General features: G+C 46.2%; 2 protein-coding genes and 3 non-coding genes across 26 annotated transcripts; 2 read left to right on the forward strand and 3 right to left on the reverse strand.

Annotated features, from left to right (window-relative positions):
- Positions 1-6671: 6671 nt before the first annotated feature.
- MDM4 (MDM4 regulator of p53) lies at positions 6672-43284 on the reverse strand. Of its 14 annotated transcripts, none has more exons than XR_006720093.2 (13): positions 43129-43284; positions 32168-32280; positions 30502-30576; positions 28356-28489; positions 27269-27324; positions 23432-23499; positions 22596-22695; positions 19916-20076; positions 18502-18651; positions 16915-16995; positions 14890-14939; positions 7978-8041; positions 6672-7063 (listed from the first exon to the last, which is right to left on the reverse strand). XR_006720093.2 is itself a non-coding variant. In XM_010969188.3 (13 exons), the coding sequence occupies exons 2-12, from the start codon at positions 32243-32245 to the stop codon at positions 8009-8011; spliced, it is 1494 nt and encodes a 497-aa protein (XP_010967490.1). In that variant the 5' UTR covers positions 32246-32280; positions 43129-43284; the 3' UTR covers positions 6672-7063; positions 7978-8008. The 14 variants fall into 14 exon arrangements, 11 of the variants coding, with proteins under 11 accessions (XP_010967490.1, XP_010967482.1, XP_010967497.1 ...); XM_010969188.3 differs by having other exon boundaries at positions 14382-14939; XM_010969180.3 differs by adding an exon at positions 32380-32450 and having other exon boundaries at positions 6672-8041; positions 14382-14939; positions 43129-43263.
- A 6222-nt stretch (positions 43285-49506) lies between these two features.
- TRNAK-UUU (transfer RNA lysine (anticodon UUU)) lies at positions 49507-49579 on the forward strand. Its single transcript has one exon. It is a non-coding gene; the product is annotated as a tRNA-Lys (tRNA).
- A 277-nt stretch (positions 49580-49856) lies between these two features.
- TRNAK-UUU (transfer RNA lysine (anticodon UUU)) lies at positions 49857-49929 on the reverse strand. The gene has a single exon. It is a non-coding gene; the product is annotated as a tRNA-Lys (tRNA).
- An 8950-nt stretch (positions 49930-58879) lies between these two features.
- PIK3C2B (phosphatidylinositol-4-phosphate 3-kinase catalytic subunit type 2 beta) lies at positions 58880-120219 on the forward strand. 9 transcript variants are annotated; one of them, XM_074351996.1, is made up of 34 exons: positions 58880-59328; positions 75514-75658; positions 79494-80514; positions 83754-83854; positions 84477-84631; positions 84843-84963; positions 87831-87942; positions 88113-88192; positions 88576-88639; positions 90009-90155; positions 90810-90843; positions 91681-91876; positions 92909-93031; positions 96455-96622; positions 97198-97309; positions 98401-98543; positions 99788-99976; positions 101145-101238; positions 101381-101475; positions 101932-102112; positions 102869-102976; positions 103608-103700; positions 104506-104635; positions 105521-105657; positions 109923-110092; positions 110556-110712; positions 111053-111162; positions 112079-112280; positions 112864-112988; positions 114062-114179; positions 115377-115458; positions 115870-115976; positions 117613-117741; positions 118198-120219. In XM_074351996.1, exons 3-34 carry the CDS (start codon positions 79582-79584, stop codon positions 118384-118386), a joined length of 4905 nt encoding a protein of 1634 aa, XP_074208097.1. In that variant the 5' UTR covers positions 58880-59328; positions 75514-75658; positions 79494-79581; the 3' UTR covers positions 118387-120219. The 9 variants fall into 9 exon arrangements, with proteins under 9 accessions (XP_074208097.1, XP_074208098.1, XP_074208100.1 ...); XM_074351997.1 differs by having other exon boundaries at positions 75532-75658; XM_074351999.1 differs by having other exon boundaries at positions 75546-75658.
- LOC123611789 (U6 spliceosomal RNA) lies at positions 69049-69155 on the reverse strand. The gene has a single exon (XR_006718886.1). It is a non-coding gene; the product is annotated as a U6 spliceosomal RNA (small nuclear RNA).
- Positions 120220-121896: the final 1677 nt, after the last annotated feature.

Genomic DNA, 121896 nt, shown 5'->3' on the forward strand with positions numbered 1-121896 from the left:
CCTGAGGCTGTGTTTCCTCCCACCTCAGATCAAAGAACAAAGAAGACACGTAAAGAAGAAACCATGTGTACAGGACAGATACACACTGGATGTCACTGCTCCCCTGAAGCCGGTGATGTTTTGAGGGAGGCTGTGGTGTCTGGTGGCCTCAACATTTTCCTTGCCCCACCCCCTCCAATGGAGAAGGAGCTTTCTCCCCAGAACGCATCCTCTTGTGATGAGTACCCGCTGGTCACTAGACTCTCACCACAGAGGGACTCAGGGAAACAGCGTCTGAGGCTCAGCAGTGAGGCAGAGGCTCAGAAAAGCATCCTTCACCCTCCTTTCCGGTCCGCTGGGAGGAAGGCAGGGTTGGGGGTGGGGAGCAGGGGCTGTGCATCCAAGGGAAAAAAAAACCATCCATTCAGCTCACCTGAGTAAATCAAGAAGAAAGCAGCTGCACTAGCTTGTTATTGAGAGAATAATTTGTAACCAGGTTACATCCAGAGAGTCTGAAGAGATGGAAAATGGGCGGTAGAAGTGGACAAAATAAAAAAACAAATATAATTCTCTTTGAGCCTGGTGTGGAGTTAGAGGACTTCACAGTTCTCACTTCAGATTTCCCTCCTGGATATGTGAAGTATCTTACAAATGATTCCTCCAAGCACCAGGGATAAGAATATTTAAATAAAGACTTGAACCGAGGGGGTTATCCTCAGGCAGGTTTAGCTATGCTGTTTTAATGGCAAAGGGACCTTTCTCTTAGATTTTTATAGATTACTGGCGCCCTCTGGTGGAAGATACAGGTTACAACTGCTGGTAAGGCCCAAGATTTGATTGATCCCTTAACGTTTAGAAAGCTGTGATCCCCGGCTCTGATGTGAGCAAGAAGAAGAAATATCAGGTGCTAAGAACCACATACGCATTATCTCATTTGTTCCTCAATTCTCTGTTTTCCAGACCAGGTTGCTGAGGCTCAGAGGCATTAAGTGAACTGTCTAAAGTCACTTAGCAAGTAGCTAACTGGCAGTCCTAAGTCAGTGCCAAGGAGTCCAGAAATCCTGATGGTCATGATTGTTTTAAACACACACACGCACACACACCACACACAAGGAAGAAAACAGATGCAATTATCCTCCAAATGTGTCCCATATTTAGTAGCAGCTTTACCCAGTTTTAAGCAGTGTACTCGGCTGGAGTTTGAATTAAATTTTCTCAATCTGGGGCACCAGAAGTTTCGTGTTTCTTTAAATTAATTTGAATACATGGCTTATTTCCCACTTTTTCTTTTAAATGCGAATAATGAAGGGAAAAGGGTCCCAGGGGGAGAGGAGGCAAAAACAGGGTTACTCAGACCAATTGTGTTCATTAGTCAAGCCATGCTTGGTATCACTTCCCCTCTCTGTAAACGTGCTGAAGAAATGGTCTTTAGGGACATGTTAAGCTAAAAGATCGTTTTTTTTTTTTGCACACCTTGTCCTAAACCTGAAATGAGTGCTCACTCCTCTCTCCCTTCTTGTCTGCACCCCTGAAAAGTCTTCTGTGTGTGCGTGTGTGTGACAGAAACATTTGAGGATCTAACTGAAATCCAGGAGTCCAGCAGAGCAAACCAAAAATACATCCTTATCCCCAGGACCTTGCCCCTAACAATTTCCCACTGATCCTCTCCCTCCCAAAACTTTCTACTATAATTACAGCCTACAGCAGTGATTCTCAGAATGTGGTTCCTAGACCAGCATCAGCTAGGAACCTGACAGAAATGCAGAGGCTTGGGCCCACCCGGACACACTGGTCAGAACCTCGGGAAGTGAGGCCCAGCAAGTTCCTGCAGGTGATGCTGAAGCTGGCTGAGGTTTGAGACCTGATGCTCAAGAATGGCGCTCTTCACCTAGGTCCACAGAGGGCGTTAGGGGGTCTAAAAGTTCCTTGGGCTTGCAGATAAATGTTTACTTATGTATGTACCCTTCCTCTGGAGATGGGATCCAGAGCAGCTACTTCTTGACCCCAAACAAGTTAGGAACTCCTTACGACTCTGTGATCCTGTCTCCCCGTAAACATCCCCCTGCCTGAGCCCACAGACTTTTCCCTTTCCTCCACCTCTTTACCATACAAGATGCCCGACTTTCCCCCGCCTGCAGTCCTGCCGTCACCCGGGGTGATACCAACATCGTACGAGCGGCTCATCCAACACCCCAGCCTCCCAGGACTGCCACTGACACCCCAACGCCAAAGAATTTCACCCCCATCACGCTTCAACCGCTCACTCTCCGCCATGCCTGGGACCCGCCCTTACCTGGCATTGCTTGACCTCTGTATCAGGCGGCTGAAGCTCAGGTACAGTGTGACAACAAACCCCCAAATCTCAGTGGCTTCCAGTACAATGTGTGTTTCTCTGTCCTCTGTTCCCTGTTCTGGTCAATCTTGGAACCAGGCTAAAGCAGCAGCCCTCATTCCGGGGCACGCTAGCCTCACTCTTAGGGAAAGGTGCAGATTGGCCCCCGAAATGGTCCCCAAATCTCTGCTCAGAAGCATAGCACGCTTCATTTCCACCCGCATTTCATTGACAAGCCTGCTAGGGGGAGGAAGCACAAGGGCTGGTGGAGAGATGTGGCAGGCGTCTTTGAAGCCCCTTCTTAGGACATCAGTCTGTCTTAGAACGTAGTGACCGGCCCCTCCTGTTCTCGGCCCACTCCTACGATACCATTCTTCCCATTTCATTAAGGCTTCCTGTTTCCTGTCACCCCTTCCTGGACACAGTGAGAACGGACACACTGAACACTTGGTAGGCACTGACTTGACATCTGTTACCTCATGAGGTGATTGGGGCTTACAGAAGTCGAATAACCTGCCTCATTTTCTAGTTTAGAACCATCGCTTCAGCTATCAGGAAACAAGGGCCAGTTAGGGCTGTGAGCCCAGGTCAGGGACATGAATGTGTAGTAACGGCAGTCTGCGCGTGGTGCGGGTCTCCTGAAGCGCTCAGCAGCCGCACCTGCTGGTTCTCAGCCGGGGACAGTGCTCTCTCTCGGCGACATGCCTGGAGGCATTTTTGGTTGTCATAACTGGTTGGGTGGGGAGCGCTGCTGGCTACTGGCATCTGTAAGTAGAGGCTAGGGATGCTGTTCAATGTCCTACAGTGCACAGGACATCCCTCCCCACAGCAAAGAAGCTTCCAACCCCAAATGCCGCCGGCACTGAGACTGAGAGCCCTGGGCTAGAGGCAGGGGACTCTCAGGTGACTGTCTTGCAGAAGCTTCCTGATCAGTTCTCTCCTCTCCTCCAGAGTGTTAGTTTCCAGCCTTCTCCATCCTCTTCAAACCCTCACCCCAACCACCCGCTCTGTTATACTCCACTCTCTCCTTCCACGCCTTTGGCTGCGCTAACCTCTTCAGTCTTCCCACAGGCTACTGCCTCCTCCCCTAAAGGCCTGTGGGTGTCCTCTCTCATCTGTGGCATCCTTCCCCTCCTCTTCAAACTCCTATTTTGCCTTTAGAGCTCAGCTTCTCATTTCTTAAAGGGGGTTATTCCTCAACCCTTGACCAAATTAGGCCCCTCTTCTCTATTTCTCCTGGCAGCATGTGTTCTCCTAACATATTTCTTCACTGCATGGATAGTTTATGTGTAACTAGGTAGTCTCCCTAAGCCATGGGAGCCAGGATCTCACTCATCACCTTCACTACTGTATCCGCCGCATCTGGAAAGTACAAGATACATAGCAGGTACTTCAGATTTACGGCCCAGGTCGCTCCCAAGCTCTATTTCCATTTCTTTTTCTTTTTTATTAAAAAAAAAAATTGGGGAGAAGGTAATTAGGTTTGTTGATTGATTTCAGTGGAGGCGCTGGGGATGGAACCCAGGCCCCCCCCCGTGCATGCTGAGCTACACCCTCCTCCTTCTGTTTCCATGTGAATCTCCTCATATGCACAAAATCACCATATCCAAAACTAAACTCATCATTTTTTCCTACCTCACCACCACCATCAAAAACTACACTTTTATCTATATTCTGTATCTCAATGAATGGCACCACCAGCCACCAACTGCCCAAGCCGTCCGTGACCCCTCCCTTTCCCTCACATCCACATTCATTCATTCATGGATGAATCATCCTGTCACTTCCACCTTGATCTCCCTCAAATCCATGCACTTCTTTTGGGCTTTTGGCTCAAACACAATGGTTTTAACTGCTGACTGACTCTTCAATTCTTAGTTGCCTTGGACAGATTAATTTTGCTAAACCTTATATACCTCATGGGATAACAGATGTCAAGTCAGCACACACAAGTATTCAGTAAATGTTGACTATTATTACTCTTTCCAGGCCCAGTGCCGTTGCCTCAGGGGTATTATCATTTCCAGCTCAGGTTGCTGCCACAGCCTAACTGTTCTCCCTGCTTCTGGTTGTAAATGAAAAATACTGCCAACCATATCAGTAAACAAAGAAGGCTGAAGCCATCAAGTCATCAGCGGCTGCCACCACCCCCCAGTGAAGACAAGCCTGCAGCCAGGCCTCTGCAGCCACTCACAATGGTGCCCTCCGAGGGGACTCAGAATAAGAAAGGACAGGACACTGGCCCTAGATAGCTAGGTGCTTGTCAAAGGAATGAATTCAATGAGCCCAAATGTTTTGCTTCCTCCCATACATAGAAAAGCACTAAATTCTGTAACTTGAGATGCCTGGCTTTCCTTAGATAACAAGTAATCTATTGTTCTGACTACCTGGTCTTTGCTGTAAAGCTCCTGTATATCCTAGCTCCTCCCATACCTCTTCGGAGCAGTGCCTCAGAGCGACCTGAGAGGTTGTCATCCCGGCTCGAGTCCTCAGAAATGTCCACTGAATAAATAAAATTCTCAACTTTTAGGTTGTGCATTTATTTCAGTTGACATGGTCTAGCCAGCACCCCACTCTATGATCAACAATGCAACCAGAATGATCTTTCAAACATGCAAATGAGATCATGTCACACTCCTGCTTAAAACCCTTTGATGGCCATCCACTGCCTTCAGGATAAGGTTCAAACTTATTAGCTTGGCGCAACACACCTTCATTACCCGGCCCCTCCAACACTCCAGTCCCGGCTCTCGTCACTTCTCCAATTACCTCCTTTGCTCCAGTTACATGGAACAACTTCACGTCCCCCAAACAAGCCATTCTCTTACCCGGACTTCTTTCATTTGCTGCTTCCTCCAGCCCATGTGGAAACTGTCTTACGTCCCTCATTTGATTGCTTGACCACAGGCAACCTGAGGAAGCTTCCATACTCACTGTGGTATTCCCAGTGCCAAGCAGGCTTTGGTTCATGTTAATGCTTAATAACTATTTACTGAACGAATTTAATTCATCCTTTATTTTGAAGAGGAAAGAAAGTAAAAGGAAAACATTAATCAAATGAGGTTAGGGTTGGGGATGTACAAGATTATCCCTGTATCCCCAAACCTGAAATCTTCCTAATAGCACTAATACTTTATATACCTTCAGAGGCTGGATTTGCGTTAAGTTCTAGCAAACAGGCACTGACCAGGCGTTTGTCTGCCAACAGCTTAGCTCGGTTACTAGTTTCAGCTTGCCTTCTAGCCTCAAGGCTACTTTCAATAAAGATGATAAATCTGCAGCACCAGCAATAGGATGTAAAAATCCATGAAATAAAACACGGTTATGTAGTTTTTATTAAAAAGTAACTTAGACAAAAAATTTTTTTTAAAAAGTAACTTAGAGGTCGCAAAGCTTGGAAATGGTTGTGTGGACCAGAAGCTGGCCTCATCCTTGTCTCTGATGCTCTTTTCGGTTTTTGTTTTTTTTTTTTAAAACACTGTCCCTGCTCTTTCCAGTATCACTCCCATCCCACCCCATGGCCTCCTCCTACAGGTAATCTACGACCTATCCCTAGGGGACATCATTTGTGTGACAGCCTATGAAGGGTGCTCCCAAAAGTTGTGCAGTGAGCACCAACCTGTGCCAACATCAGCTCAGGACAACTGACCGGATCCCTCCCAAATGGCTTTTAGCAGTCAGGGCTTGAACTGCTGAAAAGCATGTGGGCAAGTCCACTTTTCTTTGCTATATCCCTCCAAAGAACAGAAATTGGGGGTCAAGGCTCAGCTTCAGTGAGGCTCCTGAATGTAAAATATTGTGCTTTTTTTTAATAAAAGCTTAAGTTTCATTAGCTTTTCAAGGCTGTAATTCCCAAAAGTTTAGGAATGCCTGCTAGAGAGCCTAGCAGTTGCTAGACGTACGCGTGATTAGGGTGTACTTTGTGACACCCTCAGTTACCTCCTGCACTAGCCCCAACTGAAAAGCACAACAAAATAGTACCCCGCACCTGGTATCTCTTCATATGAAAACTCAATAAAGAGGCAAACCTGTATCTCACCGTGTGAAATCTCTTCAACTGCAAAGAGGGTAGACAGATTGATACTGCGGGCTCAGAAGAGTTAGGCACAGGCTTGAGCCTAGAAAGATGGTTTGCCATAAATCACTCTAGATATGCAGGTGCTGTATGTCTTCTTAATTTTCAAGGGGGCTAGTGGGAAAGCTCCACAACTCACTGCCTACCTAGCTAAGTGTTAAAACACACTCTGCAAAATGCTGAGGTTCCTTCAAGAGTGGGAACCTAAAAATGAAATACAATTACTCTAATAGTTAACCATGTTGGTTGGGGGTGGGGAGCAGGGGCGGGGATCAAACGTCACTGTTGATTTTTTTTGTTTGTTTTTTATTGAGGTACAGTCAGTTTACAATGTGTCAATTTCTGGTGTACAGCACAACGCTTCAGTCACACATGAACATACATATACTCATTTTCATATTCTTTTTCACCATAAGCTACTATAAGATATTGAATATACTTCCCTGTGCTACACAGTATGAACTTGTTTATGCATCTTATATATACTGTCAGTACCTGCAAACCTCGAGCTCTCAGTTTATCCCTTCCCACTCCCCTCCCCCCGGCAACCAGAAGTCTGTATTCAGTGTCTGTGCATCTGTTTCTGTTTTATATATAAGTTCATTTGTCTTTTTCTTTTTAGTTGCTGTTGATTTGAAGTCCAATAACTTCTATTGCAAAAGCCACTCTCTTCATCCCTAAGTCAGACCAAAGACAATACATGAAGACAGAAAACAAGATTTTGCTGTATACAAACACAAGTACATATTTGCCCAATAATGACACCACAAAACAGCAAAATGAAAAATATTTAATACACAAAAGAACACAACAGATTCAATAGGTATTAATAGCATCGCATAGTGCAAACTCTTAAAAGCTAACAGAGCTATTACCTTCGATGTGCTTAGAAAGATCAGGCAAGAACTGAATCCGCTCCTCACCTGGTGAACTGGTCAAAGTTATCCTAAACTGCCTTTTCCTTCCCGTTCTATGAAACCACACTCACTTCTCCTGCTGACTGTGACTGCCTAATCAGGAAAGCCGCGTGTTTCCTGGATACTGACGGCGCATTTGATGCCACCTAGTCAAGTGCATGTAGGACTGAGAATTTTTGTGTATCAAGACCACAGCAAGGCAGCTGTAGCTACCACCAAATTGACACGCACACTTCTCTCAGAACCCAGAGGCGAGCCCTTCTAGACAAGAGCCTCACGCCCAGGGAAGGACAGCTCAGCGAGAGGTGTGGGCAAAAGGACCCAACGTGGCCCTGTGACACAGGCACAGAGCGGTGCTGGCGCTCAGCTCCCTGATGTGGGATATTCTGAATATTCACCCCAGAGCTCTGTCTACCAAAACTGCAACTTCTAATATATTCTGCAGGGCAATGAGAGGCTAAGGTACTCTCTGACACTTAATTCCGACAACAAACTATGAGGTAGAAAGGGTAGTACGGGTACTTACTTCACAGACGAGAAAAACTGAGGCTTAAAGTCAAGACTGGGGCTCAAGATGGTGGAATCATCTTACTCCTCATCTCCACCCACCAGGCGCTTCACAGCGCCGAGCTCCAGGCTAGGAGTCCTACTCAGGGGCTACGTAAGACATTTACCTTGCCAAGTGCTGAGGAAGTCAGAAACATCTCATTCCTCCTTCAAAACATTTTCTATTACTTCCTAAAGAGGGAAAGAAAAAAACCAAACGAGACATTTTGATTCTTTATGAAAAAGGAAGTGGAAAAAACAAGGCAGCTGTAGGGAGAAGAAATAATCCTCCTGTAGGAAGAGGACAGGCTGAGTCAATTTCTTACTGCTGAGACAACAGAGGAACTAAATCCCCTGTTGCCCCATCATACACACAAATCCTCAACTACAAGTTGTTTTTAACATAGGAACTCTGATGTCACATCTTCCCTCCTTATTGCTAGAATCCACCAAACTCTGCAACAGAAACATTCCCCATGACTGGCTGGAAAAGAGGAAACTTATCTAAAGATAGTACAGTTACAACCATCCAAGGGGTGATACAGAGGCCTTTGGTATAAAAGCAATGTCCAGAAGTAGATGACACTAAAAATTGACACAACATTGTAAACTGACTATACTCCAATTAAAAAAAAAAAGAAAGAAAAACACATAAATTATTAAAATCAAAGATTCTGCTTTCAGGTAAATGCCTCACAGAAAACAAACAAACAAAAAAAACCATAGATCAAAGTCTATATTGCATCCAAAGCTAACATTTCAAACCTCAGGCCGGTGGCACAGCAATACGCCAACCAAAGCACACGTGGAAGAAGGCAAACTGAACCAACGGGAGCAGCAAAACCGTGTAAGCTGATTTTTCCCAAAGGGTAGGAGAAGCCACCATATGGAATCAGCCTTCATTCACAAGTCAATTTTTTAAAATAACAAATTGACTGTTTTTTCTTAAAGGGGGGAAGCATGAAGAGTGAAGTAATGACCTCGCCTACTGTTAACAGGAAAAGCACAAAGAGCAAGGACCAGGACTCCTCCAGCACCACCTCCAGTCCCTGCTGTCTCCTAAAACGCCTGCCCTGTTACAAATGGGAATAAAATGTGGGTTTCGCTTAAAAAAAAAACAAACAAACAAACAAAAAAAACAAAAAAAAACCAGAAGTAGATAATAACTTATAATCATTTTGAACTCCAGGGAAAAAAGAGCTACAGTAAAGAAAGAAGTGGAAATGTCTGACATTGAAGAACTTACTGTTTAAAAAAAAAAAAAGTCTTGGGATAAGAAATTAGACGCTCTGATAAACTCTGTTATAATGCCAACTTTCAATAAAGCATCTGCAATGACAGCAACTGTTGTGTGAAAGGAATTGCTCTGACAGCGCCATTTGGCCCTTTTTAGAATCCCTGACCTGACAGCACCATTTGGCCCTTTTAAAAATCTTTGACTCATTCTACCAAAAAAGTGAGGAATTCTATCTGCTGTGTTATGCTCCCAGAAGACATTAAATAAAGATGCTGTATGAAGGAAAACAAGATAAAGAAGCATCATCTTGGATTTCAGACAAGCTACCAAGAAATATTAACTTCCTCTTTCTGCACATACACTTCTCTCCTTGTAACATTCCAGTCATTCAAAAGGCTCTCGATAGAGGAACAGTAAACCCAAGTGTACGTTTATTATAGTATTTCCTTTAACAATGCCACATTCACCAATAATGACATTATTTAAGATTGCACATCCATTGCCTCAAAAGATCTCAAAATGTTTACAGGACATTCTCCCACAGGAGAGAAGCGACCTGGTGGCTCCTAAAGAAAGAATATAGCCAGTGGCAAACAAGGAAAGCTCCGTCAACAGGAAGGATGTCTCGAAGCAATCTGGAAAAACTGTCCCCAGATTAGGTACAGGGAGCCACTTGAACCACTACCTTAGATAACCCTCATTTCCAGCTTAGCTTGAGGGTCCTCAGTATTTCTCCTCATGTGCTAAACTGCACCTCAGCTAATCACAAATCTGAGAAATTCCAGCAAAGTGACCTCAGCAGACCTACGGCAGTGCAGAATGCCAGACATCTGTAAACACTGTACCTGCTACTTTTGGCACAGGGAGAGCCTGCAGGTTCCATTGCCTCTGAAGTGCAGATTCTAAACACATTAACTATGTAAACAAAAGAATGGTTGCTGCTAAATCAAGAACCACAGGAGCATCTCCTTTTGATAGACTGAATGGTTGAAAACAATGCTTTTTTTAAAAAGAAGTCTATAGCTATTTTTAGCAAAAGCATTAATAGTCCTGATAGTGTGTGCGCACACGGGTACACCCACAAATGAGAGAGCCATCAAAATGAATTCTTTAGAACATGGGTCCCAACAATTTTAGCAGGCATTTGGCTAAATGGAAAACAACAGATTCACAGTATATAAAGCCATACACTTTCAAAAGTTCATATAAATCTCTATGGAAAAAAAAACCAAACAGCTGGTTAACAAGTCTCCTCCTTTCAAAAGAGAACCAAGAGGTAACACTACAATAACTGTAGAACCCAAGACTTAACATTCACCAAGTTCTCATTTGTGACTGTCAAAGGAGCCAACAATGCATTGAATTGACATTAAAAAAAAAAAGATACAAATGATCCTGACCTTTAAAAATAAATTCTTCAAAGAAAATTAACATCTCACAAAGCATTACATACATGTAAATATACATAAATTATTATTAAAACACAACTGAAATCTTCAAATGCTTGGCAGTGATTCAATCTTAGATAGTTCATGGCGGTGTGGTAGCTGGCCTGGCTGGACACTAATCCATTGTTCAAGCCTAGGATTGGGAACCTACGGACTGTGCGGAAATGTTAGTATCAGTTTAGAGCCTTGATCTAAGATTTTTACAAAGTCTGAATTAAGTATTACATAGAAAGCACACCAAAAATAAGTATGGTGTGAGTAGAATGAGTTAACATTAAGAGACAGAAGACATTTTTAGCTGCAACCTAGAAATTCATTGCTTTTCTAAGGATCTGTCATTTCTGCTCTGAACTTTTTGTCTGGGAATAACATGGTCATAAATATTAATTCAAAAAACCAAAATAAGAAATTTGAGGCTAATGTGGGATGATTTCATTAATCACAAGTCGATGGTGTGATGCAGTGGAAACGATAAACTTCACTGACACCTACTTTAACAGCTCCTTTGCTCACAATCAAGATTTCCACCCAAGCATGGCCTACCTACAACTAGGAAGACCATGTAATTTAATGTCCACATGAAGACATCTGAGAGAAAAGGGGGAGAAAGGGGAGAGACAGAGACAAACTGGATAGGATGCTAAAAAACAGGGGTGAACTGGCACTGTCCCCAGAATACCAGAGCATGTGACCACCCCAACTACAAAACAAATGGTAGTGTTTGGAAGTCAAGAGTTTCATCATCACATAGCAGTAAACTATGAAGTCTTCACGTACAAAACATGTCCTGCTTACCTGTACCGCAGTGGCATTGAAAAAACAAAAACAAAGTCAAAAACAGATCAAGAAGATGGCTTAGATTCCTGTAGGCAAAGAATTGCTCTGATAGTTCTATTTGGCACCCCCCCCCTTTTTTTTTTTTAAGGATCCCTGACCCATCCTACCTCAAAACAGGAGGAATTCTACCTGCCTTGCTATGCTCCCAGAAAACATTTAAGAAGGATCCTGGATGAAGGAAAATGATCCGCAGAAGCAGCATTCTCGATTTCAGATAAGCTACCAAGAAATATTAACTACCTCCTCCTGCAGATACATTTCTCTGTAACATTTCAGTCATTCAAAAGGCTCTTGATAGAGGTACAATAAACCCCAGTGTACATTTATTGTAACACTTTCAGCTCAAATGCACAGCTTGGGATCTTCTAAGCAAAGTACTTGATGCTAATGGGGACCATAAAAAGTCAGGTGAGCCAAGGGGAAAAGAAAGTTGTGTAGCATAAGAGGTTCTGCCCTAGGCAAGGATGCACCAAATTAGCACCAAGTATCTACAAACACAAATAAAATTTAAAATTTTTTCTCATTTAAGTTTTCTAAAAACTGTGACTTTATACAGGAGGAACCAGAGGGTACAAGTGCAGGTCCCCCGTGCTCCCTGCTCCTCCTTTAAGGTATTACTTGCAAAAGCACTTCACTGGCAAAAACAAAACAAAATTAAAGGCTATCAAACTATTATGAATAGATTAGTGGTGAGGGGTGGGGAATAGGATAGAAAGTAATTTAACTTTCTGAATTTTTAGCGCATTACCCATGGTCTAACAAAACACTGAACTCCAAGGACTGGTTCTACTTACTGCAGGGGAAAGTCCTTGTCCCGAGTGCCTGAAGAGAGCCAGAGACCGAGCCTCATTCCCCAAGAAGTTCGGAACAAAACTGGAGAAAAGAGGTCAGGTTCCTCTGCTCCCTTTACTTGTCCTCCCAGTGGGAGGAGTAACTTATCTGATTATATAAGACAGCCTGACATTTACTGAGCCTTGTCTCTTTGGGGAGAAAGGGTTACGGTCTGTTCTCTCCAAAGTCCTATTTTGGCTACAAGTCATAGTCTCCAATATTTTAAGGTTGCTAACAACATATTCATTGTGGCAAATTCAGTAAGCACCACCATTATAATATTCAACAAATAATCAGAAGGAAGTAGTATGGTTTACACATCTCTTACAAGAAGCCTGGATTCCAGTAAGAGCTTTATCACTAGCTGTGACTCAGCAGTCATTTAACTTCTTAGCTTACGTGCAAAATGAAAGGAGTAAATGAGTGCCTTCTAGTTTAAAATTCTCTAACAAAACTTCCCCTCTAAAAATTAAATATCATGCTAAATGAAGAGATCTTGTTCCATCTACTTCCTGTACCTAGAATTCTCTCTAGGGCACGGCAGGACTTCCGGAAGTGTGGTCTGTTGACCACCTTGTCCGCTTCCAGAAACACTTGTTCAAATGGAAATCCCTGGCCCAGACCTCAAGGATCGAAGGGGGTGTGTGTGTGTGTGTGTGTGTGTGTGCACGTGCGTGAGTGCGTGCGTGTTCTTACCATCCTTACATATGATAATTCTAGGGCCTCGGTCTTCAAAATAACTATATTCATTCATACACCAAGATTACTTCCATAGGGAAAGTATCTTCCATATCTTCAATTTCCTTATGTAGTATCCTAAGATTTATGTGCTCAGATAAGGCCTCTTGAGAGCTATCATGTCTCTTAATTACCTTCCTTTTCACAACTACCAAAGTCCCTATTTTCAAAAGAAAGGCTGCCTTTCATGCATCTAGAAATCTTACTATGGGGCATTGCCTCAGAAAGTTAAAAAACCTCTACAGGCATCAAACAAAAAGATGAAAAACCCCTAGAGGACTCCCAAGAAACAACGGGGACAGAGAGCAAAGAGAGCTTTGGTTAAAAATTCTTACAACTGTCACTGAGAAGACTGTGCTATCAATGTATGTAATGCATTTAATCGAATTAAAAATAAAGTCAATATTTTGATTCAAAGTGAAGTCTGATTTGGCTGACTATAGTTTTATAGTGAGAGCAGGCTTTGCCAGTGTGTATGACAGTATTTTTTTTCCCTATAAATTCAATCAGTTAAAGCTATAGCTATAAGATTTTGACAAAAAGATCTCCAAAGAACATCTACAATATATCGGATAGTACACCCTCTGCTTGGTACTTAAACTTATTTTTAAAATTTAGGTGTCAAATTAACATGTGCAGAAAGAAAACCAATCGAAGGTGAGAGCCATGAAATGCTGGAGGGCCTGCCTGGGAAGGGGCATGACGGGACATCCGGAGGCGACAGAAACGCTCCGTTGCTTGTTTTGGGTGGCTACTCAGATGCCAACAATTCATCAGAAGGCAACACTTTATAATTTGTTAATTATACCTCAATTTTTTGAATGTGCAAAAGGTTATATATACTTTCTCAAAATTCTTTTTTGGGGTATGTTAGCAAAACTGTCTGATACCACTGTTTTAGGCACACATGGAAGAAATTTCTTGTTTTTCTAGACTTTACAAAAATTTTGGTTCCTCTGAACCATGCGGCCTGATTGCAACATAAAATGATCTACAATACTACATAACTTGACTAATCAAATACTTCTGTTTTTCACTATCAGCTTTAATATTTTTCTAATAGCTGCCTTGAATTTTATGCTTAAGGACATTTCCTAAAGAAACAATCTTCAAATAATTTGGTAAATAAATGAATGAATTTCCGTTTGTACTGGCAGCTGCTCCCTCCCAGACCCTCATCTTTGGGACAGAATGAAGTGATTAACTTATCTTTTCATGTTAATGGAGTCTCCAAATTGACTACTCCAGTTCTAAAGAACTAATTCTCAACTTCTGTATAAGTTTAGAAGCAAAAATGGCCTGGAACACAGATTTTTATGTGAATAAATAAAAGTAGCCAATGGGTCACACTGCATAGAGAAGCTCAATACTGAAACTTTGATAAGACCTAGCCCTGTTAAAAGGTCTCTGCAATTCAACGTTTCAGCTACGCTATAAAAACCTTAATAACCAGCTGAATCTCCTTCTTGCAAATCGGACACGAAGCCCCGGACTTCTTTAATCTTCGGGCACAATGAAAACAAGTGACAAGATGGCCTGTCCTCCCATGAATGATGTTTCCGTCTCGTGGTCTTTTCTCACACAGACTACACGGCTTCAAGAGATTCTGGCAATCCTCTGTGTTTTCTGTGTCTGTCCTCTGTTCAAAAAGGTTATCTGATTGTTCTCCCATGCTTGATATGGTCTCTTGGCTTTCAGAACTGTGAGCCAAATCCAAGAATTCCACCGAGTTGCACGGATCAAAAAGTTTGGGGTTTTCTTCCTTTACGTATGTATCTTTAGGTCTAACAACTGGGGCCGATATGGTTCTTCTGCAGTCAGGGACGTCAATTCCTTCACTCTCCTGCTTTTCCGGTATGGCAGTGATATCAGATGTGGAGAGAGAATGGGTTAACTTAGAGCAATCTGAATACCAATCCTTCCTCAAGGCCCAGCAACGAAAGCAGTACCTCTTGCTTGGAGAGTTAAATTTCTTGCACTCAGTACACTGCCACTCGTCCTACAAAGACAAGTGCAGCCAATTAATACTCACTCGGCGGTGAACATGACTCCGAGACAAAGGGAGAGCAGGCCACTCCTCACCACCTCACACTAAGCTCACACACATGCGGACGCTCCACAGCAGTGGTCCAGCCGAGAATCTGAACAAATCCTATAGCTATGTGTAAGCAAGTCCTGAGAAGTTTTACAATGACAGCGACACAACTGCCATCTCAAGCCAAAATATGATGTAGCTGTCTTTAAAAAAGTTAAATGCCTTTAGCTTCCCATCTAGTCTGGGTGGAATTTACATTGCTTGCTCTTCCCCACTGCCTTCTTTTTAAGTCATTTCTCTTTGGACAACTTACTCTTTTATTGAGCAAGAAGCTAAAGAATGAAGAAGAGATGATACTGCCACTCTTAACTACTTAAGAAATGTTATAAAATTTGTCAAAAAGGAAGCTAAAATTGAAATGAGATTTGAAAACTGCTAAATTTACTCACGCTCCCTCACTGCTCTCAGTATCACAGGTACCTTGAACGCTTAAGTCACATTCTCTGAAAAAATTAATGTTCTTGTCCTTGAATGCCAAGTAATGTTTTTCTTACTTCTCCATATTCAAATTAGGAGACACTAGAGCTTGATGAATTTTAAATGCCTTGCTTAATTCAAAGGTAGCTCCCTGGAACAAGTCAAGAGCATTTAATGTGGATAATTGTCTGGCTTTGACAGGGTCAATGACTTGACACACCCTGACTTGACTACTTTCAGAACGAAGGCCAAGCACTTCAAGTTTAGAAGTCGTAACTCAATTGTCTGCACCAAGAGGCAGGGACAAAACCATCTGTTAAACTAGGATGTTCTGCAGAGAGCTACAGCACATTCTTGCCAGTTTAAGACCCTCAGATCTCACTCGAAATGTTTTACAAATACTCAAAGGAACTTCAAAAAGATTTGGAATTAATAATTGATGGTGTGTCACATCTAAATGGCATCACTTTTCTTTTTCAGTAGTACATAAAATAATAGGGCTTATTAAATTCCATGGCATCTCTGAATTGATAAAATACAGTCTATTTGCCTAATAGGTTTTCTGGGCCCACGCAGTCTCAGAAGCGTGATTAAGAAGGAAACACTTATCTCTGCTATTTGTATTATGGTCATGAACACTTAATGGACCAATATATCCAACTTTATTACTTAGCTATAGACAGACAAATAATTTGCAATGAATTACCATAATGGTCAGCAGTGGTGGGATGGGAGATGGGGAGCAGGAGCAACACCAGAGACCACCTAAAATTTTTATATCCCCAAGGAGCAAAATGCAAAACCAACCCCTTCCTTATCCTTCCCCGCTACCATTCTTCCCACAGCAAGTCAGAGTTAGCTGAGGGAAGTACTAAAAGGGAGACGAGGAACTAGCATGAAAAGAGAAAAGCAAAGTACACACCTGAGTCTAAACTTGAGTTGCCAACTGGCGATAAGTCCTTACCTGTCACCTAACAGCTCGATACTCAATCTTCATTTCTTAGCCCTCCACTAACATAAACCCGCATGGAAATTAAGCCCTTTTCCATTTGTTTCTATTTAAGAAAGCACTGAACATATTATTTTTATACTTGACAAAGAATTTTAGAGAACTTACAGGTCTGTCTTTGGGATTAGAGAGGCATTTAGTGGGAAAGGCAGGACAGGACTACTCTGAATAACTGTGTATCTACTTCATAATGTTCAAAGAGCTTTGACAGCAGGGAGAAAGGCACATGGAGAGGCATTTAAGTCATCCCTTTTCAACACAGGGAAAGGGTTAAATCAACTCATCCTCTTTTCAAAATCCAATAAAAATCTCTAACAAGATGCAAAGAAACCCATATCTCTACCTAGGAAAGGGAACTGGAAACGGGGGTAGCTGGACACAAGTGAACTGCTGGAACACTGACACCTGAAGACGCATGTGGTGTAAGACAGCTCTTTTACTAGAGATTCATACCTCAGAGGTAACTTCTACATCAGTATCATCACTTATGGACTTGGAGTCCTCAAGGTCATCATTTTTCCCCACTTCAATCACCTGCAAAGGCAAAGACATCTCATTAGTAAAGTTCATCTACCTCTGATGAGGCTGTTACCTGAAAGCAGAAGAGACAGAAGAGCTTCAGCTTAAAACTCACATTCTGCTCCCAGCACCAGCACTTAAAAAGGAGACAGCTCAGATGGGAGACCGAAAACATGATTCTGCACACAGCTAGCTGGCATTTCAATAGAATAAATGACTGAGAAGCACCCAAGAAGGGTTACCAAATATCTTCTGCATTCAGAAGGGAGGTTCCCAAATTTATGAATTTAAATAAACAACAGAGTACAAGTTATTAAATGTGGAATGTTTTTATCTTGAGACTCTAGATAGGCATTCACAAGAATAAAACAGGATTACATGAGAAAATGGAAGTAAAAAAAACCACTATTTAAAATAAAGAACTTAAATGTGAAGAATGAAAATAAAGTACTGTAAAATTTTACTTTTCAAATTCAAAAGTAACGCTAGTTACGTGATACACTGACTGTCCTGTAAAAACATGCCCGTGGACCAGAAACAAAAAGGCAGAAATGTGACAAGTGTCTTCTAAATTTTGAAATTTAGAATTTAAAATTCTAGAAATTAAAACCCCCGTTATGTGATCAGTGAATGAAATAAAACCACTTATGACAGAATTACGGACCTCTGGATAGCAACTTTCTCACAGAAGTTCAAGTATTTGAAGTCCTATGTCTCTCCATAGAAGTTTCCAGATGTCACCTTTGTCTTTCTATTCTATCCACATGCACTCCCTCCCACTGCTACCCAGAAGTAACTAGTCCTCAAAAACCAAGCATCTACCTGCCTACCGCAAACACAGCAGGGTAGCCCTCAGGAATACAAAGTACTATGAAACGCCCTTAAATTAAAAGGATGACCCAACTGAGGTCTGTTTTTTGCTGTATTTATTCAATGGATATTTACTGAGAATCTTGTCTGTGTCTGCACCGGATCTGCTGCCCAGGATCTTTTGAGATTTGAGCACGTGCTTGTATGACTCTTCACCCTGGTGTGAGCGCACCATGTGCACTCTGAGTTCTAACCCCCTTCTTTCTCCTTATTTAAAATTCTAAACTTTGCAGGAAGAACTCATCTGTCTGTTTCTATTTAGGTATAAAGTGGTTATGGAAGCTACAGAAATGTCTAAGAAGGAAAGATTTTTTTTTCCTACAGGCTGCTGTGGACATTTAGAACTTTGCCTTGTTAGCAAAGCAAGGTCTCCAGAAAAAAAAAAAAAACAAAACTCCACAATGAGTGATAGCACAGGCAGGAAAGGGTAGCTTATTTGCTTCTAACAAAGTAGGAGCTTTACTCATAAAGTCCTATTCTATTTTTAAGACAGACTTGGTTAACTTAAAATCAGATATAGGAAAATATTAAAAAGTAAAAAGGGGGAATTACGTGAGTCATTTGTTATACAAAGCGTCAGGTCATCAGATTTGAACAGATTATACTATATGCATGTAAATACAGCCAACATGAGACTTTTCCACAACATACCTTTTTGTCTCTCACCTTCCCTATGTCTTCACTTGTTTGTTCCGTATCAGCAGCTTCAACTTTTATTCCAACGCCGAACTGCTCTGATACCGACTCATTCAAAAACCACAAGTCATCTGTGGTGTCTGAAACAACGGCAGTACCTACATCCTAACAGAAAAAAACAAACATAAGTTTTATAGTCAGAGGTTTATCAGAGATGTTGAATCAACGTAAATGAACCCAAAACACAATGTCCTCACACATCTCCAAAGAATGCCTACCCTTTCTTTAACAGGTTACTTGGCACCTACTGTGTATAAACTAATGGGTGGATGCAAGGGCACCTAGCAAAGGATTTTCTATTTTAACAGTAAATCAGGCAGAACAGCTGAGAAACAGTACTGAAGAATTTAAAAGCTAAAAGCTCATAGTTGCTCAACTAAAAGAGAATCCATTCCCTACATTCCTTTCTATGGACAGCACTCTGAGAACCCAGGAAACTTTCTATTAATTGTGACATATTCTTTCCTTTAATGTCAATGATCTTTATTAAAGAAATATAAGAAATACTGATTGTAACTCAAACCTTCTGTCCTCTTTTTGAATTTTTAAAAAAATTATATTGAGGCAAAGTTGGTATATAACATTCCCTTCTTAATTCTTGAACAACTTTAAATATAACTTTCTGCATTCATCTATGAACACTTTATGACATATTTTTTCTACAATATTCACGAGACAACTATTATTTTGCCACTATTATATGTCCATTAATTTACTGAACAAACACTAATTATGTATCAGATACTGTTCTAGGTACTAGGCCACAGAATAAAGTGGTCAATAATACAAAAGCCCTGGACTTACATTTCAGTGGGGTCAGACAACAGTTACATAAACAAAATATAATAACAGTTTTACAAAGTGAGAAGTGCAACGGAGACTACAAAAGAGCTGGACGGTGACATCTTGAATTAGGGAATGACAGTGGAAGTAATAAAAAGCAGTTGGTTAGATTTCAGATGTTTTACATAAAGAGCTGATAATCTGAATGCAGCATATGACAGAGAAACAAATCAATGATATCCCTTGATACTTGGCTAGAATAACCGGGTAGAAGGTAGACTTATGAAAAAGGAAAGGCTGAACAGGAGTGTTGCTTTGAAAAAAAAAAAATCAAGTGTTTGTTTTGAACGTGTTAAAATGTCAGATCATCTAAGTGTTGAGCAGACAGCTGGATATGGAAGCTGAACACTGAGGAGAGAGGTCAGGGCTGGAGACACAGATTTAGGCGTCATATGTATACAGATGGTACTTAGAAGTCATAGCACCGAATGGGAATTCTTAGAGGATGCAATGTACGGTCACAAGTAACCAAGAATGTTACTCTTTCAAAAGAAAAAAAAAGTTCCTCTTCAAACATGAAACTTACCTGATTCGTCTGTAAATCAGTCGAGCCATTACTTCTAGGTGTATAGTTGTTTCTCAAGTTTCCTAAAAACCACCAAGGCAAGCCAGCTACATCCCACTCCTCAAGCCCAAGATCCAGCCTTGATGTCGCATCTTGGGTTAAATTTTCTAACAAGTCTTTATCTACAAAAGTCAAATGAAAAGGATGATAGCTGCGTACAAAACACTGAAGAATCAAGGCTCTCTTTGTAACATTTACAACCTCTCTATAAGACAGGTAAAAAGAAATTCCTCTTCTCAGTACGAAAGAATCAGAAATCAAATACCTGTCCCAGCTGCAGAGCCTAAATCGCCTTTCTCCCATTTAGGCTACATTAGCAACAAGTGACACTGGAGATAATTCATCAAGAAATTTCAACTCTGAAAGCATCCAAACAATGACACTGTTTTAAAAGGATTTCTTTTTTTGTTTGTTTTTTAAATTTTTTTAAACTTTTTTTTTGTTAGTTTGCATGCTTACTTTTTTAAGTTTTTAAAGCCGATTTATTTATTTTTTGAAGGGGGGAGGTAATTAGGTTTATTTATTTCCTTATTTTTTTAGTGGAGGTACTGGGGATTGAACCCAGGACCTTGTGTATGCTAAGCATGTGCTCTACCGCTGAGCTGTACCATACTCCTTCACAAAAGGACTTCTAAGGGGTCACTTAGTGGCATTTTAAACAGCCTTACCACTGTAATAACTAACTAATGACTTGCTTTAGTACATGGTGCCTGACAGTGGCTTGATCTAGTGGACTGTAAATGGTGATGGCACAGAGGTCCAACCTTTGAGATAGAAGCAAGGCGGTACAGACAATAACAGGCAATCATAAGGCTGTCAAGGCAGCATCACTGGTACCACATATTTTCAAACATTTCTCAATCATTCATGTATTTTGATAGGTAACAACAATTATGAAATACTGAACTCTATGCTGTCCAAATAAATATACACATATGCCCTTTCTGAATCAGTGGGCTCTTCTGGAGTTAAAATATCTTAAAATACCTTAAAATCTAGAAATACTGCAAATCCAAAACATACTAAGGGCCACGTGTTCCAAAGAGAAGATCTCACGTTGGACATCTAAATGATATTCAAGGGAGTTACTAACATAACCTTGTTGCTATCACATGAGATTCTCTTCCTTCCCACCGTCCAATCTTTTTTGTTGTGCTTTATTCTTTTCTACTTTCTTACTGTCCTCTACCTCCTCCCAATGCACTAGGTATGCCAGTGCCAACCATGGGTGTCTAAATGTGCTAAGGCACACATGGTTGGAAAAACGTCTGCAATAAATGGACCCCTGTCAGAGCAAAAGGTTACCCTATCTACTTACAAATTATGTTGATCCTGCCTATTAAAAGGCATACCTGTGTTCAGGGAAACTAACTACCTTTTACTTACTCATTGCTGAAATTATGAGAAACCTAATTTCTGAGATGGCGCCACATTAAAGTTATCTTCAACTATTTAAGCTCTATAACCTCCTATGAAGGGAATGAAAATAGGCCATCCTTTCCACATACAAAAATTCTGTCCTTTCTACCCATACACTTCCCTAAAAATACTAAGCTATTTATTCTCAAAATTTACATCAGAAACTACATAGTCTCTTGAATTCGCTGTTCTGGTATTTTAAACAGCCTTCTGAGTAGAAAATATGCAAGGACCTGTATTTAAAGAAACGAAATTATATATTTAAGACCCTAAAGACTGGAATAAGCTCCAAGGTAACTAGGCAGCCCAAAATTCAGTTTATATTCAAATGCAATTTGAAGAAAACAATCCAGCATGATAAACAGATTAAATTTTAATTTAAACATTTAAAACAATTTTCAGCAGCATAACTTTCCAGGATGCTGCGAGAGGTCTAACCTGCCAATTTTGCAGGTGTGAGTCAGGTACCTACACTAGAAACCATCGTGCCGTAACATTCCTTTCGGGAACTTTTGATTTTACAGATCTTTGCAGCAAGTTTTAGGAAACATTTTATAAAGCAGAGTTTGGGGAAAACTTCCAAAACGTTGATCAGCTCACTTAAGCTGACCATACCTAGGATGAATGGCAAAGATCTAACGACCACTATCCAAGAGCGAAGGAGCCACTAGGCTTCCAACGGCTCACTCTTGGCTCTGAGCTATTAAGCACATTTTACCATCTTTGCAAACTTCCGAAGTATATAAAAAGTAGCTTTTGCCTCAAGCGCACAAATAAAAATTCTGCCCAGATCAAATCCGTACAGGGGTGCCAAGACTTAAAAGGCCAAGGCAGCACAATCACCAGGCGGCAAGCTCATAAATGGGTAGCTCTCTTCTGTTAGCATGCCAGCTAAAGGGTCTTGCCCCATCGCAGTCATTGCGGGTTGCTAACAGAGCACTACCATCTCTTTCAAAGCTATAGTGTTGACTAGGGTGAGAAAAGAATGGTTTTCAAAAAAGAATGAGAAATGAGTATGACATACTCCCCTCCTACTTCACATGCAAAGAAACAGCTTTATTATTTTTTGAGTTCTCTATATAATGGTCTTAATTACAGCTGGGGCTTAATACAGATAGATAGCATTTCTAAAAATCACCACCAAAAACGGAAGGGAGAGAGGGAGGGAGAGGGAGGCAGAGAGAAGGAGAGAAAGGTCTACATGGCCTTAATCCAAACTTACCTTCTCTAGAATTTCTGCACTTATGCTGTGAGGTAGGCAGCGTGGGAATATTGCCTTCTTCAGTTCTTTTCCTGGAGTTGGAACTTTCCTCTACACTTTGCTGAAAAGAAGGAAAGGTGTCCATCAGTGCAGGAGAAATGACTGCGACCAGGGGATGTAGCAGTTCCATTCTGGCTCACCAGTTAGTGTGCGACACAATGGGTTACGCACAAGAAAGGAAAACTCTGGAGTTCACAACAGTCATCAAATAAAAGCAACACCTCTCCTCAACCCAATGTGAGCAGAGCTGGGAGAATCCCAAACCTGGGGTAAAAAAATCTGCACAAAAGGCCAAGATCTACTATTAAAAACAGGCTATCAATATGAAGTCTTTAGCCTACTACAAAATTAGGCGTAACTGAGAAAACATGTGAAACCCTAGCCATATACCAAGATGATCATAAAGTTTTCCCAGGTTTGGGGAAGCTTTAAGAAACGGCCTGACATGAACTTAATTGCAACAAGCCTGTTAAAATCTAATACACCAATTTCCTCAAACACCTATGTACATACAACACCACACACACACACACACAGGCACACACAAACCCCAAAGAAAATGCAACTGGAAGAACTGAAGATCAGAAGTGCTACATCCCAAAGAAAGATTCAGAGACTGGAACTCTGTTATGGGCAGAACAGAGAAGGTTGACTCTGTCCCTGGTCTGTGAACTCCCAAGAACCTTTCTTGTTAAAGTCTTACCAGATTCAAGGAAAGGTCTTGGGAGTCCAAGATCATAGGTACAGAGAAGGGGCCACTCTGTACAACAAAAGAAGTCACCGTGTGGTGGTTTTACCTTCAGCTGGTCTTGACCTGGAATATCCATACTGTGATCCTGTGCGAGAGCGAGAGTCTGAGCAGCATCTGGATGGCAAGTAAAACAAAAGGGAAACCTTCCCTGGTAATAGCCATTCTCTCCACACAAAAAGGACCTCAGCAAACAACCCTGGAGCCAGGTTAGGTCCCTAAACATGTACTTCTCCACTGTGGCTGTACAAGGCTCTCATCCAAAAGGAAAGGAAAAAAATCAAAACTAGTAAAAATGGCACAGACCAAGAGAGGCTATATTCAAAATATACCATCAAAATATCATCTGAGGAAAAAGGAAGAAAAATGACTAAAAAAAGGTTCTTCCACAGCACCCTTTCAAATTTTAATATAAAAAGTGATTCCAAACAGGGAATAATGGAGAGTGTTTTATCATCTCTTCCTATAGGTGTATTTCTAAATTTGCCTAACTTAGGCAAAACAACAACAAAAAAATTGGCTTTTTAATTTAATTTTTGTTTCAAGTGTTAAAGTTACACAGGATTACAAAATCTGAAAAATCTGGAATTTTTCCCACTTGCTTTATGACATCCTCATATAAACTTACGTTCTAAGTGTCAATGATGATTTCACAGTTTAAATTCCCATCACATGAATACAGATGAATTTTTTAATCAACAAATCTTATTTTTCTCAGTTCCTATAAACATTTCCTAAGAAGGAAGAGGAAGCAGATAGTTTTTCTTAAGGTCAATAAAAAGAAGCAAAGAAAACAATAACTTAAGAGAAATTTTGAGAGAAATGAATCTCAAAGCCTTTAAAATTTTTCAAGCAGAACAGAAGATGAAAACTTAAGCTACAAGAAAAGAACAAGATGCAGAAAATTGAACAACGTGGACCATTCACTATATGAGGCCATATGTAACTATATACATCCAAATAAATCTATCATGGACTGGTTCAGCAGCTACTATAAAGTCCAGAAGTAAGACACTTATGGAAAATGTCATCCTCGTCCAATAAAGACTGCTAGAGAAAGAATTCAGATTCTACAACTGGTCTGAAAACTCAGTTGTTTTGCACAAAGCAAGCATTTTCAACATTGTAATTATAGAGTATTATTTCTAGAAGCATTTTTATAAATAAATGGAGATACTGAGATGTTAAAGAGCCAGCATTTTCTGACCACAGTGGTCTTCAAAGCTCAATTAATACACAATGCAGATGAAGCATTTCTTTAGTAAAGGAATTCAACTACTGTCACTTCGAGTTCTAAAGACTAACTGCCTTAATTAGGTTAAAACAATTAGAAGCAAAAAGAAATTGTAGGGGAAAGCTACAGTGTAAAAAGGAGTTTTAAAATAAACAGAAAACTTGTCATATATATTTTATTTTATTAGAACAGATGTGGAAATTTAAAGACATGATTTATAAAGATTCATCTTCACTTCAAACAATGGCATTTTCTTCAACCATCAAAATAAAAGGTTTATCTCATTTGCAAAGGTATAAAACAGTTGATACGGAAAGCACTTTTCTCACTTGTCCCTTCAAATAAAACACACGCAACTCAATTTATGAAGCTCCACAGAAACAGCCAACCATTAGCAATAATGGGAGTTCATTCAGAACAGACAATCAATCAAAATTACTGTGGGGGTAATTTCCTGGTTTTGATCATTGTATCATGGTTATGTAAGATGTTACCATTTGGGGAATCTGGGTAAAGAGAACACAGACCTCTTTTTAATACCTTTGCAACTTTTTTGTAGGTGAAATTATTTCAAAGTGATAAGTTAAAGAACAAAGAAAATGTTTAAAAGATTTAACATTCTGATTAAAATAAAAGTGTTAAAAAATTAATTGGGCAAATTCTGTTACAAGAAAGGGTTAAGGAGACATCAGCATGTGGCACAAAAGGAAGAGCACAGACTGGTCCATCAAAAACATCCGCTCTACCTATCAGCAGCACCTCACCTTGGACAAATTACTCATTCTACTGGAGGGGGTAAAAAACCAAAACCTCAACTCTCCATCTCCAGACCTTCCTCACAGGGTTTTTGTCGGGAAAAACTGAAATGTTTGTTACAGAAGTGTTCACCTTACTATCTGGCATGTTAAATTCTGCTGAAGAAGTGCAAGAAAGAAAATGAGAGTAAGAGTGAGAATTATACCCACTCTAGATATTCAGAGAACAGATAATCAGAAAACAAATTTTGCTGAAAGAATAGATCAGCAAATATAAAATTCTCTGAGTATTTCAAGCCTGTGATGACTGTCCCAGGAAAGCTACACTCACAAGTCACTGAATTTCAATAAAGTGCCATATCATTTGCAAGGCCCTCCCTCTAAAACAGAAATTTACAGCTGGGTGAAGTGGGCACCTAGCTCAATGAAACCAACAGGCTTCAAAATTCAACATAAGTTCAAATCACATTTCACTATGACAGCAAAAGTCTCTATGCTCTCACTTTAAAGCATAAATCTTTATTAGGAATGGATTTTTTCCAACTTGTTTCAGTAAACTGCTGAAAAATAGCCAATCTAAAGGGATTACAAAAACGGACTTTCTTCAAAAGACAATGTATCTAAAATCTAATTTGAAACTCACAAAAGGGCTTCATGTAGGAATGGAGAAAGAAAAGTTTCATTCTTCGGAAATGAGTGAGGTTACATTTTAGTTGTATCCAGTTTATTCACTTATCTCTAACACATCAAACCTCACACCCCAAAGCAGCCAGTTTCCTGTACCTAATAAATTAAACTCAAAAGGCAGTATTTAAAAGGTATGGAATCGGGGGTGAGGGTGGCAAGGCATATAGCTCAATGATGAGTGCGTGCTTAGCATGCACGAGGTCCTGGGTTCAATCCCCAGTGTCTCCACTAAAATATATACATACATATATTTAAATAAATCCCCCTCAAAGAAAAACAAAAATTTTTTAAAAGGTACGGAATCAAGCAAAGAGAGAAACTGGTATTCAAATAGCAGAAAGCTGAAATCTTTAGGTGAAAGGTTCTTAGGGGACCTTTATAACAGATGGATCAGGGTGAAACCATGTAAGTCCACAGAATCTAAGCATCATTGAAAGAGGGACAAGCAGATCTCACACGGCTCTGACGTGATGCAACAGGCGTACAAAGCACCACCTAGGTAACCTTCTCAGCAAAAAATTTAAACTTGAATTTATTCAGGGACTGTTAGTTTACCAAAAATAGAAGAGATACAAAAACATGTTAAACAACATCACAGGGATACAATCTCAAACGAGAATGTGGGAAATTCTATAGGACAAAGGATCCATTTCTTCAATAAATAAATGACATAACAAAAGGAAGATTAAGTTTTATAGATTAAAGATACTAAGAGATATATCAACCAAAGGCAAAGTGTGGACTTTGGATCCTGATGTGAACAAGCCAAATGCAAAAGGTACGTCTTAAATAACTGGGGTTAACTACACATGAACTGGCTACTGGATAGTATTATGGAGTTACTATTCATTTTGTTTAATGTTATTAATTTTGTTGGGTGTAATAATGGCATTGCAGTTATGTTTGAAGGAAAAAAGTCCTTATCTGTTAGAGATTTTTAAAGCCTGTACAGATGAAGGAAATATGGTAAAACATTAACAATTACTAAGTCCTTACAAGACGTGGGCATTAATTATACTAATCTCTATTTTCAGTATATTTGAAAATGAAAAGTCAAATAACACAGTAATCACAATCTGTGTGACAGGTATCTCTCCCAGTCATGCCAAGACAGCATTCAGTTTCCATCTTGATCCTCCTTATTTTCCCATGATTCACGCCCTTGAACTCAAGACTATGATACAGCCTGAAGAAATATGATGTGACATACCTGTAGTAGCAGTAGCTAAAGTGACAAGATTCTTTCTTAGCATATCATAGAGAGGGCTGTCAGAGAGATAAAATAAAAAATTAATAATTCTATGGTTTTCCATTAAAACATTAAGTATATTTCTGATACGTTATCTCCCAACTTTCTCTATGATATATATATGCAGACACAAAATTTTTTCCCCAAAATAGATTTTTAAAAATTATTTAAATATTAACATGTTAATACCCAAGCCCTTGTGTTACTTTGCCCCCATTAAAAAACCTAATTTACATTTTATTTCAAAAGCTAACAGTAACCCAAGTGGGGAGATTTCCTTTGGAGACTATTGCTTCCTTCTAAGAGTTAAGTTTTACATTTTACTGGAGAGTGAGTACAGAAGGGAGTCTTAGAAGACACCATCATCACAAAGCTATAGAGAGAAAAAGAGCACTGGCTTTTAATTACTGATTAGCTTTTGACTGTGTAAGTTAATAACCAGAGACCCTGTGTAGCTGGCGAATGCCACGCAACAGGGCAGCACACCTCTACCATGATTCTTACGAAGCTCACCATCCACCTCAACCTGCCCAGCAACTCTCCATTTCTCGCGTCAGCTCACTCCTCTCTCTTCAACAACTGTCTCACAAAACCCTAACCGAGTTATATCAAGCTCCCTCCTCCGAGGCCTTTCCACATGACGATCAATCTGCCACAAGCTTCTCCTTCCCTTTAATTACCCTTCAGCTCTCAGCTCAAATAGCACTTCCTCAAGGAACTCTTCCTGACCCGTAAGACCCTAAATCTATCCCTTGAGACGGTTTCACGTTCCTTTTCACATAACACTTATCGCAGTGTAACTTTACCACGCACCAACGTGGTAGCTGACTAAGACGGGGAAGGGTCTACTGTCTCATTACTCTCTAAACGTCATACAGTCAGAGACTGTGCGGTCACTGCCACGTTCTCAGTGCCGCACAGCCACCTGCCGTGTTCAGGCCCTTAAATGTTTGTTCACTAAAGGGGTAAGTAACCGTGAATACCCTATGCAGATCCAGTGGTTAGGTATAAGCACCCCAAAAGATAAACAAACCTCCACTCTTTTTACCTTGGATCTTTCACGGAGAAGCTCTGACGACCTAGCAGTTCCCCCAAGAGGTCTCCACCACAATACACCATGTGCTGCTCCTGCTGGTCATACAGCTGCTTCACCATTATATACTGGCCCAGGTAGTGCATGACCTACGTGCAAATAAGACAGCATGAAGGGATCTGTCCAGTGCTGCCAAAAACCACAAATTAACTATGAGGAGATAAGGCGAGTCAGTTTGCTAGATAAAGAAATATTTTACCAGGAACATGCCTGATGTGCTTGTGTAAGAGGACTGCTGCCCCAGTCACAAGGTTCACCCACTTATCACCACTCTAGAGAGTAACAGACCCTTACTTTTTAGAACAGAAATGTACTGATCTGATAGCAAGAAAGAGTGATGAACTTACCGAGTTCCTAGTATTCCCTTAAAAATGTTCTCACCAGTCCAAATAAAGGGATCTGTTCTATTACTAGAAGTAATAAAATTTAAATTTGCCTGGGTCATAAAAATATTTTCCAAGTCCAGGGGCACATAACCACTATAGGCTTTGATGAGCGTTCACTTAATTCTTTTTGGCAAATAAAAGTACAATGGTTAACAAGCCATCAGCATTTTAAGTGTGTAAAACAGAGAATTCAAGTGTTTATCAAATGAAAATTTAGTCTACCTGAACTTTTTCACAGAGTTCACAAAATAGAAGGGAACACAGACAAGTTCATGATTCGATATTTTAAAATTATCTGATTTTCCTAATGTTTCCTCCAGGTGGTAGAGTTTTTAAGACTGCTTAATAGTTAGGTTAACTTAATGATCACAAGCAGACCAAAGCTGCTATCTTTATCTTTAGGCCCTTATTATTACATATTTGCACAAAATTTTTCCCTATACTGTTCCCAGTATATTGGAGTAATGATGCTCTTAGGCTCCCCTCCATCCCAGGCAACATGTCTCCGTATTAACGGAGCTCTCATATCTAATCAAGTATCTAGAGAAAAGTAAGATGGGGAAGAATACATACTATAAGAAAAAAAAAGGAGTTTTATATTTATGTCTGTCCAACTTTCAGAAAAAAATAAATCCACTCTGTACAAAGATCTTCTAAAACACTAGACTAAATTTGTATATACTACTACTATTCTCATTATACCACACTGCCTCAATGCACATACTGATAACTAATATTTAAAAATAAAAAACTAGAAAATTCCTCTTTATGCACCAGGTGGTGTCCAGATTCATAACAGAGAGCTTATTGCGTAAACTGATCTGTCAACTTTCTCCCATAAAACAACCTCCCTGAACAACATGTAATTAATTTCGTCTTAACCCAGGCAAACTCTGCCATGCTACTGAAGGAGATACTACAGTGCATTATAATGATGCTACTGATATAAAAATCCACTTTAATAAAAGTTTGGAAAAAAGTCATATTCATCAGATTTCAGGTATAGAGTCCAAAATGATACGCTTAATTCAAAATGATAAAGGAAATATGAGTATTGCAGAAAATCTGAAATGCCTCCAGATTTGTTTCCTTGAGAGGTAGAATGGCTCAGGGGTACAGCATTGCTAACAGGTGTCAAGCTTTTAAGAAAAGTCCAAAAAAAGCTTATTAATTGTGCACACTGTTTAAAAAGGGTTAGATCTTTACCCTACTAAATCCAAGCAGTTTGAAGAGATTAACATTTTAATACTGAGTCATTTCCACTTAAAGAACTCAATCTGGTTTGTTTAAAAAAAAAATTCAGAAACTAAATAAATTATTTAAATGTATACTGTTTAAAATAACTCACTGTTCTCAGAAGAGTATCTGATAACATTTATAATGAAAAATTACTGCACTGAATTCCTGCCTGGCAGCATATCCTATAAATCATAGACAGTGTCATTTTTTTAAATCTTGTACATGTTTCACATTTTAACTCTGAGATCAATGAACTTATGGTTCATCTCATGTTTAGCTGACAACACACTTTGTTTAAAAGGAAATTTAAAGGAAATATAAAGTTCAACTTAGCTCGATGGTCTTTAAAACAGAACAAAAGTCACTCCAGTACCTCAGGAGAACTTACTTTTTTAGGCCTAATTTCAGAATTACACATTCATAAAGTTCTACTTCTCAGCTTTTCTTAAAACGGAAAATTTTCTTTGATGGCTTACCTCTTTAACAGTGAACATTTCACCTTGTGCACCTGCTGCCTGCAAAATCTTCAAAAGTGGCAGTTTCGGTCGTACCTGATATAAACATAAAATAAACCTGTTCTTTACATTTCAATTATATTGGTTTCTGAAACCCTAGGGGAAAACAAACCCCCTCAAACTTTTTTTTTAACAAACACCTGGTAGACACTTAGCATCTTTAATAACTACAGATGATCAGACTATTACTTGTTGCCTTCCTGAAAAATCACGTTTTCAAAAGACAGCACATTCACACCCCTTAGGATGGCTAAGATAAATGGAAAAAAGAAAAGAAAATAACAAGTGTTGGTGAGGATGTGAAGAAACTGGAACTCTTGTGCGCTGCTAGTGGGAATATAAAATGGTGCATAGCTGCTATGGAAAACAGTTTGGTAGTTACTCAAAAAGTTAAACACAGAATTACCATATGATCCAGCAGTTTCACTCCTAGGCATGTATCTAAAAGAACTGAAAGCAGGGACTCAAACAAACGTGTGTACATTGGTGTACACAGCAACATCATTCATAATAGCCAAAAGATGGAAACACCACTGACAGATGAATGGATAAACAAGGTGTGGTATATACATACAAGGGATAATGACTTTGTTTGGCATCTCTTGACTCTGTACAGTCTGTCTTTAGTCACACAATTTAATTTTTTTCATTTTATATAATCAAATTTATGTCTCTCTTCCTCTTACAGCCTCCTTAGTTTTTGTCTTACTTAAGGCCTCCCTTATTCTAAAGTTTCACAAATATTTCCTAAATTTTCTTCTAATATTTTTATCATTTCACTTTTTATGTTTAAATCTTTATCTCTCTGGCATTTTGTTTTTCTACAAGGTTTGGGGTCTTCATTTGTTTCCTTCTAGAGATGGCCAATTAAGTCAAAACCATTTATTATATAAGTCACATTTCCCCCCATCAAATCCAAATTCCATCTTTATCATAAATTAAGGTACATAATACTATATATGGTACAATGTTTATGAAAACCAAAACAAAATTATGTATTTTTATGTTAGAGGAAAAGATCTGGAACAAGATCCATCAAGTGTTATCCCAGGGAAGGGACTCTGAGGGAAGAAGGGAAGAAAGGAGTCTCTACAGATAAATACTTGACAGATAAATACACGATAAAGTTTGAATTTTTTTATAAGAATACATTTGCTATACTTACAATTTAAAATTGATTTTTAAAGAAAACAAACTAGTTACAATGAAGTGAGAAAAACAGAAAACAAATATATAACTTGGCCCCAAATTTTCCACTAGCTACCCAGACCCTAAAACATAATAGTTTTCAGAATGTGCCATTTTGAGCAATCTGTAACCTCCAGTATTTATTTAATCAATGATCAATTCAAATTTATGAGCATTGGTACTGTTTACTAGTTTCCCTCGTATGACATTTTACAAAGTAATCCTTTCTGGTCTGCATAAAATCCTACAGTGAAGCCAGCTACATGCCCCAGTTCAATTTTTAAAAACTTAAAAGAAAAATAGGTTTACTTATTTATTTAATTTTTAGAGGAGGTACTGGGAATTGAACCCAGGACCCTGTGTATGCTAAGCATGCGCTCTACCACTTGAACTATACTCTCCCCCAAAAGAAAAATAGGAATGCCTAAAAATAACTTACCTGGTTGGTTTGTTCTGGAGAGATCCTGCAAGCACTGTCAGATGTTGAACACTGTGCAGAGGTGGAAAATGACGTCATTTTGGCAGTGAAAATATTACAGTCCGTTGATAAATCTAAAAGGTAAAAAAAAAATTATAAAATCTCTTCTAAAGGAGAAAATTCTCTTTAGAATTTACAAAAAAGCAGCTAGCAGAAGTAAAAAAGACACATACATCAGAGTACAACTGCAATATACCCATGCTGAGGTTCCTGTTACCCTTCTGATCACTTTTTATTTCAGATCCTGCAAAAAAAAGGAGCTTAATTAAGAGTAAGAACCATCTCGACTTCCCTCAAGCGAAGCCTGCAAGAGAAACAGGTTCAGGCATGCTCCGACCTCCACACTGATGATGAGTCAACTGTTCCAGCTAGAAGTGAAATGTACAATCATTATGTCCCCAGTGGATCAGATTATTCTTCAGCATCTCCTCCCCTCTTGGACAGTGCTCGAGAGCACCCCTAGAAGACAGACGCACAGCTGGGGATTACCAAGATTAAGTAATAGATTAAGATTCCAAGATTACACCAAGGAAAACCTCTGCAACAAGCTGGAACATGTCTTGGCAAGAGACCACAGGAAAGTAAAGAGTTAAAATATTCAGTATCAGTTAAAGCAGCTTTTAAAATGTGCCAAACCCAAAAAGAGTACACCAAATAAATACCTATATAAAATGGTGTTAAACTAAGGTGGATATACATAGCCATCAAGGAAAGATATAACATGAACTGAAATAAAGAGTAAGGTATAAAGTTTTTCACCTTTTACCTTTTGTTCTTAAAAAAAGAAAAAAAACTATAGAGAAGGAAAATAAATTTTTAAATAAACTGAGTTTACCTGCAGAACTTCTCCTAGGAAACAGGTGACAAAAGTCAGTGAAATTTACGAATTAAAAAAACCAACACTCTGGCTTACAGCTACAAAGATTCCTCACTCTCCTCAGAAGTCTTATTAACTACAACAGAGTATAAATTCCACCCTCCTTCTATCAGGTTCCCTTGCTACAAAATGGGAAATCAAACAGGACATAAGCATAACATAATTTTAAAGCACCTAGCTTTTAACTGGCATTTCAAACCTTAAAAATTAAAAAATATTTTTAAAAAAATTTCATCTCCCCAAATCTGCTAGTCCTGTAAGTCTTCGCCATCTTAGTAAATGGCAGCTCCACCCTTTCAGTTACTCAGGTCAATGACATTGAAGCTACCCTTGATTCCTTTTTTCCCTCACACTTGACACCCAGTTTATGAATAAATTCTGAAGCTCTATCTTCAAGGTATATTCAAAATCAAACCACTTCTCCCTACTTCCATCATTACTACACTAACCACGCTGCCCACCTCTGAACTGCATTAGCCCCTAAAGGTTTTCTTGTTTCCACCCTTGCCCCTCTGGCTCCTAACCTCCTCCTTTTGTCTTTGCTCAAAACATCAGTTTATCAATGAGGCCTTCCAATGACCACACAACCCCCAACCCCTAGTATTCCTTATTGCCTCCCTGCTTTATTTTTCTTTTCTTCACTGTTCTTTTTACCAGCAACACACTGTTTAGTTTTAATTTTTATCACGTAAAACATAAACTGTAAGTGGAATGGGATTTCCATTTATTTGTTCATTAATATATCTTGAGTGCCTAAACTGACAATTATGTATGTGGCAGAACATGGTGGATACAAATATTAATAACAGTGTGGATGTTTCCAAAAACGGCCCCCAGTGAACCACATCTCCTAACTGGCTTCTCTACTGAAGACCACATAGAAAGGCCATGTGGAGAAGCTCAGTCATCCAGCTGCGCTCAGCTTTCCAGCCACATCCTCCAAAGCACCACACATCTCAGGACACTTCAATGCCAGCTGACACCTAACTACAGCTCTACGACAGACTACAAGTGAGACCAACAGAACCAACTCACTGAATGGGATGTTCATCCCACAGAACCCAGCCCACAGAATCATAAGAAATAAAATGGCTGCTGTTTTAACTCACTAAGTTGTTGGGTGGTTTATTACAACACAGGATTGGATAATGATAATCAAAACAAATGGCAAAGACTTATATAGAGCTTACTCTGTATCAAGTACATATATTAATCCACTAAATACTTTTTTTAAACATTTTTTATTGAGTTATAGTCATTTTACAATGTTGTGTCAAATTCCAGTGTAGAGCATGATTTTTCAGTTATACATGAACATACATATTCATTGTCACATTTTTTTCGCTGTGAGCTACCACAAGATCTTGTATGTATTTCCCTGTGCTATAATCCACTAAATACTTAAATAATCCTATGACATACGCATTATTATCATCTTTATTTTACAGATTAAGCAAGAGAAGCACAATGACATTATTTGCCCAAGATCACACAATTAGTAAACTGCTGAACTCAAGGGTTAAACTCAGAAAAGCTCTGAAGTCCCCACACAGCAGTATTTTTTCCCATTAGACCTCAAGTGCACAAAATTAATCACAATCCTTTCCTTCAAGACATACTCTCATTGTTCATCCACACACGGCCCACTTTCACTTATTTTTAATAATGCAATAAGCATCCACAAACCAGGACTCTGACAACAATCTATATTTAACTGTAAGATTCTCCCATCCCACTCCCCTGCCTCCTCCCCAAAATCATCCTGAATCCTGTTTTGATTTTCTTCCCTTTCTTTTTATGCACTTTATTGCATTAAAATGGAATCCTAAAAAGGATATATTTTTAGTTTAGTTTGCTTTTAATTTTAAAAAAGAAAGGAAGCATATTATATGTAATTTTAGGAATTTTTATTTCACTAAATTCCTGTCATGTCATTTGAGTTCCTTCATATAAAATTCACCATTTTAAAATGTACAATTCAGTGACATTAAGTACCTCACAATGTTGCACCCCATCACCACTATCCATCTCCAGAACTTTTTCATCACTGCAAACTGAAACTCTGTACCCATTAAACAGGAACTCCCCCATTATTCCCTCTCCCCAGACCCTGGAAACCACCACCCTACTTTCTGTCTCTATGAATATGCCCATTCTAGGTACCTCAGATAAGTGAAATCACACAATATTTGTCCTTTTGTGTCTGGCTTATAAAATTTAGCACAATGTCTTCAATATTCACCCACGTCATAATATACTTTATTTTTCATTTATTTTGACTACTGTATATTTCCAGTGTGTGATGGATATCTGAGTTGTTTCCAGGGCTTTCACTATTATGAATACTGCTTTTAACATTCTTGTATACGTGCAAAAAAGTATCTGTTGGGCATATCTACAGGAGAAATTACTGGGTCATAGCACATAGGAATATTCAACTTTAGGATCTGACACAAGCTGTCTTCGAAGTCTTTGCATCAATTTATAATCCTACCAACAATGTATAAGACATCCTGTGAATCCACGTCCTTTCCAACATCTGATGTCCTAAGACTTTCTAATTTTTCCCAATCAAATAGACATAGGCTTGACTTGTGTTTCCCTGATCACTAATGATGCTCTTTATATGCTTATCAACCACATGTGTTTCCTTGTGTTGTCTTTTACACATTTTTCTAATTGATTTTGTTATACTTACTTGATTTGTAATAGTTCTTTTTAATTTTTTTTAATATTAAACCTTTGTCAACCAGGTGTCCTGCAAATATCTTCTCCCAATTTGTAATGTCCTTTCCATTTGCTTTTATAAGCAAAAACTTAATTTCAATATAGCCAAATTTATATTTATCAATCTCCTCTTTTTTAATCAATGATTTCTGTCTGGTTTAAGCAATCTTTTACTCTCCAAGGTCTCACTTTCCCCTATACTTTCTACTAAGATTGGGGGCAGGGGTAGTGTCTACTAAATTTGTTAATTTTTGTTTATTACATTTTAAACTTTTAATCCATCTGGAGTTGACTTTTTCCTTTTAGAGATTTTTTTTTCCCCATATGGATGGCCATTTTTTTCCAGCTCAACTTATTGAACATGCCTTTCTCTCTTGATTGACAACCACCTTTGTTGTATATAAACACACATGGGTGTTTGTAAGCTCTCTATTCTAGTCCAGCTATCTGGTAGGGCAAGTCTTCCCTCTCCCCCAACCCTCATTCCTTTTTAGAAGTGACCAACTATTCTTGGCCCCTTAACTCTTCCATATAAATTTTAGTATCATCAAGTTCCATGAAAATCCCTGTTGGGATTATGAATTACATCACATTTAAGGTATAGATTAAACTGTTTTCCAATTCATTAACACAACATATTCCTCTATTTATTAAGGTCTTATCTCTACTTAGTAAAGTTTTACAATTTTCCCTTTAAAGGTCAAGCACATTTGTGTTAGACTAATTTCTAAAGTTGATATTCCGATACTACTGGGATGCCTTCTCTTTCATTTTTAGTGGGTTTTGCGTATGTACAGAAATACAAATGACTTTCATTAATCTTACATCCAGTCACTTGCTAAACTTTTATAATTATTTCTAATAATTTATCTGTGGATCCTTCTGTTTTGTATGTAAATGACCATATCACCTGCAGTTACTAAAATTCGATTCCCTTCTTTCTAATTCTTGTGTCTCTAATATCTTCTACTTGTCTTACTTTACTGCTTAGGACTGTCAATACAGTGTTGAATACACACAATATCAGGCATCTTTGTCTCTGAATTTAAAGGGCGTGCTTCAGATGTTTCCCTATACAATGTTTTCTTTATTTTTTTTCCAACAGGTACTCTTTTATCATCTTAGAAAGGCTCCTTTTCTTCCATATTAATATACCATGGGAGAGTGATTTAGAAAATGCTTTTTCTGTACCTATTGAGATGATCTTTTTTTTTTCTTTTAATCTACTAATGTGGTGAATTTTGAATTTCATTTATGGATTTTCTAATACTAAACCCTTGCACACCTGAGATAGACCCAACTTGGTTTTGAACATTACTCCTTTTTGCACACTGTTGGTTTTGATTTGCTACTATTTTGTTTAGGTTGTAAAGTCTCTACCAGTGAATGAAATAGCTCTGTAATTTTCCACTGTCAAGTTTTTGTCTCATTTGGATATCAGGGTTAGCTGGCTCTAACAGAATAAATTGTTTAGTCCTTACTTTCTATTGTCTGGAAAAAAATTCTACAAAATTGAGATGTTCTGGTCCTTGAAAGACTGAGTCATCACTTGTTTTTTTCTCAACCCCTCCTCACAAGTATAGGCTTCTGTAATGCCCTGATTTACTCTTGAGAAGAGCTCAACACAGCAAGTGCAGAGAAAAGCAATTCCAAAGTAATGAGACCGGGGAGAAACAACAGCAGTATTCCAGTGGTCCCCTTCCCCTGTGGTCTGACTCTCCTACAGTCATGCCTGGCTGACTCCTGCCCTAGGCCAAACACCCCAACACCACAACCCACACACACAGCAGTTCAGAACAGCCCACCCCACCCATTTGTTTCTCACAGTATTTTCCTTTCGCAGAACCTCTGGGGATGATTTGGGAGAAGGGAGTCAGCAGTCACACTAGTTCAGCACCTGAATAGGAACACGACGTGACCTCTTGGCAGCACTGAACAATTTAAAGTTCAATAAGGATTTACTTTAACACCCAGTAGAAGTGTTGTGCCATTAAAAAGATACTGATTTAAGCACCATGGAGTTCAGAGCAGGACAAATTACTTTTGATTGCAAAGCAGAGGAGGAACGAGAAGAAATGGAAACAGAAGTGGAAGGATTTGTAAACGGGAGATTACTGGAAAGAACGGGAGGGGAAATATCATGATCGAGGGCACTGTTCATGGAAGTATGCGAGAAATGAAGTCAGCTGATGGGCTCTGAACCCAAGGCAAGATCTTGTCCCTTTTTCACCTGGAGTCTCTTTTGAGTACAACAGGGTTAGGTATTGTTACTTGCTCCTTAAAAGAGAAAATTGAGGCTTAAAGAAGTCAAATAACTTGCCCAAGATGAAAGCTTATCCTTCCCCAGTACAGCTTGCTGCCAGTTAGTAGTTACATTCAGTTGCCCAAACCAGGAAGTTAGGAGTCACCATGATCTTTCCCTCTTCCTCCGTTATCATATCATCAAACCTTACAGATCTTTAACTCCTAAATCTTTCAAACCACCCCCCCTTCAACTTCATGACCAGTTCCCAAACCAAAAAATGTTAACTTCTTGCCTGTGTCACATCAACAGACTCTTAACTGGCTCTCTAAACCCAGTTCAACCCAAACTCCACACTATAGCCAGAAGGATTAAAAAACCAAAATGAAACAATCTTACAGTGCCAGATCCTGCTCCACAGCTTGCTACCTCTCTAAAGGGAAACAGTCTAACCCCGCAGCACTTCACCAGTCTTTTCAACTTGCCCTGCTCGTCCCCATGCTTCCTGCACCCCAGCCACACTGATCTTTTGGTTTTTCAACCTGGGCCTTTGCACAATCTTCCTTCATTTTGAACACTAAGTTCTGAACAAGACTGATTCATCCTAAACCTTCCAGTCTCAGGTTAAATGTCACCTCCTCAACAGTCATTAACAGCTGCTAAAACCATTTAAGTAAAAGGTTGGGGAAAGAGAGGACTTTAAGGGGCTCAACCACCAGATCAGCTGGAACCTAAGGGATAATGACATTGACCTTTCCTGACCCCTTCAACTTCGATCAACTAAAGCTTGGACTCTGCCTGCCACCCAAGCCTCTTCATGAATATGCGTGTACCCTTAGCTTAAAATTTCCCCAATTTTGATGTTCTGGGCAACACTGCTTTGAGAAAAATCCCTAGAGTTTTTCTTACTTGCTGCAAATGATAAATCCTTCCTTCTCCTGAGGGAAAAAAAGAAAAAAAAAATGAGCAGGCTTACCGCATTTAACCAACTGACCAAACTTATCTTTAAAAAGAGGGTCATTCAATGAATGTATGTATGTTCATATTTAACAGAAAAATTGTGCTGTACACTGGAATTTGACACATTGTAAAATGACTGTAACTCAATAAAAAAATGTTTAAAAAAAAAAAAAAAGAGGGTCATTCACACATCATGTACTTCCTGAGTGAAGCAACAGGAAGCACTCAGTACTCCTCTGAAGTATTCTTGACGCCTCCCCCCAACAAAAAAATCCAAATCAAGCTTCTAGATCTAACTACTGTTTGTAGGGAAAAATGGAGGGTGAAGGAATAAGTAAACAATACTAAAAGCAGGCAATTAGCTAAGTCCAGAATGTGGGAAATTCTACAGAACCTTGGAGGTAGTGTTATGGTGAAGGAGAAACTTTAAGAGACTGTTACCAGACTTAAAAAACCTAACACAATGTGCAGACTTTGTTCAAGTCCTGATTCAAACAAGCCACCTGTAAAATGTCATTTTTTTTCCTAAACAATCAGGAAATTTTGAATTATGCACTAAGTACTATTAAGAAGCCGCTGTCCCTAAATTATACACTTTTTTTTACAGAAATTGATAATCAATGAGAAGTATTTTTTATCAATTAGTTCTCAGTGTTTTAAAAACACTTGAACCAAAAAACAAAGTTAAGAGAAATTTTATTTAATTTAAATTATAAGATGATTTAAGGATTTTTGAAAGGAAGCAAAATTATATAGGAATGATAAAGAATTAAAATAACTATTTCAACTACTAGCAATATACAACAGAAAAGAAGCAGAGTGTTCTCCTCATTAAGAGGAGATAGTAAAACAATACAGAAGCTGCTAATGGTAGTAGAAAGGCAATGTAGTAACTTCTTAAAAAATCCTAACATAAGAGCTACAGCCTGACATATTTAAAGGCAAAATGACACATCTGTGAAATGCTTTAAAATATTTAAAAGGTGAGAAAACAGAAAAAACATTGAATTAAAACAGTAAGTTTTAATTACCTTGTTGAATCATACACAGCAAATGTGTAAGAAATCACAAAAATTCCATGTGTTTAACTATTGTATCTTGAAAAAAACTAGTAACCTTAGAAATACTATTCCAGTTACATTAAAAGAATCATTATTACTAACCTATACTGCTTTGGCTCTCTGGAGATGGGATTCTTTGCTGCTAATAATAAACCCTGGGGAGGAGCACAGAGATCTGAAAAGAATTCACCTTTTCAATGAGTGAGGGAACAAAGTCCTTTTTGCAGTTTTCTTCGCTTCCTTTCAAAAGAACTCTCCCTCAAGAGCCATGTGCTTATTGAAAGAGAAGTCAATTCCACCACTTGGGTCCACAATACAGCAGAACTAGGAACATCCCAGAGCAGGCCAAAATACCCTAGTTTTTCAGGGCATCTGAGGAATGAAGGACTATCCTACATGGACCTGTACAGCTGACTCAGCAGGCACTCCCAGTTCCAGAAACTCATCCTCATCACTGGGTATGTGTAAATTAGCTTTCATGATTCATTTCCAACTTACTCTCCACTCCATCTTGGTACTCCTCTCCAGTATCCACTTCCACCACTCAATGCCTACCATGATGACCTTAGTTTCTTGAATTTGTCTAGCTCTTCACCTCTCAGAGTTTTTAGTATGAGCTGTTCAAACTACAAGTTGTATTCCAGTTGGTCTTAACTCCTCCCCTCTATTAATGAAATAGAACAGAATAGAAAATAAAAGTGAATAACAAAGTTCTGTTCTGTGGAACTTGTTTCTGTTATTGAAAATTGTCAACATTTAACATACTTAAGCACCTTTGTGTCAGGCGTTCGTTAAAGCAGTTTATATACAACAACTCATTTAATCCTTACAGAGATCCTTCAGGTAGATATATTATTGTCCTCATTTTCAGAAGAGGGAACCGAGGCAGAGGGGAAGTTAACTTATCCAAATTCATGGTCTTAAGAGTCCCAGCACTCTGGCTGCACAGCCAGAGCTCTTAACTATTACCCCTCCTACGTGTACTGGGTCATAGTATAAAATTTACTTTTTACTGAGAGTCATGGTTTAAAAGCTTGAAAGCTACTGCCTTAGCACCTGTCCCTACTCCTCTTCTATGCTCTATTTTCTAGTCTTGAAAATTCTTCTTCATTCTTCTACCTAGGTCAAAGGTCATTTCCTTGGTCAAGGCTTTTCTGACTCCCCAAAGGAAGCTGATGGCACCAGAGCACCTCTATTAAAACACTTACCACATGATGTTTTTATGTATGTCCCTACTGGATTGAAATCATAGAGAGCAGAACAGTCTTATTCATCTCTCAGGGATGACGGAAGAGTAGTTTTTATCCTACATTTAGTCCAAGAGACTCCTATACCTCATCTCCAAATCTCTACCTTTGAAGACAACTGTGATTTGAAGACTAATCAAATTAAAAACTTCTTGTCAGATGTTAGCAAAACTAATCATTATCAATTCTTTAAAATCCTAAAGACCTCTAGTAAAAACTACCATCTGATTCTCTTCCAACTAGATACATAAAAGTAATAGAAACCAACTTTTTTCTTTTAAAAAAGAAACTACCATTGAGACATTGGTTCATTTCCTTACCAGGTGTGTTACACATTTTAAAAAGGTGAAGTGTGTAGCAAGAGTATGCTCCAGCACAGTCTGCCAAACAAACAGTATGCCAAGAAACAACCTAAAAATCCATCAATGGGGAACTGGCTAAGGAAATTCTTGTACAACCCTATAACGCAATACTACGCAAGTCCTTAAAAGAAAATATTATATGTATACTTTGTGGAAAGCTGTCCCTGATTTGTCCCTATTTGAAAAACTCAAGGTGCAGAACAATAGATTCAAAATGATCCCACTGTTGTTTAAAAACGTGAGCATGCATGGAAAAAGTCAGGAACGACATAATATCAAATAGCTAAGGTAGCCAGCTTGAGGAGGGAACAGGTTAGGGACAGGTTAACGGACAGTTAACTTTACACACTTCCGTATTGTGCGTTTTTGTTTTTTTTTTTCCAAACAACAGGCAAGTACTATTTTGGTTTTTTTAAAAACTGTAAAAGTTTTTAAAGTTGTGATCCCTACCACACTGTGAAACAAAATATTATGAAATAAATACTTCTAAATTAACTTTTCATAGCAAGAAAGTATGCGGAGGGAGGGTATTAAACCCAAACTACGACGCACTAATACCTAATACCAAAAGGACCAAATATTTTTGATTGATACTTGTTCCGCGTGCCAACATCCCAAGGCATGGAGGAGCTCCCTAACAAGCTTTTCTAGACGAAGGAAAAGAATTGCAGCATACCCTCTGGCTGTCGCTTTAAAACACTGGTTTTCAAACTTAAGGGTGTACAAGAATCAATTGGGAAATGTGCTGGTTAAAATACGTATTCCCGGGGGAAGGGTGTATTTCAAGCGGTAGAGCACATGCTTAGCATACACGAGGTCCTAGGTTCAATTCCCGGTACTTCCTCTAAAAAATTAATAAGTAAAACTAATTATCTACCCCCTAAAAAGGATGAATAAAAGGCTTTTTAAAAAAATACATATTCCCGAGCCCCATCTCCTTATACTCTAGGGAAATCTGGATGTGCCCCCTCTCCCAAATAAGCATTCTTGAAACACTCAAGTGCCTCTGAGAGATGGTCCCCAGCCCTTAAAACTACTACCTTAAAATCCTGAAGACACCTCAATGTCATTCTCTCTGCCTCCCACCCTCCCACCTTTGCTCCAAAGTGCCTCAGTCGTCCTCAATTTCTGGGTCCAGTTAAACATCTTCAATCTGACTATTCGTATTTTTAGGTACGTTGACCTGTTGCCCGTTCCGCCTCATCTCACCCCCCCCCCCCACCTCCGTTTTTATCCTCCGCGGGTCCTCATCTTTTAACCCTTCCCCCACCAGCCCTTCTTCCGCCGGGTGAGACCGTCCCCACGCTGCCACCCCCGCCTCTAGCTCCTCCCGCCGGCTACCCCCGCTCTAGGGCCTGCGGAACTGGTCGCGCCGCGCCCGCTCCCCACTCTCCACTTCCCGCCCCCAGCCTCCCGGCACCCCACGGATGAAACCAAGAGCCACACCTTACGGCCGCTCCATGAGTCGCTCCCCCGCCGAGCCCCGGGGGGAGGGGGCGTCACTCACAGGCCCTAAGGCCTCAGCGGCATTTTGAAACGGCGAGTGGCTGGGGGCAACTTCCGGCCTCCGCAACAGATTTCCTACAAGGGCTTCCGGTGAGGCCTCCGGAAACCATAGATGGGACAACTGAAGGGCTAGAGAGCTAGAAGGCTGAGCTGTCCCTACCATAGAGTAGATTCCAGTCTGGGGAAAGAGAGTCGCAGGACCTGGAGACTAATAGAGTTGTGAGGTTTCAAGAGAGAACATTTCAGCAAGTTGTAGGGTCTTGTGATATTTGCAGACATGTCCTGGGAAATCAAAAAAACAGGGAGGGTAGAAAGCTGAAAGCATAATCAGAAGCCACCTTTTAAGCTCTTCAGAAAAACGCTACTCCCTCTGTTCCTCCGTGTTAACTGATTCATTCTAACACCCAGAGGTGCCTGGAGAGGGGAAACTGCGTCCTAGTGCTGTCGCTAACTGGGGGAGGACAACACTAGTATATACAAGAATCACATTACAGGATACGCGGTAAATGCTAAAAGAGAGGTGCAAAGGACAACGAGGTGGAGTTTATTTGGCTCACACAGCCAGGTCATCTAGCCTAATCTCTCCCAACACAAAAGTACTTTCAACAAACCTCTCAGACAGGCTGTCTTCAACCTCTGCCAGTGTCAAATGGCATGACCTCCCCCAGATACCTCATTTCATTTATTTTAGGATGATTCTAGATGTTAGAGGGTTTTTTGAGCTGAAATATGTTATTTAGCCATTTCTATTGGTTTCACTTCTGCACTCGGGAGAAGAGTAAGGCTTCATTCTTTTCAATGTAAGTACTATTTTGTTGTTTGAAGACAGCTACCATGTCCCATCTCTAACTCTTCTGTTTCGGTTTTCTGCAGGCTAAAAATCCCCTTAGAGCTTTCACCTATTTATTTGCCATGGCTTCAAGCCCCTTTGCCACCCTTCTGAACAGGCACCTGTTTGTCCTATTTAAGATATGGCTCCAAGAGCCAGATACACATCCATGCAAAATAAAATGGAGCAATGACCTCTCTTAATTTGCACATTGCACCTTGGTCTATTTCTGACATAACCTCCACTTAGGTGGGAGACCAAGTTCTGTAAGTAAGCTTAAGAATTAATTTTTTTTTCACAGTTACTCCCAGAGAGCTTAAAGTAAGCAACCACCTCTCTCAAAAAAATAAATAAATAAATAAAGGGATAGGGCTTTTTGAGATGAAACACTGTCAACTATTTCTCCTCTCTTTTTCTGCAATTAATTTTAATTTTAAAAAAAAAAACTTAGTGTTTCTTTAATGGGGAGAGGTAATTAGGTTATTTATTCATTTATTTATTTTTAATGGAGGTACTAGGAATTGAACCCAGGACCTCATGCATGCTAGGCATGCACTTTACCACCAAGCTATACCCTCCCCCCTAATTAATTTTAATTTAAAAAAAATTCCCAGATAGGAGTTCACTTTGTATCTTTTAAGAGAGTATGTGTTTAGGTCCCTTCCTACTGTTTCCTGGGCTCTTGGAATTATGATCATGTCAGCCAATTCAGTTTGTTTAAAGATGAACAAATACTTGTTGAATATCTACTGTGTGCCAGGCACCAACCTAGAGGATTCTAAAACAAGTGAGGCCTGGAATGTGTCTAGAGGAGGAATCAGACTGTCCAGGTAAAGAGGATGCGTTAAGCACTACAATGAAGTTAACCTTGCCTGGAGAGTCAGGAGAGCTTAGCTCTTTCACTTTTGCATTTTGCAGGTTGTTGATTAACATACCTAACCTACCTTCATTTAAAGCCTTAATAAATATGTCGAATAGGGCATTATTAAGAATAGAGCTTTTGGGGAGCAGTGTATTGTTCAAAGTGGTAGAGCACATTCTTAGCATGCCCACGGTCCTGGGTTCAATCCCCAGTAACTCCTCTAAAAATAAATGAATAAACAAACCTAATTACCCCACAAATTTAAAAAAAAAAAAAATAGAGCTTTCCCCCTCCTGGTTGACACTGATTCATGATTAACTATTCCTCTTCCAGTGTTGTTCTTAAACCACCAATGATCCCACCTATTAACAGAGGTCAACATCTGGCAACATTTCTCTGGCCTTTGCCAAGGAGTTCATAAAATTTCATCAAATGACTTGCTACAATGAAAATAAGCCATACCTGTGGTATTTCTTCTACCAGCCAAGTAATCTTGTCAAAAAAGAAAATGAAATTGGCTTAACAAGCTCATAACTGACTCAGTGATTACCACTTCCTTCTCTGAGAACTGTATTCGCAAACCGTTTATTTAAGAAACAGGAAATCTGGGTTTAGTCTCGCTAGAGACCAGAAAGTCATGCAGGTCTTCAGTTTCCTAATCTGTCACGTAAAATGGCTGAATGAGATGACTTTTCTAAGGCCCACTGCAACTCTAAAAGAATTAGAAGCCAATGTTATTGGTCGATAGTCATTCTTAAAAATTATAAGGAACTACTTCAGACATGCAAGAAGATATAATGAAGGGCATGATGTCTTTTTCCCCACCACTCTTCCTATAGAGCAATACTTTACCCTATACAGAGAAGCTCCCTATTGTCCTTTCTCCTCTAGCATCACCCTCCTTCAACTGCAGAAGGAACCATTATCCTGGGTTTGGTATTTACCCCTGTCATGCATTTCTTTAGACTTACAGGATTTGTATGTGTATATTTTCCTTTAAATACTTTATGCTTTGAAATTTTTGAAAATTTGTCTTCACATTTGCTTCTCTGTCTGTACGCATTGCCTGTGTCCTAATCTCCTTTTCTTATAGAAACATCAGTCGTATTGTGTGTGGGCCCACCTATATGACCTCCTTGTCCCGTAATCACCTCTATAAAGGGCCTATTTGCAAGTAGAGTCACATTCTGAGGCACTGGGGCTTAGAACTTCAACAAATAAATTTTGAGGGGACACAATTCAACCCGTAACCGTAATGAATGCACCACGATTTTTTTTCTTTATCCCATCTCCTCCTTAGATAAATATTTAGGGGTTTCCAATTGTTTTGCTCTCAAACAATCTTATACTTGTGTCCATGTGCACTTTAGGGAGTAGAATTATTAGGTAACAGGCACGTTGTCAGCTCTATGAGATCCTGATTAAGTGCTTTCCAAAGTGATTGTGGGAGTATACACTCCTGATAGGAATGTGCAAGAATTCTGTTTTTGCCAGTTGTTGTTATTAACAGATTATTTAAAAAAAAAAAAAAGATGTGAAATGGTTTCTCATGGTGGTTGATTTCTATGTCCATGGTTATTACTAAGGTTGAGAATTTTTTCATATTTATTTACCATGGTCACTCATCTGTGAATTGTCTGGTCTTATCTTTTGCCCATTTTTCTATTGGTTTGCCTTTTTCGTATTGATTTATAGGAGTTCCCTATATAATCTGGGTATTAATCCTTCTTGATTGTATGTATTACAAATAACATCTTCAAAATCCGTAGCTTGTTTTCACTTTTTGAATACTGTCCTTTGACGAACAGTTTTTTTAATGAAGTCAGATTTATTATTTTCTTTATGATTTGCTTTTTGTATATTGTTTAAGAGATTCTTTTCTGTCTATGAAGGCACTCTCATATATTTTCTTCTAAAAGTTCTAAAGATTTGCTTTTCACATTTAAGCCTTTAGCTCATTTGGAATAAATCTTTGTGCATGTTGTATCGTAGACATCCAATTTTATTTTTTCAATTTGAATAACAAATATATGGCTCTATCACTGACTTTATAAACTGTGAGTCTATAGGGTCTTGAATTAATCTTTCCTTCGCATTTAACATAATAATTGAAGGTTTTGAAGAGTGAGGCCTTTAAGAATGAGTAGGATTTTAAGAGGCAGAGATAGGAGAAGTCATTTGAGGAAACATGGAGTAAATAATGAGGAGAGGAATGAGAATTTAGAAGACCATATGAAAACCAAGAAGAATCCACTTTGATTGAAGTGCTGATTACTGTGTGGAAGATTGGCATTGTATTGAATTACACTGTCAATATAATAGCCAGCAGCCACATATGGTTTGAAATGCGTATGTGATTTGCATTGAGTTTCTATTAAATGGCACTGGCATGGAATGCTAGCAAAGTAGGCCAGGACCAGACTGTGGAGAATTTTGAACACTGTTATTAAAAAGTTCCATGTGTTATTCAGTAAGTAGCAGAGAAGAATCAAAGGGTTTTGAGCAAAGAAAAGGCAGTCTAATACTCCTAATTTTTATGAATCAGCATCTCATCTGCATGCAGTCAGTTTTAGAAACCATTCTCCCATTAGCTCTGTGTGGATGATTAGCTGTGGTGATGTGGTTTTTATAGTGAATAATTAACACGGTAGTCCTTGTTATGTTTTTAATGTGACATGAGTGAAGGAAATCTAATGTGTGTTCCTTTGAGTAAGAAACTGGAACATTAATGAGACAAAATTTTAACAGTTCCCTATTACTTAGGGGATAAAGTTATTCTTTTTGCTCACATTAACTCAATATTGTCAGCTTTCCAAATTCTCTACATCTGCCTCCACTCCAGTCCAATATGTTAAGCCTTCATAGAGCATGACTATGGTTAATAATACTGTCCTACGTATTTGTTTTGCTAAGAGAGTAGATCTTGAAAGTTCTCTTACAAGAAAAAAATTGTCTTAACTATGTATAGTGACAGATGTTAAGTAGACTTATTGTGCTCATTTTGCAATGTATAAAATATCAAATCATGTTGTATACCCGAAATTAACAAAATTATAGGTCAACTATACCTCAATAAAAATTAATTTGTAAAACTCTGTTAAGCATTTGTTGAAGGGTGGATCGTCCTAGAAAATGATAGAGCAGAATCCAGAGTCTGATCTTGTTATGTGTTTGCCATTAAGTCTTTATGTGACTTCATGAATGTGTATTTCATGTCACACACTATTCTGAACAATTTATATAAAAATCTTTTTACTTCTCACAATCATTTTATTGCCCTGAGACAGAGAAATAGCTAACTCAAGATCACACATTGGTGGTAAGGATTCAAAAAGGGGCACCTAATTTCAGAACCCAGGCTTTACATGAGCATTTATTTAGCCCTTTAGTTTTTCAGTGTACATATATGCACCCGTTAAAAATTTTTTATCAATGTATAGTTGATATACAATATTATATTAGTTTCAGGTGTGCAGCATAGTGATTAAGTGTTTTTACAGTTTATACTCCATTAAAATTTATTATAAAATAATGGTTATAATTTCCTGTGCTGTACAATATATCCGTGTTGCTTAAACTTTTTTATTTGAAATATTTCCTAGCTTTACAGTATTTTGCAGTTTTTCCTAAGCTGGGTTCTTTTATAGCATGATTATTATTAATGGCTGCATAACATTCCTTATTAAGGCTGTTACCATAATTTACATAGTCACGTATGTCATTTACAATTTTTTTCAATTAAAATGCCATGACATTCTCTCTTGTAATCAGGTCTTTTTGTTACATCCCTGATTATTTCTTTAGGACAAATTCCTAAAAGTGGAATTGCTGGACCCGGGCACAATCACTCTCAAAGCAGTTGGAGTGAAGCAGATGGAATTAAGGGAAAGCAACTTCAGCTAACGAAAACCCATTCACGTTGCATTCTTAGCCCCATCGTGGGTAATCCCGTCGCCAGCCCTATAGCAGAGTGCAGTGCACAGATTACTGATGGCTGCGGAAGCCTCCAATGTCTAGATCAATAATGTGCCTCTCTGCTGGCATGTTCAGCTTCCTCTCTGGTTTAGTAGGATTTCTGCCCCCGAGGTCACTTCTGGTGACCTTTTCCAGAGTTTGCATCACGTAAATTTACTTGGACGCCTTCGACGGACCTACAGGACAATCTCACTATCCCTCTGCAGGGTCCTTTCTCCCACTTTATACTACATAGTTCAATTCAAGAGCTTCAGAACAGCATACTTGTAATCTCTCTTAGAGAGACTCATTTTTTGTTGTTTTTATCGGGTAGGTTTTAGAACTGGTACCCACCCTATAATCAGTATACTAGGTCTGATGTCACTACAGCGCTTCAAAAGTGACATACCTCGCCGTTCTGTTAATCCTGGACCTGTTAGATGACAAATCAAAGAGGTCTACCTAATAATGGTTATTGGGCATATAAATGTAATTTTGTTAACTGGTAAGGCTGGTGAAAGGGGCATGATTTCGGGCTTCTGTTCTTCTTGGCGCATGAATCCAGAGTTTTCTTGGATTTAAAATAGTTTCACAAAATGCTGGCGGGACGAATCGACGACACAGGGTTTCTCAATCTTATGTAAAACACTATAACAGTCTTTGATCCGCGAGAGCCCGGATAGCTCAGTCGGTAGAGCATCAGACTTTTAATCTGAGGGTCCAGGGTTCAAGTCCCTGTTCGGGCGCTCTGTTTCATCGTTCTTTTTGTTTTCTTTCTGAACGATTAGGAATCCGAAGGAAAAAAAACTGCTTCTCGCTGGGAAACCACTGTGCAAAACCTCCACACTTGCCAAAAGTTGAGTGATTTTGCGTAGCCATTTTTTTCCTCCCCTGAGAATGTTTATCTAGCATATTTTGAAATTAATGAAAAATGAAATTAATTCGATATAAAATAGAACTAGGCTGCAGCATTGGAATTTTTGTCTGGTACCTGGTTACGAGGTATGAAAAAGAAAGAAACAACGCCCGAACAGGGACTTGAACCCTGGACCCTCAGATTAAAAGTCTGATGCTCTACCGACTGAGCTATCCGGGCGCCCTCTTCAGGTATCTTTCCTCCTTTTACTTGATAATATTCTAATTGCTTCTCAAGCATATTCTAACGGCTTATTAAGCAAATTAAATCTAAATTTTAATTGGTATTAAAGTTTTTTTTCCAGCAAGCTGAAAACAGACATTCACTTTTCTATATTTTTCTTCATTTACTTAACACATGTATTCTTTAAGCTCTTTCATATATCATTTTTGATAAATTTCCAGTATCTACTAAGCTCTCTCAAACTAAGCGGGAGTAAATTACAGAAAAATGGGCAACCAAGATGAATATTAAAAATTCAGACAGAGTTGCAACCTCTTTTTATTACAATTCTTCTATTTTCCATCGATTACTGCCTTGATAGGACCTCTTAATTTTAGTTATTCTACTGAACCAGATTACATATTTTCCCCATATTTTTGGTGAACAATACATTTCCATTCATTAGATGAGGTAGCTGTTAGATAAGCGTTCCTTAGCACAAAAGAAGGAAAGATAAATTTGATTCATGAATAGAGGAGCTAATACAGAAAAACAGAAGTGACTATGGAAACTTGGGTCTGACTTTAAATTGAAAGGGAGTTTAGACCTTTAATTTAGATTTTGATTGGATTTTGCCTTTCCCCCTTTTCCAGGCAAGTTGCAATCCTAAAGTCAGACTCACAAGATGAATCCTTCTGCAGCAATATTAGTGTGTACCAGTGGAAGCAACATGGAGCACCAAGAATAAATATCTCCAGATCAGCCTAGTTTTTCCTAAAATCAGTTTCATCAACCCTGACACACAGGGTGTGGTACACAGGATTATGAAATTTCAAAGACTGATAAGGGAATTCATTTTTGCTTCTGGGAACTTGAGGCTTCTGAACACAATGAACAAAACGGCCCAGCCTCAGTTGGAGGGATTTGTTTCCTACAATTGTCTGTTTCTTTTAGAATAAAGACCAACAAGCTGTGTGATCCCAAACAGGTCCGGGTTTCCACACCTACAAAATGAGGGAAATTGATTAGATGACCTGTAAATGAATCTAAATGAACAAACATTTATTGATCACATGATATCTCTTATGGCTTAGGTTCTGTGCTGACTCTAGAGTCAGAGATCCTGTTCACAGTCTGGAAAAGAATGCAGACATTTAAGCAAACAATTTAAACAAAGTAATAAACGCAGTAATAAGAATTCAAGAACAAGAAGTGGCAGAGGATGAGAATGGACAGAAAGGCAGAGATTATAAAATGAGGACAGGGGTCCTTGAGTTTTCAGCAAGGAAAATACATCACCAGAGTTGAGTTTCAGCAAATAACTGTCAGAAGTGTACAGAGGGAATTGTAATGAGCCAGACAGATACGTATTTATTCAGATATTTCTTGAGCGCCCATGTGTTAGATAAGAAAAAACTTGTTCAGTTTGTACGAATGAGATGTGAAAATATATACCTGTTTGGTTTTTTTTTTTTAATTAAGGGAAATGGTGTCTGTCCAGCGTCCCCAAAGGGAACTTCAAGGTTTGTTTTGTTTTGTTTTGTTTTTTTCCTGCCCAATGTCTCTGTTACATCATATTCCCTTTCCTTTAGGATAATAAACCAGCTGTTTAAATAGACTGGGATTAACTCATAACTTGCTTATTGAGTCCCCACTGTTTCCACAGCAGTGAGCTAGGCACAGTGGGAAGGAAAAGAGTAAGTCTGGAAGGAAACTGGGGAGTGAAAACTGTGTTTAGGGGATAGTGAATATATTAATCTGGCTGGAATGGAGGGAGGCAGAGAAAGGAAGTGCCGAGTTGGAAACAGCTGATCGGGTTTATTTCAGGCTAAGGAGAACAATTTTATCGTAAAGGCAACGGCAAAGTTCGAAAGTTGAACTGCAAGTTTGGCTTGTTAACATTGCAAAGTCCCACCTGAGCAAGCATGAACTGAATCCGTTTTTTTCTATGCTGCGTTACAAACGCCACCCGGAGTGCTATCTCGCGCCTTATTTAGCATGAATTCTTCTGAGTGTTTCTTCGAGTTTCTCACTCACGTTGACTGTTGAACCTAATTCTCCCACTAGAAGGCAGTCTAAACTCACAGGTTCTAGATTTCGGCCCATCACTACCCCCTCCCCCCCGCCCTGCCTTATTTCTTAAGCTTAATTTCCCCCATTAATTTTGCTGTTGTTGTTACAACTTTTTTTTTAATTTAAGTATAGTCAGTTTACCTCGTTTCATCAATTTCTGGTGTACAGCATAATGTTTTAATCATACATATACAGATATACATTCCTTTTCATATTCTTTTTCACTGTAGGTCACTGTAAGATGTTGCATATAGTTGCCTGTGCTATGTAGTGTAAATTTATCTGTTTTATATATAGTAGTTAGTATCCCCCACTAATTTTTTCTGAGAGTTATGTTTTATTCAGTGGACATTTCTGAGGACTCGAACCCCCTTGGAGCCTGGGATGGCAGCCTCCCAGCTCGCTCTGAGGGGCTGCTCCCTGTCCCCCACTAATTTTTAAAGGGATTCTTTTGCCCTCCTACTCATCAGACTCATTTGTCATTGAAAATCGCCAGGAAATCTGTATCAGAGATGGAAAAGGTTGTGGAGGAAGAAAGGGTTATCTTTGCAGTTCTCAGGCCCCACTTGTTACATCTCTGGACCCTGACACAGCGCACTGCACTCCCCTTCCAGCCCGCAAGCTTTGTCGTCTAAGTTGGTTGCACCCTGGATTGGTTCCTGTTTTCACAGGGTCTTGGGGGTACATCCTTGGATGCTGAGGTCTTGTCTTCCTCATACTAAGAGTTCCACGGTGGAGCCTGGCTGAATATTTAGTACAGGGTTAGTCTTCGTTGAATACAATTTTATTGAAGAGCCAGGAAACACATCTACAACGGTAGAACTTACGCAGGTCATTTTGAGAGGCTTTCCCAGGGTCCCCAAACCAAAGCCAAGTGTACCTGCCTACTCAGAGACTCAGTGGTTCACCAACACTGAATAGAGTCTTTGGAGCTGAGACCATTACAAGGTACTGGGAAGATGTGTGGTACAGAGAAGTTGTTCTGAAAAGTCTCCTTTTGTGTTTTGGCCTAACTCTGAACCATGCTTAGCCTGGGTTTCCAGTGGGCACTCCAATCTCTCTCCCACCACCCTTCCCTCTGAGAACCCAGCAAGGCTAGCAGCCCAGGAACCTTGCACAGCACCCGGAGGTCAGACCCTGGGATAAATTCTCCCTGAACAAGGCAGCCCTCAAATATCCTGGATCATTGAAAAGACAGAGGGGAGAAGCAGGACTGATGCCAAAGCAGCAAGATCAGTGGGACTTAAGACAACAGTCTAACCACCAAATATTTACACAGCACCCTTACCCCGTTTCCAACATCCATCTTTCACAGATACTTGAATTTTTTGAAGAAAATCTACTGAAGGACTGTAAAATGAAAATGGTACAAACATTGCCTTTTTCAGTTTTAGCTTGAACTTGTCTTACAGGTTAGCCCTAACCCAGAGCAGAGCCCAGACACCACAGTGCAGATAAACAGTCACCCACCCTCTCCTCCCATCCTCTTCAACCACTTGCTTCCCGACTCATAACCTACTTCTCGTTATTACCACTGAAATCTTAAATTCTCAGGCCCCATTGTCTAGCCCAGTCACTCTCTTCCTATAAACTAAACCCAGGTCTTTGTTCATTGACTCATTCACCAGGTATTTATTGAGCATCAGCTTTGCATCAGGCAATGAATTAGGATAGAAATTCAAAGGTAAACCCAACACAGAGTTCCTTGTCCTTAAGGAGTTTATAGCTCAGTTACCCACTTCCCCTGTCCCTGCTCCAATTCAGAAAAACAGTGAACAAGCCATCACAACCCGCCATGCTTACTGCTGCCAGCCCGGGCAGCTTTCAGGTGTGCCTAGACATCCTTGGGAGGCCCTCTAGGGAAGCTTCTTGAAAAACCAGTTGCAGGGTGTATTAGTTTGCCTTTGCTGCTGTAACAAATTACCATAAATTTAATGGATTAAAACAACATAAGTTTATTATCTTACAGTTCTGTAGATCAGAAGCCCAACGTGGGTCCCACTGGGCTAAAATCAAGTTGACAACAGGGTTTTGCTCCTTTATGAAGGCTCTAGGGAAGAAACTGTTTCCTTGCCTATTCCAGTTTCTAGAAATCGCTCACATTTCTTGGCTCAGGACCTCCATCCTCCAACTTTAGAGCCACCAGGGTTGTATCTGTCTTACCATTTTACCGTCAGCATACCTCCCTCTAACTTCAGCTGGAAAAGGTGTTCCACTTTTAAGGACCCATGTGATTAGATTGGGCTCACCTGGATAATCCAGGCTAATCTCTCTACCTCGAGGTCTTTAACTTAATCATAGCCACACAGCACTTTCGCCATGCAAGATAACATAGTCGCAGACTCCGGGGGTTAGGAAGCAGACGTTTCCTCCTTTGGGAAGCTATTATTCTGCTTACCAGGGAGAAAGCCACACGAAGGGAAGGGCGGCAGTGGAGGGGGATGAGGATGGGAGGCCCTTTCTAGGCAGTGAGAAAAGCCTGCAGAAAGGCCCCTAGGTGAGAAGAGCTTGTCTTCTAGGAACTGCAAGGAGCTCAGTGAGGCCAGTGCATGCAGTTTGCAATGGGATGCAGGCAGGATTTCAATTCAACATATATGGATTGAATTCCTACGCTATAGCAGGTGCTGCCCTGAGGACAGAAGGATGAACAAGACCAAGTCCCTGCCCTCAGATGCTAGAGCGAAAAGCAAGAGATCTTGTAGGCATAAGGAGTTTGAACTTTAGAGCTATTTGGAGCCACCCATTCAGTCGATAATCTCACTGAGCAGGTGCTATGTGCTAGGCACTGTTCCAGGCTCTGGGAATACAAAAGTTTAAAAACCAAGGTACAAAATCCCTGCCCTCGCGGAGCTTATAGGCTGGTCAGTTTTAAGCAAGGGAAGCCGATGCTTGCTTCAGAAAGAGCACTCTGGCTGGGGCGTTGGAGAAAAGATTGGAAGAGGAGAAGACTAGAGAGAGAGCTCAGTGCCTCGATTCCCCCTTCTTCAAGATTCATAGCCTTTCTTTAGCTGCAGGTCCCTCCTTCGGCGTCTCCTCTTTTGCCTGGAACCCTCTCTCCCCTTTATCCTTCAACTGTCCTTCTCCTGCAACCACAACCCTGATTTAACATTCTGCACCTGGGCTTCCTGAGCTGCAGATGAAAATGATGAAAATATCCATACTGTGGCCACTACATGTCAGAAGATCTGACCCAGCCGTATCTTCAACTCTGCAGACGATTCTATTTCTCTCTTAAGAAGCTACCACTCTCATTCCTTTCAGTGGCTACTTTAACCTTAACCACTTAAGCCCTCAACCCTCCCTTCTCTCTCAGATTTGCTTAGAGGCTATCAGGTAGCAACCCCTTCTAAGTATAACCTCTAGGTTTACCAGTCCACAAATGCATTTGCCTCTGCTCTGCCTCTCAAAGACATCCCAGGCAGCTCCACCCCCATATGCCTGGATCCTATCTCCTCTGGGACATTTTTCATTAATCATCTGTCTCCTTGGTGTCCCCCTCAACATATGAGCCTTTCCCATTCGAAATAGAAAAAAAAAAAAAGTCTTCCTCTTGATCCTGCGTTGCCCCATCCACTGCCTTATATTTCTCCTCCCCATTAATTGCTATGCCTTTCGAAAGAGTGGCCTATATTCATGTGTCTCTTTTCCTCTTGACCCACTAGAGCTTGGTTTAACACGCTGACCGCCCTCTGTGGATCAGGTGCCCCTGAGGAAACACACCCATCACCCAGATTTGGGTGCCATGCCGAGCAAAGTTTAACTATGACTGTTCTCACACCACAGACACCAGTGACTTTCTTGTCAATCCAAAGGGCCTTTTTCAAAAGAATATGAAAAGAAATATATGTATGACTGGGACATTATGCCAGAAATTGACACATTGTAACTGACTAAACTTCAATTAAAAATCAGAAACAAAAACAAAAACACAATAATTTTAATTCAATAAAGAAAATAAGTCAACAATAAAAAAAAAAAAACCACAAAGGGCATTTTTCAGCCCTGCCCTCCTGGATGTCTCTGCTGTGTTTATGTTCCCATCACTCTTTTCAGACACTTTCTCCCTCCTTTCTGACACTCTAAGGTCTCAGTTTTTCTGCCATCAACCTGGTTGTTTCTTTCTGATTTCTTTTGCAGGCCTCTTCCTTCCTCTAAGTGCCCACCTGGGGGACTCATAGATGCCCATAACTTCGTTGATCATCTCTAAACTGAAGAGTCTAAAATTCACATCACGTGTCCACACCTCTAACTTTGAGTTTAGTTTCATAAATCCACAGCCTACTAGACACCCCTACCTGAACATGACTCTGCAAATCCATGCCCAAAATTAAACTCACAATTGCCCCCACCTGGGCCCTGTTTTACTTCCGCCCCTCACTTAGTAAATAACACCACCTGCCACCAATTCCTGGGGCACCAAGTGGGGAGTAATTCTAGATTCCTCCTCCCCACCCCACTGACGATCCCTACAGTCAATACATTATCAAGTATTGTTGATTTGACTTCCTGTCTCTTGTATCTGCCCTTGCCTTTTCACCCCCACTGCCCTAGCTTTGAGATTCTCTGATCTCACACTCAGAATGTAGCCATGGCCTCCTTGTTGAACTCCCAGCCAGTACTCCTAACCTAGCAGGACGCAAATGGCACACTCCAATTTGAAAAGATAATTTACAAAAGGCCAGTAGGGTATAGGAAAAGCACAAAAAGAGTGTGGAGTACCCTGGGGCCAGCAGGAAAGGGGTTTCCACTCCCTGGCTGGAAAGTCGAAGGAAGGGAGTGAGTGATTACCTAAATTAGGAGACAGGAGGGAAAGGGAGCGGGAGGAAGAGGGACTGAGAGGGAGGGGCAACCACCTGGAGGGAAGCTGTGCTCTTTAGCTGAGGGTGGCAGGCAGCCCATAGTGACCCCACAGAGAAGAATCCCTGAGAAATAAATATCTAGACTGCCTTGCCCTCCCACCTCCCACTCCCCTGCCATGGATCCCCATTGGCCCACCACTACTAGGAAGCCAGAGTGAGAATGGACCTGGGGGGGGTAAGAAGATAGTGTGCCTTCCAAATCCTCCTGCGTAATATGCCACATCACAGATCACTGAGCACACCACTCCCAGTCTGCACCCTGGGTTCTCTGTCACTTACAGGACAAAATCTAAACTTTCTGACATGCCATGCTCTGGTTTCTGGTTCCTCTTCTAATGCAACAATTTCTCCCTACTTAAATGCCTTATAAAGGCTTTGATATGATCCTCAACCCAGTGGCCCAGACAGGCTTATTTCCATTTGCTCTCCACTGAAGACTTCTCATTCCAGCAACATTGGACCACTGATGGCCCCTGGGCTACTCTGTTCACAAAGATTTGTGTTGTGATCAGCAGGGAACCAGTGAGCGAATGCAGGCATGTTTTCATCCCTTGCGGTGCCTGGAGGTCAGGAGTAGGATCTTGTGTACATCATGACATGTGCAGAGCACACTTCTGCGGTCATCAAAACGGTCCACTTACATTCTCTCTTGTGACCTTCACAACAGTCCTGAGTTGTAAGCGAAGCTGATAGGATTACTGATGCTTGGAGAGCAAAGTGGACTACCCAAGGTCACAGTGCGGTGGGTAGAGAAGTAACAGCCTCTGTCAGGTCTCTTTCATGAGCTTCTCCTCCCATCGCCTCATTCAAGGTTGCCTGCAATTAAGAGTCCTTTGCGTTTGCCCAGATTTCATTTTATATGAGGACAAAACAATCTCCCAAGAGATCCTTAGTGAGCTCTGTAGTTTCCTCCAATTCTCTAATGAATCTAAGACTTGGGTTTGTTGAAGTTTCATATTAGTGGGAAAATTTTTAAAGTCCCCTATATCTCTTTTATACATATTTTTGTTGAAGTCCCCTTGTCTTTTAAAAAGGCTTTTCTGACACCCTTTAAAAAACTCCCAAAACTCCAGTGAACCCAAAACAGCCTGGGATAGTAGCATTTCAATAAATATTGCTTTGAGACCAGGGAAGGGGCAGGTTGGCAGATGTGTCCATAGGAACCCTGGCTGGGGAGTCGTGGGCATCTGAAGGAGGCTGGGTCTTAAGCCTGAATATCTGAATACCTGAAGGGGATTGCAGAGAAGGGAGGCTGAGAACCAGGTGTCAATCATAGTCTGGCAAGAAAGAAGGGCGCTGGGAGAGAACAAGGTTCAAGTTTTGAGGAAAATGTACTTTGGGATCTGAGATCGAAGTTATTATGCAAACCAAACGGAAAAAGAGCTGGTCAACTATTGATTTCTTTGGTTGGAGCCCTTTGAAAAATTCTTCTGGAGACCACTGCTCATGGAAAGGCACTTAGAGTCTATTTTTAAAACATAACATACTGTATGAAAGATTTTTTTTTTCTCTCCCATGGTTGGGTTGGAGGCACTACTACCTCCTCTGCCCCCTCAGATTGGTGACTGCTATTTTCTGGTGCTCGGATCAGAAGATCCACTAGCGCGAATACAAAAACCGAATGAGACTGAGTGAGCAAAGCGCCGAGACGCTCCCCCCAACCCCCGGCATCCTCAAGGTGGGGACTCTTCCGGGCGTCGCTATTTTAATGATGGGGAGAAATTCTCCAGACCGATAACTGGACCTCCAAACTCTCATTTCCAGCATAATGATTTGGCATTCATCCGACACAGAACAAAGGGGGGTCCCAGCAGGGAAAAGTAACGACCATCTGCAAAAACCCTCACGCAAGTGGGAAGTGGAAATTTTGGCTCTTGGGTTGCTAACGCACAACTTGACGCCAGCGCGTTTGTGTTTCCCCCACGCACTGGCAGCGGAGGGAGGGAGAAAGGGAGATGGAGGGAGGGGAGGGGAGAGGACAGGAGGGGGAGGGGGGAGAGCGGAGGGGAGCGGAGGGGAGGGGAGGGCGGGCGGTCAGGGTTCCAGGACCTGCCCCGCCCTCCCGCTCGCCGCGCAGTCGGCGCTGCGGGCTGGAGCCGCGGCCGGCGGCTGCCTGTCCTGGCCCGGGCTGGCCGAGCCTCGCGTCGCCGTGCAGTGCGCCGGGTCTCCGGGAGATGGCTTCTCCCTTCTCGCCCGCTGCTCCCGCTATTGTCTCACCCGGGGTTGCCTGACTCTGCGGGCTGGCGCACGCTCTCGGCCGAGAGGACTTCTTCCCCTACTGCGAGCTGGTCCTCGCGTCCTCTCCCTCCTCTCGGCTGCCCCGGGGACCCCGGGGCCGGCGGCCGCCGCGTGCAGCGAGGAGAGGGGAGCGGCCCCGGGAGGAGGCGGTGCGCGGGTGCCGGAGCCGCCCGGAGCTGCGGAGCCAGCACCCCCATCGCCGAGCACACCAGACGTCGGGTCTTGCAGGAAACAGCAGTGAGCACAGGTAGGACGCGCACCCAGCCCGGAGCACCGGCCCGGGTCTGCGGACCGTCTGCGGAGTGGAGGAAGCGGAGGTCAGGGGGCTCTCCCTCCAACATGGCAACAGCCGAGGTGCAACAATGGAAGGAGCCGAGGGTTTCCCGGCGGCGGGCTGAGCCCCAGCCCCAGTGCCGAGCAGGTTGCCGACCCCCACCGCCTCCCCGCTCCAGCAGTTTCGGGGTGTCTCGGACCGGGGGCACCCTCTTCCCCACCCCTTTCCCTCTTAACACACTTCCTGGCTCCCAGCTGCAAGGCGACCTGAGCCAGCCAAAGGTTTTGGTGTTTGTTTAAGATGAGAAATAAAAAGCAAAACCTGCCCTGGAGTGAGGCTGGTGTAGGTGGTGCTTTCTCTTGCAGTGGGTGAAAAGTCGGCATCTAGCCTGGGGAATATATACATTTTTTAGCCAGACGGATTGTAGAATTGGCTTCTCCCTTATAAGGATACTGCAGCAAAAGGAGAAAGCTTGGGAGAGGGAGAGGGGCCCTCCGGCCGGAGATCCCGGCATTGGGGCGGGGGCGGGGTAGGGGGGCGGGCTGGGGGGGGGGCGGGTAGGCGCTGCTCTCCTGGCCTGTACTTGTCTCTCATTTTCGGCTCCTACAGCGGTGGCTTTGATGTTGGGGAGCAATCGCAGCAGCAGGAAGCCCAAAGGAGGCTGCCAAGCTGGGGTGGGGTGGGGTGGGGTAGAGTGGGAAGCCCAGGGGCTTGGCACGCTCCTGGGTTGTGGGAAGAGGTTACCAAATGCATGAGGTTAGTGCACACACCCGAATTGGCTAAGGGGCATGTGTGTGACGATTCTGCCATTGCTCCAGCTCTTTCAGGCCAACCTTCTTTGCTTCCGTCTCCACCCGCCTGTGGGGTCTTTGTGGCTTCCCTGCCCCAGTCCCACCAGCCATCCCTGGGATGGAATCTCTATTGTCTCAGCTGCCCTGAGGTTTTTTCCCCCATATCCTGGGCAGGCTGGTCCCAGCATGGCACCAGATTCCTTAGCACACAACTACTCAGGCTCCCAGAAGTGGGCCAGCACTGCCCCTCCTCTCTCTACTACCTGACTGTCTGGGTGGTGGCCAAGCAGATGTAAGTAATTTGCACTGAATTCCAACCCTGTATCAGTCTCTGAATGAAAACTTACTCTCTTGCTGCACTAGGCCTTGGAAAGATATTGGAAGAGAAGTGGTCCAGGGGGTGGCAAACCTGATCCCCCAAATACTCTCCCTCCCCAACTCCAGCTGTGGATCCCAGAGCAGAGAGCTTATGAGGCCTGGCGGTCCCATCTGGGGTTGTGTCCATGGAAAAATTAAGTCGAGGCACATTTTATAGCTCTGCCTGGCAGCCAGAGTCTGAGGAGATGGTGGCTTTGTGCCGGAGCCCTGGACTGAAGCTGTGGCGGCTTCTCCTTTGGCCTTTGGGTGAGCCCAGAGTTTGATTTCCGTGGCTCTGAATTTACTGCTGAGTGTACATGGGTGTGTATTAGTCTAAATCTGATCACATTCTCAGCCCTGGCCAAAAGGGAGCTTGTCCATTTCCCTCTCCCTGGAAATATTGGTGAGGGAGGCCTACGAGGCCTACTGGGCTGAGGAAGGCTCAGTTTGCCTGGGTCCTCAGGCTTTTCCTGGCAGTGCTCCTTTGGGATTGTCCGATGGCCTGAATGCTTGTGGCCTTGGCCATTATGGAGTGGTACTTTAGCAGATACACATCCTTGTGGGCCTGTGGTCTCTCTGTGGTTTCTCCACCCCACCTAAGCCTGACACTTTGCAGGTATCTCGTGTGTATGGTCCTTCAGCCTAGACAGCCCTGCGGGCCAGCAGGGATAAAAATAAAGGATCTCTGTTCCCTTTGGGGGTTTGTAACTGGCCATAAACTTCAGGCTTCTCATGCTCCCAGGATGTGAACTTGGACATGATAATGCCAAGTAGCAGAGAAAGCAGTGGGTGGGTTCAGTGTCAGGAAGCCTGGCTTTGAGTCCTTGTGTATCTTACTTCCTAGCTATTTGAGCATGGACAGCTTGTGAGCTTGTCTAAGACTTAGTTTGCCTACCTGTAAAATGGGAAAAAAATATCCTTGGCTCACAGGATTGTTTTAAAGATGAAATACACCGCTTACCATGAACTAAATAAAATCACATGTGCAAAAGCACTCTGAAAACTGCAGAGTACTATACAAAAGTGGATTATTCAGCCAGAGTTGAGTCTCAGTAATGAGGGAGGAAAAGCTGGTGCGGGTGGGGGGAGGGGTGGGAAGAAAGGGATATGAAATAGAGAATGTTCCGGAACCTTTCTTTTCTGGCTAAGGGAAGAATGACATGACGATGTCAAGGTAACTGTTCTTTGATTATTTCTTTATTTTTTATTGTTTAATTTTTTTTGTAGGGGGGTAATTAAGTTTTGTTTATTTCTTCTTCTTCTTATTTTATTTAACAGAGGTACTGGGGATTGAACCCATGACCTCACGCATGCTAAGCATGCCCTCTACCACTGAGCTATCCCCTCCCCAACTGGGTATTCCTCTTTAAATAGGGTTGGTAGAATGAGTGTTGGGAGAGAAAGAAAGTCTGCTTAATGATATTTGTAGCGAACTGGGGGAGACATCCACCCCCAAAGGCTAGCTACTGTCTATTGACAGGGTAGTGCTGAGTTGACAAATAATATAATAGCCAATGCTTACTGATGTCAGCCAGCTAGTAAATGACAGAGGAGGGATTTGAAGCAGGCAGTCCCACTCCAGACCCTGTGCTCATAACCTGGGTGCCACTGTCAGGGAGATAGTGGGTCTTGGGGGAACAGAAAGGGGCAGCAGAGTTACAGAATTCACTCATACTGGACTCCTTGACTTGAATGCCCATGAGATGTCACCAGTCTGGGACATACCTTAGATAACAAACTTCTCAAGGACAGGGACACTGAAGGAAAAATTCCTACCCAGCCCCAGCCCAGCATAACCCCTCCTTAATTCTCAATTGTTCAGGGGTTGAGGTATAAGGATGTGAGTCCCTTGAGCTCCCCCCTTTCTGGCCTTTCTCTGCTTTCTCATTCATATCCCTACATTCAGTGTCAGGAGAAGACTAGGGATAATCAAATCAACTTACTTTGCTACCTTCTGGGCAACTCTAGTCAGAGATTTAGAACATGGGGCGGGGAGAGGGGAGCTGGGAAAATGGAGGCAAGTCTTTTGTTTCGGTATTTCTGTATCTGCTTTGTTTTGTGTTTGTGGTGTGAAATGAAATTTAAGAGAGCATTCTTGTATTTCCTAAGATCATGTAAAGCTTTAGAATTGGAGAGGACTTTGGAGATCAGTTCCCTGCAAAGAAGTGACTCTCCCAAGGTCACACGGTGACTAGCAATGCTAGTACTTGCCCTGCAGATCACTTTACGACCCATGAAAGGGCCTATTCTTTGGTACTTTAGAATATGCCTATCTGCCAACCCTATCAGCGCCTTCATTGTTGGGAAATTCTCCTCTCTCAGGATCTCAGTGATGGAATGCACTCTTCTCCCACCTTCTTAGTGCTAAAGGGATTAAGGACACAGAGGACACCCTTTGAGCCTTGGGGCAGAGGCGCTCAAGGTATGGAGAAGGAAGAGGAGAGAGGTTCCCAACAGTCCTGAGGCAGAATACAGAATTCTTGGACAAAGGAATCAGTAATTCACTCCGTAGGAAAGTCTCACCTAGCAGAGGCTCCCCGATGTTTCAAAGAAAAGCCAAAAATCATTTGCCTCTTTTCCTTCTGCCTTCACTCTATCACTCCTGCCACTCTTCCCTGTAAACATTGTTCAACTCCCTTCTTCCTGGACCTATTTCTCTTCACTCTAGCCAACCGTAGTCACTGCGAGACAATCTCCTGAGCAGTGGTTTGTTTTTCTTCTCGGCAGTTCTTCCTACTGTGCTTTGTACCTCTTGAGTCTCTGCCCCGTGGATCCTGTCCTAGGGGTTAGGTTCTATTTCTGATCCCCTCCCTACAATGGAGGTGGGGGCCAGGCATGGGCGCTGGTGACACGTGTCTGGGTCCCCAGGCTCGTGTGGAGAGATCCTCTCCAGCCAAGTTCTTCTCCTTCTCTGTCTTAATCTACTTGGTGCTCTTGAGGGCAGAGCAAATGAGGGGAAAAGAGTAGAGAACCAAGGAGATTGCATTTTGAGGAAACAGTACAGTGTGCCTTGCCAGGTGGAAGAAATAGACGTGAGCTCTTCCTGTCTCAGGTCCACAGTAACCTAGAACCCAGACAGGAGTAATGCCGGAGCCCAGCCACACTGAGACATCGCAGCCACACTGAGACATTGCAGCCACATTGAGACATCGCAGCCACATTGAGACATCGCAGCCCCACTTTTCTGAAAGCAGTGTTTGCCGTGTTCCTGACTTGCCATCTCGTTATGTCTTCCGAAGGGCAAAAGAAGTTAAAGGGACTAGCAGCACTGTTAGAGTGCATTTAATTCTGACCAGAAGTGGAGAGATTTGGTTCGTAAATGGGGTATTATGGGAACCTGGGAGAAGGCAACTATATCTTCCCCAAAAATACTATAGCCAGAATGTCAGATTTCCACTCTAGATTTCAAGAAGGCAGATTTGGGGGGGCGTAATTAGGTTTGTTTATTTATTTGTTTTTAGAGGAGATACTGGGGATTGAACCCAGGACTTTGTGCATGGTGGGCATGCCCTCTACCACTTGGGCTATACCCTCCCCCAAGAAGGCAGATTTTTTTTTTTAAATTAAGAGAAAAGATGGATACAGTTCCCTGACAAGATGTTGCAGGTGATCCCAGCAAGGAAGGCAAAAAGGAGCCACTTGAGAAAATGTTCAAGTACCAAGAAAGGCAAGAGCATCCTTGAAGAAGAAAAGCCACCGGCACTGAGCATCGTCTACCCGCAGCTTTTCAAACCTTATCTGAATTTTCCCTCCCCCCATCCTTTGGAGGAAATAGATGATGATAAAATTGTCTCATTCCCCTTTGCAGATGGGAGAACGGAGCTTTATTTAGCTTAGGTTTACATTCAAGCTGAGACTAAGAAACATGCCTAAGATTGTACAACTAATTAGGGAAGAACCAAAGTTTGAATCTGGGTCAGGCTACCTCCAGAACTGGTGGTCTTTCTGTACTGCACTGAAGGGACCTGTGTTGGAAAAATGTCAATGAGTCTCAAGTTCTGAATGAGATGGGACTTCCCCAAGAGCCAGGTGACGGCAGAAAGCATTCTTCCACGGTCGTCTGTGGAAGGAGGTATGATCACAGAGAGATGTACGGCTGTCAGATCATGTTTAAAAAAGAGCTCACTCATTCATTCAGGGAATGTTTTTGTGAGTGTTTACTAGTGACAAGTGAGTAGGCTGTAGTGGGAGTAGTATGGGATGCTTTGAGAACACAAAAGCAGAGGTCGGACTTCCTGGTAGAAAGGAAATGTTTGCTGAGATGTTTATTTTTGGAGGGGTGTAATTAGGTTTATTTATTTATTTTTAGAGGAGACACTGGGAATTGAACCCAGGACCTTGTACATGCTAAGCATGCACTCTACCACTTGAGCTATACCCGCCCCACAAGATCTGGCCGATGAGCAGGGATTGGGTTGGGACGGCGGATGAGGAAAGTGGTGAAGGAGGCCAAGTGAAGGGCGTTGAATTTGTCCAGAGCCGTTGAAGGAGTTTGCATTTCATCTTTTATTCATCTGTTCATTCACCTGCTACGCATTCAACGTCTGTGATGTCCCTGGCGCCCTCCTCGGTGCACAGCAGTGAAGAGGACGGGCGAAACGAACTGCCTAGAGCAGTGTCTGATACGTGGCAAGGGCTCAGTGAATTGTGATGGTCTTGTTTCTTTTATCGTCCTTCGTCGGCAGGTTTGTGCTCAACCCTCGGGAGGCTAACTTGAATTCAGTATATCCCTGACCTTGAGTGGCCACGGTGTACTCCACAAAATGCACGTGAATGCATGGGTTCACGTAGTGCGATAATTCTGTTAGCTCAGTATGAGCCAGTTGTGATGGCTGCCCCACGAGGTGGTGTAGTCTTGAGCAGCATTTCACAGGAGTATAGAGGCTTGGATCAGAGTGCTGAATGTTTTGGGGGCCCCTAAATGCTCAGACTCTAATAAACGCTATGAGGTATCAACCTGGAAAAACAAACCCCAGTTCTGTCTTCCTCATCCAGCTTCAGGATCTCTGATCCAACCACAGGGAAGTGTTCGCTCTTCTCTGGGTTGGTCAGACCACCCTCAGGTTGCAGTATTTAACAGCTCTGTCCCATGTGTGAAACACTGTACTGGGCATCATGGGGAAAACAAAAATAAATAGGTAATTTTTATTAAGATAAATGGGCTTATGTCTATGAAAGGGCTTTGTAACTAAAAAGCACCTACGTGGATAGGTTATTTTTATTCTAATCACTAATGGAGTAATACGAAACAGTATAACTGTGGTAGGATGCATTAAAAATTTGAGAGATGTTCCAAAGAGAGCAAAGGCGCTTTCAGTCACAGGAGATGAAAGAAGGCTCAAGAACAGGCATTTGTAGAGGGCGAGCCAGGGAGTATTCCAGAAGGTACTAGCATGAGTGAAGGTTGGTGGGGAAACGAGGAGCCCTGGAGAATGGGGGGCCTGCAAGGGACTGGGCTGGAATTCAATGTTGGGGGTCTTGAATATATGACAAGAAAGGGGAGAGACAAAGTTTTTCGTTGGAAGAATGGCATGATCTGAGCTGCCCTGAGGGGTTCCCTGGCACTGGGGTACCAGCACTGCAACGGGTCGGCATGGGAGACGGAGAGGCTAGCTAGGGTGCGGCTTTAATGGGCGGGTAAGAGAAAGGATTACAATTTTTGGTGCATAACATGTGCTTTCTCTAGGTTATTTCACTTGATCAAAGTAATCAGAAGCTTGGAAAGGAATGGACCAATTTGGGAGAGGTTAGAACAGAAAGTCCAGGGGAACTCCTTCCCTGGAGGATTTTGAGAATGGACAAGATAGACGGTGTGTTTCAGGCTGGAAAGAGCACTTGAGTGGGAGTCTGAGACCTGCTTCCAGTCCCACTTCCCACCCAGCTACCTGTGGTCTTTGGTTCTGTCTCTCCCTCCCTCTCTCTCTCTTAAATCAAAGTACAGTCATTTACAATGTGCCAATTTCTGGTGTATATATTCATTTTCGCATTGTTTTTCATTATAGGTTACTAAAAGATACTGAATATAGTTCCCTGTGCTGTACGGTAGAAACTTGTTATATCTGCAGATCTTGGGCTCCCAGTTTATTCCTTCCTGCTCCCTTTCCCCCTGGTAACTTTAGGTTTGTTTACTATGTCTGGGAGTCGGTTTCTGTTTTGTAGATAAGTTCATTAGTGTCTTTTTCTTTTTTTACATTCCACTTATGAGTGGTATCATATGATATTTTTCTTTCTCTTTCTGGCTTACTTCACTTAGAATGATGATCTCCAGATCCATCCATGTTGCTGCAAATGGCATTATTTTATTCTCTTTTTATAGCCAAATAGTATTCCATTATATAAATATATCACAACGTCTTTATCCAGTCCTCTGTCGATGGACATTTAGGTTGCTTCCATGTCTTGGCTATTGTATATAGTGCTGCTGTGAACATTGGGGTGCAGGTGTCTTTTCAAATTAGAGTTCCCTCTGGATATATGCCTAGGAGTGGGATTGCTGGATCATAGGGTAAGTCTATTATTTTTAGTTTCTTGAGGAATCTCCATACTGTTTTCCATAATGACTGCACCAAACAACATTCCCACCAGCAGTGTGGGAGGGTTCCCTTTTCTCCACAGCCTCTCCAGCGTTTATCGTTTGTGGACTTCTGAATGATGGCCATTCTGACTGGTGTGAGGTGATACCTGATCTTTGGTTCTCCTATCTGCAAAACTATGGGTCTGGTTTTGTTGTTTGTTTGCTTGTTTATTTATTTGCGTGTTTTTTGAGTGCCTTGAGACAGTGATGAAGAGTGCTGGGCTATGTGGGGACAGCTTAGGCGTGCGCCAGGATAGTCACCAATATCAGCTGGACATTTGGTAAAACGGGGTGTGCCTGGATCTCCATGGCAGGATGGGAAAGAGACCTCAAACGAGATTCAGTTTAACTCTTGCTTACTTACTTACTTACTTTATTTATTTTAATTTTAAATTTTGTTTATTTTATTATTTGCTTATTGAAGTAGAGCTGGTTTACAACTCTTTGAGTCTGTATCTTTTACTACTGTGTGGCCTTGGGCAAATTACTCAATCCCTTTCCTGTTTTCATAAAATAAGTATAATAATATGCACATTTAAGGATTGTTGTGGGGATTAAACAAGACAATACCTGGCACTAAATATCAGAGACGAGATGGGGGGGGGATCTGTTTCCTTCCTTCTATTTCTGCTCCTTTTCACTTGGCCTCCCTCTCCATCACACACCAGAGCAAAGCGTGATACCCTCACTCCAGTCCTGACAGTGGACGTATCCCTGGAGGAACTCATTCGACAGACTTTGTAATGGTGTTTACGTACACTGCAGTGGTATTTCAGCAAGGTAGCCATGGACTGTGCTGTTACATATATAGGATATTTTAGCTCTAATATACCTGCACATACGGGCACGTTCTGGCTGCACTCGTCCGGCTGCAAGCATGTTAGCTAGCCCCTGAGAATGGCTGAGACTGGCCTCTAACTATTGCTACCTGGTAGACCCTGAGTGAGGGTCATGTGAGCAAGGGCCCCATGAAGGCAGGGCTGTTGGGATGTGAATGTGCTGCACTGCACCAAGTGGGCAGCTGGTCCACCCCTCTGCTGAGCATCCCCGTGCTGTCTGTAGACTAGGGCTCTGTCTTAGGGAGACCTTCTTATGCAAAGTGGGACATAGGAGCTGGGGGAAAGGCATTAGGGCAGGTACAGAGCAACACCGAAACTGACATGAGTCCTTGTCAACTGCCCAACCCCCTAGGTTACTTCCTGCTTAGAAAATAAATCTCCTTGACCCCGCCATGTGCAGAGATGCAGAACAGTTGTTTTAACACCATCTAAGGCGAATGTGTTCTTGCCCCGACACCAGGGCCACCATTTTAATCAGTCGTGTCCCACACACAGCATCAGAGTGTTAAGGAGACATTGAGAGTAAAAGAAGTAAGAAGACTTGGAAAGGGCTGACCAGGGAAGGCTTCTGACCATCTTGAGTTGGGGTGGAAAGAGGGGAGAGAGAAAGCAGGAGCAAGAGAAAAGCGCCTCAAGCTGCACCCATGGCTTTTGAAGCCCTAAGAGTCGGGAGGGACGGGCAATAGGACATGGGGCGTCTATGCCAGGGCACTGGAGCCTTCCACTCTGAGAGCTCTGGGGGTGACCAGGCTGACAGGGGAGTCCTGGTTGGGATCCCCTGGATCTGGCACTGTCAGGACCAGTGCCCCCTTCCCAGTCCCCCCATCTAGGTATCCCCTTTCCTGGACACTGAGAGGCCATCTCAAGGAGGATCTCATTTCTCAGTTCCCTCTTAGGGCCCTGCATCCTGAGTGGGCTTTCTCCTTTGACCTGGGTAAGACAGAATCCCTGGTGCCTCCCCAGGTTGTGTCCTTGGCTGACCCTCAGCAGGATATCCTTCCGGTCTGCTACCAGGAAGAGTGGAGTGGAGCTGCGTGACCCCTGCGGAAGGCCAGGGTAACAGCAGCCAAGGCCAGGGGTTGGAGGGGTCAGTGTCTTAAAGGGACAGGCTGCCTCGTAGGCAGCACTTTTTTTTAATATACAATGCTTCATGAATTTGCATGTCTTCCTTGCTTAGCGACCATGCTAGTCTTCTCTATACTGTTCTAATTTTAGTGTATGTGCTGCTGAAGTGAGCACCTGGGTGGGGAGTCTTGTTTCCTGGAGAGGGGCAAGAGAGCCCTGGGGCTCAGGAGCTAGGACCAGGGGAGGCCATGGGGAGGCAAGGCTTACTCCGGAGATCCTCTTCCCCTACCTTTTAATGGATCATTTTTCCTGGGGCTACTAGAAATTTCCCTTACGTCTTCCAGATTCCCTTAGCTTGGGCACCCTTCTCCTCAGACTCTGCTTTTTAAGTGCACGTGTCCCTTGGAGAGACTAACACTTTGGCCTCTGACACCCCTGGGTAAATTAGTATCAGATGTCTGTTGGTGAGTTTGTTTTTGTATGTTTTTTTTCTTTCCTCCCTGGGCTGAAAGATGAGGGCTGCCTGAGACCTGACACCCCTTTCCTTTCCCACCCTGGTCTATGGGACCCCAGGGCTTCTCCATTCTGCCCTGACTTAGGAAATAACCAGCTGCCCCTGAGGCCTGCCAGAAGCCAGGTGGCCTTTGGGCGCAGGCCCTCCTGGGCTCTTCTGCCCGAGTCTCCTTCCTGGCATTCTCGCTGCCTGGTGCCCCCTTGGCTGGCTGAGCCTGTCCCCGGCGCGCTGGGACGTGGGCAGGGAAGGGCCTGCTTGGGAAGGCCCGGAGCTGCCCTTGGAGCCTAGAGGTCCTGTTTTTCCTTTATCTTCAGCTTCCTGTCTACTTTTCTCAGCTTCCTTTGCCAGTGACAGTAAGACTGTCACCTCACGGTGTCTAGAACCTTGTGGTGTCCAGGCTGGCTTTCTCTCCTGCCCTCAGGGAGCCGATGAGGGAGTGAGTCCGGTCGAACCCTGTGCGTGCTCAGCACACACTCTGCCACTGAGCTGCACTCTACCCTCCCTAGGGATCTTCTTTCTTCCTTTTTAAACAAATTTTTATTTATGTATTTTGGGGGGGGTAATTTGTTTTACTTATTTATTTTCAGTGGAGATACTGAGGATTGAACCCAGGACCTCATGCATGCTAAGCGCGCTCTCTACCACTTGAGCTATACCCTCCCCCCGACCCCAGGAATTTTCTTGATTTAAGGTGTTAGCACTAATTGAAGATGGTCTCTGTTATCAGACAACATGTCAAGATGGCTGATTTAGGGACTGTGGTGGCAGAGGGACAGTGGGCGGGGCTTGCGGACAGTAGTGCAGAGCCTCGTCGCCTCCAGGAAGGAGGGAAGGAGCTTGCCCTGGGCACGGTGTGGGGGCTGGGCTTCCGCTCCTCCGAGGTCCCCATGGACGACTGGCTCAGCCTTTTTCCCCTTGGCTTCCTTTTACCCTCCTCCAAGCCAAGCAGGTGGCTGTCAGCTGCGAGTAGCCCACTGCCCACACAGCCTGGCCTTGCCCACTGGCTCCTCAAGGCAGGCTTACAGGCCGTCACCCCCACACTTCCCACTGACAGCGCCACCACATGGGGGCTGCTGGCTCCACCTTCTCTAATCTGTGTGTAGGATCATTGTGGGGACCAGTTCCCTGCGTCCTTCCCATCCCAGGTTCTAGCGAATGAGGGCCAGGTGTGTCCTCATGGGGCGGGGCACAGGGCTGGGGCCAAGACTGTTTCTGAGTATCAGCCCAGTGGGTCTATGGGCCCCTCCCAACTCTGCCACGGCTTCACTGTGAGACCCAGGCGAAGTCGCTGACCCTTTGTGGGCCTCGCCCCACTTATCTTTAACAGACAGGGGGACCCTGTCATGGAGAAGAGAGATAACCTTTCAGATGTCTACGAAAAGGACTACCAGAAAACAACCAAAGAATTGTTATAATTGAGTGAATTGGAGATACTACGTAAAAGTCAGGGTGTTGATCCCCAGCAAAGATGTCATTCTTTTGGGATACAGTCTCACTGGCATTATTCAGTAGACTGGTTAGTTTGATGCCTCTGTAGTTACCCTGAGATCCCCGTCCACTTGCCTTGGGGTTGGGCCATACTTCGAAGTGTTCCTCAACACTGCCTCCTTTTTTGGGGGGAGAGGTAATTAGGTTTATTTATTATTTATTTTAATGGAGAGACCAGGGATTGAACCCAGGTCCCTGTGCAGGCTCAGCAGGCATTCTGCCACTGAGCTGCACCCTCCACTCCTCAATGCTGCCTCCTACTCCTTGCAGACTCTGATGGGTGAGCCCCGCCCAGCGTGTTCAGACGAGGAGTCTGGACCAGAGCCGTGAGGCGGGGCCGCACTGCCTCTCACCTCCTCCCCCTGTGAGCCCTCCAGGCAGAGCAGAGCCTTGTTGGCATGTTGTGTCCTCGCTTTGGTGCCTCGGCTGGATGGGAACAGCTGTGACCTGCTTTCTGGGCTCTGCTTAATGGGCTGGCCTCCTCCAGGGAGTTTTCCCAGCCCACACAGGAATCCTGGAGAACCGGATTCCCAGGGGCATGAGCTGGGGAAGCTGGGCTGGAGGTTCAGCCGGGGGTGACAGAGGCAACAGTCTGGGTGCTGCAGGAGCCCTTGGTTTACAGGAAGCAAATGGCACCGTGAAGCAACAATGAGGACAGAGCAGAACAGATGTGGAAAGCGAGGGCTAGAGAGGGCTGCTGTGTCCCCATCGCCGACTCCACTCACTTCCTCCTCCCAGAGGGGCTGCCTCTATACTTCTTGGGGTCTACGGTACCTTCAGAGAGGCTGAGGTTTCCTGGATGTTACTGCTTGGAAACGTTGGGTGGTTTTTCTCATGTGGGTGGGCTGGTGTGAAATTTATCTGTGAAGAAGTTTCCTCAGGAGTCCTGTCAACTGGAGGCCAAGATTACTAAGCGAAGGCCATCCTGGGAACGCCTCTCATCCTCCGCCACCCCATCCCGCTGCCTTTCTCTGGAGGCCAAGGAAGCTGAAAAAGTCATTCTTAGCCACCGCGGTCCTTGGAGGGAACCTGGCTGATCTCAACCAGAAGGGCTGGCCCTTGGGGCTGCGGTGGCTGGGGGCAGGGGAGGAGAGAGCAGGAAGTATGGACCAGACAAGGGAGATGTGGCTGCTCTGGCTTCTGGGATGATTCCTGGGTTAGAAATCCACACACTGCCAAGACCTTTCTTTCCTTCTTGCCAAAGGTTCCATTCAGCTGATTGCCAGCTCCTGGTCCTGGGCCCTCCCATCTAAATGGTCAGCTCTAGGAAGGAAAGTTTTGAGAGCCATGAGCTGCCTCATCTCTTCCATTTCTGACTCTCTTTGTACTCAGATCCCAAATCTGCAGGGTGTGTGCTAGGAGGTGTGATCTCCAGGGATTCTGTGTGTGTGTGTGTGTGCGCGCGCACATGCATGTGCATGCACGTGTGTGCACACATGCAGACAGAGTCAGCTGCACGGAAGGTTTCTGAGCCAGGACAGGGGACTCAAGACTGTAAATGCAAACTCGACTGGTGTAAGTGTGTCACAGACTCCTGGTACCTGTCTCTCTGCTCTCTTAGGACCCAAAGAGCTCTCTGTTAACTCTTGTGTCCACTTTAGCTTTAAATTGGTGGAGAGTCCGGGGTAGGCCCAGGAAAGAGAGAGATGGAAAGAAAGTTCCAGTAGCAAAGACCGAACCACATGGGGCAGTTTTAATTTGGCCAAGAGGATGCTAGAGAGGGGCTGTATGACTGGGAAGAAAATGCGAGCAGTTATTTTGAGTCTCCCCACATGTGGAACTAAGTGAGAGCCACACAGAGGGGACGCAGGTTAAGTAAGAGAAAGGCTCTGTTGGCGCGTGTGACTTAGCAATGGGCCTGACATCAGAGAAGCTCTCAGAGCTGTGTGAGACCTGTAGGTTTTCAGTACGGAAGCAGGGATCAGGTGCACATCTGTGTGAGGCAGGGAGCTGACCTACTTGACTTCTTGTTATAGCTTTCACTGGAGGAGTCAGATTCCTGGCCCAGGGCACGCAGACGTCCCTGCTGGAGCTGGGGCTGTGCAGGGGGAGAGGTGGAGCAGGGCAGCGGGGGGTGCAGTGAGGGGTGCGGGATGGGTCCCTGGCTGCAAGGCCAGTGGGATTTGGGGTCTGGGTAATTGTGGATGTTGGACGTGGATGGGGGAAGGGTCCTCTCTGAAGAGAAGACTCTGGAAACCAAAGGGATTAAGTCCTTGTGGCCTCCAACCCCTTGACCCATTCTGTCCTGAAGGAGGTACTGAAGGTCCCTTCCTAGAGCAGTCCTAGAACTGAGTCATCTTCCCTTAGTAAAATCTAGAAGGCTGGGGGCTTGAGACCCTCCATATTTTTTTACCACCTTTCTTAATAGCTCTCCATTTTCCCTGCGCAGTGAAGATGGGCCAAGACGTGCAGGGTTTCCCGTTTTGTGCCCCAAAGTGGGGACTGAATTATTTATGGCCACGGCTGTCACTTTTGCTAGACCATACTCCCTGGAATTGTGCCATGGTCTTCTGAATACTTCTGAGTCTAGCATGGCACCTGGCACATAGCTTGTGCTCATTGCCCACTAGAATCCAGCTCTGGGGCTCAGGATGTAGGGAGATGACCCAGACCCATTAGTCTGTCTGTCCCAAGTAGAGCAGCTCTGATACGGTGCCCTCCAGCAAGACGACAGGAAGCCCTCTCCACCTACAGCTGGTGTCATTGCTGGTCCCAGGGACCCCTCCCTTTCTGGCACTGGGACTGCACAGAGCCTGCTCACTGGAGGGAGTGCCCTCTCCTTTGACTTTAAACCATTGTGTGGCTCTGCCCTGACCCCATTTCCTCCCCCACTGACCTCTAGTCATCTGTTGGCCGCTGTGTGGACTGAGTTTGGTGCCTGGTGCCGCTTAGACCCTGGCACTGATCTGCTCCCCAGAAGCACGCCCTCTTCCTTCACCAGCTGACTGCCTGGTACTCTTTGGGGTCCCTGTCCCCAGTTCCCTCTCATCTTCCTGGGAGTTCCAACAGTTCTAGTCTGTGGTGTCAAACCTGGCTGCACATCTGAATTGCCTGAGGGGCTTTGAAACGTTCAAAGTCCAGGGACCCACTCCACTAAATCGGACCCTCCAAGAGAGAGGCCAGGAATTATATGTTTGAAAAACTTCCCAGATGACAATGGCAAACATTTGAATATTACTGTGTCAACGTTAAATTTTGTGGGTGTGTTAAAGGCATTGTGTTTACACAGGAGAATGTCCTAGTTCTTTAGAGATTCAGGCTGAAGTATTTAGAGGTGATGTGTTTGCATCTTTTTAATGGTTAAGCAGAGAAAGACAGAGCATGCTCAGATGTGGGGAAATATTAACAATTAGCACATGCAGGTGGTGCATGCAGTGACCTTTCAGCCCGTTTCCATCTACCATCTAAGAGGTGGATGCTAGAAGAGAACATAGGGCCACCAAGGCGCACAATTCCAGGGGGCGCCATACATGTGGTTCTCTTTGTTGTGCTAGAGGATGTCATTCACGGAGTGAAGTGTGTGGGTGCTCCATGGAGTTGTACGACGCCGCGGTCCTGGCCCCAGCCTTCTCTTCCTGCGTGGGGTATGGAATAGCCAAGACCCAGGCCCTCAACCACCGAACTCTTTCCTGGGACCGACCTGGATATTTGCTTTTTTTTTTTTTTTTAAACAGAATCCCTAGTAGCCCTTGCAGACTAAGGGAACAGAGCAGTTTCTAACTTGTCAACCCAGCAGAGACTGGCAGGGAGGGAACTGAATTGGGGAAGAGAATGGGGGAGGCAAGAAACATGAGACTCTGATTCCTAAAATACTTTGTGTCTCCCCACCCCTTCTGGAAGATGAAATTCAGGGCTTGAGTTCTTAGGGGAAGCCAGTGCCCGTTAGCTGCAGGTGGTTGGGACTGGTAGCTCCCGCCTTCCTCTTAGCCTCTCTGGATTGGCCCTGTGCCTGGCTGCTGCTCTGAACCTTCACTCCACCTTAGGGGGTGGCTCTCTGGTCCTGGTCCTGTAGGGGATATTGTCTGTCCTACCTCCTCAGCACGCATCGTGCGGCATAATTGAGCAGAACACTGAACCTTCTGGGAGGCGCAGCTGCCAGCACGGCCCGGGCTCATGATCTGTCAGCCGGCCACGCCTCCTCTGCATGCCTGACAGGCAGTGGGGTGGCACCCTGGCCGGGAGCTGGGGGACAGTGGTTAGAGAGGGGTGGCTCAGCTTTCCTCCTGTGAATTCCAGGCTGGGAAGGGCCTCAGGAGCTGGGCCTTCCTTCTCTTTGCTCCCAGGGATAACTGTGGCATTCTGTGGCATTCTCTGCGAATTTTGACTGGAGGGAATCAGTAAGTCAGAACCGAGGAATCCCAGGGCTGGAAGGCACTTTGTGTGGTGGTCTTTTTTTTTTTTTTTTTTTTTAATGGAGTTACCAGAGATTGAACACAGGACCTCGTGCATATTAAGCATATGCTCAATCACTGATCTACACCCCTCCCCACCATTTGGTGGTCTTGTCTATCTGCCCACCTGCCTTTACAGGTGCTAAACCTAGCCCAGTCCTACCTTTGCAGGATCCCCAGGGAAGGACACCACCTGCATCCAGACGACCCACCTCCACGCCTGAAAATTCTCACCATCAGAAAGCTCTGCCCTCGTATCCTGGTTCAAGTTCAGTGGAAAACAGGTGATTTGGGAACTTGAGGAGCTTCGTGGCAGGTCCACACTTAATAATTTTGAATGAAAGATTTTAAGACGATATTTGAAGATTGCTATTGGGAGCATAAAGATGGGGACCTTAGTCCCAGCTGGGGGTTCAGAGAACCCTTCCCGAAGAACCTGATGTCTCAGCACAGTTTGAGAAGTTGGAGGCACACAGGCAAAGAGCACTCGGCAGTTGGGAAGGGCGACCCGGGAGCAGGAAGATACTGAACAAGATCGCAGAGGTACAAAGTACATGGGAATGAATGTACTGGAGATGAGAGGAAGATGAGGGCTGATGATAAAGACCTTGTAAAGGAATCAGGTAGAGAGCCTTTGGAGGGGTTTAAGCAGAGAGTGAGCTTATCAGATTTACCCTTTACAAAGAGCCCTCTGGCTGCTCTGGGGAGCAAGCTTTACAGAGGGAAAGATCAGTAGGAGAAGGAACTGTTAGAAGGCTATTGTGATAGCCCGGGTGGGAGAAGATACGGGTTTAATTAGGGCAGCAGTAGTTAGGGTGGAGGGGAGGACTAGATTTGGGGAGCATTATGGGGAAGAGTGGGCAGGCCTTGATTGGATATGGGATCCAGGAAGACGGTAGGGATTCCTAGCTTGGGTGGTGCCACTCACCGAGGTGGGGGGCCAGGAAGGAGGAGGAGGTGGTGGGAAGGAAATAAGAAGGTGCTAGTTCAGTTCTGGACATTTGGGGTTTGAAGGGTGGGCATGTAAACTGGAGCGGAGAGACATTTGGAACCATCAACATGCGTGGGGCATGAGTGGGAGACCAGAAGAAATGAGACTGCCCAAGCTGGGGGTGTCATGTTAACGGAGGCTGAGAATGGAATCCTGAGCCAGCGCCAGCATTTCAGGGGTGGACACAAGAGGGACAAAGATGGAGGTGGAGAGCAAGAAAAAGTAGTGTCCCAGAAGCCATGGGAGCCAGGGGTAGAGGATGTAAGGAGAAAGGGAATGGTCTGAGAGCCAAATGCAGCAGCAGTGTCCGGGCAGATAGAAATGTCTGTGGAGTTGGGTCGCCTGGGCGTTGTTGCTGGAGCGTTTTAGCGGAATGTTGGGGGCAGAAGCCAGACTGTGGTGAGCTGAAGAATAAATAAGACACTGTCGAGAAACAGCGTGTCTTCGGCTCTTGTGAAGTGTGGCTGGGAAGGGGAGGAAGCACGGGGAGGGTATTCGTTGGAGGACGAAGTAAAGAGAAGGTGCTTAGGGTGTAGGTTTTTTTTTTTTCCTCTTCTTTTTCTTTTTAAGGCTAGAAGAAGCTTGGACATGTTTATGTGCTAAAGAGAGAGGCCCAGTTAAGGAGGGAGGTGAAGATACAGGAAAGGGAAGGGAAATTCGTGGAGCGTTATCCTGGAGGAGACCCCGTGGATGGGGGCAGGAGCACAGGAGGGTTGTCCCTCAGCACGAGGCGGGAGCCTGCTTCCCCTGAGACCAAAAGGAAGAAAAGGAGGCTGAATGCAAGGGTGGATTTGTCAACGGGGAAGAGAGGCAGGACGTTGAGAAAGATCATTTCCTATGGCCTCAGTTTTTCTCTTCACAGTGGTGCCTGGCTAAGGCCAGTCTTACTACTCTGCTTGTCCCAGCTCAGGGCTGAAAATCCACAGTCCTTCGCTGGATTAAAAGGCTTAAGCTCAGTCTAACTTTGAACGTTTATCTAGCATCTCCCATCTGAAGCACTAGGCCCTCCTTTTCCTGGGCCCAGTTTCCCATCTGTGGGTGGCCAAGTTCTGAGTATCTCCATCTGTTCATCTGATTCCTTTAAAGTTCAAGTAGCAAGATTCCTTCTTACTATCTGTGGATAAAAAGTAATCGGTAAGGAGCTGTTGGAAGGTGGAGAAACTCAACAGGCAGAGCAGTCAGCAGAGACCCACTTTGTGTGCCCTGAAGCTGGGCTTGGGCTCTTCTGGTTTTGGGAAAATACCTCCTGGGACTCACTGAGCCAGCCTGAACCTGACGGATGTACCAGGGCCCCGGGAGGGCACCTCAAGGGAGGGGATGCTGTTCTCCGAACTCGTTTGGAGTCTGATGGAACTTGCCACACACGAATCGATCTAAACTTTTTTCCTATTGATGTTTTCAATTTTCTCATCATAAGGAAGGATGTGCTTCGTATGTTTGTTACCTGCTGGGTAAAGCAGTACAGCAAAATGAAGACTTGTTGATAATTTTAGGAAATCCTGAACTTACCGGCAGCCAGTGCAAAGGGTCAGAAGTGTCTGCTTCACACTGTCCTGCCCACCCCAACCTAATCTGAATCACACGCACGCGCACATGCACACACACACACACACACACGTCCATGGTTCTCAGCTTCTGCTACAGACTAATTTTCCAGGGAGTTTTTAAAAATACCACTGCCCTACCGCAGACCAATTAAATCAGAATCTCTTGAGAGTACCAGTAATCTCATCAGTACTTTTCAGAAGTTCCCCAAATGCTTCTTTTTTTTTAATGGAGGTACTGGGGATTGAACTCAGGACCTCGTGCATACTAAACACACACTCCACCCTCCCTCACCCCCTCACCCCCAGCCCCCAGCATTTCTAATATGCAGCCAGGGTTGAGAACCACCGGGCCAGGCTAACATGGTCATTACAACCATGCCCTCACTGCCTTTTGACAGGGGTCCTAAAGGAAAAGGATATCAACACTGGAGTCAATGAAGGGGGCTGCTTGCGGCCAGATGCACCTGGCCTGGGGTCCTGCCTTGCTTCTGAGGGCCAAGACCCCCAGGCCTCACCTGTTGGCAAGTCTTGTTTTATTGATCATACTGGTTTATTTTGGGAGGACCTTAGTGCATTCTGAGTACTTGTAAGGTCTGTTTCATAGGACCTCATTGTGCTTTTCATTTTCAGCTTTACTGAGGTAAAACTGACATGCAATAAATTGTACATATTTAAAGTATGCGATTTAAGTGTTGATGTAAGTATGTACCCGTGAAACTGTTAACCTCAATCAAGATGGTGAACATTTTTATCATCCCCAAGTTTCTTTATTCTCCTCTGTAACCCATCCCTCTTTCCACCCCTTCTCAGATAGCCACTGACCTGCTTTCTGTCACTGTAGATTAGTTTTCATTTTCCAGAATTTTATATAAATGGAATCCTACACTCTCATACTCTTTTGTCTGGCTTCTCTTCCTCAGCCTAGTTATCTTGCGATTCATCCATGCTATTACATGTTATCAGCAATTCTTTCCTTTTTGTTGCTGAGGAGTATTAAATTGTGTGGACATATCACATTTCTTAAATCCATTCACCTGCTGATGGACATTTGGGTGGTTTCCCTTTTTCGGTATTCAAATTAGGCTGCCATGAACATTCATGCGCAAGTCTGTGTGTGGATATATACTTTCATTTTTCTTGGGTAAGGAACCAGGAGTGAGATAGCTGACTCATATGGAGTGGATGTTTACCTTTCCGAGAAGCTGTTTTCCAAAGTGGTTGTACTGTTTCACATTCCCCACCAGCAGTGTGTCCTCTTTAAATTGACTGAAGAGCCTGTCTCCATCTTTTCCTCTTAGCTGACACAAAATGACTCCTTCTTTCCTCAATGTACCTGTGAGCAAGGTGAGGATGGAGTTAGGGACCAGAGACAGAAACATATATAGATGAATGGAAGGGTGGATGGATGTGATAGATAAATAAAGTTGTCTTGGTGTCTTTTTTCCTCCATCTTTCAGTTTCTTTCCATCTGTAGTAGGCACTCAAGAAACAGGCAGTGGCCCAGATGATATAACCCAGTCAGATTATTCACACATCTCTTTTTGTGGCTGAATGATTGATATCTTTATCCCTCACCTGCAGGTGCCCAGACACCATGCCACAACCCTGCAGACCTGACATTGCCAGGAAGTAGAAGACTTCCTTGTCTCCTGTGTCCCCCATCCTCACCATGTCTTCGACTCAGGGCAATGGGGAGCACTGGAAGTCACTGGAGTTGGTGGGCATCAGCCGCAAGGAGCTGGCCATGGCCGAGGCCCTGCAGATGGAGTATGACGCTCTGTCCCGGCTTCGGCACGACAAGGAGGAAAGCAGAGCCAAGCAGAACACAGACCCCTCTCTCATCAGCTGGGACGAGCCCGTCCTAGACTTCTACAGCAAGCCAGCGGGAAGGCGGAAGGACCTCACACTCTTGCGCGGTCTTTCTGGCTCTGATCCTACCCTCAATTACAACTCACTCTCCCCACAGGAAGGGCTGCCCAACCACTCTACCTCCCAGGGCTCGCAGCCTGGCCCAGATCCCTGGCCCAAAGGCACCCTGGCTGGAGACTATCTCTACATTTTTGATGGTTCAGATGAGGGACTCTCTTTGTCCTCAGGACCCGGGGACACAGATGATTCTTCCAAGAAACTGTCCCCACCTCCTCTGCCTCCTCGAGTCTCTATCTGGAACACTCCTCCCCTGCCTCCCAGAAAGGGGTCTCCCTCACCCTCCAAGATCTCCCAGCCCAATGACATCAACACTTTTTCTTTGGCCGAACAACCTCCAGGCAAATTGCTAGGGCAAGAGATCCTAGAAGAGGAGGAGGAGCCAAGAGGTGGGGGTCCGGGGCGCCTCCTGGGCTCTGTGGACTACGACGGTATCAATGATGCCATTACACGGCTCAACTTGAAGTCAACCTATGATGCAGAGATGTTGCGGGATGCCACCAGGGGCTGGAAGGAGGGCCGGGCACCGCTGGACTTCAGCAAGGACACCCCTGGAAAACCCGTGGCCCGGAGCAAGACCATGCCCCCCCAGGTGCCCCCCCGCACCTACACCTCCCGCTATGCCAACCGAAAAAACTCAACACATGGCAAGAACCGCCGGATTTCTGCCGCTCCGGTGAGGACCTTGTGTTTCTCTGTCCCCTTTCCCCATGTCACTTAGAAACAAAGAACAGCCCCTCCTCCTGCTTGCTGTTCCACATCCACATCCGCCCCACACTCACCCCTTTGGGCCTTTCCTGCCCTCTGCCTCTGACCCTGGGCCCCCGGGCCCTGATGCGGGAGAGGCAGAGGGGTACCAGTAGTGATGTGGCTCCTTTTCCAGCCAAGTTTTGTGTATCTTGGCCAGATGGCTCTTCTGGGGGCAGGCATCCTGGAACCCCAGGTCCCAGTGTGCGTCCACTGCACGATGTAACGATGAGCTGGGGTGAGGCGATTGGGTGCCTTGGTGACTCTATGCCCAGTGGCTTTGTGCTCTGGAGTGAGTTGCTTCTGCTCTTTGACTTTCTGCTCTGCCAAAAATGCTGCCTGGTGATGGGGCCTAATCATGGCATTAACTGTTTAGTGCTCGCTGAGTCCCCAGACCCCGGGTCAGACCCCTCAGCAACCCCGCCTAACGGTCCACAGCACACAGCCCGGGTCCCTCTCCTCCCAAAGCTCGATTGTCCTCCTCCGTCTCTCTTCTCCCTCCTTCTGTCTCTCTCTTTCTTCCTCTCTGGCTCTCTCTGTCTCCCTTCTTCTATCGGTCTCTCCTCACCCCTTCTCTGACTCTCTCTCTCTCTGTCACTGTCTGTTTCTCTCCCCCACCCCCTCCCTCCATCTCTTTCTCTTTCTTTTACTGTGATAAAATATACGTACTATACAATTTACTGTCTTAACCGATTTTAAGTATTCTGTTCAGTGGCATTAAATACAGTCACGTAGTTGTGTAACCATTACCATCATCCATCTCCTTTCACAGTGAAAATATTTAGGAAAAAATATGCAATATGACATTAATTACTCTTATCAGGAGATAGTATAAAATAGCAAAATCTCTACATAGAAGTGTGGGGTGGGCTCCAGGACAGGCCTGATCTTTTTCTGGTTTAAAAAGAGCCAGCAGCACCTCCATAGGTGGGACCTGAAGCCTGCTTTGTGTTTAACCTTTGGGCCCTGGAGTCGAGAGGCACCCCCCACAGTGGATGACTTCTGTCCTGACAGCGATCCTCCTCATTCCATCCCTGTTTCCTCCTTATCCATTGTCTGAGGGACGCTGGGGCTTTCCCACCTTGTGTCCCAGCAGTTGGGATCCTTCACAACTCTGGAAAAACCACGTGGTCCTTTCTTCCTGTGCTTCTGCTGAGAGTCTCCCAAAGCAGAGGCAGCTCCATGGATAAGTCACAGCTCTAGAGCACAGGGCCTTTTAAAGGCCCTTCTCGGAGAGGTGGGGCTGATCTCGCTATTTATAGGGACTGGGAGATTCCTGTTCCGCACAGCTGGGCCTGCTCGCCACCCTACCGAATCAGGCCACCCTGGTAGGTGGTCACCCCTGTGCCTCCCACTCCTGCTCCCTGCCCCCTTCCTTCCCCCATCCCCTGTGTGTTATCAGAGTTCTGGGAGGGAGCTTGGTCCAGAGTCTCCTTGAAGAATCTGGGGCAAAGCAAAAAGCCCTGGCCAGTTCTTAGGGGAAAATGCGGCCTTGGTCTTCCCCATCCCAGCTCAGTGCAGGGGCTCATCCCACCAGGAGGGGGTACCCCTCAGTCCCTCGGCCTGTACCACCGCCCCGCCGTCGCCGGGCTTCCAGCGGGAGGGTGCCTCCTTGTCCCCGGCCTGCAGAGCCAGCTCTGGAAATGGTTGGCTCCAAATGCCAGCCTGGTACCCCCACTGCCAGCCTCTACCCGGCAGACTCCCCCCACCAGCATCGGGCGATGCCACCAGGGCCTGCCAGCAGGGTGAACGTAAGTGGCTTTTGTTTTCTTATGGAGCCAGTGAGTGGCACTGAAAGAGCATGAAAATGGCCCTCAGTCTCCACTCTCTTCTCCACGCCCCTTGCCTTCCCCTCCTCTCTCTGTCTCTCTGTCTGTCTCTCTGTCTCTGTCTCTTTCCCTATCGCTCTCACTTTTGTGGGTTAGTTGCTGACAGTGGTACTATTGTTTTGACTGGGACACAGGCACGAACTTGGCAGAGCCAGGGCCTCACATGCCAACTGGCCCCACGCTGCCCTCCCCTCTCTGCACCCCCTCTGTGCTCACCCAGGGGAGCAAGGCCAATCAGAGGGGGTCACTCAGAGGAAACAATCTGGATATTCAAATGAGGAGCTCAGCTGTTGCCATCTGCCCCCGGTGGGGGGGCGGGGAGGATGGCAGGAGAGCCCGGGGCAGGCTGAGAGGTGAGGCGGTGCGTGTGTGTGCAGACCCCGGAAGTGGCCGCTTTACCGGATGCAGGCCAGCACTCCATCCGAGATGTCGCTTCATTCCCTTGGGGTGGCCTCCCCTGGCGGCTCTAAGCAGGCCCGTCAGGCACCAGCTCCCCCTCCACTTCCTCCTCCCTGGGGCTGCACTGCAGGCCTTGTTCGAGGGCTGCTTTAGAACTCCTCAAGGGTGACTGAGAGCAGCTGTGGGGTGGGAGACAGTTTGAGGTCTGCTTTGAGAGAATCCCCACCACCACACACATGTGCTCGGACAGGGAGTGGGGCTCAGGCAGGCTGCCTGACATTCCAGCTGTTCAGGACCACAAGACTCGAGAGCCAGGAGGAGCTAAGCCTTCTATCAGGTTCTTTTCCTACCCGGAAAGCTGCTTTGACACTTTCTTCCTCAAATAGCATTGCCCGGGAAGGGACGTGTATCTGAGTCATCACCTCCATCTATGGACTTTCAGCCCCTCTCCGTGCTGGGTCCCTGTGGCCGGCTGTGGATGTTGAAACTTTGCTCAGGGCCCAGCTTCCCTGGGGACTGCTTGGACAGTCCACTTGCTCTGGCCTCTGGTGGGATGGGGAAAAAATAGCTGTCTGCTCAGCTCCCTGCCATGCCTCTGGGAACATACCCCAGGAAGTCTTGCCTGCAGCCCAGTGAGCCGGGCACTGCCTGACCGGCAGCCTTGAGCATATTAGACATTGGCCCCTCGGGAAGGAGGTTGGGCCACACTCATGTCCATCCCACCCAGGCTTCCAGACTTAGCCAAGGCTTGAAGTCCTCTTTTCAGCTTGGTTCTTGGTCTCTTAGGAGGATAGATAATCCTGAATTTCCCCTATTTTCTTGTGCGCCTTTCACTAGAAAGCCTTGACACCTAGAGTTAAAGAGTTTAGATCAGGAGCAGCCTATGGGGAGGGGCTGGCATGAGGGGAGAGGCGCTGAGTCAACTACTCTTCTCTTAAAGGTGGGCTCCCGGCCCCACGCCGTCACCAATGGCCATGAGCTGTTTGAGGTCTCAGAGGAGAGAGATGAGGAAGTTGCTGCATTTTGCCACATGCTGGATATGTAAGAGTTAAAAGAATCGGAGGGTTGGGGAGAGTTGGGGGCGGTGGGGAGGACAGTCACCCCCCCAACCCCATTCAGAACTTTCTGGGAGGAAGAAGAGCCAGATTGAATAAACCTCAGTTCAAAACTATGGAATGCTTCCTACAACAGGTATTTGCAGGCTTGTTGGAATCTTAAGAAGTTTCACATTTTGGACAAAATTTCATGAAACCTCCATCTAAAAGTCAAATGATTCCAATCTTTTCCAGCTCAGTTGCCCTTAGGAACAAATGCACCCCAGTTGGAGATAAGCGTGTTATTTTATCTGAAGTGAAAAGAGAAAGGAAGTGGGTTCAGAAAACTTTTCCATGGAACTTATTATGGAAAGCTGTGTCATTATAGAACTAACCCTAATGTTCAACTCAGCTTAGGAAAATTTTTGCAACGAATGTGTCTAGACCATGGTTTCCCAGAGCTGCTTCCCCAGTGCCTCCATCCTGGCCTGAAGACCTGGAGGGCCTCCGGGATGGGTGGGGACAGAAGGGGCCTCAGGCCTCAGGGTGGGAGGGTCCCGGCAGGCCTCTTCTTGACTGCTCTCTTCGGGAGGCACAGCGAGGGTCCTTCTCACTCTCTTCCTGCACAGCCTTCGATCTGGCTCTGACATCCAAGACTACTCCCTCACAGGCTATGTCTGGAGTGCTGTCACCCCGAGCCCGGAGCACCTAGGGGATGAGGTTAACCTGAAGGTGACCGTGTTGTGTGACAGCCTGCGGGAGCCACTCACTTTTACCTGCAACTGTAAGTTAGTGGGGAGGCGGGGCGAGCATCCCTTGAGGTGCGGCCGGGATGACTGTGTAGCGTCCTTTGGCTTTGATTCCCAACTCCATGCAGACTGTGTGTTGGCCTGGTGATGGTGCTGGAGAATGTCTAGCCAGGGGTCAGGGATCAGGACGACCCCCGTCTGCCCCAGTGCCCCCCATCATTGCTCCCCCTACCTCACCCCTTACAGGTTCCTCCACTGTAGACTTGCTCATCTACCAGACCTTGTGCTACACCCACGATGAACTGAGGGATGTAGATGTGGGTGACTTTGTGCTGAAGCCCTGTGGGCTGGAAGAGTTCCTGCAGAAGTGAGTTGCCTGGTGGGGACAGGCGGGGTGGGAGCGGCACCTGCCTCCCTGGTGGTAGGATTGTGAGGGGCTTCACAGCAGGGTGCTGGGCTCGAGGCTTGGGGCTGGCAGCTCCTTCCCAGCCCCACAGTCAGGGCTCGTGCTTTCTGGGCACACTCTCAGCCACGTCGCACTTTCCCCAGGAGCTCTGTCTTCCAGCGGGGTTGGCTGGCTTCGTGAGCCAAGTCCGCTGTGGAAAGAGCTTGGAGCTGGGATTAGGCAAAGACTAGGTCATATCTGCTTGCAGACTTCTGCATATGGAGAGATGTATGTATGGGGGCCAGGGGCTGAAGGAGGACTGGGAGGAAGCACCCTGGGGAACCTAGGGTTTAAAAATCACAGTTGCTCTCCCCTCCCCCTGCCGCCTAGCCCCCCCCCCCCCCCGCATGTGCAGCTGGTTACGCTCCTCACCAAAGGTTCGCCTCCAGCTCCTCTCCATCCAGTGCCCTCTGCAGCAAGCGGCCTCCCAGGAAAGTGTGATGTGGGCCGTAGGCTGCAGTCCCCTTTCCACTGTCCCGGGGCTCTGGAGTGCTGGGGGGAGGGGAGGGGGATTCTACCCTTTAGGGTACAGCTGCTGACTGACTGTAGAATCAGCCAGAGGGCAGCAGATAAGAAAATAGAGATCCGTTTTCCTCCCCAAGCGTCCAGTTACCTACTGCCGACAACCTGGCCCACTTGGAGGAGGCAGACCTTGCGAATGGGGAAAGGAGGGGCTTGTGTCTCCCTGATTAAGTGCCATCACTTGCTCTTCTTCTTACATGCCAGTCTGATTGCATGGATGGTTGACCTAAGGCTGGAGCAGTTCTTGGCTGGTTTCTTTAACCTTAGGGAATCGCGGGCCCTTTGTGGCCTCTGTGCTCTCAACTGGAAAAGTGAGAGAAAGGAAGGGGGCAACAAATTTGTGCCGTGCGTACTCGCTTTCCCATAAAGGAATGAAGGGGAGCCTAGACTCAGGGTGTCCTGGCAAAGAGCCCCCAGGCAGCCTGCCACTCTTGTAAGGGAGCAAGGGGTGTAGTGGGTCACATGAACACACCTGGGTTCCAGCTTGCCACTTCTTAGTTGGGGCAGCTTCTGTAAAATGTAGTGACAGGTAAATGTGAGAATGACCCAGTGAGCAGTCAATACATACTTGCAGGGAAGGACTGGTCCACAGAGAGGAATGCCTGGGGATCTGGATCAGATGGATGCTGACATTTCCCTTTCAGCTCCCTCGTCCTTGAGCCCGAGTCCGGAGGTGATAGAGAAGCTGTCAGGTTCAGGTTCTGACTTCCCGCCGAGACCTGGGTGGGGTGCTCTGGGTGAGGTGGAGCAGGCCGTTGGTCCTGGGGCCATGCCTCTCCCACTGTAACTGGAACGCCCACAGAGGAGGGCCTTCCACAGAGAAGGTCAAGCAAGTCCCCAGGGAGCCTGGGGCCATCACTCTTGGTCCAGGAGCCCCCTCCCACTCAACGGGAAAGCCCAGACCCCTGAGCACAAGACAGCTGCCTTGGATGGAGGTGGAAAGGACCCTCTGGGGGGGGTTCCAGAAAGCTGCCAGCTCCCATGGGGGCCCTGTGTTTCCTACCTACCTTTGCCTAGCGAGCGTGGCTGATGCTGAGGGGGAGTGGCGGATCCAGGAAGCAGGCTGCTCTCAGATAAGAACCTTGAGACAGTCCCAGGGGAGGGTTGGGTTTCCTGCTACCTCCCCCACCCCGCCACACTCTTCCTTCCTCTCAGGGCACTCCCCCTAGACCCGCCCCACGGCCCAGCCTCTCGCACCCCCAGGTTTTGGCTGCAGTTCAGTCTTAGCAGGTTGGGGCCTAGATCAGAGGCTTGGCCCATCCGGGTATGGAAAACCCACTTAAGCCCTAGCTGGACCCAGACTGGCCTCAGGCCCGGGCACCTCTGTCAGCTTCTGCACATAGCCTTCTCCTTTGCTCCTCTCTTCTCCCCTCCATTTCTGGCCTAGATTCCCAGCTCTGCTGAGGAAGGAAGTCCCTTTCCGGCTTCTGTTACCCAGCTGCTGGGACTTGGCCCCGGCCTGCAGTGCTGGCCTGCAGGTGGGACTCACTCTGCCCTTCTCCCGGGTTTCCTTTCTGACTGAGGTGTGACTGGGAGGGAGGAGGGGGCTGGATCACTGGGGGACTCCCTAGGCCCCCTTCTCTGAAACTTGGGGTGGGTTGGGGGGAGGGGGCGTCTCACATGTCCCTTGAGCAGTGGAACTGGCATGCAGGCGATCCGTAGAGATTTATACTGTTATTCACAGTCAGGCAGGACCCACGGAGGGAGGTGAGAAGCAGAGCTTTGATGGGCTTGAGGGTGACAGACCTGGTAGCTTGATGGGTTGGCCTGGCTGGCCCCCATACCCACATTGGTTAACGGTAATGGTGGAGGTGTGAGACTTAGGACCACAGTGTTGGGAGGGTGTCACCCACTGAGCTCCACACCCAAGTCTGAGCACAGCCTGGCTCCAACGTGTGCTGTGTACCAAAGCCAAGAGAATGGGGTTTAAACTGCCCCTGAGAAGTCTCTCTGTTCCCGACTCCCTCCAGAAGTTCCCACCCTGGAGTGATGAACGGTCTAGGTAGTAAGTACCTAGGAAAGTCAACGTTTGTACAGACCGAGGGTTAAACGCATTAGGTGGCTTTTCTTTAGATGGACCTCTGTTTCTCTCCCCGAGCCCTGCCGCGGTATTTCCCAGGAGCCAAGGTGGGGGTGCATCACAGGTACCACCCCTTCACCTCCCTCTTCCCCCTGCTTCCCCCTCCCTAAGGCCAAAGTATGCGTTTCCCTTGCATGTTCCACTGAGTCCCCAGGATGCTAATGGCCTTGTCCCCCTGTTCCACCAGCAAGCATGCCCTGGGCAGCCACGAGTATATTCAGTACTGTCGGAAGTTTGACATCGACATTCGGCTACAGCTGATGGAGCAGAAAACTGTCCGCAGTGACCTGGCCCGAACGGTTTGTGTGTGTGTGTGTGGCGGGGGTGGCGGGGGGCAGGGGTAGGTGACTGCACAGGGATGGAGAGGTAGTGAGCAGAGGGCGATATGGAACACACTGGGTGGGCGTGGGGTGGGAGCGCTGGGCTGAGATAAAGGCACCACCCCTCTCTGAATACTGTGCTTATACAGGTGAATGATGATCAGAGCCCCTCCACCTTGAACTACCTCGTCCATCTGCAGGAGAGGCCAGTCAAACAGACCATCAGCAGGTGAGAGTGGGTACCATCTTGGATGTGGCCCGAGCAGGAACCTCGCGGGAACCCCGGCAGACATGCTTGCCTTTCTGCCAGGGCCAGGGGTTCTTGCGGGTGTTGGGAATGGGGCCCAAGAGTCTTAGAGGAAAGGATTCCCACCCCAGGGTATGTTGCATCTCCTCCCTCTAGTGCTTTGCCACATTCTCCAGGTAAAAGGTGGCCAAATAGAAAAGACTTGCTGGCCAGCAGTCTTCACGGGACGTATGGAAGGGGTGGGAACCCCTTTAAACCAGCGTCTGACTGCTGAACTGTGGAGAGGGAGGGAGAGAATGGCTCTTCTGGTACACTGGGTCTGTCCTGACCTCTCCCATGACTTTTTCCTGTCCCCAACTTCCCAGGCAGGCCCTGAGTCTTCTGTTCGACACTTACCACAATGAGGTGGATGCCTTCCTGTTGGCTGATGTGAGTACAAATCCTGGGGCTGGCCCAGCTCCCCAACCCCCCGCCCCTCCCCTCGTGCTCTTGGGGGTCACCTAACACTGAAGGGGTCTGGAGCAGACACTGAAAATCTATTAGCAGAACACTCTTTTCATCCACCTCACACATGGGCAAACCAAGGCTGCCAGCTGTTGGGCAGCTGGCAAGTGTGTGTAGGGGGTTCTCCTCTGTAGAAGTAGGTCAGGAACCGTGCCCTGATCCTGTTTCCAGACCAGGGCATTTCCAAAGCTCAGGGACACAGAGTTGTCACCCCAGCTTCTGTACTTGAACACGCACGGGAGTGCGCCTCCCGTGAGCAAGACCCGGGAACGTCTGCTCTGAGAGGCTCTGATGTACTGGTGTCGCAGGTGGAAAACCAGGAGGTGGAGGGTCCCAGGGGTAGGGAAGGGCCAGGACTCCCCTCACTTGGATTCACATGGAGTTTTAAGCCTCAAAACCATGAGAATAAACATTTGCCCCTCATGTTGTGAAGCTGAAGAAAATCAGTGATCTTCAAACAGGCTGTCTCATTGATCCCAGTTAAATGGTAGTCGTCCTTTTAGGGGAATTCAGCTTTGTATCTAGTGCAACCCTCCACTGACTGCCAGAATCCCTTCCTTAGCAGCCTCTGCTTGAACATCCACTGCAATGAGAGGGGCGTTCTCTGAGTACCTTTTGTGCACTAGTCTGGCCCTACGTTAGTGGCTGCTGTGCATACATCAGCTGTTAGTAGACAGAGCAGGTTGGTAATGAGTTAATCAAGGGCTCCCGGAGAGTGATGGGCAGCGGGAGTGGGGGCGGGGGCTGGCCAGGAAGGCTTTGGGAAGGAACTTGGAGTTTAGCTAGTCTGTGATTTGCATTTACCTAGGTAATCAGGGCAGGAGCCAAAGTGCGGAGGGTATGGCATGGCCCTGGTGCTGAGATGAGATCTGTGACTGGAAATTCTAGATGGTAGCATGAGAAAGACGGCTGCGGGGCCTCAGTATGGTCTCTTTGGCCCCCTTGCTATTCCCTATGGATTGATTTATTAAAATTGGGTGTCTCTGGGGGAGCCCCTGCATGTGTTTGTACAGATGGTATAAATACACTGTAGCGGACAGTGGGAGGCTGGGAATAAGAGGAGGTTCAGGGAAGATGGCTGAAAGCATTGGGGAACCCAGGCATGGCTCCTTTCATCCAGTGGGAGTGACTGTTCACCCAAGCTGGATGTTTGAAAATAAAGCATGGGTACCACTAGTTACTCCTGAGGGTCATGAGCCCCCACTCCTCCCAATCCATTCCTTCGACACTGTGGGTGTGGGTACTGGAGGCTGAGTGCGCTGGCCTGCCGGCCCCCCCGTGCTGCTTCCCGCAGGCGGACTTCCCGCTGAAGGCTGACAGGGTGGTCCAGTCCGTCAAGGCCATCTGCAACGCTCTGGCTGCTGTGGAAACCCCCGAGATCACCAGCGCTCTCAACCAGCTGCCCCCCTGCTCTTCCCGAATGCAGCCTAAAATCCAGAAGGTAGCGGGGCCCAGAGCGCTAGCTTGGGGAAGGAGAGAGGAATGTTCACCGGTCCCTGGGTGACTAGGTGTCCACCTACTAAAAGGCTCTTCTGTCCACCCCCATCTTTTATGTTTGAACCTTTAGCCACAGGAGTTCTTGGGAAATGGATACCAAGTGTATCACTTCTTCCTAAGGATGGGGGTGGGCCAAGGTCTGCCCTCTGGGACTGACTGCTGGAAGCCCAGGCCAGCAAAGGCTTTATTCACAATCACCGAGGCACGGCCTCGTAGTTTGCATACCCATCAGGGTGCAAGACTCAAATCCCCGCCCCCCACCCCCCCAAGCCAGGGACTCGGGGACTCCCCAGTGGGGGCTGTGTGCGGTGCAGACAGGGACGGCCAGCCCGATAGGCGCTGTGGTCTGCCGTGGAGCGGCCTGAGGGCTGGAGTGTCTCATGTGGGTGGACACGATGATTGTATCCTTGGTCTGGCTCACTGTCCATCACACGGATCTGGTACAAACTATTACTCCATCCTCCCTGGGGAACCCCTGCTCCTCAAATTCCGGTCCAGTCTGGTCCAGATGAGCACAGCTGTGAAAAGCCCTTCCTCCAGCTGTGACAGAAAAGGCCGTGGTGCTGAAGCTCCCTTCCCTCTCCATTTTCCCCAATAGGATCTCACCGTCTTGGCTGTGAGGGAAAACCGAGGTAAGGGAACTGCTGTCTTCATCCAGGAGTGGCAGCTGAAAACTGGTCTGTCCAGGCCCCCTTGATTTATGGGTCCAGGATCTGCTTCTGTGTGTGTGTGTGTGTGTGTGTGTGTGTTTTCCTATATGAGGCGTGGACACAGCTGGAGAGCACATTTCTTTCCACAAAATGTTTTCTCATTATTTTTACTAGTTATTCCTGTGCTGTCCCTGGGAGATGGTGATGAGGTGGTGTAAGTGCGGGTGGGCGTGGTGGGGAGAGTCAGCCCTGGGATCCAGATGGGAAACTCTCACTTGGGTCGGTTGTGGCTACTCTCCAGGCAGCTCGTAACCCCTATGTTTCCAGCTCAGAATAGGGCTGGGGAGAGGGTGATAAAGACTTTTTCACAAGGATTCTCCCATAAGTCTTTCAAGCAGAATACTGCCCTATAAAAGGCCCCGGACTCTGGGATTCTTGGTCAGTGATTCCCAGTCTTTTGGCTTTCGTGGACCAAAAAGTATTATTTTGGGGACCAACACAGAATTGTCAGCTTTTATTTTGCCAAGCAATGACATTTTTAAAGAAACTGATAATTATTATTCCCACTATTTCCTAAAAGAAAGGAAATTTATCACTAAAGTAGCAATATGTAAAAAGGACAGTGTTTAAAATTAAATATCTATCATTTCATGAGAAGCTCACGACAAGCTCCTGCTTTTTCCTCATTCCATCACAGATAGGTGATGGGCATTTGGGGTCTACTGTCCTAGGGTACACCCATCCTAGCCAGTGCCATGGCAACAAGATGAGGCTTGTTGAAGCCTCACGACTTTTCCTTCTGTCGCCTTCCTTCTGCAGAGAAGGTCGTGGAAGCCCTGACAGCTGCCATCTTGGACCTGGTGGAACTGTACTGCAACACGTTCAATGCAGACTTCCAGACATCAGTGCCTGGGAGCCGCAAGCATGATCTGGTCCAAGAGGCTTGCCATTTCTCTGGGCCTCTGGCCTTTACAGTCTATGCCACCCACCGCATCCCCATCACATGGGCTACCAGGTGAGCCCTGGGCTGAAAGCCGGGTTTGACATCGGGTGGCTGCTTCTGTCTGCGTGTGACCCCACGGTCTTAAATTTAGGATCTGTGGCATTGTGGTGTACTGTGGCTGAGGGGGTGAGCCCACTGAGAGGAAGACACAGGTGGGCTGGGACATCCCAGAGCACAGAAAGCCAGCAGTGGTCAGATCTTGCCATTCCCTCTGCGTGCAGGCTGTGTAGGCATCCCTGCCCCCTCCCATCCAAGGCCAGCTGATGGGCTGCGACAGATGGCTGCTTCCCAGATCCGAGTGCATGCCCCACGGCCAGTGACTGCACTCCCCTGCAGATGCACAATGGGAGGAGGTGGGGAGGTGGGAGATGACCCTTTGTCTGCAGTTCCCTAGGCCTGCAGGGGTGGGTGGAGGAGGAGTTCACTTAGTAATCCTCAGAATCTCTTCACGGTCCCCCAGCATCCCAGGCCTGGGGGAATAGGCCTTTGGCTGCACGCGCCTCCACCCCTCCCAGACTCCCTCTCCCTCCCTCCCCCTTCTCTCTTTGTTCCTCACTTAATGTATTCCTCTGGGCGATTGGCGGAGAACAAAGGAGGCAGCCTGGGAAACCAGGGCCTTCTCTGACCTCTTCTGTCAGGCACCTGTCACGAGCCACAGGGACCCCCATGTGTTGGCATTCATGTCAGCATATGTCGTTTTTTCATCCCCCACCCTTCTCACCTGCGCATGCGCGCACACGTGCACACTGTCACCCGGTGGGCTGGGGCTGGCTGTGCGGAGGCTGCATAGCTGGTCCCCAATCAAAAAGGGAAAAAAACCACGGGCTCAGCATGGAACCTGAAACTGGGCAGAAGGATCCACACTGAGTTGCTTTTCCCAGAGCACACTTGCAGATCCAGTTTGGTGTCCTGTTCCTTGACCCCACGTTCTGGTCCCACCAGTCCAGGGGAGTTTTGCCAGGGGAAGTGGAGTTTGGCATAGCTTGGGTGACTGGGATGGGGTTTGGGAGCCAAGCGTCCTGACCTGCGCCCTTTCTTTCACAGCTATGAAGATTTCTACCTCTCCTGCTCCCTCAGCCATGGCGGCAAGGAGCTGTGCAGCCCCCTGCAGACCCGAAGGGCTCACTTCTCCAAATACCTCTTCCATCTCATCATCTGGGACCAGCAGTAAGCCCTCCCCCGCCCCCACCCCGGCTGCAGTGCCCACTGCAGACCCTCTCCGCCTCCTGAATGCCCAGATTCAGTCTAAGAGCCCAGACCTGGATTAAACCAGGCTCTGTCATAACCCTAACCAAACAAGCCGTTCTTACCTCTTGAGTCTCCACTTCCCTAACTCTTCACTGAGGACAAGTTTAATTTCTACCTCTCTGATGAGAAGTGTCCCTAAAGGCTCTTTGTAAATCACGAAGGACCATTTAAACATTAGTTTTAATAATAATTTGTTTTGATCTTGTCTCCCTTACAAGGTGTAACTAGTGTGAGGGAGTCGCATCCTCCCTGACGTTCCCGTAAGAGGGAGAGGGGGCTGTGCCTTCTCCCTTCTAGGTAGGGAAGGAAAGGCTGGAGGGAAGAATAAGGGGCTTGGAGCCCTAGGAATGAGGCTCTATTTCAAGCTCTGACTCTAGTCTTAGGTTCCCTCTGGCCTCTCTGGGCCTCAGTTTCTCAAACTGTGAAGTGGGTACATTTGTTTAACTCAGAGGCGGTTGTGGCACTGAAATGAAATAGGTTATAAACAGAAATATGAAACCACAAGCACAGGGAAGTATTAATCACCGTTTATTAACAGCAGTTTGCTGTCGGGAAATTAGGCATCAGCCAAGCAAAACAGGAAGGAAATGGAGGCAGAGGTGCCTCGAAGGGTGACATGGCTGGGGTTTGTGTGCCCCATGCGTTTTCTGCCCTGTGACCTGTGCTCCCTCCACTCAGAAAACCCCTTGTTTGCTCCTGCTAGCTTCCTTTCCCCAGACTGACTTATCTCTGAGTCCTTATGTGCAGAGCAGGACTGCAACTTCAATATTTGGAGTGTAGATTAAAGAGACTGAGGATGGTCCCCTGGGAGACCAAGGATGCCGAAACAGGTGGACAGAGAGTCTGTGGGAAATCCTGGGAGGGGTGGGCCTTTTACAGATGGACGATGGGGCTGGCAGACCCTTTGTCTTGTCTTCCCACCTCTGTGATTCTTAGAGCAATAACAATGTAAATAAAGTCCTTTAATTAAACAACCACTGGCCAGGAGGGACTCCTTGGAGGCAGAGGATGGCTGCCTTTAGTGGCTCCTGAATTTCACCATTCCTTTGGGATTCTCTGGCTTCAGTTACTACCACAGCCAAGGGAGGGGTGCTCCAGCCCAGGTAGACCCCACAGTTAGCCTTAGACCCCTTTCCCATGGAGTATCGGAGGTATGGAAGCAGCCTGGCATGTCCTGCCTCGGCCTGCCTGCTCTGTAGGTCTCATTCCACTCCCTGTCTGAATCTCTACCTCAGATTCCAAAGGGCTGGTCCCCTGCATAGAGCCTTATGGACAGTGTCATCTCAGTGCTGCCCATCCACATGCCCCATGGGACAGCTCTTGGCACCTTCATGGTCAAGACCAAGGCAGGTGGGAGAAGGTGCTACAATGTAGGGTGCAGTTTGGGTGCAGACATCATCCCCCTTCTTGTAGGTGCAACCTTGGGCAGGTCATTCAACCCAAAATGGACATGGTAATAGGGCCTACCCCGTGGGGTCGTTTGAGAGCAGTTGGGACATTGTAAGTAAAGTGCTTGGCATAGCACTTAGCATGTGATACGTGCTTTCTTCTTCATCATCTTTGTCGTTTTCTTAGCTGGGGGAGCCCTCTCAGTTCCTGTTTGTCCGTTCCAAGTGACTGACACAGTGACTGATGCCTGGGAATATTTGTGCATGAAACTGCTCTGTGTAGAGCCCGGTTTCAGTGCCGTAGCCACAGTGTCACGTAGCAGAAAGCACACGGACAAGGTATACAGACATCGCACAAGTGAAGCTCTGTTCCCCTTTTCACTGATGCAGAGGTTGTGAGTGGCAGAACCAGAATTGCAACCGGCACATCCCAGGAACCCTGCCTGGAGGAGTCAGCCCCTGTGATGTGCTGTTGAGGAGTGGGGTGCAGAAGGGAGGAAAGGGGTCTCTCAGGCAGGGCAGAGGTTCAGGGCTACAGCTAACCTACGGGTTTTCCTAACTGACCCCAGGTGAAGGTCCGTGGGGGAGGCTTCCGAATACCAGATAGACTCAAGGGCTGAGGAGAAGGGGCCCTTGGCTGGATTTAGGTGTTGTGGTTTCAGTTAGAAAGTTTCACTCTCCTTTTCCTCTGGATGTGGAGCTGGAAGCCTCTTCTTGGGTGAAAGGAAAGGGATCAGGACCAGCTCCCTCCCCTCTTTGCCATGGGGTCAGCTGACCCTCTCCCCTCTGCACCAGTACGGGGATCAGCTAACTCTCAAAATAGGCCCGGGAGCCGCGCTCTGCACCCTAGCCAAGCCCTGGCCTGGCATGTCTGCTGGCGGCTGGAGGGGTCCTAATTTTAGCTGTGGGCCCCCAGGGTAGAGGCAGCTGGGACAGGGCAGGGCTCTGCCAGTCTCTGGCGGGAAGGAGGGAGCACCTCACTTAGACGGAGGTTCCCCTGGAGGAGTGCGGGGCAGCGGTGGAGGGAGGCTGCTTGATCATGGAACTGCTAACCTCGAGGGAGGCCGCCCTGCCTCTGTGCCCTCTGGCGTAGAAGCTGCTGGGCCCTGGGCTGGCCAGAAGGGTGTGACAGTATGGACTTTGGCCCAGGGACAGCTTCCCCTAAAGGTACTGTCGGTCCTCCCTGCTTTCCCCAGCTCCCCTCCCTTCCCCCTCACCCCACCCTGGACTCCTTATCCTGGACGTGGAGGGAGTAGCCGGGTGTGATTCAGCGTGGGAGCCTGGGAGAGGCCGTCTGGGCTTGGGTGCTGGCGAGGGCTTCTGTGTCTCAGGTCTTTGGGCCCTGCCAGTTTGCTTTCTCACCCCCCGGGGACTTGGAGGAGTCCCCTTTCTTTATCCCTTTGGCTTGGAAAATGTTTCGGGGTGAGGACAAGCTCCCTTGCGCCCTGTGGGTTAGGGCAAGAAGGGGACGGGAGAGGACAGACAGGTGGGAAGGCTGTGGGGGAGGGGGGCCGACGGCAGGGACCTGTGGCTGCTTCCTGCTTGCTCTGGGCAGCAGGAGGTGGGGGAGGCATAGAGATCATTCAGTGGAGAAGGACTGTCAAAAGGTGACCCTCTGCAGAAACCTTGAAATAAGGGAAGGAGTATTACTGACAGTGTGGGACAGGTGGTCACCTGAACTCTGAGATGGCTCTGGTCACCGTGGGTAGCCCCCAGATCAACAGACGTTTGCCTCACTCCACCGAGAGGCTGCAGGAACACTTAGACTGAGCTCCCGGGGGCGTCCAGTGGAAGTTTTGCCTGCAGCTTGGGATCTGTCCTGGTTCTGCAGGAAGACTTACCCAGGGAGCATGCCAGGAGGACGCGTTCTCAGCTTCAGCTTGACTTTCTGGGCCACATGCCCCTTGAGGCCACAGGGGTGGCACTTCCTGATTGGGATTCCTGTCCTCTCTAGGATCTGCTTCCCCGTGCAGGTGAACCGACTGCCTCGGGAGACGCTGCTGTGTGTCACTCTCCATGCTCTCCCCATCCCCCCACCCGGGAGCTCCTCGGAGGCCAATAAGCAGCGGCGGGTGCCTGAAGCGCTGGGCTGGGTCACTACCCCGCTCTTCAACTTCAGGCAGTATGTGGGCCCCAGGGCAGCATCTTCTCGGCCTCGGGAGGGAGGGGGGAATAGAGAGAGGGGCCTGGCTGCTGTACAGGCCAGGGTCCCTTGGGAGGGTTGGCTGGGTGGGGCTCACTGACAGAATACAGAGGGCCCCAGCCCTGGGGGAGTGGGATCAAGACCAGGACTGGTGACCAGGACAGTTGATGTAACTGCGAACTACTGGACAGGACTGGTGGCACGGGATGGGTGAGGAGGGGCATGGAAATACAGTGCTTGGGTAATGCCATCTAATCTTGTCATTGAGAGGACCTTGCAGGTCATCTGGTCCAGCTCACCACCTCATGAAAGCATCCCAGCCACCAGGTCGTCCAGACTGGGGTGTGGTTAGCTTAGAGAGGCTTCCTGGAGGGGGTGGGCTGGCATAGGACCTGGAAGAAGGAAAAGGCAATGTCTGCGGAGAGAATAAGAGAGACAGGAATTGGGTGGTGGTTTCATGTAGGAAAGGCAGGGTTTTGGGAGGGGGAGCAGGAGGAAAGCCATCTCCTTAGCTGCTGGGTCTGTTGGCTCACTCCACCTCTTATCCTCCTCAGAGTCCTGACCTGTGGCCGGAAGCTTCTGGGCTTATGGCCAGCAACCCAGGAAAACCCCAGTGCCCGCTGGAGCGCTCCTAATTTCCATCAGCCGGATAGTGTCATCCTGCAGGTGAGACCCCAGCACACCCCCGTCAGGACCACTCCAGAGTTGGCTCCAAGTTTTCCCCTTGAGGTTTGGGCTGGGACAGCAGGAGGAAGTGAGGAACCTTGGGTGGGGGACGACGTAACTGAAGCAGCTGGGCGAGTACGTTTAGACCTGGAGCTGGGGGGTAAGTTCTGTCGAATCTATGTCCCATCTCCTGGGGGTTAACTGATTTCTTCAAGGAGCCTGAGGGCAGGGTCTGAGACCCTCTCCATCCAGGGCTCAGCTCCTCAGAGCCCCTTGTATTGAACCCTTATACTGCTAATCTGAGCCGTCCTCTCTTGGGGCCCAAGGGGAAGCCCTCCCCACAGCCACTCAATGCTTTTCTGGGGTGGTCTCATTCTCTGCGGAGAGGAGACTGAGCAGGTCAGGTTCAAGGTCTAGTTACCGGTTTCTGGCTCCCCTTTCTTGTGGTCATGAGATGCTTTGGTGTGAAATATGGAATATCAAAGGGGATGCAGAATGATACAGAATGGAAACTCCGAGAGGCAGGCATTTTCACCTGTCTTGTTAACTACTCTGTGCCCAGGCCAGGAACAATGTTTGGCGCATATTAGGGCTCAATAAACATTTGTTGAATGAGGGAAGATGGATTTCTCTTTGAGAGCTGAGCCCTGACATCTATTTAAGGAGAATGAACATGGCAACATAGCAAGGGGACCCAGCGTTGCAGGCTTCAGGGTTGGCAGGGCCCTCAGCTGGCATGTGGCCCCCAGGACCACACTGAAGGCTCCCCAGCCTTGGCTGGAGGCTCCCAGTGGCTCAGACTAATGAGTCTTCTGTTCAGTGTTGTTCTGGGCCTCACCTAGATGCATCTCAGCCCAGCCTCGTCCTCACTTGACCATTTTCCTTTCTCTCTTTTTCCTTCTCGTGTTTTGGTGGAAGTTACAGCTGGAAGGGATGTTAGTGATCACCAAGTCTAATAGGGTTAGTTTACAGACAAAGAACCTGCGGGTCAGGGAGGGAGGGAGGAAGGCAGGAATGGCGGCGGGGAAGAGAGAATTTGGAGGCCCAGGCAGGTGGCAGTCTTTTCTCTTCCCTTCTCTGATGTCTCCCAGATCGACTTCCCCACCTCGGCCTTCGACATCAAGTTCACCAGCCCCGCTGGAGACAAATTCAGCCCCCGCTATGAGTTTGGCAGCCTCCGGGAGGAAGACCAACACGTGCTTAAAAACATCATGCAGAAGGAGTCCCTGTACTGGTGAGGCCCAGGGCATCCCCGCTGTGTGGCTCAGGCCCCCGCTAAAGCTCTCGGGTTCTGGCTGACCTCTCTTACCTCCCGGCAGGTCCCTGTCCTCCTGCTTTGGGAGTCGAGGTGGGATGGGATGGGCGCGGCCACCTAGGCAGGGAGTGGTGGAGAGAGGGCTCTGCTGGGGGCAGCCCTCAGACCTTTTGTGCACTGACTGTAGGCAAAGAGGAGAGGTCAGGGTGAGATGTTAGATCTGGGAATGCCCCTCCCCACAGTGGGGACTTGGACCACACTCAGCTTGCTGAGAGGCCCAGAGCTTTGCCCTACACCCCAGATAAGCTGTCTACTATTTGCTGTCCACTGTCCTTACCACCCTGCCCCTACCTCCTGCCCCTTCCACACCCACAGCCTTTGCATTTCTCTGGCCCTGTCACTTTCCAAAAAGGATCAGGTGTCAAGGCAAGCTGGCAGCTGTCAGGGGTAAGCGAGTCCAAGCTGATCTCATCCTTGGGGCTGCTTCTGTCACCAGGATTGAGAAGCCGGAGGAGCTGGGGGGATCTGGGCTTCCCCCTTCCTGCTCTCTGGTACCTCTCTGGCTCCTGCATGGCCCCGTGCATGCAGCAGAAGTGGTGAAGTGAGAGAGACGGCTCATCTCTCTCCCTCGTGTTCCGCCCAGGGCAGCAGATACAGCTGCGTGTCTGCAGGCCTCCCCTGCCCCCACTCCTCTGCTGACCCCTTGCTTTATTGGCCCCCTCGGCTCCCTTCTCCCATTAGACACCTGATCTCAGGCAAGGCCCAATTAGCTGCAGGCCGGGTAAAACCTCCAGCTGGCCCCAGGAAGTCCCAGGAGGCCTCGCAGCTGCCCAGACCCTGACATGGTGACCACTGCCCTCTGGTGGCTCTACTTGGAAGTGGTACCCTAAGGGCATCCTCAGGAGGGGTAGCAAATCTGAAATGTCCCAGACTCAGGACCAAAGGTAGATTTGGACCCTGGTTCCCAAACTTTGCTTCACACATTGTTGTCACTTACGGATCTTTGAAAGATGCCAATGACTGGCTTCCCCAGACATTCTGACCATCTTGGTTCTGGGTGCAGCCTGGACAAGGAGATTTTACAGATCTCCTCAGGTGACTGTAATTGCTGCCAAGTTTGGGAACCACTGAATTGGAGTGGGGAGCATTCTCTTGGAGAGTAAGTGCATACCCTCTGTCTGACTCTGTTCTTTCTCCCCTCCTTCTACCACTGCCACCCCCAGGCTCACTGATGCCGACAGAAAGCGCCTGTGGGAGAAGCGATACTATTGCCACTCAGAGGTGAGCTCACTCCCCCTGGTGCTCGCCAGCGCCCCCAGCTGGGAGTGGGCTTGCCTGCCGGACATCTATGCTCTCCTGAAGCAGTGGACCCCCATGAACCACCAGGATGCCCTGGGGCTCCTGCATGCCACGTGAGTTGTGACACCCACCTTTCCTGACCACGTGTCCTCCCGGAAGCCAGGGCTTGGCACTGCCCATCACTGACCTGAGCCAGCCCTGGGGAGAATGATCAAATGAGCATGGGAATTCAGGGCTTTTCCACTTCTCCTTTTTCAAGTTTTCTTTATCTTATTCCACTCCTACCCCATGTTATTTTATGAACATTTTTCAAACATACAACAAAACTGAAAATGTAATAGTGAACATCCATCCATATTCCCACCACCTAGATTCTAACCATTAGCATTTGCTGTATTTGCTTTATTCTGTGTGTACCATCCATCAATACATCTTTTCCCCCTGCATTTTGAAGCCAATAGAGGTGTCACATAACTCCTTCCTAAATACTTTAGCATGCATATCATTAACTAGAGCTCAACGTTTCTTTACATTTTGTTTTCTTCTGAGGCAAAATTTACATATAAGGAAGTGCCCAAGCCTTGCCTGTACATTTGCTGCGACCTGACAAATGAACCCACCTGTGTAACCCGAACCGTCCCACTTAGCCCTGCGGCTGCAGTCTTCTCTTCCCCCCTTCCTCTGGGGGCACAGGCTCCCAGCCTCAGACCCCTGGATGGTGCCCAACGTTCTTGGCTTATTTTCTACCACTCTTAGTCATTAAAATGTACCTGATCTATGTGTCTTACTTTCAGGACTTTTTGAGGCAACAGCTTTTGTAATCTCTGCTAAACTAATTCTTCTGAGGTGCATTGGCTTATCTGTAATTCCGTGATTCTCTGTTATTCATCTAGCAAGCTTTGCATTAAAGGATGGTACCAAGACACAAAGCTACTCTGACCTAATGAGGGCTCTTTGATGGTGGGAATTTCTGGCACAGTGGGAGTCAAGGAAGAGATCTTTGGGAGTGGGGCTGAGGGCTTTGTTCCATTTTCTTTAACTCAAACAGGGAATGAGTGGCTTGCATGGCCCCAGGCTGACTCTGAACATGGGCCAAGGCCATTCTCAAGGGTTACAATCCAGAAAAGGTGCTCAGGACTCTTCTAGTGGCCTTGGCAGATTCGGAGAGTCATTGCGTTTCCTCCATCCATGACTCTGAAGCGCGGGTGTGGGGGTGCTTGCTCACGTCTGTGCCTCAGTCCCTGCGGCTGGATTGTCAGGGTGCTGGGCTCTGCTTTGCAGCTTCCCGGACCAGGAGGTGCGTCGAATGGCTGTCCAGTGGATCGGCTCCCTCTCCGATGCTGAGCTGCTCGACTACTTGCCCCAGCTGGTACAGGTGGGTGCAGGGCTGGCCTCCCTCCCAGTTCTGATGGACCCAAGTCACGCTGCATCCTGCCCCTTACAGTCCAGGGCAGGGATTGCGGGAGGTGTAGATACGGGCCATCAACAAAGCCTCCTGTCCCCTGTCTCCCGCACAGGCCTTAAAGTACGAGTGCTACCTGGACAGCCCCTTGGTGCGCTTCCTCCTGAAACGAGCTGTCTCCGACTTGAGAGTGACTCACTACTTCTTCTGGTAAAACTGTGCACAGAGACGGCGGAGGGAGCCATGTGTCCTCCACTCGGGAGGATTTTACTCCTAAGCCTGCAAGGGTGGGAAGCTGAGCCCTCTGGGTTCCAGCGTGTTGCTGACCTTCCACGTGGCCTTGGGCCGGCACCTTTTCCTCCAGGGGCCTCGGTGCACGCCCGTGTAGCACAGTGAGGGTCATCCCCTGGCCCTCCCCTCTACCCACACACGGCAGAAATATCAAGGAGAAACCAGATGCGGAAGGGCTTTGAGCTCTACTTAAAGACAGCGTGGGCAGACTGGGATATGGGTGAACACTTCTATATAAGTTTTTTTCCAGAGTCTGTTTTCCCTCCCAAGTTTGGGATGGGTTTTCCAGGGAGTTGGGGCTGGATCTGACCGCTAAGCCTCTCCCTTGCCTGCAATCCCTTGAGTGTCCTGACTCCCCCTCCCTTTGCCTCGTAGGTTGCTGAAAGATGGCCTCAAGGATTCTCAGTTCAGCATCCGCTACCAGTACCTGCTGGCTGCCTTGTTGTGCTGCTGTGGCAAGGGCCTGAGAGAGGAGTTTAACCGCCAGTGCTGGCTCGTCAATACCCTGGCCAGGCTGGCCCAGCAGGTCCGGGAGGCTGCCCCGTCTGCACGGCAGGTGAGTGGACTGAGGCTGCATCTACCCGTTTCCGGTTCTGGGCTTCTGCAGCCAATCATTAACTTCTCAGGCATCCTGACCATCAATGATGGCACTTGACCACCTCTGAATAAGGGGCTGGAAAGAGGTGACTCTCTAATCTACAGGCTACCAACTGACAGTCTGCAAGCTGGATGCAGCTATGGATGTGTTTTATTTGGCCTGCAAAGTATTAACATTTTTATTTAACTGTTTACCTGAAAGACGAAGCACAGTTGTGCGAGTTGTTCACTGCACAAGAGCACCCAACCAGAGGGGGCAAAGCGAGGGCTGAAATCCAATCATACTCCGCTCACTGTGCTGTGAGCCACAGCTCAGGGCTGCTGCCACCCAGAGGGGCACCTTTATCTGTTTGCACGCGGCCAGTGGCGATCCTGGTTGCTAAGATTTAAAAACTGGGAGACTGCAAAGTCTTGATTATTGACTTTTTTTGGCATCATCCAGAGCAGCATCTCCTCCTTGACCTGCAGCCTGCTCTCAGTTCTCCGAGGTCTGCTTGCAGCTGTTCTGTCCTCCGCCCAGTCTCTTTGGGCTGCTGCCCATGCACTGCCCCCGGCTGGGGTGTGGGTGGGGTGGTTCCTTCTTCACGGTCTCCCGGTGGTTGTCCACCCCTCCCTGCTGGTTGTTTCCATAGCAGCCACTCTGGGGAGAGGCCTGGCCCTGAGTGGAGCTTGTGGGCCCCTCACCTCGCCCACGCTCTCCTTCTCCCCTCCCCAGGGCATCCTCCGCACGGGCCTGGAGGAGGTGGGGCAGTTCTTTGCCCTCAACGGTTCCTGCCGCCTGCCGCTCAGCCCCAGTCTGCTGGTTAAGGGCATCGTGTCCAGGGTGAGTGACTGGTGGGTTTGGGGCTCTCGGAGTGAGGAGGGCTCAGTGGAAGCGAGGTCCTCACTGACCAGTTTCTTGGGAGAGATGAGGAAGAGAGGCATATGTGGGGCATCTCCCTACCGCTAACGTGTGGACTTTGGTCTGATGGCCGTGCAGAGGAATGAGGTTGGGGACTGGGGAGGTGGCTCTACTGGTGATGTTGGGGTTGGCGCCCGGGCTGGTGATGCCCTCACCTGTCATTTATCCAGTACTCTCTGTGCCCGGCACTGTTCTAAGTGCTTTCCATCAGTTATTGCATCTCATCCTCACAACTCTTATGAAGTCGGTACTGTTGTGAGCCCCATTTTACAGAGAAGTGAACTATAGAGATGGGACACGTGACTTGCCAGAAGTCACGCTAGTAAGTTGTGTGCAGAATGAACTGAAGGGGTAAACGATTGTGAGGCGCCAAGGGCAGAATGAATCAGGAGTTTGACAGGAGGGAGGGAAGGAAGGAACGTGGGCTCGTAAGAAGCCTGGAAGAAACAGTGGGTCGGTGGACCGGCAGCAGCCGGTGGGGAGGAGGAGGGGCCATTCTCCTTCCTGGGCACGGGCCACCCTGACCCTGCTCACTACCCCTCTACTGTGGCAGGACTGCTCCTACTTCAACTCCAACGCAGTCCCCCTCAAGCTCTCCTTCCAGAACGTGGATCCACTGGGCGAGAACATCCGTGTCATATTCAAGGTGAGGACACTTCTCCCACGCTGGTGGGATGTCGCTGGCAGAGAAGAGGAGAGGAGGGAACCCACAGGTGGCAGCAGCAGCCCCAGGGCAGTTCTCTCCCCGCCATTCCATGCTGCCATTTTAGTGTCTGAAAGACTTACCAGGTGGAAAGGGAAATAGATTAATTCCAGTGGCCCCAGAGGGCTAGGAACAGTGCTGGGACACGTAGGGAGACAGCTGACGGCTCAGGGTACAGTGGTGCCTTCTAGAGAGCAGAGCTACCCCGATCTATTAGAATGGAGGAGGTGCTGACTTGCTTGTCCTGGGGATATTCAGGCAGAAGCTGAATGACTGTGTGCCAGGCCTGCTGGAGAGGAAATTCACCTATCAGGTTCAAGTGCAGGCTGGCTTTAGATGAACCTTGAAGTCCTCCTAACTGATAACGTCCATAATTCTGAGGAGTGAGTGTAGTCTCAGAGCATGTAACCTAGTGGGGGAAATGACAGGCATGTATGTGACTTAGTAACATATATTTGTTGTAAGTGTAAACGTTCAAGTTTAAAAAAGGCTTTGATGGTCAGGAGGGCTGCATAAAGACAAGGAACTTGCCTTCAGTTCAGATGGGGATGTGGGGTTGGGGGAAAAGCCGGAACACTGCGTGGGGACAGTGTGGTTGCGCTGACCCCTGGCTGTTTGACCTGGTGTCAGCTGGGAAAACTGGGCAGTCCCCTGTCACTGTAGTGCGGGTCCGGGTTGCCCTCCTGGGGGATCTGGGAGCTGGGGGAGGCAGTGGAGACGGTTCCAATCACTGTCCTTCTCCATCCAGTGCGGGGATGACCTTCGCCAGGACATGCTAACCCTGCAGATGATTCGCATCATGAGCAAGATCTGGGTCCAGGAGGGGCTGGACATGCGCATGGTCATTTTCCGCTGCTTCTCCACTGGCCGGGGGAGAGGTCAGTCGGGAGTGGGTAGGGCTGTGAGTGGGCAGCTGGCGTCAGGGGGCACCCTTGCTCACCTCCTCTCTGCCCATTCCCCAACGTGAGCTGTGTGCTTCTCTGGAAAAATGAAGAGGGTGGGACAGTTTCACTCGAAGCTGTGGAATGGCATAAAAACAGAAGGCAGGGGGGAGAGACTGTTATAAAATAATGCAAACTTGGAGACATAACAACCAAGCATACTGTGTAGACTTTGGGTCCAGATTTAAACAAACCAACTGTAAAAAGATATTTTTGAGGGGAAAAAAAAAAAGAAAATCATTAAAAAAAAAACCCAAAAGTTTTTTTTTGAGACAATTGGGAAATTTGCATGCAGACTGGGTTAGATCAGGTTAGATTAAAGAATGTTAAATTTTCGGATGTGATAATGGCAGGGTGGTTATGTCCTTGTTAGTTATACTTGAAATACTTATGAGTAAAATGACATGTATGGGATTTACTTAAAAATACTCCGGAGGGGTGGGCAGGAAGTAGGATTCGGTGAGTGAAATTAGATGAGACCAGATAGCAAAGTGTTGATAACTTTTGAAACTGAGTGGTGGTGATGTGTGAGTTCATGATACCATTTCTTTATTCTTATGTGTATTTGAAAATCCCATAGTAAAAGGTAAAACAAAAAGGACGGTGGCTGTGAACTGGGGAGACCAAAGGGTACAGTGTGGAATATGAAACCTGGGGAACGACCGTCCTTTCCACCATTATCCTTTTCCCATATCATTGGACTTTGTCCAGACGCCCTAGAGCTTAATTTATAGGGAAGCATCCAGCAAAGCTCTGTAGCCCTCTCCTGACGGAGCCCTTCTCTCTGCTCTGGAGGGTGACCCCGATGCCCCTCCGCCACAGGGATGGTGGAGATGATCCCAAACTCCGAGACCTTGCGCAAGATCCAGGTGGAGCACGGGGTGACCGGCTCCTTCAAGGACCGGCCTCTCGCCGACTGGCTGCAGAAACACAACCCTGGGGAGGACGAGTACGAGAAGGTAGGATTGAAGGGTTGAGGGCGAAGCTGGGGTGGGATGTGCCTGACTCTGGTGCATTGCTATGTTCCCAGAAGACAGCTCAGCTGTGTCCGGAGGAAAGAAACACTCATTCTTGGTTGACTATTGCCCCCAGATGTCTAGGGGTGGGTCAGATGACTGCTGTAAGCTGAGCGAGAACGTATCCTGGTACCAGATTCCTGCTACCAGCTGGGAAGCCTTCATTGAATTCCTCTGGCAGCTTGAGTTTGGAGGACGGGGGCCAACTTGGGAGAACCTGCCTGTAGCCCTCTTAGTCATGGGTCCTGCTCAGGTCCTCCTGTGCCCTCAGAGGGCTCCCGTAATACTTTATAGAGGTTGGAACAGACTACTGTTTTAAACTATACTTTTGTGTGTGTGTGTGTGTGTGTGTGTGTGTGTGTGTTGTCAGGGAGAGGGGTTTACTTATTTATTTAAAATGGGGATGGAACCCAGGACCTCGTGCGTGCTAGGCACACACTCTACCACTGAGCTGTACCCATCACCACCCGGAGAGACTTCAGAGATCTTTTTAATCCATCTCCTCTTTTCATGATGTGAATTAAGATTCACTCAGTTGTCCCTCGTTATGGAGCCAGCGTGTGGCAAGCTTGTAACCAGAAGCCAGGACTGAGGACAGGTGTGAGTCAGAGCTGATAGAACAGGCAGCTGACGGGAGGAGGCTGGGAAGGGGTACACCGGGAGTTTGAGATTTGCAGATACTGACAGGTATGTATAAAACAGATAAGCAAGTTTATACTGTGTGGCACAGGGAACTATATTCAAGATCTTATAGTAGCTCATGGTGGAAGAGAATATGAAAATGAGTGTATGTATGTTCATGTGTGACTGAAGCGTTGTGCTGCACACCAGAAACTGACACAACATTGTAAACTGACTATAACTCTATTAAAAAAAACAAAACCAAAAAAACAACAACAAAAAAGAAAAGGTAGCTGACCTTCTTCCTCTGGTGGAGCTTTGCCGGGTGGGCGGGCCTTGCTGGCCCGCTGTGTTTTGTGGCGGGTCCACAGCGTCATGGCTCTTGTCTCTGGGTTGATGAAGTTTAGGGAAGAGAGTAAATCACAGTAACCCAGCTCCTAAGAGAATGACCATAAGCCAGAATGCTAATTTATGGAATTTAACCCCCAAGGGGATCCATACACTAACTTATATTGACCAATGCCTTTTATCCCTGAGGGAGAACCTAGGTGAACTGCTCAATTATAATCAGAATGTTGGGAGGGTGTAGCTCAGTGGCAGAGCACGCACAAGGTCCTGGGGTCAATCCCCAGTACCTCCATTAAAAAAGTAAGTAAATCAATAAATAAACCTAATTACCTCTCCCCTTCAAAAAATAAATATAATAAAAATAAAGTATAATCAGAATGTTGTTTAGTGGACTTGTAATTAGAGGATCTTCCGTGGCCATACATGTCTGCGTTCCGCAGGGTTTAATTCCTGGCCCTTTGTGCTCTTGTGCCAGCTGGTCCTCTCTTATTACTGCGCCACCCACTTGCCTCTTTCCTCCCTCCGGCTGCATCCTCCATCGCCACCCGATGGCTGGACCTCTCTGCTTGTGTGTTTCACCTGTACCTCAAACCCAGTATCAGCAGAACCAAGCTTTCTGTCTCTCCCTCCCCTCTTGAAACCGGCTTTTGCTGTGTTCCCTGCCCGCGAGTGGTGTGACTCTCTCGATCACCCGGGACAGAGCCTCGCGTCTTCTTGACGTTTCCTTCTGCCTCACCTCTGCTGTCCCAGCCCTGCTGATTCTGTTCCCCACGTGGCTGTTGAGACTGCCTCTTCCTGCCGTTCCTTTCAGCCACTTGCTCTCTGCCCCAGTCTGAACCACTGGAACGCCTCTCCTTCCCTTACCATCCTCTGCTTGATTTCAGAGTCTTTCAAAATAAAGTGCAGACCACTCATGGCATTCCTTTGCTCTCAATTCTTCAAAGGCTCCCTCTGTCCTAAAAGATGAGCCCGACACCCACTACGCTGCACACAAACCCTCTGTGGTCTCATCCAAGCACCTCCCCAGCTTGTGATACTTACACTCCAGCTCAGGGAGCGCCTTGCATTTCCTCCACACCTTGAGACAACAGTACTCCCCTTTCCTGGAAAGTCCTTTCTTCCCTTCCCCATCCTTCAAAACCCACCTCCTCTATGTTACACATTTGAAGGTCTTCTGCCCTTGGAAAGGAGTGACAGCGATCGTTCACAGCCTCCCCTACCCCATATCCTATTTATACTAACGTGTATTTTTTGGATAGTAAACAGCCACCCTACAGAGACCCTGGTCTTGGTGCCAGAATTAGGATTACTCTTTGTCAATATAATAAAGACTCATAATAAATATTACAGGAAAAATGTACAAGAATACACACACAGAGAAGCCAACTCTGTGTCCCGAGGTTTAACATCAGCCTTTTGAAGGTAGCTCCCAGCTTTTCTAGCCTTTCTGCTCGAATATGCAGGTAGTTTCTTATGATGACTAAGGAGGAAAGAGCTAGAGATATTTGCGTCTGGGCCACCTGCTCAGCAAAGAGCACCCTCGTCCTACAAGTGGAACCCCTTGAGTCAGGAGAGCTCCCTCTGAGCAGCGAGACTTCGGGCCAGTAAGCAGCTAACACCCCGCGTCACTTAGGTGACAGACCTCAGTCACTTATTCTGTGACAGTACAGGTATGCACACAGCTGCTTTGTGTGTCAATAGGATGCGTTTCAGGTAGAAAGACTGTTTGCGGCAGGAAGACAGGCTGATGGAGATGGTCAGGGCTGGGAGCCGGTGGGTCGTACTCCTGGCTGAGTGGGTTCTCTTCATCGTCTATTTCCCTGTCGTGCAAATAGTCTTTTTCTCCCAGAAGGTACATTCTGTGATTTCCTTACAAATGTTCTATTCTTAACTTTCTAGGGATTAGCCATCTAGTTTAATCTAAGAAGGAGCTGGGAAATCTGGGGGATTTCTGTGTGTAGCTAGTTTTTCCCTCCCTTTTTGTAGGGGGTGGTAATTAAGTTTATTTATTTCTTTATTTTTAGAGGAGGTACTGGGGGTTGAACCCCGTGAGCTCTACCACTTGAGCTAAAATCCTCTCCACCCCGTGTGTAGCTAGTTTTGAAGTAAGCCTGCCCAACAGCCAAGAAGCTACAGGGAGATAAGGTCCCTGGACTCTGGGAAAGTGAGAAGCCTCAGCGAGCACTGAGTGAATGGTGGTGCCTGTAAAGCTCTGTGTGGGAGGAGTCAGTGTGAGCTGGGAAGCTCTGGGAAAGGTGTGGGACTCGGGGAAGGTCCTCGAAGGCTGGGTGGAAATTTGCAGAGGGAGGCTGGAGGGGCGTGCATTCTCCATCTGGGAAGCCTTCCTCATTCCCAGCTTTGTACGTTCCTACGTGGCTGTGACCACTGTTGCCCTCTGCTGTTGAGTCTTCTTAAGTTCTTGGGAATTCTGTAAACCTCCCAGAGAGGATTTAGAGGATGAAAGGCGTCCATATATTTTTACTGGAAAGACAGGTAAGGCAGCAGATATTGACCACATAACATAAGGTGGATCCAACACCGTACTCCCTCCCCTCCTGCTTTAAACTTGAAAATATCTCTAACACATTTTACTAACTAGAGATGTGTCTGATTTTCAAGTGTAGAACACCCCCCTAGAAGTGTTAAGCTGCCTCAGCTCTTCTCGGTGCGAAGAGATTTTAATTAGATTAGCATTTAGCTGTTACCAGGAACACTGGAAATGGGAGTTGTGTTGGGGGCAGGGAGAAGGGCGGAAGAATTCTGAGCAGGGTCGGGAAGGGACCCTTAAGTCGGCCGCCTCAGTGCTGAGCTTGAGTTAAGATCACCATGACCAATTGGGAAAGTCATAAACATCACGCTTCCTGTCTGTTAATTGGGACTCTTCATTCTGGGCTGGTCAGGTCTGGGCTCAAGTCCACTATCTTTCCAACCAATCTCCCAAGGAAAAAGAAAAGCTCAGAAGAAGGTGGATTGCAGATAAGGTGATGGAGACACACATACAAGCCTTCCATCTCCTTATACCCCGTAAGATACAAGAGCAGTTTCTATGTGCATCAGTGTGTGTGTGTTAGAATGTGATGTGATGACGGCTGACAGGCAGGTGTGAGTGCTGTTGGGCTCCTGAGAGAGAGAGGCCAGGACTGGCTGAACTCAGTCTGGCTGTGGCCCCTGGGGACCCCCCCCCCCAACACACACACCAGCTTTATGTCCTCTGCTCACATCTGTCTTCCTCCTCCCAGGCTGTAGAGAACTTCATCTATTCCTGTGCTGGCTGCTGCGTGGCCACGTACGTCTTGGGCATCTGTGACCGACACAATGACAACATCATGCTGAAGACGACTGGCCACATGTTCCACATCGATTTCGGCCGCTTCCTGGGCCACGCCCAGATGTTCGGCAACATCAAGCGGTAAGTGGTCTCCTGAAGCCAGGTTGTGCCTGTGGGGCGGGGGTTCAGCAGAAACGGTTCAGAGCTGGAACACAAGCCCGCAGTGGAAGGGGCCACACTTCGGAGCAGCTCTGGAGAAGAGGAGACTGAGCAGGAGGTCAAGTCCGTGCAGGGCCTTGCAGAAGAAGGTGGGGGGACCAGCCATTCTCCACCCCTCCTGCTGAGGACTGAGCAAAGGGAAATGAGCCCAAACCCCAGAAAAAGGGAATGCAAGCCGATATCGCTAGCTCAGTCAGGGAACCAATGAAGGATGAGTCTGGGGATCTTTTGAGATTAAGGTAGAAAAAGAAAAACGTTAGAAGCGCCCCATCTATCCGAGTTCACACACGTGTTGAGGGATGAGGGGGGCGTCCCCTGCTGCGACCCACGAGGTGGGCTTCCTCCTTCGTGTTGACCGTCTACCTGTGTGTTTCCCTTGGCCCAGGGACCGTGCCCCCTTTGTCTTCACCTCGGACATGGCGTATGTCATCAACGGGGGCGACAAGCCTTCCAGCCGCTTCCATGATTTTGTTGACCTTTGCTGCCAAGCCTACAACCTCATTCGCAAGCACACCCACCTCTTCCTCAACCTTCTGGGCCTGGTGAGGAGCTCCATCCCTTTCTGAACCCCTCTTTATCATCTGGCCACCATCTTTACGACTCCCCTATCTTGCTTCAAAGGATTTCTGAAGATCTACTTCTCTGAGCCCTAGATAAAGGCAGGGCCCAGATTCCCCGGGCACAGTGGTGTCCACGCGGGTACCTGACTTCCTGCTCCAACCCTCCCCGTTCTGGTGGCCTGCCAGCCACTGCCCACAGCGTCTGTCCACCACCCTCTAGAAAGGTTAGGGAGCCTAGCTATAGAAAACCTTGCCTTGTGGTGGGGAGGAAGCAGGAATTCCTAGTTGTTACAGGCGCCATTCTTCTTTGGTCTTTTTCCAGATGTTGTCCTGTGGGATCCCTGAGCTCTCAGACCTGGATGACCTCAAGTACGTGTATGATGCCCTGAGGCCTCAGGACACAGAGGCCAATGCCACTACCTACTTCACCAGGTAAAACTCTCCATACAAGACAGCGCTGCCCACTGTGGGCAGTTAATTTCCAGGCTGTCTGATTGGGAGGAGCAGGGCCAGCAAAACGGGAAGGGCTCAGCCCCGGTGGCAGAGCTTAGAGCTGACACCATGGGTCCACTGTCCCAACTTTGCCTCTGACTTGGGGAAGTCATTTTAGTTCTCTCAGACTCAGTTTTCCGTCTGCACTTTGGTGCTCACCTGTACGTGCAGAGGTATTGTAATCTCTGTCTTACATTCTCACCAGCTCTTAGTCAAAAACTTGGTCTATGGAGCAATGTATTATATGGATTTTGTCATAGTTTTCAGCTGTCTGGATCAGAACCTTCCTCCTCTTTAAAACATGGAATTGCATGGTTCCAGTTTCCCGTTTTTGACGTTTTGAGGTACAGGGAGGTGTCTTTGTCCTAACGTCTACAATTCTGTCCATGTAGATGATTCTCCATTTTATTACGCACTCTTTTTGGAACTTAGCGAGCTAAATTTTCTCTGTTGGGTCTAACACAGAACCTTTCCTTTTGAACTAAAATCTCTAGATTGAGCTGTGCTTGGGGAGGTTCCATTGTACTGAACCTTGAAATTCAATTTGACAACAGTTTTTAGACATTTACAGGATGACTCCATGGTGGCATCCCTAATTGCTTCCTGCCTTGATTTAACTGAATTGGGCTCAGGGGACAGTGAGGGGAGATAAAGACCCCAGGATTCACAGAAATAAATCGCATGCAGATAGTTCTGTGCTATCGTGTGCTCTGCGAGGATATTATACAGTGAAAATGATCTGAGCTGAGCTGAGTGTTAGTTTCAGGTGTCAGGGGATATTCCCTGAGATGGCTCTGTCCAGGACGTGTGGGTGTGGGGTCTCTGGTTACATCTTTTTCTTCCCATCCTCCTGCAGGTTGATTGAATCCAGCCTGGGCAGTGTAGCCACAAAGCTCAATTTTTTCATTCATAACCTGGCTCAGATGAAGTTCACAGGCTCAGATGACAGGCTAACCCTTTCCTTTGCTCCGCGAACATACACTCTCAAGAGCTCTGGCCGCATCAGTGATGTGTTTCTCTGCCGCCACGAGAAGATCTTCCACCCCAACAAGGGCTACGTAAGTCCTTTCTCCAGTCTGACCCTCTCCTGATCCCCACCGCCTTCCATTTATTGGGCTTCTGACTGTTTCTTCACTTCCACGCTGTGGGTGCTGGAGTTGACCAAGCGTCCTTCCTGTGCTGGGAGCAGTCCCAGGCCCTTGCCCTTTCCCTGCCCAAGAGGCTGCCTGGAATCTGGGGCCCAAGTTGGATGGCAGTACCCTCTGAGTCCAGGATCTTGCAAAACATGTGCAGGAAATATTTGCTTACATTTTCCTGCGAACGTATATTATCTTTGTCTTCCTTAGAGACATTTTTATCCTTTTCCTTCTGGAAGGCATACCAGACACACACACACACACACAGACAGACAGACAGACAGACACACACACACACACACACACACACACACCCAGACACACACACACACACACACCCAGACACACACACACCCAGACACACACACACACCCAGACACACACACACACAGACACACACACACACACACACACACACACACACACACACTTCTGTTCCCTCACCTACTTCATTGGGTGGAGAGGGTTTGGCAGGGACTGTTCTCTGAGGCTTGGACCTTTGCAGATTTATGTGGTAAAGGTGATGCGAGAGAATGCTCACGAGGCCACTTACATCCAGCGGACGTTTGAGGAGTTCCAGGAATTACACAATAAGCTGCGGCTTCTCTTCCCTTCTTCCCTCTTGCCCAGGTAGCTGCTCCCTTTACTCTCTGTGCAGAGGGGTCCTGGGGAGGGAGCGTGGAAGGGGGCTGGGCGAGGGGGGTGGAGGGGGGCTGCAGAAGTGAGAAAACTACCCTTTTATAGTAAAGGTCTAAGTCCTTGGTTTCCTTGGCCTGGCAAGGAGTTTGATGACAAGTGCTCCCCCTGGTGGCCATGCTCTTCTGACACTCTCAAGGGGTTTTACTCCAGTCTTGAAAATTTGCTTGGCCCACCGCCCAGGGGAGCAAACTGGGTCTAAAGGCAGAGGGTCGATTGAATCTCAAGATGTTCCAAAGTTTCTAATCTTCCAAAGAGTTGAAGTATTTTTCAAGTAGATAAGCAAAATGTGGTGTATATACAAAATGGAATATTATTAAGTCTTAAAAAGAGGAAATTCTGGCTCATGCTACAACATGGATTGGGGACATTATACTAAGTGAAATGTCAGTCCACAAAAGACAAATACTGTATGATTCTACTTACATGAAGTACTTAGAATAGTCAAGTTCATAGAAACAGAAAGTAGAAGAATGTTGCCAGGGGGAGGAAGCAAATCAGGAGTTATATAATGGGTGTAGAATTTCACTTTTGCAAGGTGGAAAGCATTCTGGAAGTGATTGGTGGTGATGGTTGCACAACAGCGTGACCGTACTTAATTCTGAATTGCACAATTAAAAATGGTTAAGATGGTAATTTTTATGTTATGTGTCTTTCACAACAATTTTTTTAAAAACGACTTTTCAAATGAAGTTTTACCTTGATGGGGAAAACTGGGGGCTCCAGAGCCCCTGAGGCACTTCTGGGGAGCCCAACAATTTGTTTTTCTTGTCTTGTGTCCTTGGAACTTGTCCCGTGTGAGATGCTGCGCGTGTGTCCTTGGCATAGACCTGGGGAGCTGGGGGAGGTGTGGACTTGGGGAAAGGTCCCTGGAAGGGAGGCTGGTGGGAAATGTGGGGCAGGTGACTGAAAACACAAGGGAAATGTGACTAAAGCCTGTTGTTGCCTCTTTATTTTTCTTTCACCATCTTCCCGCTCCTCCGTCCCCACCGCCCACCTGTCCCCAGCTTCCCTAGTCGCTTCGTGATTGGCCGCCCGCGGGGAGAGGCGGTGGCGGAGCGGCGGAGGGAGGAGTTGAACGGCTACATCTGGCACCTGATCCACGCAGCCCCCGAGGTGGCCGAGGTCGGTGGGCTGTGTCTGTTCTGGCGCTGATGTGGGGGTGGGGCAATCAGAGAGGAGACTTGTCTGTCCGACTGTGCGAAGGAGGGGGTGGGTAAATCGTGGCTCCAGCCCCATGGGCTGTGCCCAGAAACGCAGTGAAACGCAATGCGCAGCCGGGCACAGGGAGAGACGTGCCCTTTGGGTGCCATCCCAGAGTGCTTGTAGTGAACAAGAAAGAGCCTGAGGAAGTGAGGGGTTCTGGAGGAAAGGAAGGTTTTTGAGCTGATTGAGTATGTGTATCCACCTAGCTTCCCCGCCCCCCCCCCCCCCTTTTAAATAAATAATATTATAACCTGGTATTATAATGGGAATAAAAACAAATGTAGGCATCTCTTGTCATCCTAACAAATCATCTAACCCTATTTCCACATTTCCTTCTATATGTCCATCTATAAATGTAGCTTTTACAGCTTTATAGTGGTCATAGCTTAAATGTAATTCCATATTGTTTTTTTTTTTCACTGAAGTGTCTATAGTAAGCACAACTTTAAATGTCTGTACCAGATTAGCGCACTGACTTGCAATCCCATATCCTTAACCATTCACTTCTTGAAAGATATTCAGATTATGTCCCCTTTTTTTCGCTATGAATGCTAGAGTGGGTATTTTCACACATTGTAGATTTGGTTTTTGTTTTCCCTAATTGCCTAGGAAACATTCTTGAAAGTAGGGTTCATGGTCTTTGTCCAAGGGTAGCCCAGGCATTTCTCTGTGCGTGAGGGGTATGCTTGCGTCAGCAGGGGAGGGAGTCGTGGAAAAGAACAGCCCGCTTTTGACCTGATGTGACCGACTTTTATTGGCTTTTTCTTTTTTTTAACTTTTTTATTATGAGACTTTCAAACATACAGAAAAATAAACAGTATAATGAGTATACATATCTGTGTTACATATAGTAATGTGTGTCTACAAGGACATAATCCTACATAAATACAGTGTCATTGTATCACCCAATACATAGTCCATATTCAGAATTTCCCTGCCATCCCCCAAATTCTTTTAACAGTTGGGTTTTTTGAGCTGTGATTCAAATAAGAAACTGCATATTAACATTTGGTTGTCACATTTCATACGTCTGTTTTAATGGAGAAGTGTCCCTTCCCTTTTTTATTGGGCCCTTGTCTTACTGAGGAGTGACCCTGTTTCCTGATCCCGTTCCAGTGTGATTTGGTGTACACCTTTTTCCACCCTCTACCCCGGGATGAGAAGGCTGCGGGCACCAGCCCAGCTCCCACGCCCTCAGGTACGGTGCCTTCTCAGTGATATTTCTGCTGACCTTTCTGAACCATTCCCAAAGGTGATTTTTCCTGCCCTCACCTCTTCCCAGTTCTCTTTCTTTGACTTGTCTCTGTTCCTTTGCTTACTGGCTAGAGAATCTGGTTTCCCACTCAGGCTGTTGGGTCCATAGCTCCTGTGCAGGTTCCCCGGGGACTGGGTATTCCATTGGTGCTAACACACTCAAATTGGACAGACCCATCCCACCCCAAATCTAAGCCTTGTTAGCAGGGGCCACCTGGCGGGTCCCGGATGGGATACTAAGAACCTGACGTGGAAATACTCACGGCAGGTCAGAGGAAAACAGAAGCATCTGCCTGCCACCAGGCGGGGTCAGGGCTGGCCTCATGACCTTTCTTGGTTTCCTTTATCCTTACAGATGGCTCATGGGCCCGGCCGGTTGGGAAGGTTGGGGGAGAGGTGAAGCTGTCCATCTCCTACAAAAACAATAAGCTCTTCATCATGGTGATGCACATTCGGGGCTTGGTAAGTGCACACGGCCCTCATTTGGATCTTTATCTTTCTTCTGGTACTTTCCTGACTGGCCAGACCTTTTCTGAGGCCTCTCGTGGGAGTAACCACAAAGGCTGCTGAATGAGTACTCAGTGGCCCTGCTCCCATGCCCAGGCCTGCAGTATGACCAAGCAGTGCCAGACACAGCTTCTTACTACCTGTGGCCTTGGCAAGTAGCCCACTTACCCTTAGCCTCATTAAGGTGAAGATGACGTTAGCATCTGATAGGGTTGTTATGGGGGTTTCATGAGATAATGGATAAAGCATGTAGAAGACTTTAATATAGTAGCTGGCATTATTATTATGGTGATTATTATAAGGAGAGGCCCAAAGGGTTTATTTCCTGGTGGTTATAGAGATAAGGCAGCCAAATGTCCTTCAAGCATTATCAAGGCAGTGTGTAATTAACTAAATTTTTGGTACGATTCTAAGAACATTGTGAGTGGAAGGGGAAGGGAACTCTTAATGAATACCTTCAATGTGCTGGACTTTTGTAGGTTGGGGCTTTGGTTTGGTATGTGGCAGGAGGTACGTGAGCTTTGGAATCAGACACCAGGGTTTCACTCTTACACCATCATTCATTCCTTTCATTCAACAAATGTTCATCAGCTGCCTGCTCCATGCCAGGCCCTGACACATTAGCTGTGGATTCAAGGGTAAACAAAACAAAATCCCTGCCCTCGGGGAGCTTACCTTCTAGTAGGAGGAGGTGGACAGACAGATAAGTAGAATATATGGCAAGTCAGAGAGTGGTAAGTGCTCTGGTGAGAATGAGGCAGAGAAGGGATGCTGGAGAGGATGAGGGTAGTGGCACTTTTGCAGAGGGGCCAGGGAAGCCCGCATTGAGGAGGGGGTATTGGAGCAAAGGTGGAAAGAGGCGAGGGAGGAAGTCCCAGGCATATATCTGAGGGAGGACTGTTCCAGGCAGAAGCAGCAGTTTAATCCAAAAGCCCTAGTCAGGAGCCTGCCTTGGGCATGTCAGGGAGTGCGGGAGGAGGCCAACGTGGCTGAAGCCCCTGGATTGAAGGGGAGAGTAGTGAATGGTGCGGTTGGACAGGACACAGCGGACCAGAGCCTGCATCCTGCGGCCAGGACTGCAGCTTTGCCCTGAGTGAAATGGGAGGGAGCCATTGGAGGATTCTGAGCAGAGGCTTGACAAGATCTGACTTAAGTGTTAAAAGCATCAGGCTGGGTGAATCACTAATTGGCTGATATTGAAAAAGCAGTTTAATCTCTCTGACTCATTTCTCTTAGGGATTACTTGGAGCAAATGACACAAAAGACAAAGACAAAAAAGGCAAAAATATCTGGGGACATGATGGTTCATTCAAAACAGACCAAGTAATAACTTTAGAATGCCCTGTGTGTTCTCATACAAAGTGTAGACGGGACATGACAGACGGTCTGACGGATGTTTTAGTAGGGCACCTAGTGCCATCATGGTGGATGTTTCTGTCAGGATGGAGGGGGTGGGAAACAAGTTACTGTGAGCTGCAGGAAGTTGGGTGTGGGAGAAGAGGGTCTGGCTCAGGGCGATCACAGGAATGGTGATAAAGGGACAGATGGAAGTATCTTCATCTTTTGTTTTTGGTTTTCATTCCCTTTGTAGCAACTGCTTCAGGATGGGAATGACCCTGACCCCTATGTCAAGATTTACCTCCTTCCTGACCCTCAGAAAACCACTAAGAAGAAAACCAAAGTGGCCCGGAAAACCTGCAACCCCACCTACAATGAGATGGTGTGTGGGGAAGGTGCTGGCATCGGGCTGGGGTTGGCAAACTCTGCCTGTTTTTGTAAATATGGGGACGTGGCCACACCGATTCATTTAAGTCTTGTCTGCAGCTGCTGTCATATTGCAGCGGCTGGGGTGAGTGATCTTGACATAGACCAGACTTTATGGCCTATAAAGCCTAAAACATTTCTTATCTGGCCCTTTATGTAAAAAAAGTTTGCTGACACTTAGGGTAGGGACTCCATCCCTGGGGTGTGGCCTGGGGAGGAGGAGCAGTGGCCCCAGTGACAAGCCGTCATTTGTCTTTGTTCCTTAGAGCTTCCCTTGGCTTCTGTCTGGCTTGGGGGGTCAGGTGATCTTAGCCTCAGCCAGATCACACCACGACACCCTTCCCTGCTCCCCCTGGATTCTTCGAGTTCCCTCTCTCACCGCTCCCCTCTCTTCCCCGTTTTGCCTTTGCAGCTGGTGTATGATGGGATCCCCAAGGGAGACCTGCAGCAGCGGGAGCTACAGCTGAGTGTGCTGAGTGAGCAAGGATTCTGGGAGAACGTTCTCCTGGGGGAGGTGCACATCCGCCTGCGAGAGCTAGACCTGGCCCAGGAGAAGACCGGCTGGTTTGCACTGGGATCTCGAAGTCACGAGACCTTATGAGCCCTGTGGAGCCCTGGCCCAGGACCCCGGGCTCGTGGTGGAGCCGGGAGAGAGGACTCTCCCTGCTTTCCTTTGGAAGGGCAGGGCCCTTGGTGGGGCCTCCCTGCTGTCCCGGCGGATCGGGCCTCCCGTGGTAGGAGGCAGGGGGAGTCAGATGCTCTGCTCGCCCGTCCTCTGCTGACTGAGTTTGGGTTGGTTGTGATGAGCAGCCCCTTGGAGGCTGTGAGGTTGCAGCAAAGTTTTAAGTTTACCTTGTGTCAAGGGAGCAATGCCTGGTTTGGAGTGTGTGGGGTGGGCTATATGAAGTAGCATTTGGGGGACAGGGTGGGTGGGTATCTTTATTTTTATTTTTAAAAAATGAAATAGTAACTGTTGTCCTAACCGGACAGGCAGCCTTGTGAGAAGGGACTACATATGCCTTGGAAGGCAAAGGAGGAAGACTGTTCAGACTTTCTGTATGATTGAGGTTCTTGCTGGACTCTTCTCTGGGTTTTTGTTTGTTTGTGTTTTGTTTCTGTTTCTCTCTCTGTAGGAATTATTTGGGGAGGGGCCCAGTGGGCCCTCGGGGAGAGCCCCCCCTCTCTGAGGCAGGTCGAGAGGGACAGGGAGGGCTGCATGTGCTGGACTGAGGCCTGCGCGGCTGGGCCATTCTGATTTTGCCTCCAAAGGAGAGCGATGTGGTGTCCACGTGTGTCAGGAGGGGCCTTCTACACGGGGTTCTGTGGAGGACCTGTGTTCAGGGACCCATGCTCTTTTGGGGGAGTTTGTCCTCTCGTCTTCCCCTACTTTGCTAGGACTCGCCCTGAACACTGTCTTCTGCCCCCATCCCCCATTTTCTCGGCCCTTCTGGGGGCCATCTGGTCCCTGTCGATACGCTGGGGTGCTCCCCATTCCCTGTTGATATGCTGGGGTGCTCCCCCCCAGGTCTCTCCCTTCAGTTCTCCCTGCTGGGATAAAATGCTGCCCCGGCCCTTAGATTGGGTTTCACACCAGGGCCTCCAGGCTGCAGATGCTAGCGTGGCCGCCTGCTCGGTGGCTTCTGGGACACTTCCGTCACCCGCCACTCCTTTCATTTTGCTGCTTCTCTCCCTAACTCCATTTCTGTCACATTTTTGCAAGAATTTCTCTCATTCTGTGGGGCCATGAACTTATTTAGTCTGGAGCCAAAGGGATGCCCTTAACTGAAGAAAAGGGGTGCGGGGCAGGGGATCCCATCAAAATGGTGGTTCTTTCCAGCGGTTTTCTTTGGTTGGGAGGAGGCTGGATGGAGCCGAGCTGGAAGAGGGGACCGGGTCTCTGCTCTCCTAACCTCTTCATTCCCGCCCAGATGGACCTGAAATTCCCTCTTGCGCTTCACTCCAAAGGGTTGTCTTCCTTGAAGAAAGAGGGAGAGACTTTGAATTTGCTACTAACCTTTTAAATTGGCTGGCTGTGCCCAGTGACCGGGGAATGGAGTTAAACGGGGACGCTCTGTGGGCTGTCCCTCCCCAGCTCCGAGGATCAGAAATCCCCCCTTTTGCTGACTCATTCCATAACTGGAGAAAGAAGCTCCACTCGAAGCCACAGGGAAGTTTCGACTTTTCTTTTAAATTAAAAATGCCAAGGATAAAGCTGGCTGCTGTGGGCAAGGGCTGGGGGAGTGGGAACAGGGGTGGAACTTCTCCAGATGAATGGACCAGAGATGTGTTACTGGCTTTTGCCGGTGGCTCATCTTACTTTGACCCTCTACGCCCAGAATTTAAAGAGGTCTGTGACTGTACCCACTTCCCAGACGTCCTTGTGTCTCCTACTTTGGAATTGTATTTTCTAATAAATGACATTTAGAAAAACAAAGCTGTCATTTTCAAGATTTGTTGTTGACATGTTTTGATTAAAACATCCGATATACAGGCTGAAAATAATAATGATAGTAGTGGTTTTACAGGTGGTAACTTTTACCCTGACAGGTGCAGCGCACCGGGCATTTATCAGCTAAACTGTGCCTCCCAGCAGTTTGATCAGGTGAGGAGTATTATCCCCATTTTACAGGTGAAGAAACTGAAGCCCAGAGAGATTGAGGAATTTGCCTATGGACACAGCAAGTCAGCCTTGGCTCTAGAATTTGAATCCAGGTTTGTTTGACGCCAAACCGGTGCCAATCCTCGCAGGCAATGTTTAATACAATCCTTTCAGTTGGTGTAATACAGTTATTTAGAGTGTTTTTTTTTTTAATATACATGATGTGATTTTTCATTACAGCTATGCTGGAAAGTTGATATGGCTCATTCGCTAGTTCTGACAACAAACATTCATTGTGCTTACCAGAGCTACCCGGTGGCCTGCCTCCATTCACAAAGGATACAGCCCTTGGACCTGGTACCTGGCTGAGGGTTACAAGGATAAATGAAGCTAGTCCTCTGGAGTTAAGAAGTTTACTGCCTAGAATTATTTAACCAACCCCATTTTAAGCAAAGAGGAAACAAGCCCTGAGATGCCGCACCAATGGTCACGTTGTTGGAGCAGAGCCTGAGCTCAGAGTTGAACCCCAAATGGAAGCTGGGGGCCATGTGACCCTTGTTGAAGCGTTTTACCCAGAAGCTTTCAAAACTCCCAGTGCGGAGTCATATTTCCTGCTGGGGGGTTTTGTGGGGCTTGCAGGGGACTTTCAGTTGTAACAGCAGGAAGTGAAACCTACCTGCTGTGTTTCTAAAGGATCTTGAGGTGCTGCTGCCATTCTAGGCAAGTCCCAGTGGACCTTTCAAAAGTTAGAACTTGAATCTGGCAAGAGTCTTAGTTAAGGAAATTTCTTGGCCAAATGGGGTAGAAATCTGAACCACCCTGAGGGAGTGGGAATGAGAGAGCTGGGGAGGGGGCGGGAAGGGGATGCCCAGGGAGAAGAGAAACAGAGGAAGCCCTGGAGGCTGGGTTTTCCGAGTTCAAAGGGAGGTGGCAAAAATGAAGTAACCGGACTTGTTAGCGTTTGGGAGCTAAAAGTTATATTGGACTTGAAAGGTTGAAATGAGGCAGCATTTTACGTTCCGGGGTAATTCTGGCCACTGGGTGACTTGTCTAAAGTGTCTATCAACCATGCTAAGGGCTTGGGTCACGTGGGTACCAGGCACTGTGGCCACTAAAATAACAAAGGTGTGGATCCTGTCCTCAGGGAACTCAGAGCCCAGCTAGGGAGGCAGACTTGGAAACAAATGATCACAGTGCTGGGTCTCAAGAACAGGTGGGAAAGGAAGGGGCAAGGTGGGGGGGATGGGTGTTTGAACTGAGTCTTAAAGTCAATCAGGACTCTGGGTTTTATTTTTAGGGTGATGGGGATACTGCTACAGGGTTTGAGAAAAGCAGGGGGAGGGTGTAGCTCAGTGGTAGAGTGCAAGCCTGGCATGCATGGGGTCCTGGGTTCAATCCTCAGTACCTCCCTTAAAAAATAAATGGATAAATAAAAACCTAATTACCTACCCCACTCCAAACAAAACAAAAATACAAGATTTTGAGAAAGGGATTGCAGTGCTCTTAATTTAC

The sequence above is a fragment of the Camelus bactrianus genome, chromosome 23 (genome assembly GCF_048773025.1).
Source record: "Camelus bactrianus isolate YW-2024 breed Bactrian camel chromosome 23, ASM4877302v1, whole genome shotgun sequence".
Classification (NCBI taxonomy): Eukaryota; Metazoa; Chordata; class Mammalia; order Artiodactyla; family Camelidae; genus Camelus; species Camelus bactrianus.

Coding starts and splice junctions, on each gene's coding strand:
- MDM4 (XM_010969188.3), bottom strand. CDS start 32,245: ATGACGTCATTTTCCACCTCTGCACAGTGTTCAACATCTGACAGTGCT. Junction 18,652..19,915: donor CTGATTTACAGACGAATCAG/GTAAGTTTCATG, acceptor TTTTTCTGTTAG/GATGTAGGTACTGCCGTTGT. Junction 8,042..14,381: donor AGATTCAGCTGGTTATTAAG/GTTTTTATAGCG, acceptor TTCCCTCTTTAG/GAAGTAATAGAAAATGTTTT.
- PIK3C2B (XM_074351996.1), top strand. CDS start 79,582: ATGTCTTCGACTCAGGGCAATGGGGAGCACTGGAAGTCACTGGAGTTG. Junction 101,476..101,931: donor GTGACTCACTACTTCTTCTG/GTAAAACTGTGC, acceptor TTTGCCTCGTAG/GTTGCTGAAAGATGGCCTCA. Junction 111,163..112,078: donor GCCACTACCTACTTCACCAG/GTAAAACTCTCC, acceptor ATCCTCCTGCAG/GTTGATTGAATCCAGCCTGG.